General features: G+C 39.6%; 1 protein-coding gene and 2 pseudogenes across 1 annotated transcript; 2 read left to right on the top strand and 1 right to left on the bottom strand.

The window, feature by feature from the left end:
• Positions 1-19,334: 19,334 nt before the first annotated feature.
• Positions 19,335-122,070, top strand: SHQ1 (SHQ1, H/ACA ribonucleoprotein assembly factor). Its single transcript, XM_027863863.1, has 11 exons — positions 19,335-19,487; positions 24,422-24,486; positions 26,631-26,753; positions 27,728-27,885; positions 31,539-31,651; positions 37,512-37,642; positions 58,349-58,503; positions 61,875-61,928; positions 63,412-63,535; positions 81,740-81,860; positions 121,145-122,070. The coding sequence occupies exons 1-11, from the start codon at positions 19,345-19,347 to the stop codon at positions 121,647-121,649; spliced, it is 1,692 nt and encodes a 563-aa protein (XP_027719664.1). The 5' UTR covers positions 19,335-19,344; the 3' UTR covers positions 121,650-122,070.
• LOC114044422 lies at positions 95,800-96,332 on the bottom strand (annotated as a pseudogene).
• Positions 108,669-111,075, top strand: LOC114044275 (annotated as a pseudogene).
• Positions 122,071-137,651: the final 15,581 nt, after the last annotated feature.

Below are 137,651 nucleotides of genomic sequence, written 5' to 3'. Positions count from 1 at the left end.
CACACACACACACACACACACACACACACACACACACACACACACACAAAGTCATTAAGTCTTCTCCTACACCTTGTCTGAATCCTGATCACTCATCCCTCCTAAAGTGGAATGCGTTCCTGGGGAGCACAACCCTTATTACAGAATATGGTCTATTATTGTGTCTATTTTACCTAGATAAAAGCCATTATCAGCCTTGTCTCTTACCATAGATATTTACTGCATACTCACTGAAACATTCTTTTATGGCACCCGTTCATTCCAACACAGCCTCCCACAGCCCCCTAGCCCCACTCTATTTTTTCTCTCTTTTTTATTTTTCTATTAACTTATTTTGATTTATAAACAATCACTTCCATAAGTTTTTGAGTTTTAAATTTTTCTCCCTCTCCCTTCCTACCTCCCTCCCCACCTCCCTCCCCAAGATGGCACGAAATCTGATGTAGGCTATACACATACATTTCTATTAAACATATTTTCACATTAGTTATGTTGTAAGGAAGAATTAGAACCAATAGGAGGAACCACAAGAAAGAGGAAACAAAACAAAACAGAAAAAAAAAGAGCAAATAGTACGCTTCCATCTGCATTCAAACTCTATAGTTCTTTCTTTGGATGGTGGATAGCATTTTCCATCTTCAGACCTTTGGAGATGTCTTAGATCCTTGTCAGCATTGAGAAGGGCTAAGTCTATCAAAGTTAGTCATTGTACAACATTGCTGTTACTGTGTACAATGTTCTCTTGGTTCTGCTCCCTTCAATCAGCATCAGACCATACAGGTCTTTCCAGGTTTTTCTGAAGTCTGCCTGCTCATCATTTCTTATAGCACAATAGAATTCCATTACATTCATATACCACAACTTGTTCAGTCATTCCCCAATTGATGGGCACCCCTCAATTTCCAATTCTTTGCCACCACAAAAAGAGCTGCTATAAATACTTTTGTACATGTGGGTCCTTTTCCCGTTTTTCATGATCTCTTCGCAACCCTACTCTTGTTGAGAGACTAAAGAAAGGAATGCCTTCTCTGTACACCTCTCGGCTGCTTATATATGTGTGGGGACAGGAGGGGCATATCTCTAGCTCTTCTCTTTGTCTTTTCCCTCAACTCTTCCTGATTGAGTGACTTCTATTCTATGCTCACCCTCCCCCATTAAAACTATTAATTCATTTACAGGGGAGCATGGGCTTTAGTACATAGACTAAAAATCTTTAGTCTATGAGATCTTCTTTCCCTTTATATAGCTTTTTGTGTTCTTCTTAAATCTTTAGCATGTTAGATAATTTTTGCCTTTTGCTGTGCCCCTTTGTTCTTTTACTTTCAATCCAATTTTTAAAAATAGCTTATGATTTTGAAAGAATTCATTTTATTGCTTATTGTTTTGTTAGTGTTGTACTTTTTGCCTTTAATGTTTTTCTTTTGTTTAAAGTGTTTGTAAGTTGAATGTTCTGCTCACCTATGTTGTTTTTGAGGAATGTTTCAAATGCTGCCCTTTTTTGTTGAAGATCTGAATTTTTTTAAATGTATGATTAGATTCAGCTTTACAGGATATATTATTTTTTGGATTAAAACCTAAACTCCTTTGCTTTTTGGAATATCTCATTCCATTCTTTCCCCTGATTTATTATAACTGCAGAGTAATCCTGACTTATTTGAATCAATGTTCCTTCACACTTGAAGGTACTTCTCCAAGTTGCTTGCAGATTATTTTTTGATGGTATTAGAATTCTCAAATATAAACACTACATGCCTTGAAGTTCATAAACTCTATATGCAGAGGTCTGACAAGACCTAGTTTTCTAATCCCCTTTCCTTAGGACACAGAAACACCTTCATTCTAACCAGTTATGCTGCCATAGCTTCCTCATGCCACCCTTCCCCAAAAGCTGTACCCCTGTTCTTTTGTATGGCTACGTAGTGTCAATGTTTTTGGCCCCTTGTGGAAAGGCTATGGGGGATTAGGCTGAGTCAGAGCTGTAGGGAAACCAGGAAGGATTCTCCATAGCCAGATGATAAAACATAAGCCTATGAGGTAGCTTATGCTGTCTGGCTAGAAGATGGGGTGGTTAGATGTGGGAGTTTTATGTATTTATGTGGGAGTTTTATGTATTTATGTATATAAGTTCTCTGGTATTATTCAATGAGATGCTGAATTCAGCTTTGATTATGCCAGATTTGTAATATATTTCTTTCTTTTGAGATGTCATAGGGAGACTGTTCAATGAATCTTGTAGTTAGGAGAACACACAGAATGCTTTCCCCATATGGAAGAGGCTAGGGAGCCCCCACCCAAGAGAATTGGGAAGTTATACAATGGAAGTGTTTGGAGAGATTTTGGAGCCTGCATGGAAATTCTGTAACTGTTTTTGGCCTGGTAACCACATGATGAAGAGAACCCTCTTTGATTGATTATGGTTCTGGAATTAAGGGAGCATTCACAAAAGGCACTGGTCAGCTTCCTCTTTGTCTTCTGGTTTGACCTCTTCTCCTTGTACGACTTATTTCTGACCATGGTGATAAACAATGTTGTAAGGGGAAAAGCCTTGGGCCTTCCTTCTCTGAGGCCAACGATATGGCCCACAAATACAGGACTTCTGGGGGAGGGTTGCCTCTATGAAAGGACAAATAGCTACCAGGTTTTTCTCCCACACTGATTCTGTCTGTGCTGTGCCCCCTCCAAAAGATTCCTTTCCCCCTAAAAGGCAGTAAGTCCCCTGCCTCCCTTGATACAGTTTCCTGGTCATCTAAGGGCATGAAAAGTCTTGGGGCCCTCCACCTTGATAGTGTTTTGAAGACCACTCAGTCACACACCTGACTCTACAATTGAGGGAGCCTTCATCTACAGAAGCTAAATGTATCCTCGTGTATTCTTGCTGTGTTAGGGTTAAAGAAACTTCCTTTTATTAACTGTTCAATGACTTATGAAAATCTCATTTCATCCCCAAACTGAACCTGGACTAACATGGTGCTGTCATCATGTCCACCTTGGTGTTTGTTCCTTTGGTTTTAAGAGCAAGAGATTAATTTGAAAAGCTATAAACTTGTAAGATTTAAATATCAAGAGAGTGAACCCCCAAAGGGCAAGGATTCCAGGTATGAAGAATATCCTAGGATTTATGGCCAAGCTTGCATCAACATCGTGAGAACATTTGGGATCCAGCTCAAAGGTAACTGAGACAAGGTTTGCTATCAAAGCCACATTTGTCTTTCCTTTTTTTTCTCTTTTCTTTTCTCTCTCTCTTTTTTTTCTTTCTTTTGGTGAGGTAATTGGGGATAAGTGACTTGCTCAGGGTCACACAGCTAGTAAGTGTCAAGTGTTTGGGCTGAGGCCAGATCTGAACTCAGGTCTTCCTGACTCCAAGGCCAGAGCTCTATCCACTGTGCCACCTAGCTGCCCCCAAAGCCACATTTGGATGTGAATGTGGTTGGACCAATGCCACACAGAAATTGTGCTAAGTCAGAGCCCACTCTACCAAGAGACCAGGATGGCCTAGGTAACAGTGTACCACAGGGGTTTGGGGGGGGGATAAAATTATTGCTGTATCTTCTAAATAAATATTGTTTTATAAAAGCTAATTGATGTTAATTTTTTAAATGGAAGATGCATCTAGGTGGCACAGTGAATAGAGCCCTGGTGTCAGGAAGGTCTGAGTTTAAATCCAGGTTCAGATATTTACTAGTTGTGTGACCCTGGGAAGGTCATTTAATCTCTGTCTGCCTCAGGATCCTCAACTGTAAAATGAGGATTATAATATCACCTACCTCACAGGGTGAGGTTGAGGATCAAGTCAAATAACACGATATTTGCGAAAGCACTTAGGACACTATTAGCACATATATTAGGCACTTAATAAATGTTTATTATTGTCACTCTTTCCTAAATGAAATTGGGATGTTAGCCACTGGTCTCTAAGAGTCTGGGAAGACCACACTGGCATGAGGGCTTGAGCTTGTAGCACTGGAGGAAAGATTTCATCCCAGCCCTTTAAGAGCACCTCTAGGACCCAGTGGGGGAGATATTGCCAGCCTTGCTCTGAGACAGAAAAGCTGGAGTACTCAGTTCATGTGAGATCTCATTTATTCGTTAGAAGCTATCTGTCCTATGCTTATGACTGGACTCGTTGACCAATCCTCTCCACTACAGAGGTTTTGTTTTGTTTTTTAGAGTGCTGGTCCATGAAGACCTGAGTTCAAATCTGGCCTCAGATACTTGCTATCTGTTGACCCTGGGCAAATCACTTCACCCTGTTTTCTTCAGTTTCCTCATCTGTAAAATGAACTGGAGAAGGAAATGGCAAACCATTCCAGGATCTTTGCCAAGAAAACCCCAAATGGGGTCACAGAGAGTTGGGTACAACTGAAACAACTGAACAACCATCATCACCACTACAACAAGATGTTTTTAGATGGGAAAGGTATTTGAAAAGCTACTATTCCACTCTCTATTTTTAAAAAATATGTTATTTATTTTTAATATTCTTTTATTTTTACATTTCGTGTTTCAAATTTTCTCCCTCCCTTCCACCCCCTCCCCCACCCACTGAGAAGGCAAGCAATATGTCAATTAGACGTGTGAAATCATGTAAAACATATTTCCATATTAGTCATATTTCAAAAAAAGCAAGAAAAATAAAGAAAGTGAGGAAATTATGCTTCAGTTTGCACTCAGAGTTCTGTTCTCTCTCTGGAGGTGGATAGCATTTTTTCATCGTAAGTACTTTGGAATTGTCTTGGATAATTGTTTTGATCAGCATAGCCAAGTCTTTCGGAGTAGATCATCATTATGATATATCGTTGGTCCTGTTCAAGAATAAAGGACAAGGGGGCAGCTAGATGGAGCAGTGGATAGAGTACTGGCCCTGGAGTCAGGAGGACCTAAGTTCAAATCTGGCCTCAGACACATAACAGCTGTTATGTGACTCTGGGCAAGTCACTTAACCCCAAATGCCTTACAAAAAAAGAGGGAGAGAGAGAGAGAAAGACAGAGAGAGAGAGAGAGAGAGAGAGAGAGAGAGAGAGAGAGAGAAGGATTCTATGGAATAGAGGTAAGGAGGGAGTCCATTTCAAACATGGCAGATTACCAGTATAAAGTCATCCAGATGGGAGATGGAGTGTCACGTGTGAGTATTATAGAGAAGGCTAGTCTGGCTGTATCATAGAGTGTGGGAGGGGCAATAATAGCCAGTGATGGAGAAATTGGTGTGACCATGCTGTGATGGACTCTAAGAGCTAAACAGAGGAGTTGATGTTTTAGAGGCAAAAGGGAGTCACTGCAAAGGAGAGAATCATGAGAAGAAGGAATCATATGGCTGTAATTACACTTAAGAAAAATCACGTTGGGGGCAGCTAGGTGGCACAAGTGGATACAGCACTGGCTCTGGATTCAGGAGGACCCGAGTTCAAATCCAGCCTCAGACACATAACACTTACTAGCTGTGTGACCCTGGGCAAGTCACTTAACCCCATTGCCTAGCCAAAAAATTAAAAAAAAAAATAAAGTTGCTTTCCTTTAAAAAAAAAAAAAGAAAAATCACTTTGTTTCCCTCCTGTCCCTTTGACTGTTCCTTCTTAGTGATTTGCCCAAGGTGTGCATGCCTGCCTCCAGTAATATTTCCCACCTCTCATACTCATGCCTACTATATATAGTAAAGTACAATACACGCATATACATGCACTCCTACCCCATCCAATTTGTTATTTCACCTCTTCTAAGGGCTGGAAAGTCAGATAAACAAGCTTATTATAGTTCCATTCAAAATAAGACTGAGTAACAATTGACATTTATAAAACATTTTACACTTTGCATTTACATATATTATAGTATTTGATTTCTTTGCAACCCTGAGAGGCAACTGAAATTGTTATCCCCATTTTATAGATAAGGAAATTGAACCTCAGATAGATTAAGGGACTTGTCCAGGATTATCCAGCTGGTAAGTATCCAAAATATGTTTTTAAAAATCTAATAGTATTTTATTTTTTCCCCCAGTTAACATATCAAGAAAATTTTTAGTATTCATTTTTAAAAATTTATTTATTTTAATTTATCAACAATCACTTCCATAAGTTTTTGAGTTTTAAATTTTTCTCCCCCTCTCTCCCCACCTCCCTCTCCAAGACGGCATGCAATCTGATATAGGCTATACATATACATTCCCATTAAACATATTTTCACATTAGTGATGTTGTAAGGAAGAATTAGAACCAATAGAAGGAACCACAAGAAAGAAGGAACAAAACAAAACAGAAGAAAAAAAAGAGCAAATAATATGCTTTGATCTGCATTCAAACTCCATAGTTCTTTCTTTGAATGTAGGTAGCATTTTCATCATGAGACCTTTGGAGATGTCTTAGATCCTTGCATTGCTGAGAAGGGCTAAGTCTATCAAAGTTAGTCATTGCACAACATGGCTACTACTGTGTATAAGGTTCTCCTGGTTCTGCTCACTTCACTCAGCATCAGTCCATACAAGTCTTTACAGGTTTTTTTGAAGTCTGTCTAATCATCATGTCTTATAGCACAATAGTATTCCATCACATTCATATAACACAACTTGTTCAGCCATTCCCCAGTTGATGGGCGTTCCCTCAATCTCCAATTCTTTGCCACCAGAAAAAGGGCTGCTATAAATATTTTTGTACATGTGGGTCCTTTTCCTGTTTTTATGATCTTTTTGGGATATAGACCTAGTAGTGGTATTGCTAGATCAAAAGGTATACACAGTTTTATAGCCCTTTGGGTATAGTTCCAAATTGCTCTCCAAAATGGTTGGATCACTTCACAACCCCACCAACAATGTATTAGCATTCCAATTTTCCCACATCTTCTCCAACATTTATCATTTTCCTGTTTCGTCATGCTGGCCAATCTGATGGGTGTGATGTGTTACCTCAGAGTTGTTTTGATTTGCATTTCTTTAATCAATAGTGATTTTTGTTTGTTTGTTTGTTTGTTTTAGGCAGTTGGGGTTAAGTGACTTGCCCAGGGTCACACAGCTAGTAAGTGTCAAGTGTTTGTTCTGAGGCCGGATTTGAACTTAGGTATGCCTGACTTCAGGACCTGTGCTCTATCCACTGCACCACCTAGCTGCCCCTAATCAATAGTGATTTACAACATTTTTTTATATGACTATAGATGGCTTTAATTTCTTCATCTGAGAACTGCCTGTTCATATCCTTTGACCATTTAGCAATTGGGGAATGACTTGTATTCTTATAAATTTGACTTAATTCTCTATATATTTTAGAAATGAGGCCCTTATCAGAGACACTGGTTGTAAAAATTATTTCCCAGTTTTCTACTTTCCTTCTAATCTTGGTTGCATTGGCTTTGTTTGTGCAAAAACTTTTCAATTTAATGTAACCAAAATTATCAATTTTGCATTTAGTGATGTTCTCTATCTCCTGTTTGGTCATAAATTCTTCTGTTCTCCATAAATCTGATAGGAAAACTATTCCTTGCTCTCCTGGTTTGCTTATAGGATCAGTCTTTATATCTAAATCATGAACCCATTTTGACTTTATTTTGGTTTATAGCATGAGATTTTGGTCTATGCCTAGTTTCTGCCATATTCTTTTCCAGTTTTCCCAGCAGTTTTTGTCAAAGAGTGAGTTCTTATCCCAGAAGCTGGGGTCTTTAGGTTTAGCAAATAGTAGATTACTATAGTCATTGACTACTGTTTATTGTATACCTAACCTTTTCCACTGATCCACCACTCTATTTCTTAGCTAGTACCAAGTTGTTTTGATGATTGCTGCTTTATAATACAATATAAGATCTGGAATAGCTAGGCCACCTTCCCCTGCATTTCTTTTCATTAGTTCCCTCGATATTCTGAACCTTTTGTTATTAGTATTCATTTTTACAAGATTTTTATTTCAAAATTTTCTCTCTCCCTCCCCTCTTCTGAAAATGGTAGGGAGTTTAATATAGTTTATACATGTGCTATCACGTAAAATATTTTCATGTTAGCCACAGTTGTAAAAGAAGAAACAGATTGAAAGGGGAAAAAAACACAGGAAAGAATAAAGAAAATAAAAAAAATACGCTTCAATCTGCATTCAGAGACCATCAGTTCTTTACCTGGATGTGGAGAGCATTTTCCTTTGTGAGTCCTTTGTGCTTGTCTTGAATCATTGTGTTGCTGAGAAGAGTTGAATCATTCATAATTGCTGAATTGTGTCTTAAACCCATGTCTTCCTTACTCCAAGTCCAACACTTTAACCAGCTATACCTACCAGTCATTCCCCAATTGGTAAACAGTCAAAGGATATGAATAGGCAGTTTTCAGAAGAAGAAACTAAAGCTACCTATAGTCATGAAAAAAAATGCTTCAAATCACTATTGATCAGAGAAATGGAAATTAAAACAACTCTTAGGGACTTCACACCCATCAGATTGGCTAACATGACAAAAAAGGAAAATGACAGATGCTGGAGGGGATATGGAAAAATAGGGACACTAATGCACTGTTGGTAGAGTTGTGGACTGATCCAACCATTCTGCAGAACAATTTGGAACTATGCCCAAAGGGCTATAAAGCTATGTATATCCTCTGATCCAGCAATAGCACTTACAGGGCTGTATCCCAAAGAGATCATAAAAAAGGGCAAAGGACCTACATGTACAAAAAAATTTATAGCAGCTCTTTTTTCTGGTGGCAAAGAATTGGAAATTGAGAGGATGTCCATCAGTTGGGGAATGGCTGAACAAGTTGTGGTATATGATTGTAATGAAATACTATTGTGCTATAAGAAATGACAAGCAGGATGGCTTGAGAAAGACTCATATGAACTGATGCAGAGTGAGGTGAGCAGAACCAGGAGAACATTATACACAGTAACAGCAATTTTGTACAACGATCAAATGTGAGTGACTTGGCTATTCTGATCAATGAAATCATCCAAGACAATTCTGAAGAACTTATGACAAAAAAAAATGCTATCTACCTCCAGAGAGAGAACTGATTGAATCTGAGTACAGATGGAAGCATAATTTTTTTGCTTTCTTTACTTTTCTTGTTTTTTTTTGCTTTATGGCTAATAAATATGGAAATATGTTTTGCTGGATTTCACATGTATATTACATTTCTTGCCTTCTCAATGGGTAGGGCAAGAGCAGGAGGGAGGGAAAAAACTCAGAAGTGAAAATTTTTTAAAAAAATGTTAAAAATAAACAAATATATATGCATGCATGCATGCATACATACATATTTAAAATCCATTATGTCAGGTTTTCTAGGTTAAGTGGCTTGCAATATTATCCAGCAGAAGTATTGAAGACAAGAATATTACATACCCTGGGATTAGTTACTTATCCACTTATCCGAGGAATAATCAAAGAGGCAGAAGGAAAATAAAGAAAGAACAGTGTCAAGGAAACCAACGCAGGATAGAACATCAAGAAGAATGAGGTCAGTTCAATATTCCAGAAAGGTCTAGGAAGAGGAGGAGTGAAAACAGGTAATTGGATCAAACAATTAATGTCATTAGAGACTTTGGAGGAAAGGGTTTGACTGGAGTAGGGGAGAGGGGAAGGACAGAAGCCAGGTTTCAGTGGCAGAGTGAGTGGGTGGTAAGGAAGTAGAGCTAGCTCTAAATTTTATTTAAAAAACAGCAACACAAGGACAAAAACTGAAGACAAAAACCTCAACTCAAGTTTATAGTGCTGCTGTAACTGAATCTACCAAGGACTGTAAAATCCAGAGAAATTAAGTCAGTGACCTGTAAAATAACTTTAGATGAAAGAACACTTCTTTAGAGAGAATTCTTTACAGGCACTGACATAAAATTCATTGCCTGTTTGTCTGAATGGATTCTAAGAATCAGAATAATTATATTATGACATCCACTTGTTCATGTTATTATATGATTGTATAGTATGTTATATATTTAAATATTTTTCCTAATGTAAATTTGAGAGATAAGAATGACTTCAAGATATAAGTACTCACTCATTAATCAATAAACTTTATTAGCACCTACTATATGTCAGGCATTGTGCTAAGGGCTGGGGATACAAAAGAAGCAAAAGGCAGTGCCTGCCCTCAAGAAACTTACAGTCTAATGGGGAAAACAACATGCGAGTACATGGCAAGCTATATATAGGATAAATAAGAAATAATTAACAGAAGGAAAGCACTAGAATCAAGAGGAGTTGGGAAAGGCTTCCTGTAGAAGATGGGATTTTAATTGGAACTTAAAGGAAGTCAGTAAGTGGAGATGAGGAGGAAGAGCATTCTGGGCAGAGATGCTGAGAGCCCAAAGATGGAGTGTCTTGTTCATGGAACAACCAAGAGTTCATTGTCACTGGATTGAAAGAGTACACGGGGCAGGGAATAATGTATAAGAACTGGAGAAGGAAATACCAAACCACTCCAGTATCTTTGCCAAGAAAACCCCAAATGGGGTCATGAAGAGTCAGACATGACTGAAATGACTAAACAACAAAATAAAGTGTGAGAAGACTGGAAAGATAGGAGGGGACTAGTTTATGAAGGGCTTTGAATGCCCAACAGAGCATTTTGTATTTGATCTTGGAGGCAATGGGAAGCCATTAGAGTTTATTGAGTAGAGGAATAACATGGTTGTACCTGTGCTTTAGGAAACTCACTTTGGTGACTGAATGGAAGATGGATTGAAGTGGGGATAGCCTAGAGGCAGGCAGACTCACCAGCAGGCTATTACAGTAATCCAAGTGAGAGGTGATGAAGGCCTGGTAGTAGCTAGTTGGTGCATTGGATAGAACATTAACCTGAGAGTCAGCAAGATCTGAGTTCAAATCCAGCCTTAGACACTTATTAGCTGTGTGACTCTGGACAAATCACTTATTCTCTGTCTGCCTCAGTTTCTTCAACAGTAAAATGGAGCTAATGATAGCACCTACCTCACAGGGTTGTTGTGAGGATCATATAAGATAATATAAAATGTTTAGCACAGTGCCTGGAACATAGTAGGCACTTAAATGCTTAAAGTACCCATGGGTTTGGAGGGCAGGGCATAGGCTCAGCTAAGACATTCACAACCTTCTTCACAGAATCTCAGAGTTGAAAATAATATCAAAGGTCATTTATGCTTGACTAAAAACTGCTTTTAACATATTACCAGCAAGTAGTCATCCAGACTCTAAGGATTTCTAGTAATGGGTAACCCATTTCTTTGACAGGCAAGCCAATCCACTTGTAGGTGACTCTAAATGTTTAAACACTTAGAGCTATCCTCTCAGCTCAATGTAAATAAGTCTGGTTTATCTTCCACATTGAATCCCTTCAAACACTTGAAGAGAGCCCTCATATTCCCTTTTCTTCTCTTTCTAATCTAAACACCCCTAGTTCTTTCAACTGATATGGGATGGTCTCTAGCACCTTCATCATTTTCGGTTGTCTTCAATATGAGTCAGCTTGTCGATGTCCTTGCTAAAGCAAAGTAGCTGAAATTGAGAACAACATATTCCAGATCATAGAATTAACTTTTTTGGTTGCCTCAAAACACTATTTGATTCTATTCTACACTATTGATTCTAATGTGGCAAGAGGAACTACTTTTTGCCACATTCCCCATCTGACCACCCTCTCTTCATATGATTGTAAACCTTCTATAATCTGGATTCTGACCTCATCATTCAACTGAAACTTTTCTCTCTGAAATTACCAATAATCTTTTTAAAAATCAGTTTTTATTTATTTTTACATCATCATAGTATCCTTTTACCCATCCCTCTCAGAGACCCATCCTATATAACAATTGATATTTTTAAGACAAAAAAAGAAAAAAAGGAAACAATCAGCACAAATGATTAATACAATGAAAAAGTATGAAAATATGTGCAATATGTGACATTTGTGAACCTTCCACCTCTGCAAAGGGGCAGGTTGAGAGTGTCTTCTATCTCTTCTTTGGAGCTATTCTTGTTCCTTATAATTTTATAACATTCATTTTTGATATGTATGTATGTGTATATGTAGTTCTTTCCATTTAGATTGCTATAGTAGTCTACAAACATCACAGTTTGTAGAAAACAAAAGCATAGTTTTCTTAGTTCTTCTCACTTCACTTTGCATCAGTTCATATGGATCTTCCCAGACTTCTCTGAATTCATCACCCATTTCTTACAGTGAAGTAGTATTCCATTACATTCATGAACCACAAAAAAATTTTTTTTAGTCATTCCTCAACTAAGGAGCACTTACTTTGCCTCCAATTCTTTGCTATCACAAAAAGTACTGCTATAAATATTTTGGTATATTTGGGGACTTTCTTCTTATCAATGACCTCCTTGAGGTATAAATCTATTAATGGAATCTCTGGGTCATTTATCTTTCCTTTATGTCTATCCTAGACTTTTCTTCTTTGATTCATGGCCTACATACTTATTTATTTCTTCACTCACTGTATTTCTCATGGAATTAAAACTTTTGAGGTACCTATTTTGTGTTCTTTCTCCTTTCTGTTATTGCCTTGTAGATCTTGTCCCACGTTGCCCTTTTTTCTAATAAGCCTCACTCTTAGAAATACAAATTCCTTTAGGTGATAGAGAGAATATTTCCCCATGGTAGTAATCTTCCTATATGATTCCTAATTATGAAGTTTATAAATTTTTTTTGTTGTCTCTTTGGTGATGACTTCCCCCCACAACATTGTTCTCAAAAGCTCTTCTCTGGGCCCATGTTCTTTCACTCTTTTGGATCATTTGCCCCTGGTGCTTTGATTCCCTTTTCATGAGACAGGATGAGTGTTTTCTCTAAGCATCAAATTCTCGCAGATAATACCCACTGAAAGGTCCTCATCTCCCTTAACAGAATATCTCTCTTCTCTCATAGGGGCATTCACCAGGGGTATATCTTCCTACCATGGAAACAGCATTTTCTCCTTGCCCTCTCTCCCTCCCCCTCCCCCTCCCCCTTGTGAATCTCTCTTTTTTCTTCCTTGCTTAATCTCTGGTAGACTCGCTTCTTCCTTAGAGACTACAGGAGCTGTTTTCCTTCATTGTTAACCTTTCACTTGATTAAGGGACATCATATTTCCCTCAGTCTTCTTCCTCCCCTCCCCTTTTTATGCATCTTCCCATTCTATAATTTAGTTCATAAAAACATTGATTCATCTGTAGGTAGGGTGTTATTAGAGGTTCATGGAAGAGTTTTCATCCAGGACAGTTTGGTTTCTCACCTGAGGGTGATGATATGACATCTGGTCAACCCCAGGTCCTAAATCACTCTGAGAAAAGATCCACACAACTTATCTGACCCTAGGATATTGAGCCTAGAGGGTACTTGCTACTCACAAAGCATATAAAATAGTAAAAAGTTACAAATGTGACTCATGGAGATTGTTGGCCTCTGTTTCTACATGCTTTATAACGTATTCTAATACAAGTTAATTTAGGACAGATACAACCTGATAGGCCCTCAAGTACTTAGGTATTTTCTTTTGGGGTGAGTTGGAAGACTCACTGGGCTGTGATGAGGCAGAGTTCACCATAACTGAGTCATAAATTTTTACCTTTATTCAGTGACAGAATAGAGTTACTATGGAATAGACAGGTTTCTGAAAGAGAAATCCAGAAGAAACTTGGGTAAGTGACATACAGGCTAGTCTCTTAGTAATTACCTAATTTGAATAGTTTCTTTCTTTTTTCCTTGCTTTCTTTCTCCCTCTCTTTCCTCCCTTCTGCCTTCTCTCCCTCCTTCTCTCCTTTCTTTTTTTATCTTTCTTTCTTCTCTTTTTTTTCCCTTCTTTCTTTTCTAACAGTACCCTTATCCTCTTGGTGCCCTGAATATGATAATCAAAAAGAACCAGAGGAGTTGATAAACATTAGTGTTGTTAGTAATATCCTGTATGTAGGAGTGGGTGGTAACTACCATAGCTGAGACTGCAAAGGAGAGTTACATTAGTAACTCTTCTGCCAGGAGACAGTGGGTACATCCTAAAAACAGCCTTCTGATTTTTAATTGACATTTCCTGTGGCAACATTCTATAAAATTTGCCTTTTTATATGGTTGTCAGCATACTGTACAAGTGCAGAATTGTCACGGATTTTCTGACTCCAGTAGAACTATTAACTTGGGATTCAAGGTTGGGGTTTGATCTGAGTAAGAGAAAAAAATAAATCCCCCAGAGGAATGACAATCAATTGGGGAATGGCTGAATAAATTGTGGCATATTAATGTAATGGCATATTATTGTGCTGCAAGAAGTTACTTGTCACTTTCAGAGAATCTTATGTCATATGGAATGATGATGGGTGAAGCAAAAAGCACCAGAGAACATATTTATACAAGGATAACAACATTGTAAAGGAGCAAAATTGTTATCAGCATGTGTAAATGTTATTGTATCTTACTGAATACTTCTTTTCTTTAGCAAAATTAATGTAAGCTCATGTGGAGGGAAAAAAAGTACTGTAATTTTAAGGAAATACACATGTAATTAGTTTAATTACATAGAGATGATTGTTTCATTGATATCTATGTGCATTTTGTCAAACTGATGAAGACCTTTTCCCCTTCCTCTAACTTTTATCTAATTGGAAATTAGTATATATCAACTATTGAGTCTATCACTGAATTTTATGAAAGCCTGCTTTGCTACTAAGTAATTTTATTCCATAGAAGACTGTGATTATGATAGTTGTTGAAATTACTAGCAGGGAAAATGAGCCACAGCTCATTCATATAGCAGTTTATTTTCAAAGTGGTTAAAAACCTAAACCTCTTGGGATAATCCTTTGCCACTGATATCCTGTAGGCCTGCCCCCTTCTGGAAACAAACAGTATCTCATTATCAGAAACATGTCTAGCACAAAAATTTTGATAAAGCTGATGGTGAAATGATTTGCTTAAAATATTTTCTAGCTAACAAATATTATTTGGAATATAAAAGTTCAATCAAATTTATAGTATAGAGAAAATATATTTCTTTTACATAAGGATAGGGGTTAGACCTATGATTTCATTGGTATGGGGAACTCTGAGGTGAGGAAACTCCCTTTACCGACCTTCTTTATAAGTTAAAGTCTTAGAGAATTGCCCAGGGCACTGAGGTGTTAAGTGATTTGTCCAACATCTCCAAGGCAATATAAGTCAAATGCAGGACTGGGATTTTGTTGGTGTTCATTTGTTTCAGTAATGTAAAACTCTTTGGGACCCCATTTGGGGTTTTCTTGGCAAAGATACTGGAATGGTTTGCCATTTCCTTCTCCAGCTCATTTTATAGATGAGGAAACTGAGGCAAAAAAGGTGAAGCAACTTGCCCAAGGTCACACAGCTAGTAAGTGTCTGGGGCCATATTTGAACTCAGGTTTTAGGACTGGGACAGATTCTACCTAACAGGATAGGTCCTGCTGGTTTCAAGCTGACTCTTTACACATTATGCTGATTCTGACTTCTTTGACATAAGCTAACATATACTGAATGAGTTAGTAGGTAAAAAGAAAAAAAAGCTATGTGAAAATATAGGGTGACTTGAATCTTTATTCAGAAACAATAAAAAAAAGGAAAACACGAGGCATAAGAGCATCAAAGGAAGGAGTGCAGAAATAGAACATTCAAAGGGAAGTTGTTTTGAGGTAGAAGAAAGATCCTAGACTAGGAGTCAGGAAACTTGGGTTATAGGCTTTATTCTTGGCCTTGGGGGTGTCATTTCACATCTGTGATCCTGTTTCCCCATCTATAAAAAGAGGAAGTTGAACTAAATGATTTCTAAAATACCTTGCAAGTTTTGCTTAACTTGTTTTCCTGGACTTTACTTAGTATAGCAGAATTTGTTTGGAAATATTGATTTTATCAAAACAAATATATCAATTAAAGCAATTAAAAAGCACCTTGCAACCATAAAGTTTATGTTTCTTTGGTAATTTTAAAAAGGTTAGAATGTCATATAATTCCCAAATGTACTTCCTCAAAAGGTGCTGATAACAACTCATCCACATTTTCTAAATCTATGCAATTCTTTTCTATGACTTCCCACATGTTCTCTATAGAGAATATATTCTATGTACTGGAGACATTCCTCTGAATACCACCATAGTATTCAGGCTTTTTTCCCGTGCTGTTAATACATGACCAGCCTACATCCTTTTTTGTTCCCATGGATGATATTGTATTCTAAGTCACTTGTTCTCTTGTCTTCTACCAGTCACCATTGGTAAAATATTCAATGTATTTTATGCTACCTTACCTCTTTCCACTGCTGTTTGCCATTAGTAGGCTACTTACTAAAGTACTTATAAAGGACATATTTAAATCATAACAATGATTTTGTGTATCAGTAAGTTCCAAGTGAACATATAAAGAGTGATAACTGGAGAGGCAGCCTGACAAAGATGGTGGCAGAACATGCATTTTTTTGCTCCCTTTAAAGGGACAGTGCCCACCGATTGACCATATTTACATTTCTCAAGTTAGCACCAACTGACAATCCTAGAACCAACCTTTATCCAAGATGGAAAAATAAACCAAGGCTTAGAAGAATAATGCACTTAAAACCTTTGCTAGTTAAGAATATTTCTTGATTGAATCAACCAATCAAAATTATATCATGAAGTGTTTTGCATGACTACACAAGTATAACCTGTATCAAGTTGCTTGCCTTCTCAATGAGGGTGGATGGGGAGGGAGGAAGGGAGAAAATTTGGAACCCAAAGTTTTAAAAACAAATGTTAAAAATTGTTTTCACATGCAACTGGGAAATAAGAAATACAGGCAATGATGTATAGAAATCTATCCTGCCCTACAGGAAAATAGAAGAGGAAGGGGATAAGAGAAGGGGGGAGAGATAGAAGGGAGGGCAGATTAGGGGAAAAGGTATTCAGAATGCACGCTGTCTTGGGGTTGGGGGAGGGATGAGATGGGGAGAAAATTTGGAACTCGAAATCTTGTGGATGTGAATGTTGAAAACAAAATTAGGTTGGGAATAGGTCTTTGAATCATTCAGAGTCATTGTGTGAAACACTTGGTCATGCCCTAAGGAATTTATATAAAAGGAAGGCCCTAACTTACAACCAGATAGAGATTCTAATACTTGAAGCTCTTTCTCATTTTCTTATTTAGTGTCATTTCCATTTCCACATATAGTTACTTAACAATTAAAGTCAGAAAATTAAATATAAATATAAGCTTTGTTTATTCTGGTTATCAACACTGATAGCAAAACAAACCATATTGGTTAATCTATCAGCTTTTAACAATGTGTGGATTATACCATAGAATTAATCAAGAATTGGTTTATTTTGCAAGCATCCTGTAGACATGGCTTGCACATCAGAAAAAGCCCTTTTCTTGCATATGTTTCTCTTCTCCACTTAGAGGCAGTTTGGTGTATTGTAAAAAGCACTAAAACTAGTCAGGAGAAAACTAGGTTCAAATCCTGCTTCTAATACTTACTGGGGCAAGTCACTTAATCTCTCAAACCTTGCCTTTCCTCATCTATAAAACAGAGATAATAGGTGCAGTATGAGTTATTGTGAGGGTGAAGTGAGATGAGAGACACTTTTCATGACTAAGTACTTATCTGGAGCTTATCTTGGTATATGGTGTGAGACATACTGCTGTATAGCCTATACCAAATTTCTGCTAGGCTGCTACCACATTTTCCAAGTAATTCTTGTCAAATAGTGAATCTTTACCTCAGTAAACTGAGTCTTTGGGTTTATTGAACACCATGCTACTATGTTTGTTGGCTTCTGTATGTTGTATATTTGTTCTGTTCAGTGATTGATCCATTTTAAAATTAGCATGAAGTTGTTTTGCTGATTATCGATTTGCTGTATGTTTTTTTCCCTTGTCTTATTGTTACAACTAGAATTTCCAGCATTAATTGTTAAGTGGTTTTAACTAGTAATGACAATCATGGGCATTCTTGCTTTACCCCTGATTTTACTGGAAAGGCCTCTATCTTTTCTCCATTATATACATTTGATAAGCAGTTGATGTTTCTGAACCTAATGGTACAAACATTTCTTTCCATTAAGTTTTATTACTCTGGCCTAATGAAATTATTCTTTGGATCTAACTCTGTCAACCAACATACTGGCCATAGCCCTCCCAGTTTTGTTTCTTCTAGAGATCTGATAAACATAGAGATCTGATAAACATAGAGAATTAGAATAGGGCCACAAACATAGGTATGAAACATTGTTAGAAACCTAACTTCCAAATTAATAGGTGGGCAATTTAAGGAGGGACAAGAACACTATGGACTTGTTTTTTATCAGGATGTTTTTTACTGGATGAGGCCAGTAAAGAGGGCAGAGACTTGGGGGAAGAAATGGAAGGTGTCAGCTAAGAGCACAGGAGAGATGGGAAGGGATTAAAGGATCATGGCTTTAGAGCTGGAAGGGTTCTTGGAGGCCATTTTGCAGATGAAGAAACTGAGGCCCAAGACACAGGCACTAAATTTTGAGGGGGGACTTTAACCCCTCCTATCTACTACTATACCAAGCTGGAGAAAGAGAGGAGGAAAAGCAAAGGGGTGTGCACATCCAGAGGTGGAAGAACCTTTACAGAGGGGGAAACTGAGGCCCAGGGAGATGTCGTGCTTTGCCTCGGGTCACACAGGTGGCAGATATTTGAGATGGGGCTTGAAGCCTGTGAGTACTAGAAAGCGCTTAGCACGGTGCCTGGCACATAGTAGACGCTTTGTTAATGTTATTATTATCATTATTATTATTATTATTGTTATTATCATTATTACTGTTCCACTCGGGGGAGGAAAAGGAGGGCAGAGTGGGGAGCGGAAGGGGGAATTGCGGACCCCCGCCGGAAGGCTCCTCAGAGGCCGCGAGTCCCGGCCTCTTATTTCCAGCTGGGGAAGCCGAGGCCCAGAGCGCCGCCGCGGCCTGGTCAGGGTCCTCTGGGCCCGGGCCGGGAAGGAAGGAAATGACTGGAGGGCGTACAAAGCCCAGCAGAGCCGGGTCCCAGGCGCGGCAGCGCCACCCCCTCCGTGACCTCTGCTCCGCCCCCCCCTTATCTCCTCTCCTCCTCACGCCAGCAGCTGCCGCGTCCCCATGGCAACCGAAGGCGGGACTTCCTGACTGCTCTAGCGCCGTTTCCGCCGAGTCCCGGAAATCCAACGCTAAGTCAGTGAAGGAAGGAGCGCATGCGGCGTTGTCCTGACGACCCCGGCGTGCGTTCCTCCACTCCTCGGTTGGGGGCGAGAAATTTCAGCGTTTGCGTCTGTCTGCATCCTCGAAGAGGGCATCTCTTCTATGGGGATAGGTTTTCGGTAGCAGAGTTACCCATCATCTCCCGCTTAGTCTGTGGCTTCCTTGTGCGTGCGGTCTTCGCGGTGGGGGGTCCGCCGTCTGGCCAATCCATCCTCGAGCCGTCGATCGCGCCCTCGCCGCGTCATGATCACGCCCGCGTTCGAGTTGAGCCAGGACGCCGAGTCGCTGACGATCGCCATCCGCGTGCCCTACGCGCGCGTCTCTGAGTTCGAGGTCTACTTCGAGGGCGTCGATTTCAAGTTCTACGCCAAGCCGTACTTCCTTAGGCGAGTGCGGGCGGGGCCGGGCGAGGAGCGCCCAGCGGGGTGCCCCCCGCCAGGAGAGCGGGAGGGGGGAGGGGAGGAAGCGTGACAGTCCGCGAGGAGGACGGACAGCGCGCGTGGGAGCCAGAGGGCCGGTCTGCGGGGTGAATGCAGGGAGGCTTCCTAGCATCGGGGTCGTGGGGACGTGGGTGAGCTTGCTTTCTTAAGCACCAACTTAAAAAAACAAACAAACCCCCAAACTTAACGAGGCACCTTAACTGGAAGGAATGGGTGAAACCGTTTACTCGAAAGAAAGCGCCACGCGTGGGGCCTCCAGCCTGTCGATTCTGTCACTTTTCTGCTCCCCCTGATGGTGAAGCTCTTCTTGGTTGGTGTCTTTGTGAAAATCCATTTTCGTCGCCTTTTGTTCCCCTTCTTTGCCTCTTTTTGTATCCCCAGCCCCTAGTGCAGTGCACGGCACGTAGCACAAAATAAATGTTCATTAAACCTCCTTGCAGCCTCCCCGTAAACAAAAGAACAAAAACAAGAGGGAAAAAAAGGTTGGGAAAAACTAACTGGGAGAAGTCTGACGTCTGCCGTGACTCTTTAGTGCCAAAATCTGGAAGGAGAACCGAATTTGTGGGCAGACTTGGTTTCACACCTCAACCCTGCTTCTTTGCCACCTGTGTGACTTGGTGCAAATTCACTTTACTTCTCAGATTCCTTATCTGTAAAATGAAGGGTTTGGCTTAGATAACCTCCAGGGCCTTTCCCGCTCTGAGTCTGATCTTTGTAGAGGAAATAAAATGCCAGCTAGTCAGTTTCCAGTGCTTGCAAAATATTCAGATGTGCCTGTGATCTCGCTGACGGCTTTGTGTCTTTGTAGCTCAGTTACATAGTTGTAGGTACTTAATATAATGCTCGTTGAGACTAATTGAATTGGTGTTAAGTATTCCCTCACAACCCATCCTTGCAAACAGCTCTTTCTGGCCTCTCTAGGCTTATTCATTTTCATGGAATGGGTTCAAGCATCAGGTTTTAATTTAAGATACCTTCCATCAGTGGATGATGATTTTGTTTCTTTCCTGAGCTCTCTTCTCCCTCTATACCATTTTCACTTGGTAATCTCATAACTCCCAAGGCTTCAGTTATCTCTATGCTGATTATTCTCAGATTTGCTTATCTAGCCCTGACCTCCAGACTCAAATCTCCAGTTGCCCATTAGGTATCTCAAACTGGATGCCCCAGAGACATCTTAAACTCAACATATCCAACAACATAATCCAAAACTGAACTTATCTTTCCTGTGGAACCCTCCCTGTCTTCTGAGCTGCCCTCTTACAGTAGCCAAGGGCACCACCAATCCTTCAGGTACTCAGGCTTATAACATGTAGGTGTCATCCTTGATTTCTCACTCTCTCCCTCCAGTCTAATGTGTTGCCAAGGCCTGCCAATTTTACCTTTATAATTTCATTTCAATTCAGTAAACATTTATTGAGTGCCTTCTTTGTGTCAGGCACTGTGCTTAGTTCTGGGGATGCAAATAAGAAAGACAGCCCTTGGCCTCAAGGAGCTTACAATCTAAGGGGGAAGACAAAGCATAAGAGAATGCTGGAAAGGGGAGGTGGGGGTGTAGAATATCTCTGGAATTCACTACCTCTTCTCCTTTGACATGCCATCATTACTTCATAGCTGCACTATTGCAATGGCCTGCTGGTTGGGCTCCCTGCCTCAAATCTCTTCAGGTCTCAGTCCACCTGCCACTCAGTTGTCCCTCTTTTTTAATCAATTCCAGTCACTCCCTATCACCTCCTGGGTCCTTTGGCACCCAAAGTCCTTCACAACCTGACCCCCTCCTACCTTTCCAGTCTTCCTGTACCTTACTGCCCTATTTCTTCCTGCTCCCCCAACTCTGCTAGCCAGTGACTGGCCTCCCTGCTGTTTCTTGAACCGGGCACTCCATTTCCAGACTCTGGTCATTTTCCCTGAATTCTTCATGCCAGTAATAGTCTCCTCCTTCTCCTCATCTCTGCCTCCTGGCTTCCTTCAAGTCTCTGCTACAATCCTAGAAGCCTTTCTGGACCTCCTTAAAGCTGGTGTTTTCCCTCTAAGATGATCTCTGGTTTATCTTATCTATATGTTGTTTGTACATAGTTACTTTTATGTTGTCTCTCCCCCATTAGATTGTGAGGTCCTTGAGAACAGGGACCGCCTTTGACCTTGCTTTGTATCCCCAGTGCCGGCACATAGTAGGTCCTTAATAAATGCCTCTTGGTTGACTGACTGGAGAATAAATTATAGAGGAAATTGACCAGATGTAGGAAAATCAGCCCTGGGCTATTGTAGTAGGTCAATTGAGAGAACCTGAACTCTATTTCTTGATTGTGCTATGAGTGGAGTAAAAGGTATTAAGGGACTTAAGATGGATGAGGCACTGTGGTAAGTGCTGGTGATACAGAGAAACTAAAAACCAACACAGTTTCTGCCCTTAAGAAGCTCCTGTCCTAATGGCAGACACTTCCTTTAAGTCACAACTACAATCCCATCTTTTATGGAAAAAAGCCTTGTAGGGCAGCTAGGTAGTACCGTGGATAGAGTGTGGAGTCAGGAAAGTTCGTCTTTGTGAGATCAAATCTGGCCTCAGACACTTCCTAGCTTTGTGACCCAGGGCAAGTCGCTTAACCCTGTCTGCCTCAGTTCCTCATCTGTAAAATGAGCTGGAGAAGGAAATGGCAAACCGCTCCAGTATCGGCCAAGACAACCCCAAATGGGGTCATGGAAAGTCGGACATGACTGAAACGACTGAACAACAACAGACGACAACAATCCCTCTTAATTCTAGTGCCTTCTCTCTGTTACTTATTTCTTAGTTATCCTATATGTATCTTACTTTGTATGTTATTTGTTTGCATGTTGTCTCCTGTGTTAGATTGTAAGGTCCTCGAGGACAGGGACTGTGTTTTGCCTCTTTTGGTGTCCCCCACCCCTTATCACAGTGCCTGGCGCATAGTAGGCACTTAAATGCTTATTGATTGATTGCTTTAAATAGCTCCAATATGCACATTCAAGATACGTACATTGTAAATGGAAGGCAATCCCAGAGGGAAGGCATCATGGGAAACTGACGAGGGGACACTAGAAAAATCCTCTTTCAAAAAGTGAGATTTGAGACATTTTGAAGGAAGGCAAGAGGTGGAAGTGAGTAGAAGGAGTATTGGAGGTGAGAGTGAGTGCCGCTGCTCAGGCATGGAGTCGAAAGATGTCCTTGATAAGACGCAGGAAGGGGCCAGGCTCAGAAGGGCTTTAAAAGTGAAAGGACTGTATTTCTGTTTGATCCTGGAGGCCATGGAGAGTGTACTGAGTAGGAAGGCTTGACGTGGTCAGCTTGCACTTTAAGAAGGTCACAGTGGTGTGGGGGAGGTGCACGAGGCAGGGAAACCAGGAGCAGGAGACCTTATGAAGGTAGAAAGGATAAGGTTAGCAACAGATTAGATTTGTGGAGGGAGTATGAGACAGGAATAGAGGATGTCACCTAGGGAGAGAGCCTTGGCGACTTGTAAGTGTCCTTAACAGTAGTAGGGAAGTTGGGAAGAGGGAAAAGTTTATGGGTAAAGATAATGAGTCGTGTCTGGGGACGTGTTAAGTTTAAGATTCCGACAGGTTGTCCAGGTCAAGATGTCGAAGAGGGAAATGACTGCAAGGTTGTGAATTTGAGTGACTAGAAAAAGGGTGTCCTTGGCAGAAACAGAAAGAAAGGTAGTGAGTTTCTTATTGGACATGTCAAGTTTGTTAGGCTAATGGAATATCCAGGCAGAGACGTCCACCAGGTGGTTAGGGATACAGCCTGGAGCTCCAGTAGAGAGGAGGGCTGGATGTGTAGATTTGGGAATAGTCTTCAGAGGATGTAATTTGGATTTGAGGGAGCTGATGAGATCACCAGGAAAGAGTGTAGACCTTTGAGGTACCATCCATACAGCAGAGGTGGGATGGGATGTAGATGCTGATACTGTAAAGAAGGCTGAGAAAGGGGCAGCTAGGTGGCACAGTTGGTAGAGCACTGGCCCTAAGGTCAGGAGGACCTGAGTTCAAATCCAGCCTCAGCCCAAACACTTGACACTTACTAGCTGTGTGACCCTGGGCAAGTCACTTAACCCCAATTGCCTACAAAATAAAGAAATAAATTGGAAAAAAAAAAGGCTGAGAAGTCTCAGCCAGACAAGTAGGAAAGGAATACCACTTAACAATAACTTAACGTTTATATGGCACCTTAGGGGTTGTAAAGTGCTTTACATATAGTAGTAGCTCACTTGAGTCTTAGAACTATCCTGTGAGGTAGAAGCTGTTATCACCATTTTACTGGTGAGGACATTGAGCCTGAGATGGGCTCCATGACTGGCCAAGGTCACACAGCTACTAAGTGTCTGAGGGAGGATTAGAAAAAACAGGTCTTTTTGAAGTCTTATTCAGGATTCTTTGCTACCCAGCTGCCAGTTTACTATATAATCCTGGTTAGTAAGCTGCTAATGAAAGATAGCATTGCCTGGTGGATAAAGGGCCAATGTTAGAATCAGAAGACTTAGTTTCAACTCCTGCCTTAAACAAAAACTGGCTAAATGACCCTGGACAAGTCCCTTAGCCTCTTAAACCCTCAGGCAACTTAGTTACCAGGGATATGGGAGTTTAGTGCAGTTTAAGTCAGATTTGTATTAGAGCTGGTAACCTGGGTTTGTGGGTGGTGATTCCATATCACCAAATTCACAGATCCACATCTTGCTTCCTCAAAGGGGAAAAAAAGATTAATAACTTGCAGAGTGATTATTTCATATGTGATTTTGTTCATTTTATTGGCCTTTTTTTAGGTAAGTGCTTTTCACTGGGATTTTTGTAATGTCGCTGAATAGCTCAAACACACTGCTGTTTGATTTAAGTGCTTAATAAAGTCTTTTTCAATTCCACAGATTAACTCTTCCTGGAAGAATTGTAGAAAATGGAGCTGAAGATGGTTCGTATGATGTGGATAAAGGTACACCATTGGATTCTTTATGCCAGGAATAACCACATCATTGTAACTTGAGGATCTCTAAGTGGAACTAGAATCAGTCTAATAAAATATGCTATTACTTTTTGTTTATTCCTTAATGTAGCATGTTTGACATTTTATTTTAATGCTTTTATTTGCCATTGTAATTTTAATCTACTTTATTTTATCATAATGTACCTTATCTATAAAATAAGAGAGTTGAACTAGATAATCTCTGAGCTTAGTCTCAGCTTTAGAGTTCTGTGATTTTATATTCTGTGTTAAATGGAATAATAAAAAGTGCTTTGAAACCTTTAAAGTGGAATCTGTCAGCTATGGTGGTGGTTATTAATCTATACTTACCCATTTTTTAGTTATCGAGAGATATTTAGGAGACATCATTTATGAACAGTGACCTTTGTTATGGAAGTGATAGCATAGCATCTTGATATTATTCTTGTGCAGTTTTAAAATTAAGACAAACTTTAATACCTTAGCTTGCTGGTATCCTGGAAATAATTATGAGTGACATTCAAAGACAGGTTCAATTTTCTTTACATAGTTTACAGGAAACTTCAAGTTTATCTCGCAACATAATACATTTGTTCACTTTATTTTCTCATTGCTAATACCTTATTTCAAGGCCTTTGACCTAGAAAATTGGAATAGATTTCTAACAAATGTATTTAATGTCTTGCTAATTTGTTCTGTACCGGGGTGGGGAACCTGCATCCTGGAGGCTTCAGGCCTTGGGTTCCCCATCCCTGTTCTATATATTGCTGCTAGGATAATCTTCCTTACCCACAGCTTTGACTGTGACATCCCTCGGCTCAAATTTTTTTGTTAACTCCTCATTTTCTGTCCAGTCTCTTTAGCCTGGCCCTCAGCAATCTGGCTACAGTGTATTTTTTGAGCCTGTCTCTATCAGTCATCCTGCCATCATTTTTAAAGCACCTACAATGTGACTAACACTGTGCTAACTGCTGGAGAAAAATGGGATTCCCTACCAACAAGGAGCATACATTCTAATGCAGATGTGAAATACATATAGAAGCAGGAGAATTACATATATGTAGTTATATAGAAGGTAGTTTAGGAGAGAGGGGACTAGTAATTGGGGGGATTAGGAAAGGCTTCTTGCAGAAGATGAGACTGTTTGAAGTGTCAGAAAGAAGGAAGCGCATTCCAGGCATGCAGATGGGAGCCTTGAGAGAAGGCCATTGTGGCTGGATCTTGGGGTGTCGGAGGAGAGAGAAATCACGTCCAAGAGGCTGGAGAGATAGGTTGAGATGAGGTTGTAGTGAAATTGATTGAAGATGGGAATCACATGGTCAGAGCTTCACTTGAGCAGTATCGCTTTGGCTTTGGCTGTAGTAGAGGAGGTGCCAGAGTTGGGAGAGACTTGTGGCAGCGTGGAGGCCACGTAGGAGGCTGTTGTAATTTAGGCTCCAGGTGGGGAGGAACTGGAAACTGTGAGTGAGAAACAGCAAGGTTCGTGACTGATTGGGTATGTGGGGTGAGGGAGGAATTTGGATGGTGAGGATGACGTTGAGGTTACCAACTTGGGAGACCGGGAGAATGGTGGTACTTTTTATAGAAATAGGGAAGTTTGGAAGAGGAAGGAGTGGGTTTAGGGTGAAAAACAATGAATTTAATATGGGACATGCTGAATTTGAGATATCCCCAGGACATTCAACTTGAAATGTATGACTGGTAATTGGTGAGGTAGGGCTGAAGCTTAGTGTGAAGCCTGGGACTGAATACATAGATTTGTGGGTCATCTGGATAAAGATGGTAATTAGTCCTACGGGAACTGGAGCTATAGGATGGAGATCTGCAAAGGAGGAAAGTGAAGTGAGAGCAAGGCTCACAGCCTGAGAAGATGCTGAGAAGTGGAGAGATTGGAGATCTCCATCAGGGTGATGAATGGGTTTGGAGGAGGGAGGCCTAGGGAGAGACAGAAATAATAGGAGTGATTTTCAGATAAAGGAATGACAGAGTTTTTAATTCAGGAATTTCTAGTTCACTGCTACATGCACTCTTTAGAAACAATTTTGAAATATTTGAAATTTTGTACTGTCTGCTAGATTGTATACTATGTGCTAACTTGTAAATCCTTTTAATTCAAAAATTATTTCATCTTTAAGGAATCTTTACTCTTCGGATGTCCAAAGAGACCCCTGGTCAGCATTTTGAGGGACTGGATATGCTGACATCACTCCTGGCATCAAAGAAATCCAGATCTGCAAAGCCACTTGTGGAAGTGACAGGTATGTATGTCCATTTCCATTAGGAACAGGAAAGCTTTTGGAATTGTTTGAGCAGCAGGAGGGTAGACATGATTGGTGGAGATGTGGAAGAGCAGGTCAGATGAGGGAACAGGGGTAAGTTTGTGGAAGGGAAGAAAAAAGTTGTGGTATATGTTTATAAAATGTACTGGGATTCCCCAGCTGGAAGAAAATGTTGCTTATGTAGTTATTTTTATGTTTTTTTCTCCCATTTCAGAGAATGTTACAAAATATGTGCTTATTTGCCTGAAGGTCGTGTTTTTTCATATATTTCTGGGCTTGGAGTCAGGGAGGCCCCAGTTCAAATCTGTCCTCAGATACTAGCTGGGGGATCAAAATTTATTGAGAAAAAAGGTTACTAAGAAAGTTTAGTCATAATTACAGCCATGGGGAAGCGGCTTCAGAAGATCACTTCTTTTTCACAGATTCAGTGTCTATGCTAGGCGGTGCTCTGTGTCATTCCAGTGGCCAGAGTTCAGCATCTCCGCGAAGTCCTCATGGTCGGAGGGGTCACTGGGCTTAGCCTTCTGCCAGCTGCTGTAGTTTCTATAGCAGTATAGCTAGTAGTTACTTCACCTGTGTTTGCTTCAGTTTTCTTATCTGTAAAATGGGAATAATAATAGCACCTGCCTCCCAGGGTTGTTGTGAGGTTCAAATGAGATATTTGTAAAGTGCTTAGCACAGCATCTGGCATGTAAAGTAAGTGCTGTATAAATATTAGCTGCCATTATTGTTGTTATTTTGCCATGCATTTTTTAAAAAGAAACACAAAAACCCTTCTATAAAGAATTAATTAGAAGAAAATTTCGAAGTGTAAGGTTAGGTCTTTTGGGAACTATGAAAAACTTGATGAACTTGACTTTCAACCACCATTGTGATGAATTTCTGATAAGAAAGTAATTTCCATAATATAATGAAAATAATCCTGTTTCCGTTATAATATTCAACATATTTAGGTTCTTCTGAGCTTCCTGTAGAGTCTAACGAAGATGAGGAAGACTTTGACTGGGAAATCGAACAGTCTCCTTATGAAGAATTAACAGAAAGTGACTTGAATTCACAGTGGCATTATGGGTTTGGAAACTTACGCACAGGAGTGTTTAAAAGATTGCAGGTTTGTTGTTTTCCTTTGAAGACTATCTAGGACTTTTCTCTTACATTTGAAATCAGTGTTTCTCAAACTTATAGTCACAGCACTTTCATTGAGTTTGACAAAAATGTGAGTTATTATTCAATGTTTATTGACTATTTTTATTATTATTCTAAGCTCCTAATGACAAGGGTGAAGCTAGGGGGTGCCATAGTGCACAGAGTGCTGGGCCTAGAGTCAGGGAAACCCCAGTACAAATCCAGCCTCAGACACTGACTAGCTGTGAGACACTGGGCAAGTCACTTCACCTCTATGTGCCTTAGTTCCCTCATCTGTAAAATGGTGATAATAGCACGTGCTTCCAAGTTGTTATGAGGATCAAATGAGATAATAATTGTAAAGGGCTTAGCACATGGCACCATGTAAATACTACTATTACCCAGTGGGCACCTGATATTTGTTAATAATAAATATAATATAGATGAAAAGAAAGGATGTCACAACAAAGAAAAGATACCATTTTCATTTACCCTTGCTTGAACATTATGCTACATTCTGAGGATAAATGAGAAAAAGGGAAGAGACTTTAAGTGATTTTCCCAAGGGATGTTATAGCATGAAAATATTTAAGAGCTACTGTCTTAGTCTTTTTTTTAAAGTAACATTTCTTAACAGCTTACAGGATCCAGTGTGTCCCAACAGACTTTGTGCGGTTTTAGTATCCTAAAGCTGCACTAAAACTTTTGGGACATCCTGTGCTTTGGTTTATTGGATGTTAATCTGTTGATGTAACTGTGAGAACAGGTGTGCAGTGCTCAGTCCTGGAGGAGGGAGGCCTGGGTTTTTTCCTGGCTCCTCCAGGGCTCTGCTGTGTGTTCTGTGGCTGGTAACTTAATTCTTCTGAGCCTCAGTTTTATTGTTGTGTGAAGGTCTGATAAGATCATGAAGGTACAAACATGGAAACAATGATTTACTTGGGATGTTACCTGTCATGAGACTTTCCTTAGGTAGTTAAATAAGAGGTTAATGATTTCCTGATGGGTTGCTGATATAAGTTAGGAATGCCTTAATGTTCTTTTAGTCCTCTCTCTGATGCCTATATAATATAGGATTTATTCTTTATTGGATTAGAACTGGTCTGTGCTTGTACTAAAATATGTTCCCTGAAAAGTAAATAGGTTAATAGAATCTCATTTAAAATTTTTTCCCATCTTATAAAAGGAGGCTTAATTAGTAGTCAAGTAAAGCCACCTGATCAATCTGTTTTGTCTTTCCAAAGGATTTTCCTTCAAGGTATAGGTTATATTAGATACGTGACCTCTTCATCATTTTTAGTTTCGAGATTCTATAAGATTATACTTTTTTCCTTTTGCATTAATTTTAACCATTATGTTCGTGAACATTAAGAAATTACTGGACTTCCCACAAATGTGTCCAAACTGAGGTGTCATAAAGAACACTTTTTTGGGGGAATGTTAATGTGGCATAAAGCTGTGTTTTATGGGTATGGGTCCAGAAATTAAAAAAAAAACTTGCATAGTTGGGTTTCTATGGAGGGGTCCTGTGTAATTTTACATACTCTATTTATGATAATCATTCTGTGTGATTAAAACAGATTTATAGCTTTAGACTAAAAATATGACCCTTTTAATAATTTATGCCAGTAATGCAGTTGGAAGAAATTGAAATAATTGCTGCATGAATAATAGCTTTGAGGAAATTGCTACTAATTCAAAATTGTAGATTTAAAGTCAACTTTAACATACTCTAAAATACTGCTTTCACATGTAAAATGACGAACGGGTGTATAGTTTGCTGCCTTTGGATGAGGCAGACCTCAGTTTTAGTCCCTCCTCCAGGGCTTATTATCCATGTAGCCTTGGGCAAGTCACTTAACGTCCCTGACATGAGGGTGGTAGGGCTTGAGGGCTTCTGTGGTGCTGTGACTCTCTAGGCCTGTTGCTGCCAGCATTTGGAGAAGGGGGATTGCACACAGAAGGCCACCAGCTGCCAGGGACTCCTGGGTGATCCCTTGAGTCTGTACTCCTCTCTCTCCACTTCTCTCTTTTAGCATGGAAATATCAGGGAGAAGACAATGAAAAATTAGATGCACAAATACTGCATCTGTGTACCTGGATCGCTGTCCGACTTTCAGTGCAATGGGTTGCTCTGCAGTGGAGGGTTTTAACAAACAGTCATTATTCTGAAATCCTGTTCCAGTACTCTTGGGGAGATGTTTTAAAGTGGGCCTGAAGATAAAACGAATGAGCCACCAGACAGAAGACTAGAGCAGTTAGCAAAGGCTTCCTTTCAAAGTCTCAGAAGCCACATTTGTCCTGTCTGGCCTGCTGCAGGGTCTCAGCTCCATCCACACGGGGGCAAAGTGCACCCCAACTTTCATGCTCGCAACACCCTCAGCTGGTGACGTGGGAGTGTGTGTGGTCCACTCCCATTCTCTTTGTTCCTGTCTCATTAGAGCTGCATGTAATTTGGACGTTCATTTTGGGCATATAGCTTTGGTACACGGCAATATTAAAGCCCTTTGGGGATTTCTGTCATTGCGTGTGTCATGTTGAACACCACAGCCACGGCTCTGGTCATGGCTTGCACCGGAGCATCCTTCGCTCTAGTGACTGCTGCTTGAAATGAGTGGTCTCCGGGAAGAGTTTGGAGTTGTTTCAAATGAGACAGTGGTTTACATTAGATCTGCTTTGTACTGCTTGGCTATTCTGCCTGTTGGAGGCTTTCTTCACCTCTCGCTAGTGTATAATTAGGATTTCGCCTGCCCACCGTGCATTTAATAATAACCAGCCTGTAGTAGTATCCCTCGTGTTAGTTCTGTAGACAGATTTCATCCCACAATGAGCTGTTGGAACCTGCTCCCAACTTGTCTTAGATTCACTTGTTGATTGTAGGATTGAACTATTTGTTCCTAGTGAGCAGTGTACTTACTGTAGCAGCGTACTTACTTTCTGTTTCAGTGTCTAGGTTGTTTGACCACGGCAAACCCCATCCATGAAACATATGCTACTGACCTCTCGAGGCTGTGAGGGGAACTCTTTGTAAACCGTCAGGTGCTGCCGTATGTAAATGTGGACACTTGTGGTTTCCTTTAGCTTTACCTATTTTGTTTTGGTTTGTAGCCATTTGGGGATATTGGTGAAGGCTTGTTGTCCTCATAAGCAGGGTCCAAAGGGAAATGGCCATCTAAGGAGTCTCCCTAGTATATGCCTATTTGGATTGGGACAAATACATGTGTGTAAGTGGAAAAATTTTATTGGAGACATTAATTTCTTGAAAATGCTTTTGTTTGTAGTTTTCTTTAGTTTCCTAAGTGAAAAATTCAAACATTTCTAATGAGGCATTTCTCTGTTAATAGACAGGAAAGCATTTTGAAAAGTTGTGAATGTAAGGAAGCATAATGAGTTTATTCAGTTTGATATATTGAATTTCCATTTAATTCAGTAGTAAATATCAGCTTACTCTAATGTATCTTCAGAGGGAGCTATTTAGTTCCTTTTTACTGATAGGATCAGGTACCATGTCTTACAGAATCAACTTACTGGTAAACCAGACTTCTTGTGTCTGATGTTTTGTCTGAACTCTGTGTCTCGAGGCTGACGTATGTATTTGAGGTGATGTGGTTCACTTTCTTCTTTTTAACTTACTGCCTCTAGGATGAATTGAGTGATGTCATTGATGTCAAAGAGCCAGACTCCACTCCCCCAGCCGAACGAAGGCAGAAGCGCCTAGCTGCTGAAGAGTCAAAATTTGATCCCGATCATTACCTGTAAGTACAATGTTAAGTTCTTCATACTCTTTTGAGCTTTTAGTGGGTGAAATAAAGTCATCAACATATTTCTTCCTCACTCCTCCCCTGGCCCCAGTTTTGAGAAGAAAATTTTGAAAATTGATTTTTTTGGGGGGAAATAGTGATTTTGAAAATTTCATGGAGGCCATCGGATCTCACACTGGGAGGGATCATCTAGATCATCTAAGCCCACTCTCTTATTTTATAAATGAGGAAACTGCAGCCTAGTCACTTCTTGACCAAGTTACACAGGTTGTATGTAACAGCCCGAGTTTGAATTGAGGTCCCCTGCCTGCAAATCCAGACAGTCTCTCTTCTGTGATATGACTTTGACACAAGGTGCTTCTTCTAGCTTAACTGGCCATTGAGCTAATCTATGAGGGCGGTGCCTCTATGAGCTAAATATACATAACTGTAAATAGATGTGTAAAATGTTATTTCCTAGATGACTACCTTAGCAGCAGCAGAAGCTTTGAATAGATACTCCAAGCTTTGTTTGTCCAGGGTAAAATAGAATACTAAATTTAGTGAATAAGGATATTTTTGGTATTTCTATTATCAAGGCTAATCATTTAGTTGGTTTTTAAATGAAATGATCAAACCATGAGTACACAAAACTGCATCTGATTTTTCATAAGTATAGTTCAATTTTTACCTTCTTTGCATTTTATAGCAAAGGTCCAGGCTTAGCCAATACTTTTCATGAACTAAATTCTGTCTTCAGCTAATGAATAATTCTTCACCAAGGAAGTAAAAATAGAATGCTAATATAGATATTTAAGTGCATTTCCCTCTTGCTTCTGTTAGCTGTAGTCTACCTTTAACATTACAATTTTGCATTTTCTATGTCTTCTTGTCAAGATGTAGTTAAATAGTTCTTTAATAAAGGCCAGAGCTGAGTTTTGGAATCAAGAGGAAAACATGGCATAGTGGATAGAGTGTCAGACTTGGAGACAGGATGACCTGGGTTTGAATCCTGCCTGTTGTCTATGAATAATTCACCTCTCTTAACCTCAGTTTCCTTATTTCTAAAATGAGGATAATAATACCCATAGTACCTGTTTATACTGGTTTGTTGGTGAGACTCAAGTGAGATCAAGTGTGTAAAACTCTTTGGAAACCATAAAGTGCTTCGTTAATATTAGTTATTATTTTATCATATTGACTATAGTACTGCTCGGTTTTTTGGTCAAGCATCATAAAGTGATCCGGTAGCCCTCATTATTTTAAATCATCGTCATAGCAGGTTTTGGTATGTGTAGTTAAGTTTGTTATTCAAATCATTAAATGCCTTTGGGTATATACAACTTTGTGTATTTGTATTTATTTGAACTTACTGGGATTATTCAAACATTTGAAGATTTTAATAGTGCCAAAATATTAATTATGAATATATTTTAAAGAACTTTTCTGAATTTACCATTTTGACTGATTCATTACCTTGCAAAAGCTTTTCCAGATTATATTCTAAACATAAGCTCTCATTCCTGACAAATTTGCTTTTTTTTTTTTTTGGAAGCAAGTTTTTGACAATTGGAATCTGCTGTTAAAATTAGAGAAAGAACTTAACATTTTCCCCCAATTCCTTCTTATGTATGATCTGTGAATGCTTGCTGCTACTCTAGTAATTAATATTTTATCTCCTGTCACAGTATGAAACTAATTGGAATAAAGTATATCTTATGTGCAAATGCCATGTTCTATATGATACAGTGATAAGCAGCAAGACTTTGGGACATTTTAAGGGACAACGAGAGCAGGCTGTCTTTTATATGTTAGAGGACCTCAGAGGTTCTTCCCCATTTATGTTGCCATTTCTAATTATGTTTATCTCACCAATTGGTGGTTTTAAAGGTCTGCTGAAGAGCAATTTGAAGAAGCCCATTTAAATTCATGCTGAATATTTAAAGTGGAATCTTCATTGTCAGCAGATTTCTCAGGCAAGGGTAAGGGCATCACAAACATTTCTGAGAGAGGGGGAGCTTAATTAGAACAACGGCCTAGCTCTTGTAAAAGGGAACAGAAAAATAACTGCTTGGGCTAAGGACATTAAGAAATTTGGTTTTGTAGTCATTGAATTGTATTTTTCTTCATCTTTTTCCTTTTATCCAGAAGTTCATTACTTTAATTGGTGTGCAAGAACTAATCTTTTCTGTTTATTAACAAATAATAGCTCTTTTTGCCGTAACCTCTGAAAAGAATATTTTCAGTTAAGACGAAAAAATGAGGAAAATGGGAGAATGGAAGGTATGGTCTTGTCCCATTTGGTGTCCTAGATATTCGAAGTTTCAAATTTCAGCCATTTTACAGATTGTTACAGATGATTGTGTGTTAGCTGCTAAATAGTACACTTGTTGATTGTAGATGTGAATTATTTACTTCATGTATTTTGATGCTAGCCTAACTTCTTGTGCAAACATACTGATTCTTTTCATTCCCAACTGGTGTGTGAACTCAGAAAAATAGTAGTTTAGAAAAAGTGTGTCCCTTTCTCCTATTTATGTCTTTGGTTTATTGTCTTGGGGATCCTAGAAATAAAAAAAGTGATTTACAAAAATGGGAAACTGCCAAGGTAAATGGGATACTATTTAAAATGTTAGGCTTGGGGAAATGGTTATAGGTGAAATTCTCCCAATTCAATGTAATATGAATAATCTGAATGAGTGAAAAGGCTGAAATGTGTAATTTCCTTTTTAAAGAACTGTGCTTATATTGCTGCCTTTCTATGAAAAGTTCTAGTTCTGCCCATTTCTCCCTGAATCAGTTCATATTCCCCAGGTTCCCTGAAATCAGTGATTTTGTCATTTCTTCCAGCACTGGAATATTCAGTCACATTCATATTCCACAGCTTGTTCAGCCATTCCCCATTTGTGACATACATAATTATTGGGGTTAATATAAATTCACCTTCGTCTCCTATCTTACTCCATCTGCTCCTGAATTATTATGTAGGCATACCCTGCCTAGAGTCATTAATTATTCTGTGAAACAGAATGTTAGAAGGAACAAAGTTACAGATAGTTCAGTAAGACCATGTTATACATGAAAGAGAGGTTCCTGGGGGAGGAGTAGAATTGATTATAAAAGCACACATGTCCATCTGTACAAGTTCACATGCACATCCGTGGGTGTAAAAGGTCTTGAAAGAGATCTGAGATCGTTTTCCTAAATTGAAGCGCCAGACTGAACTCTCACCTAGTCCTTTTGTAGTCTGCAAAGAGGTGCTGAAGTCACCAAGAAATGTGAAGGGAAGAACAGGCTATTTGGGGATTTGGTTTCCTTTCAGCTTGAAAGAAGAATAAGCTCTGAACCACAGGTGGGGGTGGGGGTGGGGGTGAGGCAGGCGTAAGACAAAGGAACAGCAGTGGTGTCAGATAGGAGCCATCTCAGTGGCATCATAGAGAGGAATAGGAGTGTAGAGAAATAGAGACCTCTCAGAGATTCCTAATTGTTTTGAAGTAAGAAATTTACTGTATGATTTGTGAGTTTGATGATGGATCCCAAACCATTATGTTAGGATTTCATAATGTTGTGGTAAAATTTGCTTAAAAAATATAAATCTTGTGAAAAATCACCAATTAAGGAAGTAGTACATGGGTTATTCCTATAAAATGAGGCTTGTGTATCAGAATTTTGACTGGAGTCATCAAAGAAAGTTTGAAATATGTTCAGTATACTTTGCCTCCGAGGCAAGAAAATGAACAAATACATTTTGGAATAATAGAATTTGAAAGAATAAGGGATTTGACTTTAATTGATTGGATTTTTAACTGAATTTTATTGGGTGAAATCTTGTCAGAAAGTGTGTTCTCAGAGAGGTAGGTACACTTATGATGTGCTGGTGATTTTCTAGTTAAAGTATAAATTGAATTTGGTCTTTATCTGAAATTTTCCTGGTAGCTGAGTACTGTCGGGTATGCATTGCCTTAATTATATTTTATGCAGAATGCCCATAGGGCCTTTTGGTAATAGTGTTTTTTAGTATTTTCCATTACATTCTCTTCTATTTAAGGCATTTTTTGGTAGATGGAGTGGTTTCCCCTGTTATAATCTTAAATTCTGCTAATGTTGCATTTCTAAAGTCATCTTGAATGTCATTGATTTAAGCATTTGAACAGTTGTAAAAGTAATTTTAAAGAAAGTCAAAAGTCACTGCAAATACTACATGTAATCAGCCTACCAAGTTATTGTACATTTGATCTTGTGATGGTCAGTATTGATATTAATATTAATAATAATGAAAAGTAATTGCTAACATTTAAATCATGTTTTAAGATTTGTAAAGCACTTTACATATATTATCTCATTTTATTTGATCTTTACAACAGCCCTTCCAGTTAGGTTCTGTTATTAGCCCCATTTTTACAGCGGAGAAAACTGAGGCAGACCGAGTTGCCCAGGGACACACAACTAGAAAGTATCTGAGGCCAGATTCAGACTCTAAATCTACTACTCTTTAAGTAGTACTCAAATTAGAACAGCCTGTAGGACTTCATTTGCATGCCGTGAATTTTTCTTGCAGCCTTTTTCTTCCCTGTCTTCCCCATTTTAAAATGGCCTAGTTAGCCCTCCTTTCTGCTTAGTCCTTCTTTTCAGTTTGGACTACAAGTAGAGGTCAGTGCCGTAACTTTGGGACTGACGCGAAGCTGCAAGAGCAGTTCTCTAAGTACTATCTTATCTCTCTAGCATAAAGAGTTTTCTGCTTTCTTTGAAGTGATAACTAAGCCTTTAAGTTGAATGATTAATGAGAATGTGAAAGCAATTTCCCAAGGGAGTGTTCTGTTCTTGTAGTTTCCCCTGATGCCATGCCACTTTCTTCTACCAGGGAGTGAAAAAAGTGTGTACAAGTCTGAGAGCTGTTCTCTGTCTCTGGGGGTAGAAAAAAGCAGGAACAATTAGGGAAAAACCACACAATGGAAGAACCAACCCCATGGGGGAAAGGTGAATATAACTTTCCCTTTCTCTCTTTTGTCTGCCTGCTTGTCAGTAGCTACAGTAACTAAAATTAATTAATTTGCCGAGCTCCTCCTCTGTGCATCACCATCGTTATATTAAGAACTGCTTTACACTGCTTTGGAAAAAAAGGAAAAGACTCCAAAGTGTCAGTAGATGGTGGGTGGCTGTCTGTAGATTCTTAGTACTGCTTGAGTCTTTGTGTTGATTTTTTTTCCTCTTTGATTGAAAAACCTCCCTGCTTATAATGGCCTTACTGACACCTGATGTGTGGAGCAGCATCAGACAATTGGATGCTGCCAGATCTAGGACTTCGACATGTTCCACATCTCCACTTTGGAATACTTATGAAAGAGAGAGGGGGGGTGTGTCATGTGCTTTTACTTTTTGAAAATATTAGGAATATGGGAGGCCCCTTGTGTAGTGTATGTTTCTCCTTGGTTACATAGTAACCAAGTAACTAAGAAAAAGTTAAGTGTAATTAGAAATTACTACGAGTATGTATTGGACATACCACCTTTTCTTCTAGGACCATTGATGTTGTTCAGTCCTTTTCAGTGTGTATGACTCTTTGTGACCTTATTTTTTCTTGGAAAAGACACTGGAGTGGTTTGCCTTTTCCTTCTTCAGCTCATTTTACAGGTGAGGAAACTGAGGCAAACAGAGTTAAGTGACTTGCCTGGGGTCCCTCAGCTGGTAAGCATCTGAAACCAGATTTGAACTCAGGCACATGAGTCTTCCTTGACTCCAGGCCTGGCATTCTATCCACTAGCTGGATTCTAGGATATGTGTATTCAGTTTGAAGTGGCTTATTGAAAGAAAGATTCAAAATAAAAAAAAAAGATGTGACAGTTTATTATAACAAGCACATTCCCTGTTTTTCTAGAGCGGACTATTTTGAAGATGAAGCTATTCGAAAAGTTTTGAAGTACAAGCCTTGGTGGACTATAGCATTTGCAAAAATGATGGCCTCTCCCGAAAGGAGTCAGGAGCAGAGTAATCAAGAAGCATTTCAGGGTAAACTCACAATTCATAGAGCTGGCTTGTTTTGGTTTGTTCTCATTAGGTGTCCAGTTTTATGATATTTATCCCCATCTGGTAACTTTCTGACTAAATACACAGATGTGACTGCCCTGTAGTGCAGAGATGAGGTTTTGATTTCTTCTCCTAAAGTCCTCTTCCAGTCTTTTCCATGGCATTGAGGGGATTCTGGGTTTTCTTTTCTTTCTTTTTTTTTTTTATACTTTGTGAACATTTCTCTTTTTATTTTTTTTTATTTTTTATTTTTATTTTTTTTTTCATGTGAAAACATTTTTTTTTAAACATGTGTTTTTAAAACGTTGGGTTCCAAATTTTCTCCCTTCCTTCCTCCCCACCCACCCTCATTGATAAGGCAAGCAACTAAATGTAGGTTATATATGTGCAGTTATGCAAAACACTTCCATAGTAGACATGCTGTGAAAAACTAACTCTATTTCCCTTAATCCTATCCTGCCCCCCCATTTATTCTATTCTTTCTTTTGACCCTGTCCCTCCTCAGAAGTCTTTGCTTCTGATTACCCCCTTTCCCAATCTGCCCTCCTCTTTGTCATTCCCCTACTCTCTTGTCCCCTTCCCCCCCTATTTTCCTGTAGGGTAAGACAGATTTCCATACCCAATTGAGTGTGTATGTTATTCCCTCCTTAAGTCAAATCCTATGAGAATAAGATTCACTCATTCCCTCTCACCTTCCCCCATTTCCCCTCCATTGTAAGAGCCTTTTTTTCTGTTTTTTTTTTGTGAGATAATTTACCCCTTTCTACCTCTCCCTTTCTCCTTTTCCTAGTATAATCCTCTCTCATCCCTTAATTTTATTCTCCAGATATGACCCCTTCATCTTCAAATCACCTGGTGCCCTCTATCTGTCTATCTATCTCTACATATATGTACGTACATATAATTTTTTCCCTCCAACTACCCTAATACTGACAAAGGTCTCATGAGTTACAAATATCATCTTCCCTGCAGGAATGTAAACAGTTCAGCCTTAATAAGTCTCTTATGAGTTTCTCTTTCCTGTTTACTTCTTCATGTTCCACTTGAGTCTTGTATTTGAAAATCAAATTTTCTATTCAGCTCTGGTCTTTTCATCAAGAATGCTTGAAAGTCCTCTGTTTCACTGAATGACCATTTTTAACCCTGTAGGATTATACTCAGTTTTGCTGGGTAGGTGATTCTTGGTTGCAGTCCCATCTCCTTTGCCCTCTGGAATATTACATTCCATGCCCTGCAGTCCCTTAATGTAGAAACAGCTAAATCTTGTGTTATCCTGATTGTGTTTCCTCCATACTTGAATTGTTTCTTTCTGGCTGCTTGTAATATTTTCTCCTTGACCTGGGAACTCTGAAATTTGACTACAATATTCCTAGGAGTTTTCCTTTGGGGATCTCTTTCAGGAGGAGATCGGTGGATTCTTTCAATTTCTGTGTTGCCCTCTGGTTCTAAAATATCAGGGCAGTTTTCCTTGATAATTTCTTGAAAGATGATGTCTAGGCTCTTTTTTTGATCATGGCTTTCAGATAGTCCAATAATTTTAAAATTCTCTCTCCTGGATCTATTTTCCAGGTCAGTTGTTTTTCCAATGAGGTATTTCATATTGTTTTCTAATTTTTCATTCTTTTGGATTTGTTTTACAGTGTCTTGATTTCTCATAAAGTCACTAGCTTCCAATTGCTCTATTCTAATTTTTAAGGAAGTATTTTCTTCAGTAATCTTTTGGGCTTCCTTTTCCATTTGTCCAATTTTGCTTTTTAGGGCATTCTTCTCCTTGTTGGCTTTTTGGACCTCTTTTGCCATTTGGGTTAGGTTGTTTTTTAAGGTGTTATTTTCTTCAGTATTTTTTTGGGTCTCCTTTAGCAAGTTGTTGGCTTGTTCTTCATGATTTTCTTGCATCACTCTCAGTTTTTCCTCCACTTCTCTTATTTGTTTCTCAAAATCCCTTTTGAGCTCTTCCAAGGCCTGGGACTGATTCATATTCTCTTGGAGGCTTTGGATGTAGGAGCTTTGACTTGATTGTCTTCTTCCGGTTGTATGTTTTGATCTTCTTTGTCACCAAAGTAAGATAATATAGTCTGACTCTTTTTGCGCTGCTTACTCATGATCCCAGCCAATTACTTGAGTTTTAAAGTCTTTGTTAAGGTAAGAGTCTACTTCCAATGTGGAGAATGTACTGTCCCAAGCTTCAGGGGTTTGTACAACTGTTTTCAGAGATACATCTAGGGACCTGAAAATTTTCAGTTCTTCCAAGGTGCTATGATAAGGGGCGAGGTGTTTTCTCTCTACCGCCACAACAAGCTTTACCACACCAGCATTCCTCCTTGCCCCAGGACTGCCCCTCAGAACTGTGACCCAGATCCAAGCACCGGTAAAGCAAGAGATTCCTGCCTCAGCACTGGCTAAGAGAACCCTGCAATACCCCTCTGATCAGCCACTCGATTCACCCTCTGTCCGTGGGCCGGAAGCTCAGGAAACAGCCGCAGCCCATGGCCGCACTCGAGCTGAGACCTAGCTCCTCTCTCACTGCAGTCACAGACTTTTCCCACTGGCCTTCCAAGTTGTCTTTGGCTTTCGTGAGTTAAGAAGTCTGGAAACCACCACAGCTGCCTGTGATTCAGTCCTCTGAGGCCTGCTCCAGGGTCGCTGCAGCCTGCGCTCCCACGCCAATCTGCCCTCCTCTCCCCGCCCGGCGCGATATACCTTTAAGATCAACCATCCAGGCTGTCTTTGGCTGGAAATTTGTTTCACTCTGTCTTTTTGTGAGTTCTGCTGCTTCAGAATTTGTTTAGAGCCATTTTTTATACGTGTTTGGAGGGAGAGCTCAAACAAGTCACTGCTTTCCCTCCGCCATCTTGGCTCCGCCTCCGGATTCTGGGTTTTCTAAGGCTATGCCAACAGGGTACATACTATGGGAAGTCCTTCAGAGCTGGAGAGGGAGGCTTCAAGTACAGGCCTTACAACAAGCAGAGTGACTGTTGTGCCAGTACAGGCCAAGCTACATTTGGAGAAGCTTATCACCAGAAACTTGGCAACCTGATGATGAATGTTTTTGTCTGTAGCCACTCATCCTTTATGGAGGGAGTGCTTTTGCACTAAAATGGTTACTTTTCATGAAAGATTATTTCTGTATTTCCTAGTTTACTCATCACGTTTCCCATGATGGTTATTCTAAATCATCTGTCTATCAATCCCCTACCTCATCCTCATCCCCTTCCCTTACAACAGAAGGAGTCCTTCCTTGCTTCCTGCTTTACAGAGAAAATGGGTGCCGTGTCTGTGACCTTCCTCTTCTCTACTCAGCATTTTCCAGACTTTTTCTCTTCCTTTGCTCCAGTCTCTGAATAACAGGTGACCTTTCTTCATGCCTCCAACATCTCTGCCTGTTCCCTTTAAGCCTGTCCTTCCCACCACCCGTAGGAGCTTGTCTCGTTCCCACCCATCTTCAGTCTCCCTTTTTCCATTGGCTACCTACAGACATGGCCAGGCCTCTGTAATCCTTCCTTGGACAACACTTATACCTCAAGCAATTAATTATCTTGTATCTTTTCTCCTTTTTACAGGCAGACTCCTAGAGAAAGCCACTTATAATTATTACCTCTGGTCTTCCACCTTCCAATCACTTTTCATCCACTTCTAACCTGGTATATGATCACACTGCTCAACAGAGCCGCTTATCCAAGATGGCCAGTGTTCATTTTTTAAAATACATTTTTATTGAAATCTTTTGTTTTTTACATTGCCAGAATTTCTCTGCATTTCTCTTGTTGTTTATGACTTAAAGCATTCTTTCATATAGTTGTTAATCATTTGCAATTCTTTTTTTGAAAATTGTCTGTACATATCCTTTGACTGCTTACCTCTTGGGGAATGGATACCTTTTGATTTTATATGTATATCATTTTTCTCTGAAACTACTTTTTTTTTTTTTGGTTAGGCAGTGGGGTTAAGTGACTTGCCCAGGGCCACACTGCTAGTAAGTGTCAAGTGTCTGAGGGCATTCTTGAACTCAGGTCCTCCTGACTCCAGGGATGGTGCTTTATCCACTGAGCCACTTAGCTGCTCCATAAACTGCTGCTTTTGACCCCTGCTTCTGGTTATCCTCTCTTCCTTTGACTGCCATGCCATTGCTTTCTCTTGGTTCCAGTCTTAAGTGTTAGATATCTCCTTAGTCCTTTGTTTTGGGATCATCACCTACCTTCTGCTAAACAGGAGTGTGTTCCCTAAAACTCTGCCTTGAGCCCTCTTCTAGATTTTTTTCTCTAGACAGTCTCACCCGCTTCCATGAGAGCTGAATCTCTAATCTTCCATCCAGTCCTAGTCTTGCTTCTGAACTATAATCTCTCATTTCCAGTTGTCTCCTTCACATCTTCACCTGGAGATTTGCCCCATGGGTATCTCAGAATCAGCATCTCCAAAAGAGAATAGATTGTTACTCCTTTTCCCAAATTCTTTCCTTATCCACACTTCCCTATTTCTGGTGAAAGCACTACCACCAACCCAACCATTGAGGTTCGCAACTCTGGGTTCATCCGCAGTTCTTACTTTCCCGCGCTCTCTTCACTGTCAATCATTGTCAAGTCTGATTGGTTGTATTTCCACCACATCTCTTGTGTCTCTCTCCTTCCTTCTCCTCATAAAGCTGCCAGCCTAACAGAGGCCATTATCATTTCTCACCTGGATTCTTGTAATAACTCCCTGCAGCCATTCTTCTACTTCAGTCTAGCCTCCATCAGATACTAAATTAATCTTGCCAAGATACAGGTTTGCCTGTTAAACTTCACTGTTTAAAAATCTTTAGTGGCTCACTGTTGCCCCTAGGATAAAATACAGACTCCTTTGCCTTGCATTGGAAGCCCTTGTAGACTAGATCCTGCCTTCCCAGACTTATTTCGTATTATATCCCTTCTCCCTTTCTGTGTTGCAGCCAAACTGGCCTGCTAGCTGTTTTCCAAAGGGCTCTTACCATTTCCCATTCCTGGAATGCACATAGCCTGCATTTCCACTTCTTAAGAACCTTTGCTTCCTTCAAGACTCAGCCCAGCTACTACAGGAAGATTTTCCTGGTCAGCCTTGTACTTTTTATCCCCAAGAATTAAAGTAATCTTTAATTTTTTTTATTAACTCTGAAAAATATATTCTTGTGTACAGTGCAGACCTGAAATTAACTTGTTTTTTTCTTTAGTTAAAATTTTTAATGAAAAATTGATTTTTCTCTCCTGCTGTCTTACCATTAACCCCTCCCACACCCACTCCCCAAAGCCCTTTATAACAGTTATGTATAGTTAAATAAAACAAATCTCTGAATTGTCCATGTCCAAAAAATAAGTTTTATTCTGTACTCTTGAGTCTTATCATTTCTTTGTCAGGAGGTGAGTAACGTGTTTTATCGTTGGTCCTCTGGAATCCAGGTGGGTCAGTGTGTTAGAATTCTTACAGCTTTCAAAGTTGTTTGCTTCTTGTTATTATATAAATTGTTCTCCTGGTCTGCTCATTTCACTCTGCATGAGTTCGTGCAATTATTCTCAGATTTCTCTGAAACTATCCCGAATAGCATTTCTTATGATCAATACTATTCCATTATATTTCTGTACCATCGTTTGTTCACCCATTCCATTCCCCTTTAGTTTCCAGTTCTTGTTTAATACAAAAAGAGCTGTCATAAATTTTTACTACATCTGAGAACTTTGACTTTTTTGACCTCTCTGGGGTATAGGCCTAATGGTGATAGTGGATTAGCCCAGTTCTTAATGCTTTCTCCTTCCCCCCCCAAACTACGTGTATTTTTTTATCTGTATACATGTTGTATCTGTCCATTACAATGTTAGCTCCTTGTGGTCAAGGATTGTTTGATTTTTTTGTCTTCAATCCCCAGGGCCTAGCACAGTGCCATGCACACATAGTAGGCATTTAACAAATGTTTGCTATGTTGAATCGAGTGACGGAAACTTCTCAGACATTTGTTTTGTCTTAGAAAATACCTTTCTCGAAATTTTTTCCTTTTGCTTTTTAAGGTTCACTTGTTAGTATGTTCAAAGAAGTTAGTATCTTAGTATGTTAAGTTGATGATCTCTTTGGGGCTCTGAAATTCTCACTGTTGGAAGGACAGTTGAGAAAAATAATTAGAAAAATAGAATAAATAGAAAAATAAATAGAATAAATAAATAAATAAATAAATAAAATAAATAGAATAAATAGAAAAAATAATTAGAAAAAAATTAGAAAAATAGCCTGTCTCTATGCCTCTGTCTGTTCAGTGAATTAGCATGTTTCGTTAAAATCTGTCAGGTTATTCTCTGAGGTAACAGGCATAGTTTATTGCTGCGTCTGCAGGTTATAAACACCAGGTGGACCACCTGTCCAACTTATTATCAAAGATAGCTAATGGCAAGGGGGTTCTGTGAGGCACCAGGATTTGCTATACCATTATTTAAAAACCAAATACATCTTGTAAATTGCCTTTTTTTCCCCTTAAACTAATCCTTTTGTAATATTCCTTGGAATATGAAGATTGTGTTCATTTTTAAAGTGTAACCTGAAAATAGTTTGAGTTACATGCCAAAATAGAGATACTGTTCTTAAGTTTGCAATGCATTCATGTCCTCTGCCTCATTGCCTTAAATATTTAAGTATGTGATGACGTTCTAAGGCTGCAGAGGAGGAAAGACAGACTGGTTTGGTTGTAGTTTTTGTCATTTTAGAAAAATTCTTATGGCTTAGAAAGCTAAGAGTTGGACCCATATAGTTATCAAAGCTTGTCTATAGTGACTACTTGATAAAAATTCATACATTTATCTCCCTATAATCTGGAATCTGCATTTGAGTTGATTTGGAAAATGACATTTTTCAACAATTGAACAAATTTCATGTAGGTTTGATAGACATAGTAAGCCAGCTATATAATTGAAAGGCTAGACCTGTTTAGCAAGTTAAGATACACTGGAAACATTTTGAATAGCAACTGGGGAGTATCAATTCTTATATTTTAAATAATTCAAATTAAACAAGTAGCATGCAGAAAAATCACAGTCTCCTATTTGTAATTTCTGTTCATAAGTTTGAGCTCTGGTTACCCAAAATTCACAATAGGCCATTTATTTTTCTTTAAATTATTAAATTATTCTCTGATAGGATGTTGCAATGATAATACTTTATGTATGATAACATTAAGGGGCTGAGTTCATTCCTGATCTTATTTAATCTTTTGTGTCTTCACAAGACACATCTTCAGTCTTCTAGCTGTTGTACTTACTGAAATTGCTGATATTTTTTATCTAATTCAATGTAAATAATAGCAGTGAAAAGGGTTTTTTTTAAAAAAAATATTCATTTTTAAAATTTTGAGATCCAGATTCTCTCCCTCCTCCAGTCCCTCCCCCACCCTTTGAGAAGGCAAACAATATGATAAACATTATACATGTGAAGTCATGCAGAACATTTCTATATTAACCATGATGCAAAAAATAAAGGCAGGAAAAGTAAAGTGAAAAATAGTCTGCTTAAGGAAGGACAGAATTGTGGGAAAATGGCATATGTACCTACACTCTTGGAGATTGTTATGGTCACTTCTTTTTCTCCTCCTTTTCCTCTCTGGGAGTCTTCTTCATACCATTGATTCTGTCTTACTTATTCTTTGGAGCAGAAGGGAATGGCTTCTGTGTCCCTCGCTTTCCACTCCCTCTGAATAAGTCAACGCAAGTTATAGGATCACGAGTGATTTTTAGATTTTGATTGTTCCATCAAAGGGAGCTTAACCTGAATATGCAAAATTGAGTTATAGTTGTCTAAAGTGCTTTGCCCCTTTCTTTGTGAGGGTGTTCCAGTATTGTAGCCAGATGTGATACTGTGGCTATTATTAAAGTAATTATCTTTGAAATGATCTACATTTCTTCCCCCAACGACTTTTAAATTGATTTGTTAGATGGTTTGTTGATGATCTGATTTTTTGAAGATGGCTTTGCCTCGTTTCTTATGTCTTTGAGTGGTTAATTTTAGTCTAAGAAGTTTATAGTGAGTGTACTTCCTACCAAGGATGTCTTGTTTAGTTCTTGTGAATTGAGTGTTTCTAAGATGGAATCATCTGTCAGCTCGGCAAGAAAACCTCTGGCTGTAGTGCTGTAGTACCTCTTTCAGCCAGTTGTGTGATGACTAAGAGGTGACCTCTTGCAGAATATTGCCTGAAAAAGTCTTTGTTTCTAAGGCTTCTTGGCCTTCCTGAGTGCAGAGCTGAACTCATCCCTCATTGGGGTGAGATTTAGAAGGGAGGGGAAAGTATCCAGAGTAGGTGTGATGGCTTGAAAAGTAATAAGGGATGGAGGTATTGCAGGCCACGGTAAGGACAAACAATAAAGTTAGGAGGAGTAAGGCACAGGGAGAGAGAGAAAAAAAGAAGAAAATATTGTGATGGGAAAAAGGAAATTCAGAGTTGAACTTGGAAGCAGAACACTTGTGACTTAATGGCGAGGTAAGGATGTGACCAGGTATGTGCTGGTAAAAGTGGAGTGGATGAGTTGGTCATGGGAGGTGAGTACATTAAGGAGCTGAGAAATTAAGGTCAACGTAAATTAGGGTCGGCATCAGCATTTATATTCCCTGTGATGAGGGCAAAGTTTAGAGGAAGACTGTGAATCTGCCGCTGAACTCATTGAGAAATTAGGGGAGATCAGTAGATAACAGTTACTAGAATTAGGATTGCATGAACCTGAGAGGAGCAGAGATTGTCAAATGGTTGTGAAAGAGAGAGAGAGAGTTTGGAGGGGGCAGTGGGGGGAAAATGGAGTATTCTGAGTCTCATACCATGACAAGTGACGGCAAGTGCAGCTGGTCCTGGAGAGGGTAACCAGAGATGCCGTGTCATCCAGATGGAAACTGTTCTCCCAGAGTGCTGGAGAAGGGAAGAATCAGACAGGAATTTGTGTCAGGTGAGAGGAAATGTGTTACTTATGGAGCAAACATTCCAGAAGGAATATGAGGAATATGAATGAGATAGTATCTGTAACATGCTTAGTACAATGGCTGGCGCATAGTAGGTGCTTAATAAATGCTTGTTCCTTTGTTCCTTTCTCTCTTCCCTTACAAAGGAATGGGTGAGCAGGTATGGAGTGGGATATTGGAGAGGCATGTAGGGTTAAGGTTGGTGAGAATGAAGGCATAGACAGCTGGGGTTTGGCGAGAGGGGTGGATAGGTTCAGCATTCAGGGCACTCAGTATAACTGGACTGAGGAGACTAGGAAGAGGTGGGAGTGTGAATGCCAGTCATTGGAGAAGTCCAGGCAGAGTCATAGTGAGGGATGTTGATGAAGCAGGTGCTGAGGAGGTTCACAGACAAGCTTTCGGTGCCCAGCTTGCCAAATTGTTATGTCTTAGGAGGCATATGGAAACCCACTTGGCCAACGTGTTGGAAAGGGGATATGATGTGTTTCGGACCAGGAGGAGATTGACTCCCAAGCTGATCCAGAGCAAGCCTGGCATACTGGAGAGTGTCCCAGCTTCCTAATGGGGACTCGATGGGTTGTGACCCTCAGGTCACGGTCAGTCCCCAGTCAGGGGAGGGGTGGTGTTTCTGGGCCAATTCAGGGTAGACCGACACCAAACACTGCAAAACAAGACTAACAGGGGATGGGAAGGGTTGATAGCAGAGGTGCCAGCAGGGAGCCTCTGGCATGACGCAATAACCGCTTCCCATTTCTGTGACGTTGTAGAAGGCGCTTGCAAAGCGTGAGATTGGTAGGACGAGTATTATGATCCCTATTTAACACACGAGGAAGTAAAATATCCAGAAGCTTACCTGACTCCAGAGCTGCCTGCCCTCCTCTGAATCAGAGGCTGGAGATTCCGGCACGGTCCTCGACTGCCTCGGTGCCGTGGCTTGAAGACACTGCTCTGAGGCAGCATTATTGCTTTTGGGAGAGAGGAATCATGTTACCCAGACTACCTGCCTCACAGGGTGGTAAATGTGGAAAGTATTTTGTAAATGTTAAAATCACATACAAATTTGTGACGTTGTGCCAGAGGCGTCTTGCTAGAATCCTTGGTTATCCTCTTTTTTGGTCATACTGTGGAGGTATTCGTTTCTGCCTCAGTGTGAAAGAGATTGTTGACCACTAGAGCTTGGAAGTGGCATTTCTGGCCCCAGGGTACAGAGGGGACCAGTAAATAGGCCGTTCAAGTGGCTGTCCCTTTTTGTGCCTGCCTTTCTAGTTGGTTTCTTTGAGGAAGTATTCCCAAATGAAGATGAGGAAACCGAACTACAGATTGGGTCAGTGACTTTTCTAGGCTCATGTAACCAGTGTGGATCAAAGGCAAGACTTGAACTCAGATCTTCTTGGTTCAGTGCTTGTAGCCCAGTGTCCACAGCCACCATCCTGGGAAGGCACCTCCTGTGGAGATGTAGCCTGACCACTGATGACCCAGAAAAGAGAGTGTTCCCTACAAATTCCTTGGCTGTGTCCAGTAATTCAACATTGGAAATGGATAGGATTTTAACTGTGGAAATGACCTGAAAGAAGAGAGGTTAGTCTCTCCTTGGCTGCTATACCCTAAGGACCAGGGGATCTTTCTGACTTGAGGCTGTTTCCACCATTAGAGTGTAAGCTCTTTGCATCCCCAGTACTTAGTACAGAGCTTTGCACATAGTAAGTGCTTAAACAATGCTTTGTTCATTCATTTATTTGTGCCTTTGTTCTGAGGCTGACCATCTCCACCATCTCATACCGCCTTTCTCTGCGTATAGAAGTAGATAGAAAATAATAAACACAGTAGTGGGCTGGTGAAGGATCTTGATGGGTCAAAAGTTTCCCAAAGGAGATGATTTTCAATCTGAGCTTTGAAGGACACTGACGATCCTACAAGGCTGAGTGGAGAGAGGACAGGATTCCAGGCCGCCTGGACCACTGGTGAGGAGAGGCGAGGAGGGACAGGAGCTAGAGAAAGTCCCAGAAGAGGGGTGGCCAGGAGGTCAGTTTGGCAGAGAGGCCCTATGGCTTAATGGGAGATGTGGGTTACACCCCCTACCCCCCACCCCCACACACACACCCTTACTGTAAGGCAGGGACCCTGGTCCTCTTTCTTGATAGACTGCTCTGCTCCATGACTGCAGAAGTCGACCCCATGGAGCTGGAGGCAGTTCATGCTTTCCTTTTTTGCTTTGAGGATTTCTTCAAGGGAGTTTATCACCAAGTGGCTAGTTCTACTGGTTGTGACCCTCTCCATCATTAGTAAACATTGATTAAGTGCCTGCTTTGTGCCAGGCACCAGGTCCTCCTGGGAAGCAGATGGTTTGCTGCCAGGATTGTACTTGACACCATTTCTACTTTGTGTTTTGCTGGGAGTCTTTGAAACTCGGGGTCACCAATTTACCGTCATGAAGCATCACAGGTGGAGGACAGGTATGATACTGAGACAGAATGATGAGGGAAAATGGGGGATGGCAACAGCATTTATTAAGTACCTACTATGTACCAGGTATCATGCTAAACATTTACTAGTCTTATTTCCTTTGATCCTCACGACAAGGAGGTAGACGCTATTATTGTTTTCCTCATTTTATAGTTGAGGAAACTGAGGCAGACAGGTGATTTATCCAGGGTCACATGGCTAGTAAGTGTTCAAGGTCAGATTTGAACTCACGTCTTTCTTACTCCAGGCCCACTGCTTTATTTAGTATACCACTTAGCTCCCTCAAATATAAAATATAAAAGCAAATAGGGGGAAAATGTTGAGAAAAGCTCCAGAGTCATAAATCACTTTTAAGAGGAGACCTCATGAAAGGATCAGTAGGACTTTGGATGATAAAGAAGGGCTCAGGGTTTTTCCTGCTCACTAGAGTAATTCTCACTTCCTTTTTTGAATTCAGAGGTAACAGCATAGCAGTAGGTTCATTCTCTCTTCTGCTATGGGTTATTTTTAGAAGTATAATTAACAAGAAATGTGAAGGATTAGCAAAGCAGCTTTGTAGATTAGCTAAGTCGTAGAAATGCATGACAAATGTTACTCATTGTGGCAATTATCCAAGTATGGTAGGCCCTGCCTTTGTAGCTATTTCTAGTGCTGATGCTTGATTAGACTTGAATTGTGTGCAGAGCCCCCCAGATCCTAATGAGTCAGCCATTAGGGAGTTCAGATGTTTAGTTCCTCTCCCGTTTTATTTTGGGTTGCCTCCTTCCCCCTTCTTTTTTGGGCTTGTTTTGTGAAGTTGGAGTGTGTGCTGTTAGTGTAGGAAGTTTGCCAGAAGGGAACGTGATGTCAGTGCCCTGAATGAGAGGGCTCTTGTAGCCACAAAGAAGAGACATGTGGGCATTAAACATCTGGGAAAGAGGTCCTTTTGCAGCAAGATCCTGCTCTGTTAACCATGATAAAGAGAGAAGCAGCTTAAAAGAAGGTGATTTGTGTTTGTGGAAGTACTAGAACTGTAAGACTACATAGACTGTCTGCAGATTAGGACCTTACCTGAGGGAATAGACCACCACAGCTCTTATTATTAAACTCCTGTGGACTCAAAGTATTTTCTCTATGTAGATAGGCCTTACTTTAATCATTATCTATATACCTAAAAAGTTTTATCTATGTGAAATTATATTTTATGGATGGAGTTTCTCATCATATTATTTAGAAATTATTTATTGACTTCTTTGTAGAGGAAACCTTTAAACCTCATTATCTTTTAAATTATTAGCATTCTATTTAGTTTTTATTTTATTAAAACATTTTTTTCCCCAATTTTATTTTCAGTTCCAAATTCTCTTTTCCTCTCTCCCTTCTCCACCCATTGAAAAGGCAAGAAAACAAAGCCCATTTTGCATAGTCATGCTAAACAAGTTCCTGCATTAGCTATAGCTTTTAAAAAAAAAAAAAAAAAAGGAAAAGAAAATGGACTTCATTTTACCCTCTGAATTCATCACTTCTTTATCTGGAGATGGGTGGCCTGTTTCATCCTTTGAAATAGTGGTTGGTCATTGTGTTGATCAGAGTACCTAAGTCTTTCAGGGTTGATTATTGCTGTTGTATAAATTGTTCTCCTGGTTCTGCTCATTTCACTTTATGTCAGTTCCCATAAGTCTTCCCAAGTTTTTTTGAAACAACCCCCTTCGTCGTTTTTTTACAGCGCAGTAGTATTCCATCGTATTCCTATACTGTAACTTGTTTAGCCATTCCCCAATTGATGAGTATCCCCTCAGTTTCCAATTCTTTGCTGTAAAAAAGAGCTGCTGTTAATATTTTTGTTCATCTGTGTCCTTTATCTCTTTCTTTGATCTCTTTGCACTATGTACCTAGTAGGGCGTTGATGGGTCAGAGGTTATACACAATTTAATACTCTTTTTGGGGCATAGTTCCAAATTGTTTTACAGAATGATTGGATGAGTTCATACTCTAGCAGCAGTGAATTAAAGTATTTGTTTTCCCACAGCCACTCCAGTAATTGTCATTTTCCCTTTTTCATCAGCTACCTCAGAATTTTTTTAAACTAGTATAATTATTGGTGATTTAGAGTAGTGGTGTCAAACTCAGATAGAAATAGACCCTTATGGACTGCATATTGACAAACACAAATTTACATTATCTTTGTTTTGTTGTATTTTTATTTATTTTGTTAAACATTTCCCAATTACATTTCAGTCTGGGTCAGTGGCCTGCATGTGGCCCACAAGTTTGACACCTGATTTAGAACATTTTTTAATATAGCTATTAATAGCTTTGATTTCTTCCTCTGAAAAACTCCTGTTCATATCCTTTGACCATTTATCAATTGGGAAATTAACTCTTGTTCCCAGCGTATCTTAGAAATAAGAAGTTTATTGGAAAAACTCGCTGTATATATCCCCCCCCCAATTTCCTGCTTCTCTTCTAATTTTAGCTGCATTGGTTTTGTTTGTGCAGATCTTTTTTATTTTATGTACTCAAAATTGTCCATTTTACCTCTTGTGAGCTTCAGTCTCTTGTTTAGTCATGAATTCTTCCTTATCCATGAATCTGACCATAATTTCTTCCACAATCCTCTAATTTGCTTGTGATGTCACGTTTTATATTTAAATCATGTACGTATCTTGAGCTTATTTTAGTATAGAGTGGAAGATACAAGACCATACATAATTTTTCCAGATTGCTTTCCAGCTTTCCCAGCAGTGTTTGTTGAATCATGAGTTCTTGCCACCATGTCTGCAATCTTTTGGTTTATCAGACTCTGAAGTTATTGTGCTCATTTGCTTGTATGTGTTGTGTACCTAGTATTTGGTACCAAATGTTTTGAAAATTACTGCTTCATAGTATAGTTTGAGATCAGGTACTGCTCCGCTTCATTCCATCCCATTTTTTTTTTTCATTGATTCTCTGAATATTCTTGATCTTTTTTTCCTTCAGATGAAATTTATTATTATTTTTTTAGTTCTATAAAGTAGTCCTTTGATAGTTTGATTGATACAGCACTGAATAAGTAAATGAATTTAGGTAATATTGTCATTCTTATTATATTGACTCAGCCCACCCGTGAGCAATAATATTTGATTATTTAGATCTGCCTTTATTTGTATAAAAATTTTTTTGAAATTATATTCATAAAGTTCCTGCATGTGTCTTGGCAGGCAGATTCCTGAATATTTTATGCTGTCTGTAGTTATTTTAAATGGGATTTCTTTTTGTATCTCTTCCTGCTGGTAGTATAGAGAAATGCAGATGATTTGTGTGGATTTATTTTATATCCAGTGACATTGCTGAAGTTGTTAATCGTATCAGAGTTTTTTAGCTAACTTGCTAAAGTTTTCTAAATAAACCATCATATCATATACAAAAAGTGATAGTTTTGTTTTCTCTTTGCCTATGCTTATTCCTTTAATTTCCTTTTCTTGTCTTATTACTATGGTTAGCATTTCTAGTACAATATTGAATAGTAATGGTGATAACAGCCTTGCGTCACTCCTGATCTTAAAGACTTCTAGCTTGTTTCCATTGCAGTTTAATCCTTTTAAATATTACTTTTCATTTTAAGGAAAACTCCATTTGTTCCCATGCTTTCTAGTGTTTTTAGCAAGTATAGGTGATTGTATTTTGTTGAAAGCTTTTTCTGTATCTTTTAAAATAATCCTATGATTTTTGTTCAGGTTATTAATGTGGTCAGCTGTACTCACAGGTTTCCTAATACTGAATTAGCCCTTCATTTCTGATATAAATTCACCCTGGCTGGGGGCAGGTAGAACATCAGCCCTGGAGTCAGGAGGACCTGAGTTCAAATCTGGCCTGAGACACGTAATACTTCCTAGCTGTGTGATTCTGGGCAGGTCACTTAACCCCAATTGCCTCACAAAAACAAACAAACAAACAAACAAACAAAAAAACCCACCCTGGTTATAATGTCTAGTCTTTGTGACATATTGCTGTAATCTCTTTGCTAACATTTTATTTAAAATTTTTGCATCAGTGTTCATTAGGGAAATTGTTCTGTAGTTTTTGATTTAACTCTGCCTGGTTTAGGTATCCAGACCATATTTGTGTCATAGAAGGAATTTGGTAGTACTTCTTCTTTACCTATTTTTTCAAAAACTTTTTGTAGTATTAGAATTAGTTTTTCTTTAAATGTTTGGTAGAATTCACTTGTAAATCCATCTGGTTCTGGGGTCCTTTCTTTGGGAGTTCATTTATGCCTTGTTTAATTTTCTTAGGGTTAATATGGACAGTTTATGTTTTTGTAGATATCATCTATTTTATATTCTCAGTTTTATTGGCATATGTTGGACAAAATAGCTTCTAGTAATTGCCATCACTCAGTCTGCCACCTTGACTTGGCTTCCATCCTAGGCCTTTTTAAAGGAGTCACATTTGTGTCATTGTGTCATTGTGTGGTCCTCTTTGAAAATGGATGAACAACAACATTTGTGTTTTAGTTTGTGTAGAATAGTTTGATTAAGACCTGGAGAGTTCTTAACTTTTAATAAGAATGTCCCTAACTTGATGGCTTGCAGATTGATTATATCCCTGTACGTATTTTGGACATAGTTTCATATAAATAGTATTTATGGAAGTGCTTTCATCATAGATATTGAACTCAAAGTTTGTGAGAGGCATCACTATATATCTTTTGAAATGCATCTGTGTGTATATTAAAAATATGTTCTTAAAGGACGTGGGGGGGGCAGGGAACTATAATATCTTTTAAGAATGGTTGTGTTAAAAGTCTGTATCAAAGGCCAAGCTGGAACACTTTGAAGTTTGCAGAGGTAACAGGATAATGTTATTTTCAAAAATCTAATGGGAGGAAGTGAGTCCTTCCTCTTTGAGAAAAGAGAATTATTCCAGTTTGATTAGAGAAGGACCATTATAAATTTTTCTGTCCTGGATTTTGCTGAGCTATGTGAAGGAGAAATCTAGTTTCTTGCCCTTGGGCAAAGAAATATAGGGGAATGACTTGGGCAATTTAAGGGTTTTATACTGATGAGGCAGTTGACCTTTTCTCATGAAAGGGTGAAAAAAATTTAAGTGTCTCAAGGGCTGAGATAGTCTTACTTTTTTGTTTGTATTCCCAATGAATAGTACCCAGGCCTAGCAGAGATCCTGGCACATGGTAGGTGCTTAATAAATACTTGGGTAGATGGATTAAATGATTAAGAAAAATCATCTGTTAAGGTTCTTGACACTAAATTGCTAAGAAGCACCAGAATTGTGAGCCCTTTGAGTGGGTATATTCCAATAAACTTTCAGCGTAAAAAAAGGTGAATGTTATGACAGACTTGAGGCAAGTGACTACTTAAGTAGTCCAGGAATGAGATGGATGAGAGCCTGCGTCAGAGGAGAGGAGGGAGTGGGGGTATATTTGAGGGATGTTGTAGGGGTGAATAAAGCCTTGGCAAGAGCTCGGTTGTGGGGAGTGAGAGGATAATGCTTAGGTTACTACCCTGAGGGATGGGGAAGATGGTGTTGCCCTCTACAATAATAGGGAAGTTAGGAGGAGGGAGGGTTTGTGAGGAAGATAATGAGTTCTATTTTGGACATGTTGAGTTTAAAATGGCTACTAGACATTCAACTAGAGATGTCTTAAAGGCAATTAGAGATGCAAAATTGGAGATCAGCAGTGAAGTCAGGGCAGGATAGGAAGATAGGAGAATCATCAGCATAGAGATGGTAGTTAAATCTTTGGGAGCTGATGAGATCTCCAAGTGAAGTGAAATAGAGAGAGAAGAGGGCCTGGGACAGAACCCTGTGGGACACCTGTGGTTAAATGATGTGATCTGGGTGAGGATCCAGCAAAGGAGATTGAGAAGAGGTCAAGATAGGTAGGAAGAGAACCAGGAGAGAGTGGTGTCCTGAAAACCTCGGGAGGAGAGAGTGATCAACAGAGTGCCAAAGTCCAAAAAGAGGTCAGGAATGAGGCTTGGGAGAACACTTCTGGATTTGGCAAGTGAGAGATTCTTGGTAACTTTGAAGAGAGCAGTTTTGGTGGAATGCCGAAGTCAGAAGCTGGGTTGTAAGGGGTTAAAAAGAGATAGAGGATGTTAGTGGGGATGGAGAATCAGGGATGGGTTTTTTAAGTTTGGGGGCATGTGGGCATATTTGTAGGAATTGTAGAAGGAGCCATGAACAGGGAAGTTGAGAATAAGTGATAGAGAGGGGCAGTCTGTTGAAAGAGACAGATGGAATGAGACCACTTATGCAGGTGCAGGGCGTGCCTTGATGAGGAGTGAGGCGACCTCTTCGTGTGAGACCAGGCTGAAGATGGAGAGAGGGGCAGAAGGAAGGCATCCGAGGGATGGGAGGCGGGGAAGAGGAAGCTTGCTGTGAAGGACTTCAGTTTCTTCTGTAAAGTGTGAAGCAGAGTTCTCTGCTGACAGGATGGGGGATGGGAGCTGTAAAGTGGGATAGTGAGTTATATAGGATTGCTGAGTGTCCCTGAGGCTCTTAACTCCTCCGTCCTCTCTCACTTGGTGATCTCATCAACTCCCTGGCTTCAGCTTTAGTCTCCTGAGCTACAGCTCCATGTCATCATCAGCTGCCGTTTGGATTTCTCAAATGGGTAACCCTTAGCCATCTCAAACCTAATGTGCTCCAAGTAGAACTCAGTGCCCCTTCCCCAGGGGCTCTCCCAAATCCCCAGCCTCTGAACCTTGGAATCCTCCTCTGCAGCCCACTCTCTCTCTCCCTCCCAGCATCTTTCATCTCTGGGCCTTTTCCCCCTGCTCAGCCACTTCTGCTTTGCCTCTTACTGTGTTCTTCCTCCACTCAGCTGCCGAAGGGACCCTTCTGAAGTGTGTGTCCGCCTGAGTAACCTCGCATCCCTTCAGTGAGCGCCAGTGTCTCCACTCTCCCTAGAGTCAAACATATAACCTCTATTTATTGTCCCTTTCACACGATTCCAGTCTGCACATACTCCTCCATCTCCTCTCTGGGCTTTTGTGTGGGCCGTTTGCCTGGCTTCTTTGAAGTCACAGTGTGAATCCTACTTTCGGGATGTCTTTCCCAGTCTCCACAGCTACTCTTTCCCTGAGATTATTTCCCATCTACTCTCTCTGTGGCTTGTATATACCTGGTTATTTATTGTTGTCTACTCCATTAGAATGGAGTTTCTTGAGGGCAGAGAGACTATTTTTATCTTTCTTTGTCTCAGGCCTGAATATAATTCCTGGCACATAATAAACACTCGATAAATCCTTTTTGGTTCGTTGAGATTACCCTTTTACTTTCCTCCCAGTTCACCTCTTAACATTAATACCACACTGAAATAATGCCTGTCCTCTCAGTTCTCCCTCCCTTCGTTACCGAGATAGGAGACTATGGATGTAGAACACTGTTTTACTCTCAGTCAGGGTATTTATTAACTAAGTAGTTAATATCCTGGTTAGCTTTATTGAAATGCTTTTTTTTTTTAAAGTTTTTGTTTACAAGAGATAGTTCTCTGGGCAGTGGAGGGATATATTTAAAAACTAATTAGATGTAAAAACAAAAGGCACCAATAAAATTGAGATAAATTTTTAAAAATGATGCCACAAAAATCAAAGCTTGCTTATAAAGAATATTCTCGTTGAAGATTAGAAGTGATGTGCCCATTGAGCATTTTATAACAAGTCATCTTTGTTCCTCTCATTTTTTCTTTCCTGTTTGCAAGGTTGCTGGCAAGAATCCAGGCAGACATCGTTTGTTCCTGTTAGGATATTGGTACATTTGAGCAACTTCTAGGATTTTATTTAAGATCATCTGTGTTGGGAAAAGCCAAGCATGTTCTTGTGTCCCTTTGAGTAGAAATTTTCCTTCTTATACTCACTATCACTTTCTTTCAGAAAGTTTAAACTATTTTACAAGCATTTTGTATCTAATTTATCTATAACATTGCCATAGCGGATAGCATGGAATAGATATTCCCATTTTCTAGATGAAGAATCAAAAGAAGAAGGACGTGACATGGTATTATTGTTGTTATGGTTTGCACTCGGCTCATAAAACTTTGCCTCGTTCTTACAGAAGTTTTATAGTTTACTGGGTAGGGTACTGCACAAGGAATCCAGAGACCGGCTTCTGGTCTTGTTCTTTCAATTAACCAGTTTGTAATATGATCATAGAGAATTTATTTAATCCCTTTGTGACTCATTTTTCTCTCTGCATAATTTAGGCAGTAATCTATATAAAGATGCTGTAAGGATATAAGAATGGAACTTTGTATGTTTCCCCATCAAATTTTAGAAATAACTCAATGAAGAATAAATAATATATGAAACAATCTTAATGCTTTGTATGATGATACGGAAATTAATAACTAATTAGTCCTTTCATTTTATCTTAATCATGAGATTATTTTCATGATGTCACATGATTCTGCTGGTGATTAGGTGTGTAATTAATGCTTGTTTTGACTAGAAATCGATGTACCTTGCTTGTAACGGATCCAGCTTTAAATAGCTGGCGTAGGAACAACAACAAATTGTCAGCAGAATTTTTTTCTTCATTAAATTTAAAAACTGGTCTTAGAAGCACTTGAACCAATGGCTTTATTTTAGAAATGGGTAGAGGTTTGGAGGTGATCTTTTAAAAATATTACTGCAGTGAGAAAAAACAACTAGCTACTTAGTTCCATTTAGGCTTTAGTGTTAACCTGGGGTCCACAGACCCCTGGGAGTCAATGGATGGTTTTCAGGAAGTCCATAAATTTGGATGGGAAAAATTACTTCTTTATGATTGGTTTACTTTATAATCTTTTTTGGGGGGGGGAGGGGGGGCGAGGCAGTCAGGGGTAAGTGACTTGCCCAAGGTCACACAGTAAGCGTCAAGTGTTTGAGGCTGGATTTGAACTCAGGTCCTCCTGAGTCCAAGGCTGGAGCTCTATCCACTGCGCCACCTAGCTGCCCTGATTTCCTTTATAATCTTATGCATTTTATGTTAAACATGTCATTCTGAAAAAAAAATAAAGGTTTATAGACTTCACCAGACTGCCCAAGAGATCCATGGTAGAGAAAAGGTTAAGAACTCTTGCTCTTGTGGTTTCTTTTTTCTTAGACTCTTTAATAGAATAACTTTATATATTGACATAAGTATAAAGTCAAGATTGAAGATTGTTGAAATTCCTGAAGGGTAAATGTGTGCTTCAGATTTTTTCCTTCACCAGGTTGTAATACTTGACATTCTACTTTAATTTTGACGAATCAAGATGTGTTACTGGGTGGTGAGAACACTGTTTTTCTGTAACACTTTATCTTTGAAAATCTCTTTTTCCCTTTCTAGTTTCTTTTTCTAAAGAAGAGAACTATCAACTACTAAAATTTACAAATAAGTCTTACCTGCTGGATAAAAGAGCTCAGTATCATGTGTACTATGGTTTGATTGATATTCTTTTGGCTTACTGCTATGAAATCCGAGTTACTGAAGGAGAGAGCAATGTAAGTATGTGTTTCTTTCTGTAGAACACTGCATGCATCCAACTAGACTAAAGTACCACCTGCCTGTTAGCAGAACCGGAAGCCACTATTTGAATATGGTTCTTTAAAAAGCAGCAGCATAGGGGCAGCTAGGTGGTGCAGTACATAGAGCACCGGCCCTGAAGTCAGGAGGACCTGAGTTCAAATCTGGCCTCAGACCAAACACTTGACACGTACTAGCTGTGTGACCTTGGGCAAGTCACTTAATCCCGATTGCCTCACTAAAAAAAAAAAAAAAAAAAAGGCAGCAGCATAAGATTTGTACCCGGGGTCTTTTTCAGCTATCAGTACTTGATTAGGTGTAGGAATTGAAAGGGGTTAGTGGAACAGTATCAGATATATTCTGGCTTAACTCCTCCTCTCCATTGGAAAATGACAGCCCAAGAGGCATTCTGGTCAACTCAGCCAACAGCGATTTTTCTCAGGGCTTTCTGTTTTTCAGACACTCAGTTGCTAGGGGTCATTTGCTAGGAAGATGGAGACAAAAGTGAGACATTCTCTGCCTCCACAGAACTTACCTTCTCTCTGGAAGGGTAGGGTTGAGGACAGGTACACCACATACACAAGTACGTCAAAACAAAGGGCGTGCACCTCCATGCGGTGGCGGGGGGGGGGGGGGGGGGGGGGGGGACGGAGACGGAAAGCGTTCGGCACCAGGGACCTAGCTTCACTTAGTTGGTTGTGTGGTGGAGGGATTAGTGTTGTTCCTTGGCCTCCAGAGGGCTGAACTTGGAGCATCGTGTAGAAGGAGCAAAGAGGCCAATCTGAGCTTAAGCCAAGGAGAAACTTCTAATAATTATGGCTGGGGCACTGTGGCTGCATATGCCATCAGGCATATTGTGCAGAAGAATGATCTAATGCATGTTTAAGGAGAATATAGTTTCTATTTTTTGGGGGCAGGGGGTGGTGTGTGAAGCAATCAGGGTTAAGTGACTTGCCCAGGGTCACACAGCTAGTAAGTGTCAAGTGTCTGAGGCTGGATTTGAACTCAGGTCCTCCTAACTCCAGGGCTAGTGCTTTATCCACTGCGCCACCTAGCTGCCCCTTAATTTCTATTTTTTAAAAGTTACTTCTCTCTTATAGACTTGAAGTATAGGGTGGATAATCACTCAGGTATCTTGTACAGGGGAGTGTTTTTAGGTAGAAGTCTCTTCTAGCCTTGAGGTTCTGTGATTCCATGTACCCCAATTTAGGCCTTAGCTCCCCTCCCCCATAATGTCCCAATTACATTTTTTACACATCAAATCATGTTCTAGTATTAACTTGTTATGTGTAAGAATTCTGTGGTGAATCCTTGGGTAAGATTAATAATTGCCTAATTTTTTGAAAATTAAGATTTTGAAATTTATCAGGTTGTTTCAGGTGGTGCTCACACACCCAACAGTAAGTCAGTAACAATAGCAATAGTAACAATAGCTAAACTTATATATAACTTTTAGGTTTTCAAAGTGCCCTTTATATATTACCTCATTTGATCCTTACAAGAATTCTGGGTATGTGTTATTATTATCCTCATCTTATAGAGCGGAAAACTGAGCCTCAAGAAATGATTTTTCCAGGAGCACTGATTAAGTGTCAGAGGCAGTATTTGAACCCAGGTCAAAAACCTGAATGGTTCTATTTATAGTGGATTAAAAAATTCTAGGGGAAATAAAAGCAAGCTTCCAAATTAAAACTTTTGGTTATCTAACTACTAAGGCTATCATTTTTGAAAAGCATGTAGTTACTATTTTTCTTGAATACTTTGATAGAGTTTGAATATGACATCACAATTTTTGTCATTTTTAAAGGATTTCTATTTTACAGTAGCGATCCGTTTTTCAGATTTCTGTTTTTTCCCTGTAGTGAACAAGGTTTATATGTCAAAGTGCTTTAATAGAATGGCATGGCTCAAAGTACTTCATTTATTGAAGACACTGCAGTTGGTTTCATAAATTTATGAATAAGAAAAATATTTTACCTTTTAAAAATTCATGCTGTGATTTTGTTTGAAAAAATGACAGGGTAGGATTTTACAATATTTTATTTGGCTACCGTTTTGGATTTGAAGTTTGCATGTTTGAAGGCATAATAATATAATTCGAGATTTGTAGAGTCTGTTGTACTCTCAGATCTCAGCTGTAGAGAGCTCTTTAGAGTTAGAAACAATACGTTAACAAAAAACAACGATAATGATAATAGTTGACAAAAACTGTGATGGTTTCTTTAATGAGAGGTGTTGCTTTTACAGGCACCAGTAACTTCGAAAGGACAAAGTCTGAGTAAGCACTTTATTTTAGTTGCTACTTCTAAAGTTTTAGCTCATCTAATATGTTTTGGTACACTTCGCAATAGAAAAATTTTGTTTAATAGAAAAATTTGTTTCCTTCATCCTTTCCATAAATCAAGTAAAAATTTGGTTCCTAGCAGTGTACCCATTACTGAATTTACTCAAGCAGTTAGTGCATAAAGAACAGTTAGTTGATAAGGCAAGTTGATAAGGGTTTAAAATAACCCTTGTCATACTGTTTTGCCAACTGGCATTAAATAACAAAAAATAACCCTCTGTGTGTCTTTTAAAAAAAGGAAACATGGCATAATGCATTGAATTAAAAACCAAATACTTACTTAGTACAATATCTGTAAAGTGTGATTTACTAACCTCAAAGAATTAACTGTGCAGAGGGTTGGGTGGTGGTACCTTCCTGATTGGGCAGTAATTTTGAAGTTGGTATAATAGTGAACCATTGGAAATGATCCCTTTTGGCAAGATTGTCTTAATACAAAGGGTGCAGTGAGAGCTAATTGCTGCCCTTGACCTCGTTCCTGAATAAATCTTAGGTCAGTCTGGTTGCCAACAAAATGAACTCATTCCTGTGAGAAAATCAGTGTCTTGTCTTTGGAAAGAATTAGATTGGAATGTGAAGGTCTTCTTATCGTGAAAGTTTGTTATGAATTGGTTACTGGGAACTTATTCCAGTATGATAATATTAGTGATTAGTAATGAACAAAAAATGTAAGGAAATTGTTGGTGTCTTTGAAGAGTTGATGGAGAGATTTCTTTGTTATAGTAAAAACTGAAATTAAAAGTGATAATAAAGTTTTTTTTTTCCCCACAATTTATAATTCATGGAATTTATCAATCAAGGAGAGAGTCGTGTGTTGCTGCATGGGTGACCATAGCCATATTTTTATTCTGTAGTCATGAGTACTTGTTAATTCTTGAGTTTTCTGAAAAGTATATCACTTTGACTCAGTTACAGACTGCTGTTATCCATTTAGATATGTATTTGCCTTATTTTTAAACTATTTAATGTGAGACAAACACAATTTTCTCTCCTAACCAAATAAAGGTTGAATCTCCATGGAATATCAGAAAACTAAGTGGAACATTGTCCTGGTTTGAGGTAAGATTTTCTGATGCTTAAAAGCTTATATTTCTACATGAAGAGATTATTTAGTTCTTTCTAGAGAATTTGACTGATTATCTTTTTTTTAAAATGGAAATTGCATTTTGCAAGTTCTCTTAATATAGTTATGCCACATTTTGGTACCAATAATTCAATAACATTTAAGCAGGAATCCTTTATGAGAAGCACCTAGTTCAGTTACTGCATCTTATAAATTAGGGATATTGAGGAAGTAGAATTATTTAAAGTAATAGAAGTGACTGAAACCAGGTCAGATTTTTTGATATAATGAGTTTTGAGGAAGATTGAGAACATTATTAGAGAGCATTTGAGGAGCAAAAGTCCTGATGTCCAGAGGTGAGAGAGGGCAAGCATGCACAAGATAGGAAGCTGTGTTTGTATATTTGGAGTAAAATGTACAAGCTATGCTGTAATTCACTTGTCCATTATTTTGGGAGATATGAACAGGTGGGTTTGTAGGAATCGTGGGGCTTTTTAAGGTCTGCTGTAAGAAGCTTTAATCAGATTCAGTAAATAATTGTGTTCAGAAAAGGGTCGAGAGAACTGCTCTTGCTTTGTATGCAAGATACAGTTATTTGTTGTAGACTAAAGCCAAGGTGACATCCTGGATTTGGGATGATAGCTATGAGAGTGCAGGAATCAGGGTGAATCTAAGAAATATACTTAAATTAATCTAAACTTTTATTTTCTTGTCCAATTTCAAAGATAAAACATTGTATTGCAGACTTTCGGAATCCAGTTCATTCATAGACACACACACACACACACACACACACACACACTCTCTCTCTCTCTCTCTCTCTCTCTCTCTCTCTCTCTTTTGAAATGGTAGTTGGGTTAAGTGATTTGCCCAGAGTAACACAAGCTAGTAGGTATCTGAGGCTGATTTTGAACTCAGATTCTCCTGATTCCAAGGCCAGGCTCTATCTACTGCACTACTTAGCTGCCTCTGGTTCATATATTGAATGACTACCCTATGATTCTTATTTCCCCAAACATTAAAATAAATTATGAGTTTTCTTTGCTTATCAAGGCTAACAGTGAGTTTAATTCATAAGGGAGAGAACTGTGTCCCCATCTGCAATATGTAGAACTTAGCAGAAAGGGGGAAATATTAAATATAAATCATTTTTAATAGATCTCGTATACATATGTGTTCTGTAATGGCATATGTTTCAAATTTATTTATATTTTTAAAGTGTACTTCTGACCTTACATGCAATGGAAAAAGCAGATATAATATGTTGATCTAATAAAATAATAAAGATAACAAGTATGTATTTTATTGTAAAGAGTTAAAATATTTTCAGTTCAAAACTGCTGGTATTTTCTGTGTGCTTGATTTGTTGGTAATGCTTATGTTTTTAGGTTCTTTTATTGAAAATCATGACATTTGTTTTAGGCTTTTTCTTCATGTAATGTTTCCTAGAAATTAATAACTTTTAATGACAATTAACAGACTTGGAATAATGTTCATGAAATCCTGGTTTCTTTTGGAAGAAGAGTTTTATGTTATCCACTTTATCGACATTTCAAGCTGGTGACAAAAGCCCACATTGATACAGTAAAGATATTACAATTAGGTAAGATATTTTTTCTGCATGCTAAAATGGGAGAGATTCTCCTATCTTCCAGTAAAGTGGGAGAATTTTAAACCTACAATCTTTGAGAAGGCAGGTAAGTTGCTCTTATAAATAGTGATGATACATAGTGTATTATTTCTGTCCTTGTATAGTATTCTACTTATTCTTTTATTTTCTAGTTAAGTGGCATGAGTTGTTTGTATAATATGCTTACCTATTTATTCACCTTGGTAAAACTTGTAGCCTCTTTAGTGGCATTATACTGAAGTGATACTTCAAGTATTTGTGGTTCCATCACATGGGCATTCCCTCTATCCCTGCATGTCACAATTCCTCAGTGACTTTGTAAACAGTCTTCAGGAAGAGGTTTGAGGAAAAATTCATTGCCCTGTAACCAACCTGGTGATAGTTAGGTTGATCTCGGGAAATCATCACCACACTTGTCCTTGAAGGCTTTCCAGCTTGATATGACCTTCTCAAGTTTGACCTTCAGTCACAGCCTTTGAGAATCTAGGGTCATTGCCATGTGATGGTGAGGCATCTGAGTTGAACTGTTGTGCCTCTAGCTTTGGAGATTGGTAAATAAACAGCATTATTTAACAATAGTGACAGTAACTCACTATATTCTGCAAACTTCTGTGCGTATATGTATACATGCACACTCGCACACTCGCACATCCTTAAATTCTTTGTAGAGTTCCAAACAAGCAAAATCAACTGAGTCAGTGAAGGACTGGGGTAAATGAAATTTGGTTTTTTTAATACAAGTATAAGGCATTATCTTTATCCTTATGTTCTAGCCTGTCATGATCTTTTGAATCAGGATTCCATTATTGATTTATAAACAAAAGTTCTACAGTCCTAACAGTACTGCTCCCATTCTCTAGTCTTTCAGAGATGATTGAAAGTGGCTTAGCAGTTACATTTGTCATCTTCTATATAAAATATATACCTTTTAAACATGATCTGGGCCAGATGATCTGAGCTCAGTAAGGGCATATATAAAAAATAAGCACACGTACACACATACATATGTGTGTAAGTGTGTATACATGTATTTTTTAAAAATTATATTTTATTTTTTCAGTCAGCAACAATCATTTTCTCTTCCCCTGCTCCCTCTCTCCAGGCCCCAAATGAAGAAAGAACCCTTGTTACAAACATGTAACAAGTAAAACAAGTAAAACAAAGTTCCTCTTTGGTCATGTCCAAGAAAATGTGTCTTATTCTGTGCTCTGAGTCCTTTGCTCTGTCAGGAGGGAGGTAGCATGTCTCATCATTAGTCTTCTAAAATCATGGTCATTACACTGATCAGTGTGTGCCTGGTTTGGTGATAATGCTTATGTTTTTAGATCCTTTTATTGAAATTAATGCCATTTGTTTAAGGGTTTTTCTTCATGTAGTATTTTTTGGAAATTACTAACTTTCAATGACAACAGAGTTGGAATAATGTTCCTAATTCTTTCAAAGTTGTTTATCTTCAGCATATTTGCCATGCTTTCTTTCTATAAATTGTTCTCCTGGTTTTGTTCACTTCACTCTGCATGTAAGTCTTCCCAGGCTTCTGTGAAACTGTCTCAATCATTTCTTAAAGCACAGTAGTATGCCGTCACATTCACATACCATAACTTGTTTGGCCCTTCCCTAATTGATGAGTATCCCCTCAGATTCCCATTCCTTGCTAATTCAAAAAGAGCCATAAATATTTTTCATGTATCTTTAGGATTTGTTTTGCCTAGACTTCTTTTCATTTTTATAATAATTAGTAGTTGTGATTGACTGCATGAACTGACATGATAAAATGTCCTTTTAATTAAATGTTTAAAGCTCATTTCATTGTTGAAATTCAAACAATCATTATTGTATACAGATGGAAGTAATTATTCTCATTATTCTCTTTCTAGAATAAAACTGCTATCCTCCAAAGGGAGTAAATAGTCATCAGAATCCTAGAATTTAAAACATATAGACACAAACACACACATACACACTATACACACATATACACATTCATGTGTACATGTACAATTTATGTATACACGCACATGCATAATTTGAAGTTTATAGAAAGTGGTTTTAATTCGGTCAGACTACCAAAATTTTGTATAAACTTTAACCCTAAAGCTGACACAGAATATTACTGGTCTTTTATTTTTCCAAATCTCAAGTGAGGCCTTGAATGAAGTGATAGGATTGTCATTTGTAATTTTTGCTGTTATTGTATGCATTTCATTTTTGAGATCAGAATTGATTTTTTTTTTAAATTTGGCTCACTTCACTCTGCATAAGTTCTTACTACTTACCATTCACTGAAACCATCTCTTTTGTCATTTCTTATGGCACAGTAATATTTCATATATCATAGTTTGTTCAGACGTTTTCCATTTGTCTAAGAGAAAATCTAGGCATGGCACCCTTAATTTCTAGTTCATTTATTTTGGTGGGTTTTTTTTTTAATTTGTTTGTTTGTTTTGACTTCCTTTTGGGTATTAAAAGGTTTGTTTCCTTTATCATCCTGCTTCTTTCTCCCCCTCCTTATCCCTGCTTGTTTCCCTGAGGACTTTGATGTCCAAACTCTGAGTGTGTGTTTGTGTTCAACTCTTCTTTGTCTGTTTTAGATAAGAATGAGATTCTTCTGATGTCCAGTCCTCCCACCCCTTCATCAGTATTTGTACACTCTTCTCATGCATTCCAGTTAGAAAAAGCAGCAGGCTTCCCTTACTTCCTTCTCTGTTCTAGGCTGACGTATCCCTTTTACCTTCCATTCCCCTTTTCTTCTTCAAGCCCTCATATAGCAGAATCAGTCCATCCTCGGGATCTCCTCATTATCCTTGGAATAATGAACATTCTGAACGTTTCTTCTACCTCTGTCAGAATGTTAGTGTTCCATCGTTGTACGGCTCCTTCTACTTGCTCAAATCACTTTTCTGTGTTTCTCTGCACTCTCATGTTTATGTTTCACAGCTCCTATGCAGCTTCAGTGTTTTCAACAGAAGCGTGTGGAAGTCCTCTATTCCATTACAGGTCTGTTTTTCCCCTGTTGGATGACGTGCTCAACTTGGGAGAGTACATTATTCTGGGTTGTGAGCCTAGAGCTTTTGTTGGAATGTTGTATTCCAAAATCTCCTCTCCTTTCTGTTGGAAGCTGGCAGGTCTTGGGTGCTTCTTACTGTGGCCTCTTGGTACCTGAACTGCTTCTTTCAGGATGCTTATAACATTTTTCTTTGATGTGGGCATTATGAATTTTGGTTATGACATTCATAGGATTTTTCTTTTTGGAGTTCTTTTCAGGGGTTGATCTAGATGTTTTCTTTTTTTACTTTGTCCTCTAATTGTAATAGTTTTAGGTAATTTTCATTTATGAATACTTGAAATAGTTGAGGCTTTTTAATCATTATTTTCAGAGAGTCCAGTGATTCTTAAATTATTTCTCTTTGACTTGTCTTCCAGGTCAGTAGTTTCTGGCGTCAGATATCTTAGTTTTTTTCTCTTTTTTCAGCCTTTTAATATTATTTTAATATTCTTATCTCATGGAGTCATTGATTTCTGTTTGATCTTTTATGGCGTCTGTTAATGAGTGAGGTTTTACTGCTTTTTGAAACTATTTCTGCTCTTTCTAATTCTTTCAGAGCTTTTCTTTCTTTTGCTTTTAAAATCACTCGCCCCCCCTTCTGTTCATGTAGTCCTTGTGAAAAAATTCATTTTTTTCCTTTGAGCCTCTGCTTGCAGTGAAACTGTTCTAGTGCTACTTTCCCATGCTTTTGGGGGATGTTGACATGTATGACAATTTCCATACTGACTGGTGTCTTCTTTGGTTTATTCATCTCTCTAGCTTTAGTTCTAGAATTGGGGCTGTTCTCCCTGCTGTGGGTGGCCTTCCTTGACCTTGCCTTGGACCCCCGGAGTTTCTCCACTGACCTCCGCTTCTTTAGATCTTAGAATGTTAGAGCACAGGATCCCCACAGCTCTCGATTGAGTCTGTTGGACAGAGCCCTAGAGGCCTCAGATTCTTAGAGCATCTGGGCTTTCTTGTTGCGAGTACTGCAGCGCTACCCTGGTTGATCTTGTGCCCCAGGGCTTGAGGCCCTCTTACTCGGGCTCTGGCCACTCAGAAGTTTTCATTGATGCTGGGGAGTGGCACAGAAGGCTTCACCTTTGCTTTCTCTGACCTTTCTTGGGAGACTGTGGCCTTGTTTCCTAGTAGCCCCTTTCTTATCTCCCATGGGCTTCAAGCTGGCTTTTTGTACCTCTCACATCCATCAGCTCTGTGATGCTGGGCAAGTTGTTTAAACACTCAGCATCTTTGGGAGTTCTAGAAGCCTCCAAGGTGCATGTCAGATGCTGCTTTGGTAGATGGAGGCCACACACTCAGAATTACACACACACACACACACACACGCATGCACGCACACACAACCTTAGTCATTCAGCTTGAAAGGTAGTGTGGTGTTGTAGAAACAGACTGCCCTCCTGAGGACCCAGTTTGACTTCTTCTTTAAACCCTTCCTTTGCTAAATGAGTTTGCCTGCCTGTAAAATGGTTGACCACTTTGCACAGTCTGCCTCATCGGATGGTTGTTTTTGGAAAGTTGCTGAGTAATTTTAGTATTAAGTAAATGCCAGCCAGTATAGCTGAATGAGCCTATCAGTTTTGCTTGTTTTTTGTTTTTTGTTGTTGTTGTTGTTGTTGTTTTGTTTCATAGAAAACAAGCAGAGGGAACATGGCAGTTCTCTTTGTTGAAGGGATTGTGTATTTTATCATGGCGTTTGCTAGTTGCAGGGCCCATTGGCTCAGGAGCAGGTGAGCTCACATTCAGCTACATGGCTGATTAACATGTGTACATTTGCATACAGTGACCATGGAATGCTAGCGTTCCAAAAAGCAGCTGTGTCCCCAAACCTCGATTAGTTAAGAAGTGCTGTGAAGATGTTTACCAGATGATTTGGGGCTTGGTGAACTGGATCCATAGCCGTTTGTGGGCGTGCTCTCAGGTCCGGCCGCGTGGGCTGTTTGAAGGGTGACTTGAGTTTCTAAGGTTGGGACAGTTGGCTTGAGACGAGGCATGTCGCCTGTTGTAGCCATTGTTCTTTCCCTTCCTCCGCAGCTTCCTTACGTGTCCTCGTGCCGCTTCCTCCAACAGGCCTGGCACAGTCCTCCTTGGAAAGATCATTTATTTTCTCTTAGACATTTGAAAGTAGAGGATGAAGGGCAGAAAGGGAGAAGGTTTTCTAAGTATCTTTATCATTTTAATTCTCATTCTGTGTATTGGGTTCTGGGTGATACTTTTAAACAACATTGTTGTTTGTGATTTATGTGCTAGTTAATCCTAATTCCTTTTTTGTATTAATATTTACATTTCATTATAGTTTGGAATGGTATTACCCTCACCCTAAGCCCATAAAAATTCTACAGTTTAATAATGCAATTTAAGATATACCTTGGTTCCTTCTCGAACATATATTTCAGCACATACTATTTCTAAAAATGCCTACATTGTTAAAGCACTTTTAAGTATTCTGCCAAAATTCTTTATTTTTCTGGTCATTTATCTATATGAAAATTTCATTTTTGCTCTGACAGTAGTATTTTTCTGTTTAAATTAAATTTTCTGTTTAAAATTGCACAAATGTTTGAGAGGGATCTTGAGGCTACTAGAAATTGCTTTGTACTGGAGACATTTTATGAAGGCTAATGAATTAAGCTTCTGTGTAGCAGCGCTCCACACAGGGAAGCTTATTTGAGAACATACCTTAAGGAGACTGGTCCTTGTCACCAACTAAAAACTGGTTTGTCATTTGCACCTTAGACAGTTAGCAGTCTAAAAGATCAGTCACATTACTTGGGTTAATAACCAATTTTATAGAGACTACTACTTTTCTGAACTATTCAGTAAATATAGTTTTTCTCTTTTAAATTAATTGCATTAATATACGAAATTGTATGAAGGTTTAATTCAGTAAACATTTATTAAGCTCCTACTTTGTGCCAGGCACTGTACTGACAAGCTCTGGGGATACAAAAAGAGGTAAAGGGCAGTCCCTTGCCTTCAGGGAGCTTACAGTCTAATGAAGGAGACAACATGCAAACAAATATATACAAAGCAAGCTATATACAGGATAAATAGGAAATAATTAGAAGAAGGAAAACACTGGAATTAATACGGGTTGGGGAAGGCTTCCTGTAGGAGACAGAATTTTAGTTGGGACTTAAAGGAAGCCAGGGAGGTCAGTACTGGAAGCAGAGGTATGGAGAGCATTTCAGGCATGGGGGATAACCGGGGAGAATGCCTCGAGCCCGGAGATGGGAGTCTTGTTCTTGGAACAACCAGGTCAGAAGTCCAATGCCACTGGACTGAATACATGTTGGGGAGTAAGGTGTAAGAAGACTGGAAAGGTAGAAGGGAACTGGGTTATGAAAGGCTTTGAAGGCCAAGTAGAGCATTTTGTATTTGATTCTGGAGGTGTTAGGGAACCACTGGAGTTTATGGATTAGGGGGGTGACGTGGTCAGACTTATGCTTCAGGAAAATCTCTTTAGATTGGCGTAGGGAGAGACTTGAGGCAGGCAGACCCATTACTGCAACAGCCCAGGTGGGAGTGATGAGGGCCTGCACCAGAGTGGGGTCAGTGTCAGAGGAGAGAAGGGGTCATGTTTGAGGGTTGTTGCCAAGATGAAATGGACAAGCCTTGGCAACAAGATTGGATGTGAGAGGTGGAGAGATGGTGAAGAGTCCAGGAGGATGCCTCCTAGGTTGTGAGTGAGTCTGAGGGACTGAGAGGATGGTGTTGTCCTCTGTAGTAATAGGGAAAGTTGGAGGAAGAGAGGGTGGGTTTAGGGGAAAAAAATAATGAGTTCTGTTTCGGACACACTGAGTTTAAGATGTCTTACTGGACATCCAGTTTGAAATGCCTTGAAAGTCAGTTGGAGATACCTGATTAGAGGTCGGCGGAGAAGTTGGGGCAGGAAAGGTAGATTTGCAATCGTCAGCATAGAGATGGTAATCAAATCTATGGGGACTAATGGGATCACCAAACATGAAGTAGCATAACGGGAGAAGAGAAGAGAAGCGAACCCAACACCGAACCTGGGGGACACCTGTGGTTAGAGGTAGGACCTGGAGGAAGATCCAGCAAACTAGACAGAGGAGTGGTCAGATAGCTAGGAGGAGCACCAGAAGAGAGTGGGGTCCAGAGAGCCTAGAGAGGAGAGAGACATCAACAGAGTGCAGAATCCACAGAGAGGCCGAGAATGAGAATGGAGAAAAGGCCATTGGATGCAGCAGTAACTTGGGAGACAGCATTTTTGGATGGAATATCCCCCCCCCCCCCAAAAAGGGTAAACTTGATGTTCAATGCAAATCGAACTAGTCTTATTTCTGGAACTCTATAAGGTTTTTTTTTTGTTTGTTTGTTTTTTGTTATTTGCTTAGGCAATCAGGATTAAGTGCCTTGCCCAAGGCCACACTGCTAGTGAGTGTCAAGTCTGCTAGTGAGTGTCAAGTGGCTGAGGACATTTTTGAACTCAGGTCCTCCTGACTCCAAGGCCAGAGCTCAATCTACTGTGCTACCTCACTGCCCCACTCTATAAATTTTTAATAAACCCTGAAAAATGCTCTTTAGTCTTCACATTTTAAATCCTGGTTATTGTAAGTTCTTCCATACCAATGCTTTTGATACATTCAAAATTTTGATTAAAAAAAAGTTGTAAAACAATTTAATGCAAAAAAGGTGTAAAAACCACTAGAGTAAAAGCATTACATTCCAGTGCTGTCCATTTCCCCACGTTTCCCGTGATTCACAGAAGCTATTTTTTTTTTTTTTTTTTTTTTTAAGGGGGAATACATTCCCTCGAGTCAGGAGATCTAGGTTGTAGTTTAGCTCTGTCACTGGTTTTCTCTGTGACCTTCACCTCCTTGGGATCAGTTTCTTTATTTCTAAATTGAAAGGGTTAGACGAGTAGGATGCAGAACTCCTTGAGGGCAGGAATTTTTTTGTTATCATTTTAAAAAAATCTCTAGTGCTTAGCACACTATCTTGCATCTAGTAGCATTAGGTTAAATGCTTATTGACTTGACTTGGGCAGATCATTTGCAAGGCCCTTCCAAGTTCTAGCATTTGACAGTTCTTCTCACTCATAAGAAAAACTGAAAAAAAAAAATCAAATAAACACACATTAGGGTGAGAGTAGGAATCGCTAGTAGGCCTTTTCATATCTGCCCTTTAGTGCAAAGCATACAATTAATTGTGATTTTAAATTGTTAATATTGATGTATTAATTGGCTCTTGGGTTTCCCATACAGTTTTTAATGCAAAATTGAATCTTTTTCCACCCTGAGATATTTAGTCATGAATAAGATTAACATAACTATTTCTTTTATGTTAATAAAATGCCCAAAGAAGGTAATTCTTGCTCTCTTATTTCTCATAACCTCTTACAGATTCTAAACAGTTCTTGTATCTTTCCTCTTCCATTTGGGATTCCTTTTCTCATTGCAGAATGACTACTGTATTTAGATATTTCTAAGTACTAAAAAAAAGTAGTGTTTTGGGGGAAGCTTACCTTGACTGTGGGAATTCAAGTCAGATTTGGAAATGCTATTAGATATGCCTCTTTATTATATACCTGTAGATCATACTTAATTGTAAACATATCACATATAATGTGCATGTGTGTACTTATGCGTTTATTTACATAAAAACTACTCCTAAAAAGAAATCAGCATTAGAGGGACAGCCCAAGATATCTCTAAAAAGCAGGATGGGCAGTGCTAAGCAGCATCATGTGAATGAAAAGGAGAAAACTCCTTAGTTGAATGCAGGCCAACAGAGTGATTACTGGTCTCTCCCAACCCAGACTGCTCCCCTGGCTTACTAAGTGACAGATAACTTCCTTTCAGTCCTTCCTTCCTTCCTCCCTTCCTTCCCCAACCTCACGAGCCAAAGTATGTGTTGTTTCTCCCAAACCAGCTTGCTGTCTTCTGTCTTCCCATTTGTTTCACTGTAAAGGCTAAAATTACATCTTAGAACATCCTGGGCATAGCTACTGTGCATCATTTTTGGAGGCTAATGTGCCCACCGGTGGAGAGCTTTTCTAGGAAACCTGTTGATAAGAAAATACTTTAGCAGTTTTATTTTTCAGGAAGCTTTCCTTTATTCATTTTACTTTTACTAAAATAGAGAGGTCAGGTTCCATGTTCAGGGTCACACAGGCTGACTCTATACCACTTCCCTGGGTGTGACGGTCAGTCAGCTCTCAGTAGACATTTATTAAGTGTCTGCTGTGACCAGGCACTGGGCCAAGCGCTGGGGATGTGGAAGGGGCATAAATCAGCCCCTGCTCTCAAGGACCTCACATCCACGTGGGGACATGCAGTGGGGCCAGTGGTTTTTCAGGAACAATCCACATACATTGATGTGTGTAAGCATACCTCATCACTGGATCGCCCCAGGCCAGGGAACCATTGAGCTCCACTACAGTTGTGTAGCCTGTCTCGTACCTTTTGGGTTTTCGGGGAACCAGAAGCCAAATAGTCTTAATTGATTTGCCCCATCAGGCCTCCTGGAACAAACATTTCCTCTGCAGGTTTTGGAGTATTGAGGTTTGGGATCATGACACATTTCTCAGTGATGCACCCCATTCTCTTTCACACCTCTTGGCAGCAGCTGACATTAGAGAGCCTTTTGTATTTGTGAAGAAGTTGTAAGCCTTCACCTGGAAAGTGAGGCATGGGGCGGGGAGACTGGAGCTACCTGGAAAGGCCTTATATTCTCCTTTGTTCTCTAGCACAGGCTCTAGGGGGCAGCACACACTGGTTGGTTTGCTTAGAGATTTTTCCTTTTTCAGCAGAACCAGTGATTAATTAGCTTAATGACTTAAAATGTTGAACGGCTTACAAGCCGTATTACTATGTTTTGGGAACTAGATTATATAGAGTATTCTTGCCTAGAACGCTCCAGGCTGCTTTTAAATTTTAAGTGATTTTAAAAATCAACTTCTCTCTGTGATAGTCACTTCTTATCCACTTCAAATATACACACCATGTTTTCTTTATGTTATTTGAGTGGTCTTGTTTTAAGTACCCTGATTTTTGACCTTAACATCACATAAAACACAAGACATTGATAGCACATAGTGTAATGGCACGACTGTTATGAATTCCTTTCCCTTCCATACCCCCCTGTCCTCATTGCTGATTCTTCTCTAGTGAGATTTAAAGAATATTGTAAAGTTCTACATATTTAACCTTCTGTTCCCCATAAGCATGGATATGAAATAAATACACATAGGAAATTGGGAGAGACAAACCCTGACATTAAAAACTAAAGCTTTTTATTAGAGGTGAAAAAAATTGTCACCTAGAGAAGATTATTTTAGTAGATTGAAAAAAACAGATGTTCCCTGAAAAACTTGTTCAAATTATATTTACATGTGTAGTGTTTTCCTTTTTAAAAAACTAAATTAGTCATTTGAAAAATGGGAAATGGTAAAAAAAAAAATACATTTAGCAATTTCTTTAAAGGGAAACATCTTGAGTATAATCAACTTCTTTATGCTTGATTTTGACACATTCAGTCAAACTGGATGACTGCTAGACATCTCTTAAATTCAGTATGTTCAAAAATCGACTATCCTTCCCCCTGAACCCCTCCCCACCTCATAATTCCTATTCCTACTGTGGGCAACATCATCCTCTCAGACTAGAAAACTAGGAGTCATCCTGGACTTCTCACTCTCTCACTGCTCTCATCCAGGCCATGACTGGGGCCTGTCCATTTCATTTTTGCAGCGTCTGCCCCCTTTTCTCCTTTGATGCTGCCACACTCTAGCGAAGGCCCTCATCCCTTCACACCTGGACTGTTGTAGTGGACTGCTGGGGGTCTGCCTGCCTCAAATTCCCCTTTACTTCTGTCTGTTCTCCATTCAGCCGCTAAAGTGATTTTCATCAAGTGCTGGTCTGACCACTTGGTAAACTCCAGAGACCCCCTGTCACCCCTAGGATAAGATACAAAATCTTCTGTTCGGTATTTAAAATCCTTTCTAGTCTAGGACCACCTCCCCTCCCCCCTTTCCAGTCTTGTTACTCCTTGTTCCCAGAAGTTTTCTCTTTAGTTCAGTGACCCTGGCTTCCTTGTTCCACAAAAAAGATACTCCAGGTGTTTTCTCTGACTGTCCCCCATTCCTGGGATGCTCTTCCTTGTTATCTCTGCCTCCTGACTTCTGTAGGTTCCTTTAAGTCCCAGCTAGTATTCGATCTTTCCTAACCCCTCTGAATTCTAGGGCCTTCCCTCTTAGTTACAGCCTCTATACCGCATAGAGCTTGTTTTCCATATGTGTTTGCCTACTGTTGCCTTCACTAGATTGTGAGCTCCTTGAGGGCATGCATTATCTTTTGCCTCTTTTTGCATCCCCAGCACTTAGTATATATAGTGCTGGCATGTAGTAGGCGCTTAATAAATATTTATCAGCTACATCAGCTCTATTAATTAAAATAGTCTGCTTGTTAAAGTGTGAGCTCCTAACTGTGCTCTTAGAATGCTGTGTAAATCACAGCAATAATGATTGGTTCTTGGCAGGACAGAATGGCCCTACTCCCTTGTCATACGTGAATGGTGATGATAAAGGAACTAGAACTTTGATTGTAGCCTAATTGGTATCTTTCCAGCCAACTAAACTAAGAAGAATTCGTATCGTGCTTTATAATTATAGTCACATAGCTAGTAATGGATACAACTTAAGATTTGGATCCATTTCCCCAATCCATATTTCACAAACTACCAGAACAATCTCCCTAATATCTAGCTCTAGCCATGACACTCAAGGGTTAAAATGGCTCCCCACTGTCTACTGAATAAAGCCCAGATTCCCTACCCTCTCTTTGGAAGCTCTCTAGATTCTGGCCCCCACATTTTATCTCCAGCCACTGATTGCCTACTTCTGTTCTTATGGTGACTATGCCTACTTAGATTATCCAGAACAATCACAATTTAAAATATTCCTTTTCTGTTTTACCCAACTATTCTCTGAATCACAGTATTTCAGCACCTGGTAGCAAAATAAAGTAAGGAAACATTTTAATAAAATATTTGTCATAAAAGATGGAGAGTCACAGTCTGTGAGTGGTACTTACTCATTAAAAGTGTATGTGCTAGCTCATCTGGTGTATGCCTTTGGCACTGTATGTAATCTCTGTGCGGGTGGGACAAGTGTGGGCTGTATGGTGGTGACAGTGCTGTCATTAGTTTAGTATATTTTTGTAAGTCATTGATTTACAAATCAGAAAATCCTTTATCAGAGTATATATCCTGATTTGAGATTGAGAAAATGTGGTCATACCACCTAGTACCATAGCTGAATTTGACCACTCATGCTTTACTGCTGCTGAAGCTTTTGTCATATTTCTTCTTCCTGGAATGCCCTTTCCCTCCTTCCATGTGTGTTCCCTCCTGGAGGTCCTTCTCATTATTCAAGGCATACTTCAAATGCCATCTCCATGAAGACTTTGCTAATCTCCTTTCTAGATATGGTTTCTCTATCCTTAGATCCCCTAAAGCACTTTGTATCTCAAATGACACTTTTTATAATGTGCCTTGGAGTTATCTGTGTATTTGATTTATGCACATGTCTGATTAAAATCTTGAAGGTGTGGACTGGTTTACTCATCTTTTTTTCCTGTACAATGATTTTAGTCTTTTGTCTGCAAGCATTTTTTTTAAGTGCTTACAATGTCCTGTGGACTGTGCTAAGTGTTGGGGATACAAAGAAAGGCAAAAACATCCAGCCTGCCTGCCTTCCAGGAGCTAATATTCGAATGTAGGAGGAAAATGTGAAAAATTCTACATTACAAGATAGTCTCAGACTGATTTGCTCATAGTACTTTCTCGTGAAATAGGAAATATCTTTTCCACCTAGCTATGTAGTTTATAAGAGAACTAAAGGTAAAAATTTATGGTTAAAATTCACAAAAGTATTGGGCTGTCCTCCCTCCCTCTCTTCCTTCCCTTTTCTTCCTTCTCTTCCCTCTCCCCCTCTTTCCCATCTCTCTCTTCCTCATTGCTCCTTCCACTTCCTCCCCTTCTTATGTTATTTGTCTGTGAAATTGGTTATCAGGTTGTAAACAACCAATTTAAATTCTTCTTTCTTTCATACAGCCTTTTAATAATGAAAGTTTAAAAAATCAGTGTGTTTGTCTATGTAGCTCTCCATTACTTTTTGCTAAATGATGACTATTATATAATTTTGGGTAATTTCATTATGCAGGTCATTTTAAGAATGTGAAAATAAATTAATAGTAATACAGCCAGGATTCCCAAAAAACAATTTTCGTTTATGTTGTTGCTGATTCAGTGAGAAAAAGAAAACAAAAAGACTGGGTGTGGTGGCTTACACTTATAAAACCAGCTGCTGGGAAACCTGAGGCTATTGGATCTCTTGGAATTGGGAGTTCTGAGCTTCAGTGGGCTATACAGATTTGGTGTCTAAACTAAGTTTGGCATCAGTCTGCTGAACCCCAGGAAGATGGGGACCACCAGGTTACCTAAGGAGCGAGTCAGAGATCCTTGCCAGTCATAGGATCAGGCACATGAGTAACCACTGTACTTCCAGCCGGGCTGGGCTAGTTGGGGAGACCCAGTCTTTTGAGACTCAGAGAGAGAGAGAGAAATAAAATAATTTTTATCTAAAATTTTAAAAATGAGAAACTTTGATTTTAACTGAAATAATGCCAAGTTAAAATCTGATAAAATAGTTTGTAATCTATTTTATAATCACCTTTCTCTAATATTGATGTGTATACTTTCAAGTCACAAAAAATAAATAAAAAATCTTTTGTAGGATTCATGTAAAAAAGGAAATTTGTGATGATGTTTTTTCCATCTAAAATGATTTTACATATTATTTTGTCTTTCATGGCTTTTTCTCAGTGCTCATTTTCCTTTATGCTGTGTTTTCATGCTGCTGAACCACCGCCTCCTGGATATTCTCTCTCTGCTCGCTTCTGGTTCTCTACCTGTCTACCCAGGATCTTCTTTGCTAGATCATTATCTTGTCTTTTGTCCCCTATATCTGAGTATCTCAAGGCTCTGTCCTTACCTCTCTGCAGTTTCTTCCTTGGTATTCTCATCTGCTCCCATGGATTCAGTTCTTTCTTCCGAATCTGTATCTGTCTAGCCCCTAATACTTCCTTAACTCCATTTGTGCATTCCTAACTCTCTGCGGGACGTCTCTACCTAGACGTCGTCTTATCCTAGACGTTTCAAACTTAACACGTCCAATATGGAACTGATTCTCTTCCTTTTGCCCCAAATCAATTCCTCCTCCAAACGTCCTTATTTCTGTTAAGGGTTGTACCATCAACTCCGTCATCCAGGTTTGCAACCTCAGAGCGTTTCCGTGTTCAGCTCTTCCTTTTCCTTCACTGCACTCGTTATTTAATTCTCAGCCAGTATTTGTCGGTTCCACCTGCATAATAGTTTGTGGAGCTTTCCCTCTCTCTCAGCTTACATAGCCACCAGCTTAGGTGAGGTCCTTATCTCCTGTCACCTAGACTAGTTTCCTCCGAGGCTTAGCTCCAGTTCTGCCTTCTGCGTGAGCCCTTTCTTGCTTCCTCTCCCAGTCGCCTTGGGTCTCCTTTAAACACGCCTCTGTATGTCCTGATTGTCTCCCACAGCTGGACTGTAAGTTTCTTCGGGTCAGGGACTGTTTGTCGTGGTTTCCCCAGCGCCTGGAATAATGTGGGGCACATAGTAGATTCTTGATAAATGCTTATTGATTGATGGATTGACTCTCGTAATAGCCTCCGAATCATTCCAGTCTCTTCATCTTCCTCTTCTTCTATCATCTTCCTAAGAAACAGGTTTAATTGTATCACTTACTTTCCCTAAAACCTTCAGTGTCTCCCAGTTTCCTTTAGAATAAAATGTTAATTTCTCCACCTGGCTATTAAGGTTTTTCTACAGTCTGACTCCAATGGACCTTTCTAGCCTCAATTCTCATATTATTGTTCCACACATTCTACTTCCTATCTCTATGCCTTCAGAGAACCTGGCCCCAAAGCCTGGAATCCTCATCGGCTCAGTTCAGACTCCCCTCCTATACCAAGCTTTTCTTGATCCTTCCCCTTGTGAGTTCTCTTTTCCTTCTCAGATTAGCTGGCGTTTATCTATCTGTTCACTTGTTGTTTCTTGGAAAAAAGGTATTCTCCTTCAGAATGGGGATTGTTATGTTTGAGTCTTTGTATTCCCAGAGGCTCATGTGCCTTATGTGTAGAGGGCTCTTGATAAATTCTTGTTGTTTGATGTATTGTAAAATAGAAGGACTTAAAATTGCAACTGCATGTATTCAGAAGCTCTCATAATACTTTATTGTGCATATTTTATTGTTAGTGATTTGACATGTGTAATTTCTTACCAGTGCCCTGAATTAATGGAAAATTATCACATTTAACCTTTCTTAACTTTGATTAATTTGCCAGGGCTTTTAATCCCCCTACCCCCTTTTTGGGTATTTATTCAAATTGTAATTAGATGGTCTTTCAGTTCCTTTCAGAGGATTCATCAGAGGATATGGAAAAACATTCTTAAAAGTAACAGAAAAATAATTTCACAAATTTGCTATGTCCTAAGAGGTCTTTTTTGATTTGTGATCTTTTGCTAGAAATGAGACTATTACTAAGATTGAGGTAAGTTAATTGAGGTAATTGAGGTAAATAAGATTGAGGTAAGATAAAATAATTTATCTAGCCATCCTTACGGTCCAAATATATTTCTACAATGCACACTATACAGACCTAACCATAGTTATCTTTAAAATAGTTGGAAGAGTTTATTTGTATTTTGAAGCGATTTTCTCTAAAGGCCCTATCCATAAACTGTTGTCCAAATCATCAACAGTGATTCAACCCTTTTTCAACATCAGTTAGTTCTCAGTGTCCTGTATTGTTGGAACCTCTAGAGGGCAGGACTGGGCACACAGTAAAGTACTTAGAGTCAGCTATGCAACGTAAATAACTGAAAATAAGGGTAGAAAATAGAAAAACTTAGTTTGTGTCTAGGACAGTGCCTAGTACATAACAGGTGTTTAATTGATACTTGCCTGCTTAATTGATTGAATTAAAATCCTACAGAAGCATGCCCAGATTTAGGACCTAGATAATTTTTAATTGCCTGGAGTTAAGAGACTTCATAGGTTTCTTGCTGGTCATTGTGACAATACAGATTGTCTCCCAAACAAGTCTGTTAATAATGCACGATTCTAAATAGCCAATTTGACCTAATTTAGAACAGTCTGAACTTGTCTCACATTCACAATGAGACTGTAAGACTGATAGAAATTAACTCAGGAAGTCATTGTATCTGTCGGGAACTGAAAAATCTCCCTTTTCTTGGACAAAAAGCCAGTGAGGGGAGCAGATATGTTACATAATCTGAGGAATTATTAACCACACAACTTGTGATGTGGTAGAAATTATGTATTTTCATGAATACCATGTACCTCTAACTTTAAGAACTCTTAATTCTCCCTAAAGTAAAATGTTCATACTGCCTATGAATGTTTTCTTTCTGTGGACAAAGTTAAGGTCAGAACAATCAAATTAGTTGGCAGTCCTTTGCATGTTAGTTGATGGATTCTGGAGAATCTTATCATGAAAATGGTTACCTTGGTTATTGTCCAAGTTTTCCTGGCTCAGAATAGTCACTTATTAATCTCTTACTTTGTGTCAGACATTAGACTAAGTGCTGTGTGTACAAATATAAGCAGAAAGAAAGACAGTCGCTGCCCTTAAGGTGTTATCCTTCTAATGGGGAAGACTGCGAACTGACACAAAAGGGGAGGGGGCAGCTACCTGGTGTGGTGGGCTGAGTACTGGGTGTGGAGTCAGGAAGGCTCATTTTCATTTCCTTGTCTGTCTGTTTTGCTTCTGCTGCCATTGTTCAGTGGTAGTGAGTCGGGATTCTTTAAGGTCTTGATATCCAGTGTATTATGCCTGGAAGTGATCATGGGATTATTTAGTATCATTGTGAAATTCATATACACTTCATGTTTTATCACCATTAAGTAAAATGTAAGGCAAAATACTCTGTTTTATAGATGAAAGGAAGTACTTGTGCTGCCGATTTTGTAATTTGCCACATAATTATTAAATTTAAAGGAATGTCATGAACTTATGAATATGGAGAATTCTTATTGAATTGTAGTGTTTGCTTACTTTTAGCATTATTTATCCAGTATCCACTAAAACCTTGCTCTGATGTCTTGTTGTGGTGAGAAGGTGATGCTGGATTCTCAGAGATTACTTTAGTTGATTATAAGCTCCAGCAAGTCTTACCAGACTGGAAAAGCTTCAAATATGTGAGCAGAGACTGGGCATCCGTCATCTGAGGATCAGCCTGGTTTTGGAGAGACTCATTATCAGGAGGTTGGCTACCACAGCAGTTCACGAAGCAGTCCACTAAAGAATGGAGGTGCTTCATCAGTGGGAGAATTGGCCACATAGATGGAACCATTTCTCTTGATGTTATAATAATGTTGAAGCTGCTGTCTCCATGTGAAGCAGTTTAAAGTGCAAACTTTTAAATGAACAACTTTATAGTGGGGTTTTGTGATGTTTTAATGATGTTTTGAAACTATGTTGGTTTACGTAGGCTACCTATATGAAAATTAAGGAAGGTAAGAATTTAGTTATTCCCAGGTAGTGAAAAGGATTTATTTCAATACAGTCATATTTCAGTCAGTTAGCAAGCATGTGCTTACTGTGTGACAGACACTGTGGTAAGTACTGGAGCTACAAATAGAAAGAATGCAGCCTTCCTTGCTCTCAGAAAATTTATATTCTAATCAGGGAAACAAAAGTACATATATATGTATATGTAGGACATATATAAAGAGAATAAATACAAAGTAAAGCAGGTGGTATTTGCCTTCTATTTCTTAAAGGAAAAGGTGGAATTGAGGGGTGAGTATATTCCAGGCATGGGTCATGATGGAGCAAATGCATCTGATAAAGTTCAGATAATACCACTATGTTCCTAAGCAGTAAAGCAATATTAAGATATTCTAAGTCTTAAAACATTGGTCTGCACAAATTATGTTATACACTCTCCTCTTACCCTTTTCCCAATAATTTAAAAATTTTAAGTGTAAGAAAAATTGGACATCTCTAGCCTTTTTGAAATAATGTTGTGATTTTGTGTTTTCTGTATTCTTCCAGGAAGAAGTGCTATTTTGAAATGTCTCTTGGATATTCACAAAATTTTTCAAGAAAATGACCCAGCGTATATTCTAAATGATCTCTATATCTCAGACTACTGCATATGGATTCAGAAAGTCAAGTAAGTTATGTCAGCTGGACTGGAACCAGCTTCTAACCTGTGAGTGGCCAGAGCCACACAAAGCAGACTAGAGACAGGAGAGTCAGGACACAAACAATTTTAATTAATTTCAGAATGAAGAAAATGATGCTTGCAAGTGGAAGCCCCCCCCCACTTAAGAAGCGGGGCTTAACCTGCCGGGGCAAGGCATAAAAAACCACAAGTGGCTGGACCATGACATAATCCTTCTCAGGTCTTGAGTAGCATTTCCCACATCAGGCTCATGCGTGGACAGTGCAGGCGTCCTTGGGTCCTGTGGGAACAGTCTCTAAGTTGATTCTCTCACAGCAGGGTACAGAACCCTGTACAGTGGCAACAGAAGTGTAGTACCAGGTTTGGTTCATTTGGCAGTTACAAGGAACGGGGATTGTGAGCATGTTAAGAGATGTTATAGATGTTGGCTCTCAGGTCCCTGGGAAATAGGAGTAGCTAAACCATAAATCCCTTAGTGAACGCCTGGTGCTGGTCAAAGCAATACACTTTGCCAGAGGGCGAGATCATCCAGAGAGCAAAGGATTGTTGTTATGCCAAGCTCAGGGCACAGCCTGCTTGCCGGGCCTTAACTCGGGGAAAGAGGGTGTCTTCAAAATATTTTGACAGTTATGTTACTGTGCTTGTGAATATGCATGTGTTAAAGTATTGGAAGATAGCCTATTTTCTGAACATCTTAGAGCTAAAAATGAAATAATCTGAAGGACTTACTGACTGATATTGAAACTTAAATCCACCAGTACCTAAAAATGAAAAGGTCAGTAGGGATGAGTTGTATTTGCATAGGGAAAGAGATGCAGGCAGGTGCCTGTTAACTGTTTAGTTAATCAAATTAGCATTGAATTGTTGGTAGAATTTAAAATCTTAATGCCTGTACATTTTATAGTACAGCTGATGATTGTGTATATCCAGTACTACTGTTCTTACTATACAAATTTTACATTTTAGAACATATATCTTGTTTAGCATTTCTTTTCTTTTCTTTTCTTTTTTTGGCAAGGCAATTGGGGTTAAGTGACTTGCCCAGAGTCACACAGCTAGGAAGTGTTATGTGTCCGAGGCCAGATTTGAACTCAGGTCCTCCTGACTCCAGGGCTGGTGCTCTATGCACTGTGTCACCTAGCTGCCCCAGCATTTCTTTAGCTATTAATATTAAGGGATATGCTTATAGTTAAAAGATCTGAGAAGAAACATATAACCATTGACCCCTTGTGCTGACTACCCAGAGTGTCCATCATTCAGAGCCTTTAGAATATAGTAATGACAGCTGCATTTATGTGGTATTTAAGGATAGCAAAGCCCTCTTAAATACATTATTTCATTTAATCCTCCCAAAAACCCTGGGGGATAGGTGCTATTATTATCTTCACTTTACAGTGGAGGAAACTGAAGCTGATAGGTTCAGTGTCTTGCTGAGGGTAACAGGGCTAATCCAGATTCAAGGGAAGTCAGATCCAGCATTCTGTTAGGACACTTAGTAGCAAATGTTTGGGGGTAATTCTTAAAAACACATGTAACTAGTAGTGTATAGAACAATTAATCACAGATGGAAATCTGATCTTTTATGGGTTTTATATATTCCATTTTATTCAAGAAGTAAGAAATATGTTGTCTAAAGATGCAACGTAAGTTTAATTTGGTGAAGAATCTGGATTATTTGTTCCATGGATCATGGATTTAAAGGATTCGTGAAAGCATAGATTTATAGTTGGAAGTGACTTTATAGATCAACGAGTCCAACCCCTCTTTACAGATGAGGATACTGAGACCTGGAGAGGTTAAATAACTTGCCCAAGGCTATACAGGTAATGAGGACCAGAGTCCAGATTTGATCCCATAGCTTCCTGATGTTCAATCCAGTGTTCTTTTCCATGTACCACCTGACTCTTTTTCACAAATTTTAGAGCCTTCCATTTCAGAAGCTGTTCTCTGTTAACTAAGAACATGTGAGGTTGTCATGTAAGGGTCAGTTGAAAAAATAGGTGACATTTAGCCTGGAAAAGGGAAATGACAGCTGTTTTTAAATACCTGAATGCCTCGCTTATGGAAGAGGGATTTGATTTATTCACCTTTTGCCTCTGTGACTGTGCACAGGTCCTTTACAATATCTGAAATATCTTGCCTAGCTTCCTTCAAAACATAACCTCAGGGCTGCTTTGCTATTTACTTCTCTGTGTACATGTTGCATCTTTTTCTTTCCCTCCAGTATAATGTAAGCTGTCTGAAGGTAAAAACTGTCTTATTTGTGCCACCAGCACCTAGTTTATTGTTTTACATTTCACATTTAACAGGTTATTTCCAACATTGCCCTACTTGCCTGCGTCCCCTTCTGAACTTTTCTGCCTCTGTTCTGTATATATTTTGTTAATGTTTTATTAATGCCGCTTTCTTTTCTTACTTTTTTAGTATTGCTATCACTACACTCTCCCAAGTTTCCCCTCCCCTGAGAAGTCATCCCTTGTTATAAATAAGATAAAAGAAATGCACACATTAACCATATCTTAAAATGTAAGTTTCTTGTACCTCTAATTCATTACTTCTCTACCAAGAAGTGGAAGCATGATTTACCATCATTGTGGAACTGTGTTTGATCATTACACTGATTATACTTCTCAAGTCATTCAAAGTTGTTTTCTTTTACATTATTTTCTCTTGAATCCTGTATATTTGTATTTCAGAGTTTCTTCTCAGCTTTCATTCCTTCGTTAGGAATAATTAAAAGTTCTCTGCCCTATTAAATATTCATTCCCAATTCCCCTCCAAGGATTATATTCAGTTTTTCAGGGTAAGTTATTCTTGCTTGTGAGCCTCTATCTTTTCCCTTTGGGGATATTTTTTCTTTTCTTTTATGGTCATTGCTGCCAAGTCTTGTATGATCCTGATTGTGATTACTTGACCTCTTTCTTTCTGGCTGATTTCAGTATATATTTTTTTCTTTGGCTTGGAAGCTCTAGCTTCTGGCTATGATGTTCATGAGTGTTTCAAATGTGTCATTTCTTCCAGGAGTGGTGAATTTTTTTCAATTTTCAGACTTTTCTCTCTAGTTCTAATAGATCTAGGCAGTTTTATTGTATAATTTCTTGAAACACGATATCCAAGGTTTTTTTTTTTGGGTCTTGGTTTTCAGGCAGTCTAATAAGTATTAAATTATTGCTCCTTGAGTTGTTTTTCAGGTCAGGTCTTTTTATATTTAAGAACTTCCTCACCCCCACCCCCATTTCCTCACTCACCTCCTTTTTTTAAACTTTGCTCTGATTTTTCTTGTGTTAGGGAATCATTGAGTTCTTATTGTTCTATTGCTTGGGTAAGGTATTCTATCTTTTGTTCCAAGCTATTTATTCTCCTTTCAATTTTCTGCCCAAATTCTTCTTTTATAATTTCATTTTTATCTCTTGCAACATTTCTTCTCATCCCTATCAACATACTTTTGACTAAGCCATCTTTTTCTCTGAGGTTCTTTGCCTGTTGTTGTAGGTTATTCTCTTCTAGGTTTTACCTCATGATCTTCTCTTGACCCTTAGTATTTCTTCATTACATTTGGTGTTTTCTTCTGTTAGCTTGTGTTTTCAGCCTCAGTTTTTGGATTAGGATTGTGTGTTCAAGTCAGTCCTCTTTGACAGTCCTTCACGGGCTGGCTAAGCTTTGTTTGGTCTTGTCTCCTTTGTAGTCTGGATTCTGTTGCTGCTGTTGATCTCAATCACATAATTGGTATTAGGACCCACCTTCTAACTTTCTGGCTTCTGTTCTAGTCTCCTAGTGGCTGGAGACACTGTGTGTTCTGATCTTAACTGGCCTCTGTCTGCTTCTTGCACAGTCCCCAACTGGAAGTTCTCTTCCCTAGTGTGTCCATGAAAGGCCCCAGTGGATTATAGATTATGCTGGTCTTAAGTCTCCTTCATTGTCCTCCCTGTCCCCACAGTGGTGCCTGGTATGATTTGCCCATTTCTTAGGCAGCTGGGTGGCACAGTGGATATTGCACCGGGCTTGGAATCAGGAAGACTCATCTTCCTGAGTTCAAATCCGGCCTTAGACACTTACTAGCTTGTGTGACCCTGGCCAAGTCACTTAACCCTATTTGCCTCAGTTTCCTCATCTGTAAAATGAGCTGGAGAAGGAAATGGCAAACCACTCCAGTATCTTTGCCAAGAAAACCCCATGTGGGGTCATGAAGAGAAGGACATGACTGAAACAACTGAACAACAACCACCTGTTATTTCTTCCAGTCTTTTAAATGAATCTCCCCTCCTAGTGAGCTGAGGGGATTGGTCTTGTCCCCAACTTCTGTTTTAACAAGCAAGGCCCTGGATCTAGCTTTACGTCCCCTCTTACTGGTGCTCCTACTGGCTTGTAGCTTCACTTTTTGGAGCACTGGCTTATCAGGAGCATTTCTGAGAACTCCTGTTAGTTTTCCTGAGCTGGAGCTTGCTTCCCTTGATTATTAGTCCCTCCACAAGCCTCTGTGCTTGCCTGAGCTTGAATTGACTTCCCTAGCTCTTCTGGCTCTTCTCACCAGCCCCACTGGCTTCTGCATTTACCCAAATCAAGCTGGCTTTCATGGTATTACCCCTCTGATGTCCTTTGGTCTCTGAGCATTTCTGGACTGGATGGAAGGACTTCTCTTTTCCATTTACCTTCTTTATTTTCGTCTTTCTGCCATCCTTTTCTGATATTTGCAGTGGTATCAGTAGGAGAGCTGGAGTTTTCTACAACTTTCCAGTTTGCCATCTTAGTTGGAAGTTCTACAATAATGAATTGCTTCATAGGAGGCACCTAACAAGTGTTTTTAAAATTAATTTATGATTAGCCTTACAGAACAGAACTGTGACTGATGGGTGTAAGTTAAGGTGGATTTTGACCCAGAATAAGTAAAAAAAATCTTGCTTTTTGAAATAGTTTTTATTGGTATCTTGTTTTTGCATCACCTCCATTTTCCACAGTGTTCCTTCCCTAACCCCCTCCTTTCCAGAGAGCCATCTTTATAATAAAGAGTTTTTTTAAAAGGTGAAAGAAAAGAAAAAGGCATTCTGTGCCATATTTCATACTCATGGTCCTCTACCTCCTCAAAGAAACAGGGAGTGATGAGTTCATATCTTCTCTTTGGAGCCAAGTTTGGCCATTATAATTAGAAAGCATTCTGTTTTGTTGTTCTTTCCATTTTAAGTAAGAGATTCTCAACAATTACAGTTATCTAAAATTGAACTTATTCTGGTTTTTTGTTTGTTTTTGTTTTTTATGGGGCTAGGCAATGGGGTTAAATGATTTGCCCAGGGTCACACAGCTAATAAGTGTCAAGTGTCTGGTCTGAGACCAAATTTGAACTCAAGTCCTCCTGACTCCAGGGCCAATGTTCTATCTACTGTGCCACTTAGCTGCCTAATTGAACTTATTCTGAACAATTATAAGTTGCCCATCACTAAAGCTGTTCTGGTGGCATAAAGTTGTCAAAAGCTTAAACTGGCTGGAGTGAATATGATAGATCTGGCCTAGATATGCCTCTTGTGCACGTGTGTAAATAAAGTGTGATGTCATGCCAGATGGCTTAAGGGAAGCTTGGAGGACATGTCTCATCTTCTCTCCAATCTGCCTGTTAGGAGGTTTTCAGTATTTCAGAGGTTACAGTAGAATGGTTTGATCAGAAACGTGGGGATTGCCAGCAAGGTCCTCAGCTCTTTACCCGAGTCCAGTAGTTTAGTCTTAACCTTTGTGTGTGTGCTGGTCTTGACTGCTGCTGGTTACTCACAGTTTGAGGCTGTAATTTGTCAGAGATGTTGGAGAATTGGGGAGTCACCCTTCAGAAAGAGAGGGTCCTTGGACTAAGGGTCCCTTCTCATTCCAAGATTCTATAATTCCATGTCTTTACTGGAATGCCTATTCAAAAATAATGTGGCAGTATTTGTTCTGATTTTTTTTCAAATTCAGAGGCACATTTTCTTAGAAAAATTGGCATGTCTTTAGGAGGTGGTTTTTAAATACCTAATATGATTATACCTTGGTATAGAATTGGCATAAGTGGCTTTTTATTTTTAACTTTTGATTATGGGAAGTGGTCATTTCCCACAACTTAAAGAAATAAAGACATGATTAGGTTAACCGCTAATCCTGAAAATACTGAGAAACTACTGAAGACAACTCTATATTAATATACAGCAGGTGGTCTCAGTGTTTGTGTTGAAAATCCAGATTCAGCCAGATGGAAAATTACATCTGTAACCCCTGAGGTCATAATGGCATGTCACCACCTCACTTGATCCTCCTGCTAATTGAGCTTATCAAACACCCTGCTGTCATTTCCTGTTATTACTTTCATTTTTGTAATAAAATGAAATTTCATTTGTCTGTTCATACAGGATTTTGATTTTGTTAGTGGTAGTATTTCAGGTCAAGGATGTTATAGACTTATAGGGTAGCTCTCAGAGCCATACCTGCATTTTGTTTAAGTTAATTGCTTTATTTATTCATGACTTTTCTTTTAATTATAGAAAAGAAATAAAATTTCAGGAATGTAGATGACCTCAAATTGTAGTGGCGAAAATGAGTCTTTACCTTTCCTTTTAAAAATGTTATTATTTGGTTTTAAATTGTGTGAAAGAGACTAAAGTTCTGGGGCAAGAGACTACATATTTCTTGTATGTGCATCCTCGATTATTTCATTAACCCCATGACATATAAGTGTGATAACTGAGCGTCAATGTGATGTACCTGAGGAAATAGAACTATTTGGTGCCAGAACTTGGCTGTAGAACTCCCACATTACCTCCAGCGTTCTAGTTCTGTCTCCCTCAGTTTTTGTGGCTTTCCTCCATCATTTCTAGAAAAGAGGTGAGCCAGGCCTTCCCTGTAACTAAGACGTCTTACCCCCTGCTCCTTCCTGGTGGATTTACCTTTTTGGAGAGGAATCTGGCTTTGCTTCTATCAGGGCATTCAGTGGAAGCCCTGATATTAATAACTGAGCATATTGTTAGTCAAGCATATTGTTTTAATTTAATTATTTATTGTGTATCTACCTTTCTATCAATTTTTTAGCATTTGTTTTTAAATTTTGAGTTCAAATTATCTCCCGCACCTCCCCCACCTGCCATTGAGAAGCCAAGCAATATGATACCCATTATATATATGGAGTCAAAGTATATTCTTTCAAAGTTGTATTTTTCCCTTTGTGAAGGCTATTTTTTCTCTCTTGGCTTGGAGAAGTCCTTATTTTCATGCTTTAGCAAGTTTGGTTATTTACAAGTGTGCTGCAGAATAAGCAGTATTAGCTATCCTGTAGAGTAGTAATTTCCAGTATTTTACCTGTTTTTAGCTGTGTATATTTAGAATAATCCTATGATAGTCAAGATGATTAAAGACCCATTCAGTTCAGCTGTACAAAGTGATCGGTTATCTAAAATTATCAGATTTTTTTTTCCTGTAATGTGAAGTTAAATAGCTTAATTATTCAGTACCAATTCAGCCTCACATACTTCCTGGTTGTATGAGTCTAGGCGAGTTACTTTACTTCTGTCTATTTCTTACTCATCTGTAAAATGTGGATAATAATAGCATCTCCCTTTGGTTGTTGCGAGGATAAAATGAGATAATATTTGTAAAATATTTTAGAAACCTTAAAGTGCTGTATAAATGCTAGCAATGATGAGATGTTGACAAAAATGTTACATTAGATTATATTCATTTTATGTTATGAACTTTAGATTTTTGAAAGTTAAATGTAACTTGAATTGATATTCTTGTAGGAGAGTTAAACTGTTATTATTAATCTGAACTTCCCTTTCACTGTTTATTTTTAATTAAATTCACATATTCATCCTGAATGAAAGGATTTTTTTCTTTACCATAAGAAAGATTAATACATGCCAACATACATTCAGTGATATCTATTCATTGTGGTTTCATATAGAAAGGATTTACCTAATGGCTCTTTCCCTCTTCACCAGTGGTTCAGCATTGTCCACAGGGCATTGTTGCTCTTTATTAGACTTTGCTTATTAGATATATGTCAATAATTCATAGGATTATAAATGTTAAATAACCTCCTATAAAGATTTGAATGCTACCTATAAATATTCTGATTGGGAAACCTAGCAGAAGAATTATTCCTCTGAATGTTAATATTTGGTTGCTAAGAACTACAACATAATTCAGCAATACTTATTCTCTTAGCTATTTTGAATAAAAAGAACTCACCTTCTGATTTTCTAAAAGCCCAAGTACTTTATAGGAATACAGTAAAACAATTTAATTGTGTAATAAAAATTTCTTTGAGTTTTGCAATATCTTTTGAGGTGCTTAAAAGCACACAACCAGAAAAATTATCAGAAATCTGAAGCCTGATCAAAATATGTTTGGGGCTTCTGAGGATTTATATTAAATTTTAAAATACATAAATAACATCACTAATTGTATTATTGGAGATATCACTATGAAATTAACAAATGCAAGGGGAGCTAATGAAAAATTACTTAAGCTTTTTAACGTTCATATTTTTATTTTGGAAGAAAAGGAAAAGTTTTGAATTTCATATATTTACAGGTAGTAGATGATGTATTTATTTTCTCAATAGATTGGTGAGAAATAAGCACGTTTCCTGAATTTAAAGTGCTATGGTTTTACCCAAGAAACAGTTTTGAATTTCACAAACTCTGTTTTAGTTTATGCCTTTTAGACCAATGAGTTGCCAAAATCACAACTTGGGTATTGGGTGGTTTTTTGTTTATGTATTACTTTTAGCATCAAATCTGAGCATTGGAGTAGCTGATTTCTGGGGCTGGTGGTTTTGCTTCTTGGATCTGTTGTCGTCTCCCCCACCCTCGCCATTTGATTGTCTTTCCAGTGAACATATTGTTATTTACAGCTCTTTTCTCTACTTTTCTTAAATCTTTTTGCATCCCAAAGAAGGGTTTGCCTTTACCTTGAATAAATTCAGTATGGGTGGTGATTGTGATTAATTCCAATTTTAGAAGCCATACCAGAAGTCTTTTTTCATACATTTTCAAAGTATTTTGGATTGTTTTTAACATCATACTTGGGTAAGAGGTTTTGAATCCTTCAATACTGTAACACTTGTGCAGTCATCACACTTAGAATAATCTGTATTTGATACAGCTTTGTCAGGAGAGTCATTTGAATGGAATCAAAAGTAAGCTTTTTTCCCTAAATTAATAAGCATTCTAGTAGAATTTTCTGTTTCCTCTGCTAGTTGAGATTGAAATTCAATCCATTTTATATCTTAATTACTTCAACTGAAATCATTAGAGTTGGTATTTTAATGTGAGAGGTATGAAACCCCCTAAATAAACAAGATTAATTGCATTCACATTATGGCATGAGGGTGATGAGATTGATTGTGATTTGTCATTTCTTCTTTCCTGTGCTAGGATTTTTGTATTAACTCTTTTTTTGGTAATTAGAAGCTAGCCGAATGATAAATCTAGGAAGTTTATTTGTTTGAAAGAGAGAGTGAAGTAACTGACATTTTAAATAGTTGAAACACATTATTTCAACATATTCATATCTGAGACACATTCAGATATGTAACTTTCCAGAAGTAATATCTTAAAATTTAATTCAGCATTTTAATGGCAGTTTATTGAACAGCTTCTATGGGGAAGGCGCTGAGGAGGATATAAAGATGAATTAGACTCAATTTTTGTCCTCTAGGAATTTATGGTGTATTTGGAGGGCCAGGCCTGAGAACAAGTAGCCTAAAATGTGAGTTAAATTAAAAACTCCTCGAAGGCAAGAACTGTGTCTGAATCCGTCTTTATAATCTAGGTGTCCAGCACAGTAGCAAAAGAAACTTTGGGATTCTGTGAGGTAAATATGAGGAAGAAGTGCATTCCAGGGATGGGGCACAGCCAATGAAAAGGCTCAGAAATAGGAAATGTATTGTGTTTGTGGAACAGTGAGAAGGTCAGCTTAGCCAGATGATTGATTGCATGAAGGAAATGACATATACAGTAAGGGAGGAAGGGTGTGGAAGACTTCAGATGCCAAACAGAATTTTGAGTAGGGGAATGATGTGCCTTTTAAAAAAAAAAATGGACAAAATGGTGGTGCCAATAGCAAATGTTGAAATTCAGAGGAAGAGGAACAGATTTGGGTGGGGAAATTTTGATGTCATATTTGAACTTGTTGAGTTTGAAGGGCCGATGGACCGTTCAGATGGAGATGGTCAACAGGACACGGTTTAGGGTCTTGGAGATCTAGTGTCACCCCTTCATTTAGAGGAAATGGAGACTCAGAAAGGTTAGGTGGCTCACCCCAGGCCATGTGGAATCAGAGAGAGGTGAGATGTAGAAAGGTACATTTGGACGGGAAACAGCCTCTAAAGAGTGATAACTGAAGCTGTAGCAGAATGAAATGAGCCTAGAGAAAGAAACAGTATGGTCAGAGCAGTAGGAGAATGAGGGGGGAGAAGCATGCCTCGAAGCAAAAGGGCATGATCTGCAGCGTCAAATGCTACAGATAGTGCAAGGAAAATAAGAACTTAGAAAGGGCCATCATATGTCATTAAGGATGAATGCTTGGTGACAGAAATTGGAAATGATACTTTAATGCTTGCGGAGCATATGATCCTTTATCAAAATTTATCCTTTATGTTATTTCCGTTGTTACATGATCCATCTGGAAAGTTTGAAGCTAAAATAAGGTATCTTTTCTGTTTTTAAAAGAGCTCCAGATTATTGGTCTATTTGAAACTTGAGAAGCAGCATAGTATGGTGTTCTAAAATAAGTGGGGATATCCAGTCTCTCCTCTCTAAAAATTATTGTCCTTTTAATTCCTTTCTTTAAAGAATACTTAGTTGTCTGTAAACTCCAAAGCCATGTATTTTGAGTAACACGTTCATTCATTTATACTGTGGGTCTTCTACTGGTGTCCAGGAAAAAAATTTAATACTGTACTTTGCCGAATAAGCTTGTCTTCCAGATGTTTTCAGTTAATCTGATGCAAAATAATTTTATAATTTCATTATGTTAAAGAAATGTGTATGTGTGTGTATATATATGCATATACACATATACAATTTACAAAGGTGTTTGCTAACACTACCAATAAATCTAATTCTGCCAGTCCTTTTACATGAAACCAGTTCTTTCCCTACTAGGACCCCAGGCCAATCTGTCTCCATACATCCTAATCACAGATCGCTGACACATTATTTCTGTTGAGGTCAGTTTGATTCAGCAAGCATTTACATTTGTGTCTTCTCTAGCGAGAATACAGCATTAGGCACATATGAGGCCTTTTCTGCCTTCTCGTGTTAGGATCTCAAATTTACCCTTTTTATTATCTATACTTTGTGCATTTGTATGTAGAGATCTAAAGCAATGGGTTTTATTGCTGACTTACTTGAATATGATTTCTGGACTAGTCCTTTCTTGTGCTCTTTTTTCTCCTATGTTGTACCTGCTCTGCTGTGTAGTATCTTGCTTGACCAGATATATGTAGGCAGTTTTTTACTCCCGTTCCCCTTGAAGATGTAAAAGCCCTCTTGTTTAAATTGCTAAAACTCCAAGTAACTATTTGTATGTGTATTTTTTTTAACCTAACTGTTGTTAGGTGCCAAGAGCCAATCATTATTTCTGTATTTTAATCTGTGGTCCAGAAATCCAAATTACCTTTCTTACAGAAGCGTAATCTTATTAACTAGCTACTCATTTGCTAAATCCTCCTTTCACTCCAGAATTCCCTACCTTCAGTCAGTGGGTGTGATTAAATCACTACTTGTATCCCTAAAATTTTTAGTGTTTTGACTAGAATTTCATAATCTTTAGCAGTGCTTTCTAAGTCTAATATTAATGTTCTCATGCTTTAGGGAATATCATATGTCTCCACATTTGGGGGTTAATTTTCATCAGGTTTGAGAAACTCCCGTGTGTTCTCATTCATGTCTAGGATAACTGCCTTTGGGAAAGTCGCAGACATTTCTTTCATTTATGTCAAGCTGGCAAAAAGCACCCTGAGTTCCCTTAAATAAGGAGTCAGCCGCTGCTTTTCACCTCTTCCTCTGACCATTACGAGTTGGCCTCTCCAGCTGTGGATGCACATCATTATTCCTCAGAGCACAAGAAGCTCCTTTTGTCTGGAGAGGCTTTAGCTCCCTTCTTCGTCTCGTCATTTTTCTATTTTTTCAAGGAAGACTTCTCCCTTGATGACCTCAGTTGTAGAAAAAACCTTCCATTTAGCCCTTTCACTTTGTCCTCTAGGATGCAGATTAATTTCACACTTTGTGAATACGTAGTTGTTACTTGGTACTGGTGGAAAAGCAGATGTGTGCTCTTTAACAGGTCATGTGCCCACCGTACTTTTTTCCTCAGTCTTTTGTAGTTGCTGATGGTTGCTCTTATAGTTAATCCTCATGACAATTTACTAATCACGTTGGCTGTGTGTGCCATGGCATGGCCTATTTATGGCTGGGTTCTTGCCTTTTCTCACTATATTAAGTTCATCTGCTTTGCTTGACATTTAGCATTTTGTTACTGGGCCCTAATAAACAGAATACGCTCTCGTTAGTAATAATGATAATAATTACTAGCATTTATGTATTACTTTAAGGTGTGCAAAATATTTTGCATGTGTTATCTCATGGTTCTTAAGTAGCTCATTTTTTCTCTGCCTACCAAAAAGCAGATTTTCTCAGGCTTCTACCAGCCACTCCACCCCCAATCCTGTGACATAAAAAAATGGGGAAAAAATGGCCTAGTTACATAGTGAGAATGAGATGCCACAGAGGAACAGCCTGAGTGCTAAATTGGTATGGTTAAAAGAAAGCTGTAGCATTTTGGATGGATTGTCTCTGCAGGGTTGTCTCAGTTTCTTCTACAGAAAGTTTTAGACAATCATCATCCAATATGAGAAGACATGGAGGTTTAACAGTCTTTACCAAGAAAGGAAATAACCACTTTGAGATCATAGATTTATCAAAGTACCGCAAAATATTTCATGTTGTGAAAATATTTTCATCTTAAACTCTTGAAAGTAACTTTTGGTGTTCCTGGGTACTGGATCCTAACAAGTTGGACTTAGTATTTTTAGAAGAGCAGGGACAGAAATAATTAAGAATTATTTATTTATTGAGACCTGTTATTACAGGTAATTACAATGGGAGTACCGAAAACCAAAACATACGCGTGGCTCCCCCATTGTCGAAAACCCTCAGTTGATCCATCCAGCCCCACTAGGTATCATCCTTGCTGCTTCTTCCTAAACTTGAGAAAGGCATCTGCAGTCTGTCTTCATTTCCATTCCTCTTCCTCTCTGCAGTCCGGCTTCTAACGTCACCATTCAACTGAAACTGCTGTCTACAAAGTTACTAATGATCACCCTAGCTCATATGTTTTCATTGATGTCTTCTTTTTCTTACATCATCATAGTGATCCCGTCCCCTTTCCGCAGAGCCAGCTCATATAATAAATAGTATTTTTTAGAGAGAAAAAAAAAATCAACACAACTGATTGATACATTGGAAAAACCTGAAAACATGTGCAGTGAGTAACCTCTGTGTATCTTCCACCTTCACACAGGGTTGAGTTGGGGGATTGTCTCATATCTCTTTATTCAGGTCCTACTTGATCATTGTAATTGTGTTACATTTACTTGTTTTTTGGTGTGTGGTTGTTTTTTCCATTTACATTGTTGTAACCAGTGATCTCTTAATTGCCAAAATCTAATGGCCTTTTCTCCATCCTCATCCTTCTTTTTAAAAAAAAAAACCCAACAAACTTTATTTATTTATACATTAATGTTGATGACTGGACAAGAGTTTAAGAAAAAAAAAGAAAAGAAAAGGAAAACAATCTATGAAACAAGAGTCCTGTGCAGAAAAGAGAAGACAGGTTATGAGGAAGGGAAAAAGACCCACACACATACACATACACACAAGATGAAGGAAGGTAGGCTGGGTAGCCAGGGTCAGGGCTCTTGGCTAGTCACCTGCTTCATGTAGGTTTCCAGCAGGTACTTTTTAAAGGCTGTGGGGTTTGTCCAAAGTTCAGTGGGCTGTCAATGTTGGGTTCTCCCAGCAGGCTCTGGATAGATAGCAGGATGGTCCTGACATCATACAGAGCTGACCACTTGTCCTTGAGGATGTCCAAACAGATATTGCCTTGGGTGTCCACATTAGGATGGTAACAAGGTGTGACAAATTTCACAGTGGGAGCATTATATGGGTAGCCACTGGGGAATTCCAAGGAGAGCTTATACCTTAGGTCTTCATATACTGTCCCAGCTGCCCCATGGATGGTCCCAACCCACTTGAAGAGATTGTCTCACTCTGGGAAGGCAGAAATTCCTTTGTCTCCAGACGTCATTAGGGTCATCAATTCCTGCTGTAACCTCTTGCCCACGGACCCGCGGGCAGCGTCCGCCCCAAGTTCGGCCCCCTTATGGGCGGTGGCAGCGGTGGCGGCACTGGCAGCGGCCGGGTTACGGTTCTGCGAGGCCATGGGGGACCGGAGATAAAGGAAGAGAAACTCCCAGGCGGCAACTGCGGGGCTCCAGGCCCGCCCCCATCCTCATCCTTCTTGACCACTTTGCCTCCTTGAACAATGTCAGTCACCCACTTCTTTATTCTCTTTGGCTTTTTGTGACACTCTTCTGTCTTTGTTCTCTTCTTACCTGTCTGACCTTTCCTTCTCATTCTCCTTTGCTGGATCTTCATCCAGGTCTTGACCTACCAATGGTGGATCTGTCCTGGATGATCTTCTCTTTTCACTCTGTCCTATATTTCCTTTAGTGATCTCATCAGCCTTTCTAGATTCAAATATAATCTCTATGCGGGTGAAATCTCAGATCTATTCATCCAGCCCTAACCTCTTTCCCATCTCCAGTCTCACATCTCCCACTGCCCATTAGACATCTCCAAATGTATGTCTCGTAGACATCTTAAAATCAACATGTCTGAAATTGAACTCTTTCCCCAAATAACCTCCCCTCTTCCAAATTTCTTTATTACTATTGAGAATACCATCATCTTCTCATACGTTCATGCTCTTAAACGAGTTGTCAGCCTCAACTCCTCATCCACTGTCCCATCCAGTCAGTTCCCACGTCATGTCCGTTCTGCCTGCGTAACACTTGTTAGAGATGCTTTTTTCCCTTGCCCTGCCAGTGCTCTGGTTCTGGCCCTCATCACTTCATGCCTGCACTCTTGTAATAATCTGCCGGTTGGTTTTCCCTGCCTCACTACTCTTCCCTTCACTCAGCTGTCAAATTGATCTTCCTAAAGTGCAGTCTGATCTTCTTCCTCATTCTCCTGTCCCTCCTATTCAATTCCAGTGGCTTCCTGTTGCCTCCAGGATCAAATATATTTGAAAGTCAAATTTTTTTTCTATTCAGCTCTGGTCTTTTTATCAGGAATGCTTGAAAGTCCACTATTTCACTGAATGTTCATTTTCCCCCCGAAGGATTATACTCAGTTTTGCTGGGTGGGTGATTCTTGTTTGTAACCTATCTCCTTGGATCTCTGGAATATTGTATTCCAAGCCCTCTGGTCCAGAATCAAATATGAAATCCTTTGTTTTGTAGCCTGGTTCCCCCTCTAAAGTCTCCTTATATCTTATTCCCATGTGTTCTGTGATCCAGTGGCCTTTGGCCTCTTTGTTGTTCTTGGTATACCTCCCTCCATCTCTTGGCTCCAGGCGTTTTCACTAGCTTTCTCCCATGCCTGGAACACTGTCCCTCATCTTCACCTCCTTGCTTCCCTTCTTCCTTCAGGTTTCAGGTAAAATCTCAACTTCTCCAAGAAGCCTTTCCCCTTCTCCTTTAATGGTCCTGCTTTTACTCTGAGATTCCCTCCAGGTTATCCTGTCTGTGTCTTGTTTGTACGTAGCTGTTGGCATGTTGTGTCCTCCACAAGATTGTGAGCTCCTAGAGAACAGGCTGAACGGAGTACTCTGTATCCTCAGTGCTAGGCAGCATACCTGGCACATAGTGAGTGCTATCAAATGCTTGTTGACTTGACTTGACAGTCCTTAACCACATTCTGTTTGGGAGAAAGATGATGATAATAAACTGGCACCTTATACTAATACAGCAGAGTGCCAAATTGTGTAGTGAAGAAAACTTACCAAATAAAACTCATATAACATTTGACTGATTATGTAGTGCCTACAGTCAATTCAAAAAGACTTAGAAATTTCAGAAGAGGTGAAGAAGAGGGAAAAGCATATGTATAAACTCTGCTTTTTGGTGTAGTGTTAATACTACATTGATTCATAGCCATCAATAGAAAGTATTTTTTATGATAATACCACCTTCATGAATAACATAGATCAGAAGTACATATGTAATTTCAGGGTTTTTTTTTTTGTTGTTGTTATTTTCAAAGAGAGTAGTGGCTTAAACATGTTTAGAAAGCTGTGAAATTTTCATTTAATGATGCTGATGAAATGGTTTCTATACCGAAGGACTTCCTAACCTTTTTTGTGTTGTGAACAACTTGGGTAGTCTGGTCAAACCTATTGACCCCTTGTCAGAATCGCACTTGTATATGTTTTCTTTGTGTTTTGATACTCTGATTTTAGTTTTGATCAAATGAAAGTATAAAAGAAAAGAAACATTAATTATCTTTAAATGTAGATTTCTTTTGAGAGTTTTAAAGTACACCAGGCTACAGCCACGCACACCTGTAATGTAATACTGCCTTTTTGTCCTGGGGTTTTTGTTTTTTTTTTTTGGCCCTGTTCTTTTAATATTGTAGTGAAGGCTATATCATTTTACAACACAGATTTATAATTACATGGTGTGGTGTGTTTTAAATGACAAAGTGAAATTTGAAATGCAATGTCTGTTATAACCACCTTATTTTCTGAGATTCTCCTCCCCTGAACAAACAAATAAACCATCATTTGAGACAACCTGCTAGGATCTAAAAAGTTTTTTTTTCCCTTTTTCTTGAGAGGTAGAGGGGAAAATCCCACACCTTCTGTTTTCTGTTACAAGGGTTCTTCTTGTCCCACTTCAAGGGGAAAAAAAAAACATGCTAACTATTTTAGGTTTTATTAACATCCCTCAAAAATAATGCTTCATCAGGATGTCAATATTTTATTCTTACTAAACGGTTTTAAATTTATAAGTATATGTACTGTCCACTTTGTTAATGAATTCTGCCTTTTAAGGGTACATCAGTTAAGACTTTGTTAGTTAGAAGCATCTGAATAAAATTATACCACCTTCCCGCCCCCCCCCCCAAAAAAAATTCAAAGTATTACATCAAGCTTAAAAAGCCATGGTCTACAAAATAAAAATCTAAGGCTACCGTTGGTCCTTGTCCCCTCTCCTGGACCAGAACCCTCCACCTAGATCTGAGACCTAGACCAGTACACCTGAGTCTTCCTCAGTCCGTGCCCCTGCTCTTGGGGGAGGTAATCCTCTTGTCCTTGGGTCTCCTTTCTCTGGTCTCCTCTCTCCTTTATTCTTCTGAAGGTCAGGGACTGCCTCTGACTTCAGCTATCTTATTTCAGACTCGCTATTTCCTGTGTAGATTGTTGTAATGACCCCTGAGAAGTTGGGGGCAGCTCGGTGGTGCAGTGGAGAGAGTGCGCCAGTCCTGGAGGCAGGAACACTCATCTTCCTGAGTTCAGTCTGGCTTCATCGTGTGTGTGTGTGTGTGCGCGCACATGTGTGTGCATGTGTGCGCCATGTCCCTGGGCAAGTCACTTAACCCTGTTTGCCTCAGATTCATGTTCAGATAAATGGATGCAGATAGTACAGAGACAGGCACCACAGACAAAGTCCCTCCTCTCCTGTCACTTCCACAATAGTTCAAAAGCTTGACCTGTACCATCTGAATCGGTTTACTTACGACTCGGTAGAGGAATTGTTGGTTCCAGTGATCTGTCTTTCTTTGCTATTGAGGGTAATAGCCTATGAAGGTTCTTAATAAAGAGATCAAAAGCATGAGATTTGGTCCTGGTTTGTTCCCAGCCCCCAAACTGGGAATAGAAGCCTTGGCCGTTCATACCGGAGGGCTCAGACCTCTGGCTCCCTCTTCCCGTGCCAAATCCCAGCTGTTTCTTCCTGCCTTCCATTGTTCCTTCCACTTTAAGTTATGACCAGTTCCATGTTTTTGAAAATTAGGAATTGGGAATGTCTTTAAACATTAGAGAAATTGTGCATCAGATAGATGCCTGGCAGGCCCCATGAGGTGGTCGGGGGACTTCCCAACGGTCTGATCTCAATGTTGCTCTCAGCTGAGCTGCTTCTTTGCTGTGGAGTCCTGCTGCTCATTCTCATGATGGAAATCTCAAAGATTCTGTGTTGACTAGTGGCCCTTCAGCTCCTGAAATGCATTTATCGGTGTCCCAAAGGCACTCTGTCGCATCATATCCCCAGCGCTCGTCTATTATCTTGCACAAAGTAGGCATTTCATAAATACTTGTTGAATTAGACCATGAAGAGAAAGCCAGAGAGATGGACTCATTTGAGAGAGACATCAGTTGTGCTAGGACAACTGTGGAAGATGTAGCAGAGTGGTGAGCTCTTGCCAGGGAGACAGTGACAGTGGCCAACACCTTGGCATGCACCCTGCACAGCTGGGCTTATTCTGAGCACAGGCCGGGAGACCAGAGAAGACGCTGCAGAAGACAGAGTTCTGCGCATAGTTGTTTAAAAGCAAAGGCACGGCCCAGATGTTTGCAGTGTAGAATGGAAGACTGATCAAATAGATGCTGGTTTTTCGCCACACCTGTTTGGACTCATGGTTAGGTAGCAACCTAACGGGCTTCATTTTCTAACCCCAAAGCCAATAGCACAAAAGAGGAAAAAATGCCCAAGTAGGGTTCATTGTGCAATTTGGTTCAGCAAAGAATCCAAGTAATGGAGACTGAGCAAAACCTGTACACATGGGATGCTTTCACAAGGGATTAATCGCCCATCCTAACTGCTGGCAACTGCTTTCCTAGGTGGTTTTGCAGTGTTCTCCCTTTTTGTTTATTTATTTATTTTCCTTTATTCTGCAGTTGATATTCCTCTAGGCTGTGTCTAAATGCACCTTGCCTTAGGGAGAGCTAGACAAGAAGAAAGCCCATGTCTTTCCCCTCAGGCTCAGGCTTTGGAAAATCAAAGCCTCACGGAAGCAGCTCCTGCCTGCCTGCAGTGGGGTCAGTGATTTGTGAAATATTTTCTCTGTCAGCCCAGCTCTCCTGATTTCTTTTGAGTAAGGGAATGAAAAGCTGTGGAGTTGCTGCCTTTTTAAACAGGTGTAGTGTGTAGCTGTGATCAAAAGCAAACCCAGCACTCCTGCTGCCTGCGTGTGCTCGTCTTCCTCTTGCTGTTTCTCTCTGTGGTGAGGTAATTCCACTGAAACTCACCCATGTTCACTCAGAAGCAGCAGAATGGAGAAAGGCTCAGAGCACCTAGATTTTCTGCAATGTGCATGAAGGATTTTGATAATCTTATTTGCAATCAAGCTGTAATTGGGCTTTTTACGTCAGATTATTGTTGTTACATGAAATGTTTGTTATTCATCTCATTTAGGATACTTTATATTGTGTTCTGATTTTTAGTAAATTGATCTCTTAATGACTTTTTCTTTTATATTTTCAAGAATAATCAGTGCTTTTCTTAGATTATGATTTGGGTCTGATTGGGACATTTTGGTGACCTTTCAGTTGTTGAAGCCTAGACACAATCTAATTATAGAAGAATGTAGGAATCAGGAAGGATTGGCTTTGGGCTGATCCATCTGCTAGGACGTTAGAGTTTTCAGTCTTGCCCCCCTGTACTATGCAAAGTAAGCAAAACGTCACCCTCTGCAGCATCATTGATCATATTACATGTAACCTTGAGTTGTTCTTGACTTTTTCTTTCATGAAATGTAAACAAGGTGTCATAGCAATCAAAACTGGAATAATTGATCATGAACCCAACTTATTTTTTAAAAGGATTTTTAAAAAAATAAATTTTAGTGATGCTTTTTTGCTTTTAAACAAGTCATTGTTAAAAGCCTGCACTCTTCCTTCTCTACTCTCTTGAATTGAGCTCTTCCTTGTGACAAAGAAAAACAGTTAAGCAAAAACAATCGAGAGAATGACCATGTGTGACAGTCTATGCAACATTCTGTCCCTAGAGACTGCCCCACTTCTCTAACAAGGGGAACAGGTCCACAAGATATCTTGTGGAAAATGCTGTTTGGGGAAAACCCCAACTTGCTTCTCATGTGGAAAATAAGCTTCAGTGGCCTCAGAGAGAGCTTTTATTCAAAGGGGGATTACTTTGAAGGGCAACAGACTGCATAGTAGGTCTCCTAGACATTGTACCATGCATGTACATCAGGTCAGGTCCCTAGAATCTCATTATAACACTGTTCTAGTGTGGTCCAATGGCACAGTCTCTAAGGATCACATTATAGTGAGGTCTTAAAATGGTTTTTTTTTTTTTAAAATAACTGGTAGGTGTCCTTTTTCCATTATTGAGAAGACCAAATAATAAAAGTAATATATTAATATAAAAACTTTATCTTTCTATAATACTCATTATAAAATATCCATACACACCCTTTTATGCTTCGGTGATTTAAGAGCTTCATTGGTGCTCTTTCCATTGATACAGTATTCAACTCCTTCTGTGCCTTAGGAGATTGTTTTCATGAATTGCTATGGCTAAAAAAAAATCATCTCCTTATAGCCACCTCTCTGGAGAAGAGCTGCATTGAACTTAGGATGATTCTTTTATAGCAGACATATATATTTATAGGCCTGTACTTAGGCTTTATCAGCTTGTAGGACCTATCAGAGCCTCAGCTCTGTTGGCTTTGCTTTCTAGTACTTAGAGTGACTGCCAGGCCACTATGAGATACTGGATTATTAAAGTTTTTCAGAGTTGTTTTTCTTTACAATGTTGTTGACCAGTATTGTATATTGTATAAATTAGTCTCTTGCTTGTGTTTACTTATTTCTGTATCTGTTCGTACAAGTCTTTACAGGTTCTCTGAAATCATTCTATTAATTTCTTACAGGGTAGTGCAGTAATAAATAGTACATTATGTTCACAGATATTGCATAACCGGTTCCCAATTGATGTATTCTCCCTAAATTTTCAACTTTTTGCCACCACAAAAAGAGTTGCTATAAACAGTTTTGTTCATATAGATTTTTTCCTTTTTCTTTTATCTCTTTAGGATATTGGCTTAATGTTATGCACAATTTAGTGACTTTATGCATAGTTCCAAATTACTTTCCAGAATGGATGGCCAAGTCACAGCTATGCCACCAGTGCATTGATGTCTCATTTTCTCTCCTATTTCCCTTTTTTGTTAATTTTGCCAATCTAGTGGATGTGAAATAGAACCTTAGAGTTGTTTCAAGGTGCATTTTTCTAGTTATTTGTGATTTGGAGCATTTTTTCACAAGATATTGATAGCTTTGATTTCTTCCTTTGAAAACTGCCTGTTCATATCCTTTGGCCATTTATTGATTGGAGAATGACTCTTATTCTTAAAATTTTGAATCAGTTTCTTCTAATATATCTTTGAAATCAAAATCTTTATCAGAAAAACTTGCTGCAAAGCTTTTTTCCTTGTATCTCTTCTAATTCAACTGCATTAAATGTTTGTGTGTTCAGCTGGGTGGCCCAGTGGATAGAAAGCTGTGCCTGGAGTCAGGAACGCTCATCTTCTTGAGTTTAAATCTGGTCTCAGACACTTACTAGCTGAGTGACCCTGGGCAAGTCACTTAACCGTGTTTGCCTTAGTTCCTCATCTGTGAAATGAGCAGGAGAAGGAAATGGCAAACTGCTCCGGTATCTTTAGAAAACCCCAAGTAGGGTGACAGAGTCAGACTCAACTGAAACGATTGAACATCATGTTTATGCAAAAAAATTTTCATTTTATTTATTAAAAATTGTCCATTTTACTTTTTTATATATTCAGAATTGCCCATTATATCTTGTGTGATACTATCACTTGTTTAGTCATGAATTCTTTCTCTGTCCATAGTTTTGAAAGTCATGTTTTTCCTTCTTCCTCTGATTTATGATGTAACCCTTTATCTCTAAGTGTATCCATTTGTAGCTTTTCTTGGTATGTGGTATGAGATGTTGAGCTATACTTAATTTCTTCCAGACTTTCCAGTTTCTTAGAATTGTTACTTTTTACCGACTAGCTGGGGTTTGGGAGTTTATAGTCTAAGCTACTATCTTCTTTGTTTCTGTATGTTTTGTTCCTAATCTGTTCCACTGATCAACCAGTCTTATTTTTAAACCAGTATCAAAACATTTAGATGAGTATTGCTTTGTAGTTTAGATTGAAGTCTGGTACTGCTAGACCTCCTCATTTCTCCTTTTAAAAAAAAATTATCCTTGAGATTTTTGACTTCTTATGTCTTCAAATGAATTTCATTATTATTTTTTAACCTGAATCTTAGTTTCCACTATGTCAGGTGGCCGTGTGAGGTATACTATACTGCCGTAAACCTCTCTGTCTACCTGCCCTCTGAGAAGACGCCAAGATTGGTGAGGTCTCTACATCTCCTCCAATATTCTGTCCTTCACGGCTGGTGGATGGCTTTGGAGATCATGAAGGACACACCAGCTTGAAATAATCTGTCAGTAACATCTGCTTGGTGTGCCATTTGAGGTCTGTAAGGGTCTTAGAGTATGGGAGCATGATAGAGGCTAATGTTTAACCCTGAGGCTGCAATCAGTAGTAGGATCAGCAGCCTCAATTTCTCTAAGCCAGCCAGTCAGTTAAGCCGACCAGAGGCTGCAGACATGCAGGGAGTGAAGTTTATGTAACACCTTTATTTTCTCACTAAGTTGCCTCACTGACTTTACATGCTTGGACTTAGAGCCCAGAGTACTTGGTCTACTCTTGGAGGGCATAATTGTAACATAAAACTTAAGTTTTAAAAGCAAATGCTGAAAATATTCAACAAATGCACGGGAAGCTTTTTACAGCTTTCGGGGGAACAAGACCAGGGAAGCTCCCAGTAGGGTACCAGTCACTCACAAACTTATGTGCATCATTCCTCTCACTTTTTCTTTACTGTGCATAGCTGCAAATGTGCATGGTTGCCACCTTTAAAGTGAAAATGAGATCACTTATGAAATCTTGTGAAATGACTTGAAGTTGCAGAAGTTAAATGTGCTAAGATTCGGTATTGACTCTGTATCCAAAATGGCCCATTCTTTGAGTTATGAGCTAGCTGTTGGTATGAAATGGAAAAATGGAGAATGTTTTTGTTCATGTTGATATATGTTTTTACTCTGCCTGCCCTCTGTTATCCTACTGGATTTTCTTATCTTGTGAATCTCTTTCTGCTTCTCGACACTGGTATATACAAATGTTGGTAATTATGCAGTTGTTCGCCTAGCCCACTTTTGATAATCCTGCATTCACCCCAACTTGAAATAGCCTCGGATGAGTTTCTGACATTGTCACCACAGTTGGCAACTACAGTATTAAAGTGACATATTAAGAATATCCTCTCTTCATTTCGTTTGACCTATAATTCCATGTGTCAAATATGCATTACTTATATTAATGGGAAATTAATGAAAAGTGAATGGTAATTTTTTCTTCCTTCACTTAAAAAAAATAGGAGAGAGAGCCCATGAAAAACTTAGAGAAAAGGACAATTGTGTAGCAATAAAGTAAATGGAATTGTTGACTCTATGAGAACCTTTTACATCTTATTGGAATACTCATAATTACTTTAGTTCCTTCACAGGAATCAATAATTATAGTTTTATTTTATCTTAATATTATTTACAGCTTTTTGGAAAGTTATAGATTGTATTTTCTGACAGGGACTTTTATGATACATTGCCTGTGAATGTCCTTCAAAGAACAGTTTGTTTTTGAGCTTGTATTGTTGGCTACAACATTTTTCCGCTCGTTTTATCACGATCTAAAGTTAACTTTCTTCTGCAGGAATTAAAATAGCATTTCCCTTTTCCTCTTCTTTCTTTTATTCATTTAAACATTTAAGAACTGTTCCCCTAGGTACATGTTGTAGGCCGAGCATTGGCATACACGTAAAAGATTATCTCATGTCTTGGGCAGCGTGGAATAGTTTCCATTTCTATTCTGTGTACTGGCCCTTCATAAACATGAAGACCGGTGTAGTATTTTCTGTGTCTTCTTTTCTTCAGGCTAAATATCCCTAGCTCCTTTTGTTAAACCTCATCAGCCTGGAATCAGGGTCCAGCCTGATGGCCCATCTCTAGAAGCTTTCCAGCTCGTCAGTGTCATTCTTTAATTGTGCTGCCCAACTAATGTGTAGTCTGGCCAGGGCAGAGTTCAGAGGGGCTATCACTTCCCATGTTCTGGCTGAGTCTCAGTGTGTTCTAATGGAGCCTTCACTTTTTATGGCTACTTAAATTGAGCTTGCACAGTGCACCAAAATCCCCTCGAGTGCACCTCTCTCTCTCCCCTCCCCACAGCTGTCTGTCTGCACCTTTCCTATCTTCTGCTCTTAAATTTGGTTCATTCTCTAGCATCCCATTCAACTCTTTGTGACTCCTCTACCCAGTTCCTCATCCTCCCACCTAGAGTTACAGCAGCCCTTTTAATGTTGTGTCTCCCATATATACTGAGGTACAGAAGGACATTATAAGTAAAGTCTGGGTATTACATGGTCGTCTTTTATTTTCTATAACACTCAGTTATAGGGATTAGTAGTTACCTCATAAATAATTTGATGGTGGGGGCACCTAGGTGGTGGATAGAACTCCGGCCTTAGAGTCAGGAGGACATAAGTTCAAATCTGACCCCAGACACTTAACACTTACTAGCTCTGTGATCCCTGGGCAAGTCACTTAACCCCAATTGCATCACCAAAATAATAATAATAATAATTTGATGGCAATGTGACAGCATTTCTTATGTGTGTATGCATTTGGCGAACTGTGTCCTGAGCGTGGGAGATGATATTCCTCTGAGCCCTGCCCTAGCCAGATAACATTCAGTTCTGGGCATCAGAATTTAGGAATGACATTAACAAGCTGGAGAGCTTCTAGAGAGTGTGACCATGACCAGGTTATCGTGGGTCTTTAAGACCAGGCCATACGAGGATGTAACGGAAAGAGCTGGAGATGCTTAGCCTGGAGAAAAGAAGATCTAGGGAAACTGGACCTGTTCAGATGTGTTTGAAGTGCTGGCATGTAGAAGAATGGTTCTGCTTTGTTCAAAAGGACCAAACTCGAAGTAGTGGGAAAAGTTGCTGAGGAGCATATTCAGGCTTGAGAATAACACAATCTGACAAACAGAACTTTCCAGAAGGGCTGTCTGGAGAGAGAGAGAATGAGTTCCTCCTCACCCCAGCAGTCTTCACGTGAAGGCTGGATGACCACTTGAGTGTTTCATGGAAGTTGCTTTTTTCCTTTAAGATTAATAGTTTATTTTTCAGTCAGAACACTTTCCCTTCATCCAGCCCTATAGGACTTTTAATGTCACATTGACCTTATATGAAACACTAGTCCTTGAATTTTTGCTGGGAGTTAGAGTGGTTATGTTCAGTTTTTTAGGACCTTGATTAATTGAAGTGTAGAGAAAATGGAATTGTTCTAAGGTGAAATAAGTGAGTTAGAAATAGAAATCAAGTATCTTAATTTCCTGTCTGCTCTTTAAATCCTCCCAGGCTTAGAAAAATACCCTACACATTTGTCTGAATGTCTTCTAAAACCATATCTACACAAGGCTACTTAATTCAGTACGTTCATTCTTTTGCATGAAGTACTGCAAGTATTTTCAGAGCCATTTTTGGTGGGTGGACCCTTCTACATACCCAACATTCTTTTCACATGCCACTGGCCGCTGGTCTGGGTAATGAGTCAGTGAAGAGATTCTGCTCACATGGTTAAATCTACAAGAACTCAACGCACATTGGCAGTCAGGCTCACGCCCAGCAGTCACTTCTGTATACAAACACATCAGACTGGAAATGCAGAGAGCTACACCAAAACAAAACAAGCCAGCCAATACAAGAACACGCCACGGTTGCAGTTGGTTGCCCTAATATGGATCTCCCATTGTGGTGACTATTTTAATAGCCACCAAGTAAAACTGATTTTGAGTTCATTCCACTTGTTCCAACTAATTTCTTTCAGCTGGTATGAGTGGAGTGCTACAGTTTAAAGAGCACTGAATTTGGAGCCAGAGGTCCTGCATTTGGTTTTCCGCCCTTCCGTGAGCTTTCTCTCTGTGAATTTGGACAAGTCATTTAATCTTTCAGGGTCTAATTTTTCTCATTTGTGAAATGAGCAGGTTGGATTAGATGGACCTGTATGGTCTCTGACCCTTTGTGGTAGGAAAGATTTTTGTATGGGTTGGATTCACTTGTTTTTGATGTCCCTTTCAGCTCTCATTCTATTATTCTTAGTCACACATATGGTGTATGTTCCTCTTAATTTGGTATTTCAAAAAGTAGTTGATTGTTTCATCACATTCATTAAGATATATGGTTTTCCTGTCATTCATTTCTACCTACTCTTTGAGTCCATTTATTCAATGCAGTGTGGTGTGATTCCTCAGTTTTTGTGCTTTAGAGTTATTAGGTCTTCATGATTTGGCTACATTTTTTAAATCTTCTGTTGTTTGATGGATGCATGATCTCTTGGTTTGTTAGGTTAATCCTCTCCACTGGTTCAAATAGTGACCTATATGTGCCTCCTTCTCCTGTGCCATTCTTTCCAGTGTTAGTGATGTTTGAAAGATAACGTAACATGAGGAGTGTACCACAGAGTTTGAGAGGGGCGAGGAATGATATCTGTAAATTCTGAGACATAAAACTAGATTTCATTTCTGGACAAAATTCTGGAATATATTATTAAACAGATGGTTAATGGACATCATGAAAAGAAAGGTATGCTCACAGAGATGGCTTCATTCAGAAGTGTTGGCTGGTCTTCTTCCTAAAAGGGCTCTTAGAAGACCCTCCATCTACCAGATTATCAAGGATAATGACGTGTCCCTTTTAAAACAGAAAGGAAGGGCTCTTCCCTGCTTCTGCCTTCTTGTGACAAATCCTGGGCCACTGGAGGCCTCTTAGGATGCACCAGTAAACACAGACTTTCCTGAGTCCACTGCCCCTGACTGCAAAGGAGACCTGAAAAGCAACACCAAGCTAGACACAGGTTACCCACTTCAGGTCCTTTACTGTGGAGTCTGTTCGTTACCAACAGAGTACTGTGAATATATGCCAGATGTTGCTGAATGAATTTTCCAAATGAGTTTGCAAAACTCACTATAGAAAATTCCCCTAAACAAGAACCTGGAATTGGGGAAGGCCCAGGAACAGCAGGAAAAAGGGAGAAGAAGAAAAAGCAAAAAAGAGGTGAAAGAGGTCAAATAAAACAAAAAAAAGAAGACAGTTGTGCAAAAGGTTAAGATAGCCAAGATTCCTAGAGCAAAGAAGAAATACGTAACAAATACATAACAAGAGTGTGTGGCCTTGCAACTTTCGAGATTGACTCTAAAGAAGCGGGGGAGGGGGGGATCCAAGATGGTGGAGTAAAAACAGTGACTTGCTTGAACTCTCCCCCAAACCCCTCCAAATACCTATAAAAATGGCTCTAAACAAATTCTAAAGCAGCAGAAACCACAAAGAGACAGAGTGAAACAAATTTACAGCCCAAGACATCCTGGATAGTTGATCAGAAAGGTATATTGCGCCAAGCAGGGAGAGGAGCGCAGTTCGGCGTGGGCACGCAGGCAATACAGGCTTCAGCAAACCTGGAGCAGGCCTCAGAGGACTAAATCGCAGGCAGCTGTGGCAGTTTCCAGACTTCTCAACCCATGAATGCCAAAGACAACTTAGAAGGTCAGTGGGAAAAGTCTGGGTCTGTAGTAAGAGAGAGAAGCGTAGTGGGGTCCCAGCCCCACTCCCCAAGCTTGGCTCCGGGGCGGCAGCTGCTTTAAGGGCTTCTGGCCCATAGACTGAGGGGGAATCCAACGGCTGATCAGAGGGGGATTGCAGGAATCTCTCTGCTGGTGCAAGATTCTCTTGCTTTGCTCGTGCTTGGATCTGGGTCACGGTTCTGGGTGGCAGTCCTGGAGGCTAGGAGGGGCACTGGCGTGGTGGAGCTTGTAGTGGCCGTAGAGAGGAAATCCTTCTCACAGTTCCAAAACAGAAAAGAGTGCTTGTGGTCACTCATAGACCAGAGCACAGGCCAGGAAAGGAATGAACAACTTACCGTTGATCATAGTACCTTGGAAGAACTGAAAATTTACAGGTCCCTAGATGTATCTCTGAAAACAGCTGCACAAAACCCCTGAAGCTTGGGACAGTACATTCTCCATACTGGAAGCAGACCCCTACCTTAACAGAGAGTTTATAACTTAAGTGATTGGCTGAGATCATGAGCAAGCAGCACAAAAAGAGACAGACCATAGAGTCTTACTTTGGTGACAAAGATGATCAAAACATACAACCAGAAGAAGACAACAAAGTCAAAGCTCCTACATCCAAAGCCTCCAAGAAAAATAGGAATTAGTCCCAGGCCATGGAAGAGCTCAAAAAGGATTTTGAGAAGCAAGTAAGAGAAGTAGAGGAAAAACTGAGAGCGATGCAAGAAAATCTTGAAAAACAAGTCAACAGCTTGCTAAAGGAGACCCAAAAAAATACTGAAGAAAATAGCACCTTAAAAAATAGCCTAACCCAAATGGTAAAAGAGGTCAAAAAAGCCAATGAGGAGAATAATGCCCTAAAAACAAAATTGGTTGAATGGAAAAGGAAGTCCAAAAGCTTACTGAAGAAAATACTTCCTTAAAAATTAGAATGGAGCAATTGGAAGCTAGTGACTTTATGAGAAATCAAGACAGGTAAAACAAATCCAAAAGAATGAAAAAATAGAAGAGAATATGAAATATCTCATTGGAAAAACAACTGACCTGGAACATAGATCCAGGAGAGACAGTTTAAAAATTATTGGACTATCTGAAAGCCATGATCAAAAAAAGAGCCTAGACATAATCTTTCAAGAAATTATCAAGGAAAACTGCCCTGATATTTTAGAACCAGAGAGCAAAATAGAAATTGAAAGAAGCACAAAGATTTTTTGCTCAGAAATTCTCCTGTGGTGCCTCAATTACAGGGGAGGATGAAATCATCATTTAGAGAGACTTTACAGATGACATTATTAATGTAATTCAGGAGAAGTGGCCAGAGGTGCACGATGACAGCATTGAGGATCTTGGAGAAGTAAAGAAGGGATTTTAAAAATTTGTCTGTATTTAATGACCTGAAGTTATAGTTGATGTAGTCAAAGGGACAGAAGCCTTTTAAAATATATATATATACATATATATATATATATGTATATATATTTATCCTACAGTAAAACTGTAGACTACTCTTATTCTTGGCATTTCACTGTTCTGTACAAGGCTGCTTGTGTTTTTTCATTTGTTTTATTTTTTAAATTGCCAAAGTCCAATGAACTGGGGAAATCCATCATGCTTATGCATGAAATAGAGATTTAGTTAAATTAAAAAAATTTGGTCATAGGGTTAAAAAAAATAAAACAGAAGGAAAGGTTTCAGCATAAAAAGAAGGAAAATTGATTGATAACCTGTGTTTGGAGGTTAAGGGTAGAAGAATGTCACACAGAGGAGAAAGAAATAAAGGAAGATCAGTAAACACCTCGATCCAAGAAACAAATTTAAGTCGCTTCCTGGAAAGGGAGGAGGCTGATACTTGAGGAGGAAGCAACTGCCTGCCATTCAAGGAATGATAAAGATCTCTACCTAGATCAGCCACTGAGGCTCAGAGAAAGAAGAAGAAAGGAGGGGTGGTGGGTGACCCCAAAACTGGAGAGGTTTTGTTGACTCTCACTTTGTTTTGTATGCCAAGTTTTTTGCAGATTCATTTTATTGCCATGCTACTTTTGACCATGGTGTGACATAGTATTAGTTGTTATCTTTGGTCACCCCGCTCCCTAATGTTTTGCAACTGACCATAAATAATAAACTGATATCGTCCTTGGCTTTCATCCTCTCTCCTTTGGTGAGGTCAAGTTTCTTTGAACTGAGGCAATTTCTGAGCTCTTTGGCCTCCTGTTAATGGTGATTTTTTTTGTTTATATCCTTTAAATTACTCTGAGAAATGGGGGTAGCCAGAGGCAATGTCTTTAATTTTTTTACACATCTTATTTTTCAGCCAACAATTTATTTAAATAGGTCAGGTTAAAGCTTTTGTAATTACAGTGTTGTCTTTCTGTCTTCATCCTAATTTGATGTTAATTTTGACCTTTGCCCTAACCAGTTGATGTTCTGACTGTGTACCAGTAGCTGGTTCTAAAATAACTCCTAGGTCAGCAGCCAGTTGTTTACTGTTAGGATATAATCAATTGTATTTTTAAAAATGATTCTGTTGTCTTTAAGAAAATATTCATGGTAGGCAGCCATGGGGCTTCTGAAGAATCTGTAGCCCATTGAACCTTATCGTTTCTCAGTTCCAAACTCTGTTTCCCACCATGGCTTTTCTTGTCTGCCCCGTACCTGTCTTTGAAGTGACAGTGAAGGTCACTGAGTGTCAAGGTGTGTGTTAACTTGGAGTATCTTGTTAAGTTCTTCATAGAATTGGCACTGTGGTAAATGCTTGTGTCTCATTTGATCCTCACAGCGACCCTGGGAAGCAGGAGCTGTTATGGTCCCTATTTTACTCATGAGGAAATGGAGGCTGACAGAGGTTCAGTGCTTTCAGTATCTGAGGTGGGATTTGAACTCAGGTCCTGATTCCAGGTCTGCACTCTGTGCCCCATGGCGCCGCCAGCTGCCTGCAGCAGATGTCAACACATAATCTGCAGCTGTGTTCAGTGTTTCCTCTGCCTATGCTTATCAGGGTCACAGCCTAGTGTTCCGTGAACCGAGGTTTCTTGTTTCATTTGGGCTCATCATGAAACCAGCTCTTTATTAGGAGACCTTGTAAACCATCCTATTTAGCTGCAACTTCTTTATTTCTTCTCTTTGCATTTAAATTGAGACTGCTCATGTGTATGTGGTTTAATTTTTCCAGTCATGTATGGGCTTGTTAGCTATTGAGCAAAGATCTCACATTCAGAATATGAGTACCTAAACTAATTTGTCTAGAGGACATGAAGTTGGTGAGATTCCTAGTACCCGCTGCTCTCTTTTTTATCACTTTGGATGCAGAAAGGTGGTCCCACACATGTCTTAGGCCCACTTGGTGTGTTTATCTGTTGCATCAGATCCCGTAGCCAGAGGATCAGTACTGAGCGGCCCCGCCTGCTGGCAGTGAACCTTGCTTCCTGAGCAGGGCTGGGCCTTCCTTAGCAGGTACAGCTGCTCTTGTTAGGACCATCCCAGGAAGTTTCACAGGCTGAGAGGACCTGCAGGAGCTGGTACTTGCTGGCATAGTCTTCTGTAACTAGGGGGCTGCTGAGGCCTGCTCATATCAGCTTGTGAAACCAGACTCTGAAATTTTCAGTATTTACACCTCAGAAATTGGCAAATGCTACAAATCAGGACTGGATTTATTGTTTTATTGGTGGTCTGAACTTCAGAAATTGATGGATAAAATGTTAATATTGCAGATGAAACTTAGAAGTGTGTCATGCATGGGTTCTCTTTCCCCACCCCCCAAGAGCTGGTTGGTAAACATTTACAAGTATACTCCCTGTCTAAAACCTCGTGCCATATTGGGGCATGAGAATGGAATGTTGTCTTCTGGGTTCTTAGCAGTCAGGTTTAGGAGCCTTCACTTCTTTGGAGACGTTGTCCACGTTTCCTGAGTCGTGTACCCTGTTGCCTCTTGCCGTCAGACCTGCTGCTGCTTCACTTCTCCCCACTTGGAGCGCTTCCCGCTAGAACGTATCTCTAGAAGCGTTGCCTTCAGACCCTGTGGAAATCCATCCATTCAGCTTTGGAACTTTTGCCCTAGGAATGAGTGAGCTGTCTTCATTAGTGAATGCTATAGGGCATTCCTTAAAGAAATCTCCTGTAGTGGTCATAGAATGCATAGGTTGTTTGTCTGCTGTCCTGTTTTGCATATCATGGGTAGAGAATCCTACTTCACTTTCTCAATTTGAAGCTTATTACAACTATTTTTGGAATGAATTCTTTTTCTGTATGCAATGATAAATTTTTCTGAAATATGCCCTGTTGGTGACTGAGTAAACACTAAGTGATTAGGTCATCCTGGTCAGGTGAAAGATCCCACTGTGACATCTTTTGCTTCTTACAAGAAAAAATATCCAATCACCTGAGCACCAACCAGTGCCCTGCTTTGGCAGCCCTCAAAGAGCAAAACATGCCGTAAGGGGTTGAATGAACTTTGGTTGCAACTTCTGCTCACATTTGAGTTTGCTTATCCTTCCAGCATCAGGGAGAAAATGTAGGTATATGCTTCATTCTAGGGTATGTGTGGAATTGTCAGTGAAGTTTTAGATGAGGTATTTTCAATAGAAAAATTAAAAGGTGATCAATGTGTCACCATGCATTAAAAAAAAAAAAAACTTGGGTCTCCTCATCTTTTTCTACCAGGCTGAAAGTGCAGGGGTCACTCATGTTCCCTGCAGGGAGGGAGGCACCATATTGATGTTAAACCTAGTGCGGGCCAATTGGCATAGTCCACTGAGTGGCTTAGAATTTCCATGCTCAAGAGATCCAGCAGCCTCAGCCTCCCTTGTAGTTGGGATACAGGCATGCACCACTATGACCAGCTTCATTATGCGTTTAAAAAAAAAAAAACCTCCTATGCCATTCAGATACATCTTTATAGCGCTGTAGGTTTTGCAAAGCACTCAGCTGAATTCTGAGCAAAACATGACGTGGTTTTCCTAAGATTCTAAAGATGCCTTAAGCTAAACGGGGCAGGTTGAACTGTATATTTCAGTCCTGTATGACTGTTTCAGGAATGTACACTCATTACTTTTTCTACTTCATACTTAATAAACACAATTCCCCACCCCTCCAACTTCTATGTTATGAATACCCCAGGAAATAGAATATAAAGGTCTTTACAAATCACTGAGCAGAGAACAAGCACTTCACACTTTGGCCTTGTAGGAGCCACGTATTATATTATTGGTGGCTGCTCCCGTATCGCTGGGTCTGCCTTGCAGGTTAGCCGCTTTTGGCAGAGGAAATGAAACCTCGTCAGTTATTGCAGGATTTATAGTAGACCCGCTGCTGCAGGAAGTGGTGAGAAGCTGATTGATGGTCTGAGGCAAAACTCTCAAGTAAGAAACAGGATGCATGCTTTCTATTTTTACCCAGTTTTCTTTTCCTACATTTCTTTGTTCCATTTGCACTACGGCTTGGCTGTTTATCAATAAATAAGTCTATGGTCCAATTTTCTTGTAAAGTACACACCAAATTTAAAACAATGGCAATAAATAGATATCAACACAGCTATGTTAAGGGTGTGCTGCAGAAGTTAGATCCATATGGTTTGTGGTGGTTGGTTTTTTTAACCTCTCACAGAATATTCACAAAGTGTGATTGGGGGCTGTGTTTTCATACCCTAAAAACGGTGATACCTCAAATATAGCCATAATCCCATCAACATCTCATTTTGGCAAACATTTTTAAGTGCCTGCTGTGAGAAAGGCACTGTATTAGTCTACAGAGATAATATGGCACAGACCCTGCTGTAAAGAGAGTCTGCAATCTAACAGAGAATTGGGGAATGGTCAAACAGAGCGGTCAGGGGTGGACCCTTAGTGGAGAATGTTGGACTTGAAGTCGGGATGACCTGAGGTCGAATCCTGCCTCCAACATCGTCAGCTGTGCATGGCCCTGGATGGTCACGTTGTCTTTCTTGGCCTTAGTTTCCTCATCTGTAAAGTGCGAATAATAATAGTACCTTCTTCTCAGGGTTTTTGTGAGGATCAAACAAAATAAGTCCTTCTCTCCCTACCCCGCCCACCCCCATAACGCTCTAGTCTGAGGCTCGTTTAATCTCATCAGTTCCCATGAGTTCAGTCTTATTGCTATGCAGAAGACTCCCATGTCTTTATCTCCAGCTCTCCTCTCTTTCCTGAACATTACCAGCATTACCCATGTTACCAACACTTAAGTGGCCCATATGCATTTCAAAATCAGCATTTTCAAAATAGAACTCATTTTGTTTTCTCCTAAACCTGTCCTCCATCAGATTTCCCCCGTTTCTGTGGCAGGCACCACCATCTTTCCAGTTGGCCAGGCTTGCAACTTGTTCTCAATTCTCTCTCCTGTCTTGTCCTCTCCTGGCCTCTCCTTCTTTGCCTTCCTCTCCTCTCTCCTCCTTTCTCCTCTCTCCCTTGTCTCTCTACCCCAACATCCAGTGAGTTGCTAGGTCTTGTTGATCCAGGTTAAACCTTGACTATCAGTAGTAGTCTCTTAATTAGTCTCCTTGCTTCCAGTATTTGCCTAAACCATTCTCCACCCAGCTGACAAATTGATGTTCTTCAGATTCAGATCTGACCATGTCATGCCTCTCTCTGCTCAAAAATCTTCATTGGTTCCCTGTTGCCTTTATGATAGAAACACAAAATCTTTAGCTAAGGCTTTCACTCCCTTCATAATATGATTCGCAGATGTCTTTGCAGAATTATTCCATATTATTCCCCTTTACTTTCTCTTTCAGTCTAAATAAGTCAGATAATTGGTTCATTTCATCTCCTGCCTTTGTGGTCTTTGTAATAGTGTTGGAGAGATTGTGGAAAGACAGGCATGCTAAGCCCCTATTGGTGGGACTTTAAATTGGTCCAACTATTTTGGAAAGCTATTTGGAATTATGGTTAGAAAGTAACACTATCTATACCTTTTGACCTAGAAATCCCGTATCAAGGCATGTACCCCAATGAGGTAAAAGGTAGAAAGGTCTGATATTCAATAGAGTGTGGCATCACTTTTTTTTTTTTGGTAGTAGTAGTAATAAAGAACTGGAAACAAACTAGTTGTCATCAGTTGAAGAGTTTCTGAGATGTTCGAATGGGAGTTATTAGTGCTTAGCACGAAATGACAAATATAAAGAATCCCCAAAAGAGTGGGAGATTTAGATGGCACAAATTGAAACAAGAAGAACCAGGAGAATAGTGGACACATTTTCTACAACCTTGTGAATGAAAAAAAAAATGACCACAGAAAATTGAGTCTGTGAATATGATGACCAAACTTTGTTGGAAGACACATGAGACTACACCTTCTTCACTCCCTTCTTTGCAGAGGTGGCAGGTGATGGGCACTGTGTTAGCCCTGATTGATATGTTCCTTTTTCTTAAACTGCTTTTCTCTCTCTTTTATTTTATTATTTTATTTTTACTTACTTTATTTTCCCGAAACTCTTTTAGTCTTTGTTATAAGGGATGGTTCTTTGAGTGGTAAAGGGGAGAGTGATATATTGGGGGACTGAACCAAACTAAAAAGCCAGCGACCCACCATGGGATTCCCTCCCACTTCCCCAGTCCCTCTCAGACTCCTCAACTGCCTCCCTGGTCCAGCTCAGCCGGCACCAACGGGAAGGTTTGGCTGACCCTTGTCTCCCCAGGCTCTTCTGCCTGAAATGAGTTTACATGACTCTTTTTTCTTGTCTTTATATTCCCAGTGCCCAGAACAGTGCCTTTCATGCATTAGGTGTCTCATAAATGTTTATTGAATTGAATGGAATGATTTGAATTGCTGGGGTGGCTGCAAATGTGGATGTCAAATGCTGTAAACAGGTTAAGGAGAACGAGGACAGAGATGGGTATCTTGAATTTAGCCACAGGGAGACCATTAGTGACCTCCAAGTGAATTCTTTTCCTTGAAGTGATGGTAACACAAGCCAGATTGGAAGGAGTAGAAGTAGTAAAAGAGCCTTCTCTTTGTAGAAGTTTGACTGTGAAAGGGGAGAGAGAGTTAGAAGATGTGATGGTTGGAGGATGTAACAGGTCTGGGGAAGGAAGTGTCTGGTGGTTTTCATCCTTGAAGCGGGGATGTGAGGTTGACAATTTAGCCTGTGAATGAAAGGAGATGGATGGTGGAGAAAGGTCAGAGAGGAGACGAGAGGGGTTAGACCTGAAGGTGCAAGTGGAGAACAGAATGGTAAACAGAATAAAAGGCCTTTTTAAAAATGGATCACATGGCAGAGGTTACCCACCTCACTACTTAAGGGAAATGTTCTAAACGAATTTTTAAAAAATATGACATTTACTATAGCTCACATTAGTTGTCCTGTCATGTCTTTCATCAGTGAACTCATTGTCATTAGGCAAAGATCCTTATGTTCCTAATGTCAGTCAGTCAATAAACATTTATTAAATGCCTGCTATGTGCCAGATGCCATGCTAAGCACTGGATGTATGTTCATGGCAAGAGAAAGATAAATGATAACTGGGAGGTTTTTTTTTTTTTTTTTTAAATATTGAGTGTATATATTCTGTCTGATCCCTTGGGTCCATTCCAACTCTGTCATTACAAGATTTTGTTAGGATTTTCATTAAATAATGATGTTATTTATTTTGCATGTATATTTCTTGATGTGAAAGTTTTCTAGTCCTCATGAGTATTACAATGAATAGAGAAAGCACTGACTGTTTTAAAGTAGGTGCTTTCTGAGGTGAGTCCATTAAAATAGCACAGTATGGGCTCCATAAGGAATGGCAGCTTTAAAACCAATTTACGGTTTTATCAATGACTGAGAAGACCAATGCACTTTGTGGTGTTGCTTTTTTGGAGGGGATGGCTTCCTGTTCTTCAGATGTCATTACTAAGCAATTTGTCTAGGGAAATGGAGTCCAAATGAACCTTACTTTTATTCCTTAGGCAATGGACTTCTGTTCTATAGCAGTGATACTCATAAATGTTTATAAAGCACCTTTTTCTAAGCACCCTTTCTAAGGGGTTTGGAAAGCATCCTGTGTATGTCTCTAGCTGCAGTCACAACATCTGACTGAATTGGGGAGGTCAGGTGGTTGTCACCCTCATTTTACAAGTGTGAGATAATGAGGCAGAACAGTGAGTTGATTTGCTTGGAGGTCTCAGAGCTCATGAGCAGCAGAAAGAGAAATAAAACCTGGTTCCTGATTCAAAGCCTGCCACTTTTGTCACTCTATAGTATAGTATCTTCTGCCCGTGTTATGTTATATTGTGGGTTAGTCCCTTTAAACTTTTTCTTAAGGAGCCTAGAAGGTTCTATCAGCTGCTACTCCAGGAGGACCCAGGGGAACTACAGCTTGCTCTGTCTTTTTTAGGGTCCTGGCGGTTTGGGTTGAAACCACGCTTATGGTTGTCATTTCTCTAGTTCATCTGATAAGGCAATCCAGGGTCTGGGAACCAAGGTTAGAGGCGAATGATTTGGGAATTTTGGAGGTGTTACTTGGGAAAAGGAAATCAGTAAAGAGTATTTGAAAGTAAGAATTAAGATAAGGGCCTTGCTGTAACTTGGGACTCTTAACTAAAATGGCAAGTGTCTATCTTTTTGTCTGGTATATTGAATAACTGAATTTTCGTTAAATCAGATTTGATTTCAAAAGAACATTTGCATATAAAATTAAAACTCATGTGGTTTTGTTCTATGCGTGGTTCAACTGCCCCAGTGAAGTTCCTCTGCTACGAATGATCATTGGGAGTAAATCTTAGCTGATAAAATTCAGACAAGGCAGCTGACAAAGTGAATGTGATGACATGGATCCACCATGGCATTGTGGAAAAAATTCTGGTCCAGAGTTCAAGAGAAAGCTGGGCTTAAGTCTGTGAACATGGGCAAGTCAATATGTTAGCCTCCATCTCCTCACCTTTAAGAAACGCTCTTAAGATGGTTGCAAGGGAGAGATAAAGTAATCAGGAAACTTTAAAGCACTACATAAATGTCTTCACTTCTTCCTGCTGACTCCCATGCTAATATAGATTGTGTAGTAGGCTCAGTGGCAGTATAAGGAATGACTGTGGCTAACTAGACATCTGTGTACATCCCGTTAAACTTTACAGGCCCAACACAGAAGCCGCCACTGCCCTCTGCTCCCTAACCTCCACCAGTTGTCACCACCCAGAAGTTTGCTTTCACCAGATGATCTCTTCACACTGATTAACATGTGCTCAGCTTGTTCATTCTGTATCAGGGGTTCTTAACCTGAAGCTCATTAACTTTTTTTTTTTTAAACATTGATAACTGTATTTCAATATAATTGGTGTCCTTTGTATAATCTATTTTATTTTATGCATTTATAAAAGTTATTTTGAGAAGGGGTCTGTAGGGGTCTTTTATAATGAATGAAGCCCATGTTGTAAGAGGAATGCAGTGAAAATGGACTTAATAAAAGTTTTTTTAATAGTTCAGGAATGAAAGATTGTATATGTTTTCATTGAAGTCAAAACTCTGTGCCTTCAGTCCTCCTTGCTAATATCACAGTGCTCATTTCAGACATTTACACTGACTCTTTTCTCACGGTTTCCATTTCCCATTTCTTGGATTGTTTGTAGTCTATGCTTCAGTTAGGACTATTATTAATAATAGAGGATGGAAGCTGGGCCCTGACGTCTTGTAAAATGAGGATGTGTGTAATCTAGATCTCCATTGGTCTTCTGTGCCATGGTTTTAAATGTAACTGGTGCCATGCACAACTTTGGGTGTGTAGATGCCATCCTGTTAAATAAATCAAGTTAATTCTGGAACTACACTTTAAAGAATGCTTCCTGTGCTTTTGAATTGTTGGACAAAAGCAATTTTACAGCCCTTTCAGAAATGAGTAATTCACTCCAACTGATCTCACAGTCTTCTTCCTCTGTACCAAACTTACCTCCTCTGTTTCCTGGGCTCTCTGGAAATTCTTGTACTCTAGCACAGAGTTAACTTGGCCTATGAGAACATCAGTCCCACCATTGACACTCTTACTGTGGCTGGTTCACACCATTATAAATTTGATCCACCTTCTGACCTGCATAACATTGTATTGTACCAAACAACTGAAGTCTATTGTAGAAATAGTAATACGTGATTGTGTCTGCATTTTCACAAATGAAGATGAACCTGTGTGCTCTAACCTTCAATGTGCACTCCAACCCCATTTTGCCTTCTAGCCATGGATATGTTATGCGTTTGTATATCTCTCCCCATCTCCCAGCTGTGTTGCTGAAGCCACTGCCTGTAGCTTTTCTCTGAAAGATGGGGATGAGATTTTTGTCAGGGATAGGGAGGATGCTGTATGACTATGTACTTTGTGTTGACATTTTGCATTTTTAAAAAGTTCTGCCTTAATAATGAATTTATTCAGTGTTTATAACTTAAGTGATTCAGGAGAGGAGCCACTTTGAAATATATAAGCCATGATTTTCACCCAAGGAAAAAAACACTTTTTGTGGAGTTGTCTAATGTATCTTTAATTTTGTTTATTTAAGGTCCAGAAAGTTGGCAAGCCTTGCTGAAACTCTGCAGAGAACTTACCTTACAAAGGGTCAGCTGGGGTTGGAAATAGAAGAGCTGGAATCAGCCGCACTGCTTGTGCAGGGGGAAGAAACTGAGTTAGAAGTCCCCTGGTCAGTTTCCAGTCAGCAACTCTCTGGCTTAGATTCACTCCCAGGGGGCTCTGCCAAATCAGACGAGATTTCGTCATCTAAGACAGAAGACTTGAGTGTGGACAGAGCTAAGCCTGCAGATTGCGAGGGTGGGAAAATCAATTCTTTGGAAGAAAATGCAACCCTGAATACTGATGCTCTTGAATTTTATATAAAACCCGACATCTGGACATGTGATATTGGTCAAGAAAAGCCAGTCAGTTCTTCACAGTCTCCCAAGGCTTCTGCTCCACTCATCGTAGAATTGGAAGAAGAAATGGAAACTCAACCTCAGCCTTGTCAACAGCATGAACCTTCACCAGTGGACAAAGGCAAACAGCCCACCTAAGCTCGTCAACATCTCCATGTCACTCAAGATCTCGTTGTTAAAAGGAGCATCAGATTTCTTACTCTGTTGCTGCTTCTGCTGAATAAAAATCTATCATGAGTCTGTAACGGTGCATTTTCTTTTTTTAGTATTGGTAGCACTGTTTTGACAGAATTAATGTTCAGTGTCCTTGTTTCAAGTTTAAACATAAAGTTTTCAAGTATTATGACAGTGTAATGAACTTTTGGAAATGAAAATGAGTGTTCTAGCAGACTGTAAGCTCTTGGAGGGCAGAGCCAGTTTTGTTTTAGTCTTTGTAGCCTTAACACATAGTACAAGTGCCTGGTGCAAAGTAGATTTTTAATAAATGTTTGTTGAAATGAATCTAAGATGTGAATATTTCAAGTACAAATTCAATAATAAACCACTGCTTTTGATGAAATTGAGTAATTATTGGTCTCTTTTCAGGAGGATTTTTACTTCAAAAGATATGAAAAAGTACCTCTTTTATTTTGCAAAATATTTGCATAAAAATTTAATTTTTTGTTAGCCTATCCCATGGGCCACATACAGTTGTGGTATAGCGATAAAAACCAGTTGTTTTGTAAGCAGTTGACCCAAGTTCATATTACAGCTGTTGCATGGAGGTTGGTCAAGGGTAGAATGGGGTGTCATCATGGGGAATTTCCCATGAGAATAGAAGATAAGATGAGGAGAATCCAATAGAAGAGCTTAGCCAGTTTTCAAGGCCAGAGAGGTAGGAAAATGTAAAGATGAGAATCGGAATCATTAGTTTCACTTACGGACTGTGAAGAAAGATCACAGGGATTCTGGTCATCTCTGGCTAACAGTTATTAGCAGGTAGGATACACAAAGGCTGCCATGAATACCTGTAATTAAATAAGCAGCCACAGGGATTCAGATCTATGATACCTTGATTCATTTATTCTTTCTAACCTCTTGTTACTTGCAGAGCCAAATCTTGTTATGAGAAGTTACATTTTTGCACCCAGATAATCTCTAACGTGACTCCTTCAGCACATACGTGTTCTGAACAGCTGGTTTTCTTTTTTTAATTCAGAATAATGTGGACAGACCAGTGTGATGACATTGTGATAGCTATTGATATTTGTTCTAAATAAGTTGGTAGTAGAGCAATTGAGGTATTGAAATATATTGCTGTAGACTACATTATGGGCAGCTAAATGTGTTAGTAGATAGAGGCCAGCACTGGAAGTCAAGAAGACCAGGGTTTGAATCCTGCCCCAGACACTTGCTAGCTGAGGGTACTTCAGATAAGCCATTTACCCTCTCTCAGATTTAGTTTCTTCATCTGTAAAATGGTGATAATAGCAGCAACCTATTGTGCATGGTTGCTGTGAAGATGAAATGAGATGATTTTAGGTAAAGCTCTTTGCAAACTTTAAAGTGACGTATGTATAATTGTTAGCTATAGTAGGATTAAAATATCTTAATGGATATTTTCCAGAAATATTTAAATCATAAACTGTTTACTCCTTGAAAACTCTCCTGCTCATAAACAAATAACCACCAGGGTATATTGATTAGGAACTAGAAGTATTAAAACATAGTTTATGTTGAATTACGATGTAGTACGTTGCTATACAGAACAGCATTATTAAGATTTTGGTGGGGAGGTAGCAAACTTTACTGCCTGCTACATACTAGAAATATGACACCAATTTCAATATCCTATCCCATCGAACCGGGATACTGTATCTTTAAGAGGAAATGGAATCCTGAGACACAGCGGTTATACTCATTCAGAATTATCTGTTCATTCTGATAGAGAGAAAGTGAGTGATTGAGGTGCAGAGAGAATTAGGACAACTCTCTTGAGAACTGGTTTACACTCTTACAAAGAAGTATCTATAAAGAGAATTCTTGAGAATTTTATTTTTAATTGGTATTCTGAGACAGCAGAGTGGTAACACTGTGTCTCCAGAACTGAGGAAGTAAATAGTGGTAGTGATACTTAGAGGGGGCTCAGGCTGTGTGTCTGAGTTCCATATCTGGTGCAGTGAATCATTCTGGACACCGAGGATTCAGGCAATCTTGTACCAAAAAATGTATTCCGGTGCCTTTACGTGAAAGTAATTCAGTAAGATAAAAACCACTATCAAGAAGGTTAAAAGCAGACGGTAAGAAGTTTTTCTCAGGTCTCAGGAGCTCCTTGCCAATGTCCAAAGAACACTTTATACTCTCCTTGCCTAAAGGGCCAATAGATGGATCTCTCCCTGGTCAGTTCTACTTGGAAGCAACTCTAACCCAAAGTGCCCCAGGTCTCCCCCAACTTTCTTATTTGAAGTAGTCCTGGTTGATGATGTGGGAGTGTTAGGGATTAATTTATGCCTTCCTCATTTGACTAATGTTGACCTATGACACTTTCTTCTTTTTCACAGCTAATATGTTATAATTAACTTGTATTTGTTTTGTTGTTTGCTATGCTTAATAAATTCTGTAGCACTAACCTTAATATTTATTTGGGCCTAGGATATAAGGTAGTTTGATTAGAGAGATGAGCAAAATGTTAGGAGACAAGATGTTTTTCCAGTTTAATAAATAACATTTAATAGTGTGAGGGCTCAAAGCTGGTTGATTATTGAGTTTTTAAAATTTGTCATTTATGAGGAAATATAATAATACCCTATGATTGCCTTAGAATGCAAGATGAGGATGAATGAAAGTACGAACCGTTCATTAGAAATGAGGGTGATTACCCTATATAGGCTACACAAGAGAGGTGTCAACCGTAAAACCCTGGTACATTTGGGGGCTTATACGGGATCTCTCTTATGTGGCATTAAACAATAGTAGTGTGGCATGTTTCAGCCCAGCAAAAGGGGATAAAGTGCTTGATTTGGAGAGGAAAGTGTCCCCTTCCTTCACTGCCACCATGGTAGAGCTCTCCTGAAGAACTTTATTTCCATAGGAGGTTGATGTGATCACTGGAGCTTATTCTGGAAGAACACTGTACCCGTTAGAAGAGAGAGGGGTTGGGTTTCCAGGAAAACATCTGATAAGAGTGGAAAGAACATTAGGTTCCTTCTGATTGCCACTTATTAGCTGTACTTGGTCACGTTACTTCCTCTCTGAGCCTGTTTCCTCATCTTTAAAATGAGAGAGTTGGACCATATTGTGTGCTAGTGAAAACTGGTTTGACAAGTATGGCCCCGAACCCCGACCCAGGACGCATGTATATGAAGGCTCAGCTGACCGAAAGACTAAGCACTTCCCCATTTCCTAGACACTTGCCTGATGTGGCACAGAGTTACATTTCCTGAGTCCCTGCCCCTTACTCCTAATTACTTATTAGGCAACTCAGATAATACTTTGGTTTTTTGATTACACCATTGCCTTGCCCCACAGGTAACGGGCCAGACTTCCACTAATGTCACATCGAGTTTAAGCCTTAAAGTGGTTGGAGCCTGAGGATCAGAGTGAGCATCTTTTTGCACGTCAGAGTCATTAGTCTACCTATGGAGCTTGGGACAATGGAAGGGGCACCTCCATGCTGTTCCCGTTGGCATCTGCCCAGTGTGGCAGTGTCACTCATTGGAGTTCCCTCCCCCTTTTCCTCCTTGAATATGAAGTCTCTAAGGGCCCTTCTACCTCTAAATCCATGGCTATGATGATCTCGTACACTTGCTCACTAGAGGAAGGGCAGTCAAGGCCCCCTGCCCTTCCAATCTCTAACTGTTTATATTCCAGAAGTGGTCAGCTAGTTGAAGGAGTGGGTAATCATATCTGCAATAGACCTGAAGAATACTTTCACTTGCAAAGAATCCTGAAGATTTTTCTTGGAGCCCTGGAGAGCTACAAAATTCCAATGGCCATTTCAAATTCATTTCTTTCCAGGAACATAATACCAGCAGCCATTTTATAATGCATCATCAATTACTTGCTGCATTTGTTTTTGTTTTTGTTTTTTGTTTTTTTCAGATTTGCTCTCTCGCCTAATGGCTTCAGAACTACAAAGATTCTTTCCTTCCCAAAGCTTATATTTTTCCATATTCAGCTGGTGACTTGACTGCCCATTTTGAAATGGTTTAATTCCAGGACTTAGAGTTGTCTTTGACTGAAAAACTGTTACTGTCTTCACACAAAGAATAAGTTAATAACTCAATCCTTCCTTGACATCCTTAAGGCAAAGAAACTCATAAAACAACTCTGAGAGGTGTAAGAAATCACAGCAATTGAGCTTTTTGAATTTGGCCTTAAGTATCCACAATGTTTCCTTTGCCCTCTCTTAGTTCAGAATAAGCTTAAAGTATTATATTTAACCCTGACTTTATTTACAGTGGGTTAAAAATATAATATGTCAATAATCCAAAACACATCTAAAGAAAGATCCTATATTCTTTGCATATGGACAACTGGTGAGGCTGCTTCAGGGTTCTCAAGTAAACATGTCAATCAGTTAAGGCAATTGACAGAAATAAATTGCATAGATGGCTGGATTCCCCAGCAGCAAGTAAGAGTTTTTACCCCTAACCTTACAGATCCAGGCAGAGCTTACCCTTGCCTATTTGACCCTGTTCTCTGGCAGAATCAATCTTAGACAAGCATATTTTCCTTTTAGCTCTTCTAGAGAAATGTGAAGGGCTAGAAATATAGTATGATAGATACAACCATGGCCCTGGCTCTATCAAAGTCAAAGTACCTGGCTTCAAATTTTGCCTCTGATGCTCACTCTGTAATTACCTTGGGAAAATCACTTAACCTCTGTGGGCCTTATTTTCTCCATCAATGAAGTGAGGGGAGGGGCAGCTAGGTGGTGCAGTACATAGAGCACCAGCCCTGGAGTCAGGAAGACCTGAGTTCAAATCTGGACTCAGACTCTTGATGCTTACTAACTGTGTGCCCTGGTTAAGTCACTTAACCCCATTGCCTAGCTTTAAAAAAAAAAAAAAGACCTATAAAGTGAGGGGATTGAATTAAATAGCCCTGGAAGTGCCTTTCAACTCTACGTGAGTAACATCTCCACAGTTTAGTAGTTTTACTGGAAATAGAAGCATTGTTTGGCTTCCCAATTTACATATTCTGTGATCTTTTTTAGAAATAGGATCCAGGTTTGTCTGATAGACCGTTACTCCAGCATCTGGATATGTGGATTTAGGTGCCTATTACTATAGAGAAGTCATCTTTCTCTGACATAAAGTTTAGCATCATAAGGTTAGAGCTGGAAAGGACCTAAAAAAATCATCTATATTAACGCCACCCCCACCTCCTTTTATGTTTGCGTTCAGACAAAAAAGATTAAGCAATTTGCTGAAGATCAGACAAGCGGTAAATGCCATGAAATCTTCTTACCCCAAATTCATCACTCTTTCCTCTGTTTCTCTTTTAGATTATTCAGGAATATCTTGCTGTGTTTCTATACTTTCTTAGAAATCCACAGGGTCCGCTGTGTCATCAGGTGTTGATTCATGGCCCCTTATTCATAAATGAGCCAAAGCCTACCTTTACAGCAGTTAGAATTTATTAAGCAAGGGGAATGGAGGCAAATAGGGTTAAGTGACTTGCCCAAGATCACACAGCTTGTAAGTGTCTAAGGCCAGATTTGAATTCGGGAAGATGAGTGTTCCTGACTGTAGGCCCAGTACTCTATCCACTGAGCTACCTAGTTGCCCCTAAAAATACAACAGAACATAGATAATGCTAATATGTGGCATTCTAAGTCAATATGCAGCCTGTAGGATCTTTCTGGTCACTTTAGTGTACCTGGTTCTATTTGAGGTTGATACCATTGGTCTAGGACGCCAAGAACTCTAATGAGGTAAAACTCCAGTGAATCAATAGCAGAGAAGGCTATTCTTCAACCCCTAATTCACTTCCTCAGAACTCCCACCCCCTCAGCTACAATTTGATAGGATAAGAGAAACCAAGGGCTTGCAATAGAACTCAATTCTACTCCCCCCTCATGTTTTCAAAAATCAAAATTTCTTGGTCTGGGACTGCACTGTGGCAAAGCTCTCTGAACTGTAAAAGTCCTTGGATAGAGAATGGAGGAGCAGAGGGAAATGGGGTAATGCATGTGTGGCCCTCCACAGAGCCTGAGGGAAAGGGCCCCACATCCAGCTGGAGCCAGTTCTGTTCACCCTGTAGTCACTTGACCAAGAGTCCAAGGCTGGTGAAATGAGAATTGCCAAGCTTGGAAGGAGACTTCAGTTGCTTTGAGCCCTTAGGGAAAGCACAATCAGAGGGGAAAGAGTGAGAAAAGTGAGACATACGGGAAAATAGGAAAAAAGACCCAAATTATCAAAGACCTTAGGAGAAAGAAAATTCATTTAAAGACCTTGAGCAGAAGCAGATAACTTAACAGAGAAAATATTAATAACAGAAGGGAACATGGCTTCCAGATTAGCTGAACAAGTCCAGACATCTATGAATAGATAACATCAGATAAAGGAAAATGAATTAACACCTGATGATACAGAAGACCCTGTGGATTTCTAAGAAAGTATAGAAACACAGCAGGATATTCCTGAATAATGTAAAAGAGAAATAAAAATTATGAAAGCAAAATTTATGGCCTGCATAGTAGAAATAATCAACATAATAGAAAAACTTGAATCTATGGTGGCAAGTCTTACCAAAGAAGCAAGAGAGAGAATTACTTATTGGGAATGCAAATAAACAGAAGTGAAGGACAATCTGGAAGAAAAGAGGCAAAAAGCAACAACATTGGAAGACAACATGATCTCCATACAAGTAAAACATACTAATCTTGAAGACAAGATGCGTAGAGACCACTTTGGTATTTTAGGTCTGTCAGGACACATCAAAAAACCTGAACACTGTAACACAAGAAAGAACGTAACTGCCCAGAATTTTTGGACACAGAAAGCAAAGTGCCAATCAAAAGAATCCACCGATTTCCTCCAGGAAAAAAAAATGCTGAAAGCTCTGAAACACAGAATGGTTATATCAGACAATTCTAATGACAAACAAGGCCCTTCTTGCTCTCTCCCATTTATTAGTACTCTCTCCTTCTGGAAATCACTTTGTATATATACGCATTCCAGTATACATAGTGGTAAGCAGGGTGATGGAGTAGATAGATTTCTGGGCTTAGAAATTTGAAATACATGGGTTTCATTTTCACTTCTGTCACCAGCTTATGTACCTGGACAAATCACAGCTGTACTGTGCCTCTGCCAACCCTCTCAGACTTACCTAAGTTAAGGGGTATGTGAGTTTTGGAGCAATGGCAGCGAATCACGTTCTGCAGTGATGAGAGTTCCTACACTGGGAAATCCTCATTCTGTTCAGAGTGCAGATCTGTTACAAATATCTGCACACTTGCCATGGTAACATTTCCTATGCAAAGTCTTTCCAGATTCTCCCAATTATTAGAGTGCTCTGACTTCTGAAATTGCCTTGAATTTGCTTTTCTTTGTGCGGATTATACCCCCCAATCCAATGGAAGATCCTTGAAGGCAGGGACCATTTCATTTCATTTTTTTTTTGTCTTTGTTTACCCAGCATTTAATACAGCACCTTGCACAAAATAGGAGTTTAGTAAACATTTATAGATTGGACTATACCAATCTAAAGCTTTTTAAAAACATACTGCAAACCAAAAAAATGCTCCAAAATGCAAAGACCACTCAACGATAACAGATCTTACAGGGGATGGGGCAACTAGATGATGTAATAGATAGAGTGTTGGGCCTGGGGTCAGGAAGATTTATCTTCCCGAGTTCAAATCTGGCCTTAGACTCTTACAAGCTGTGTGACCTTGGGCAAGTCACTTAACTCTGTTTGCCTCAGTTTTCTCATCTGTAAAATGAGCTGGAGAAGGAAATGGCAAATCACTCCAATATCTCTGCCAAGAAATCCCCAAGCGGGGTCACGAAGAGTCGGACATGACTAAAACACTGAACAACAATGATGATTTACAGAGGATGATGGCTATTCCATCAAGTTATAGCCAAACACATTTCCATAATTTGGTTTGTTAGATGCCTCCATTTCTAAAAACAAAATTGTTACCAGTTATTTCTTAAGACTTCCATATGCCCAAACTGTGTTACTGTCATCCTCCTCTCCCTTTTGCCCATAAAAAAAAAAAAATCCTTTATATATGGGTTTCAATCCATATCAAGCAAGAGAAGCCTTGATTAGACTAGATTTAAGGCAGCAAGTGATAAATGTGACTGAGAAATTGATTCATGCCTCCGGAGTAACTAGGGGCATAGCCATCCAAAGCTGACACCACTAGTGTCTCAAGGCTGGAAAAAACAAACAGGGAAACACGTGTCAAACAGATAAATTACTTTGCTGTTCAGAGCTTTCTATAGAGGCCATTTGTTTCCTAGATAAGGAAGGCTGCTCTCCAAAGTTGTGAAAAGATAAGCTAGGACAGAAGGATGAATGTGGAATTCTTAGGCTATGCAGCTACCTAAGCTTTTGAGAAAGGGATTAAGCCCCAGAAAGGATCTTGCAACATATATCTGCAGTTGTTTTTCTTAAAATGTGCCGTGATCTGCGAGTTTCCCATGTAAGTTCCGTGCCTTATTTTTTAAAAATTTAATTCAATTTGTATTGATTTTTTAGATCCAATTCATTTCTGAAGTCATAGATTTAAAAAGAAAGAGAAAAAAATGTTCTGCAAAAGCAAGCCAAGCTTGGCAATATATGCAGTATTCCACATCCATAGGCCCCTTCTCTGCGATGAAGGGATAGAGGCTGTGCTTTCTATTTTAGAGTAGTGTGTTGCTTCCTTCAAAGCTATCCATCTTGTTAATGGAGTCTGGTATTTGGATCCATGGGATTAGAGGATTTATTGACTTGAAATATAATCTACTCATACGAGTTGGCCTGAAGAAAAAAATAAGCAAAGTTCTCAAAAACATCTCAGAAGATGAAATCTGCCCCCTAAACTCAAGTTAATGAGAAAAGCGAGAGATGTACTACTGTTATACAGCCAAACCGCTAACTGGCTCATTTATGAAAGCACATATAGAGGGGTCTTTCTCAGATTCTTTCCACCATGACTCCATTTACTGGTGGGTTGGAAAGAATCCTGCCTAATTTATGGAGGAAAGGTTTTAAAGAGTACATAGAATTTCCAAGTTGGATGGGAGCTCAAAGGCCATGTAGTCAAGCTATACCCTGAATAAGGCTACCTTGTAAAATATACCTGACAAGTGATCATCCACCCTTTGCTAAAAATCCTCTGATGAGGAGGCCCCACCACCTCTCACATCTGTCCGATCCACTTTTGGACAAGCCTAATTGTTAGGAAGATTTTTCTTATATCAAATCAAAACTTGCCTCTTTGTAGCTTCTGCTAGTTTCTTATTTTGCTCCCTAGGGCCCAAATAAAACAAGGCTGATTTCTTAGATAGTATGAGAAAATGCTGATCCTGTTCCCCGTGAAGCCTTCTTTTCTCTAAGTCTAAACATCTCCTGTCTTTCAAATGGTTGTCACAAGGCCTAGTTTACCTCAAGGCCCTTCAGGTCAACTCGAGTTAAAAAGCATTTATTAAATGCTTACTATGTGCCTGGCATTATGCTTACACTAAGGATACAAATACAAGAAAAAAGGAAGATAATCTCTGCCCTCATGGAGATTGCATTTCAACAGGGGAAGATAATACATAAAAGGGGAGGGGAGGAGATACCCACATGGTGGCAGATTTGGAGAATGGAGGTTGGGCCCTTCCTCAAAAGGGAGGTTTTGGAAGGAACTCACCAATGGGAGAAGAGAAGGGGGCTGATAGGGCAGAGGAAGAAGGCAGCTGGAAAATGGTGGCAGAATCTGGCGGCCATCATGGTTGCCTTCATTTCATCCTTGCATTTTACAGAAAAGGAAACTGAGACTCGGCGAGGTCATTCCTTGCCAATCAACATTTAAGGCAAAGTTTGGTCCCAGGTCTCCAGGGCTGGTATTCTATTTACTGCAGCTCATTAATGACCTTTCTAAAATGTGGTGCCCTGAACCAAACATGGTACTCCTGATGTGCTCTGACTGGGTTTGATAGGCCTCTCTCCAACTTGTAGGTCTCCACTTTCAATTGGCTATCTCAGCTTCTGTTGGTCTTTTCTGGAAAGTGCCAGATACCATATCTGTGTAGCTAGCCAATTGCCCAATGTCTCCCAACCTCTGTTATTAGAGATGGGAAATCAACCAGATGCTCCTGAATGAGAATACTGTCATTCTCCTCTTTCCTCCCTCAAATAAAACCTACATGCCATTACCTTTGTCCCTGACCTACCCTGTTTGAAGCTCCCTGGGTGTACTTTTGGCTTGTTTCCTGTGTCCTTTTCCCCAACTCTCTCATTTCAGACCTTAAAGCCTTCCCATGTGTGAGTTAAAACGTGCCTTAATAAAGCCCCTTGCTTTAAGCATATACCTACTGACCTGTCTGATTCTTAAATGAGACCTCCAGTAAGTGTCCAAAGGATTGGCCCGGGGCACTCGAGCACAAAGACAGAGAATGATTATTACCTCCCTAATCTTGGGTTATATCTTTTGTGATATGCTCTGGTGTCATTAGGTTTTTTTGTTTTTTGTTTTTGCTGCCTTGTTGAATGGCTGCCATTTTGAGCTTGTAGTCTGCAAGAATGTTTTTGGATAAACTGCTGCATAGCCGAACTTTGTACTTGTGAAATTGTGGTTTGGGTTGTTTTTGTTTTTTAGAGACTTTTTTTAGACTGTGAGCTCCTTGAGAGCAAGAGCTATCTTTTCCCTTTCTTTGTATGCTCAGCCCTTAGCAGAGAGTCTGGTGCTTAATAAATGTTTACTGATTGTCTGACTTCACCATTATCTCTAATTTCATCTTGATAGAATTGGCCACTTTTCTAGACAGTCAAGATCTTTTTTGGTCCTGACTCTGTCATCTGGTGGTTTCAGCTTATTGGATTTGGCTGAATATTCTGAAACCCTTAAGAGGCCTACCTTGTATAAGTATAACCCAATCAGCAAATCCAAAGGTCTCAGCAAGAATACCCCTTTTCTGATAAGAGATAACTTTCAGAAACCAAAGGCACTTATCCTTTTAAAACTGACCATATCCTTAGTGTATTTCTTGGTGTATTTGCGTTGGAATACTCCTGCTTTTAGGGCACATACATGGCACTGTGGATAGAGTACTAGACCTGAAGTCAGGAAGGCCTGAGTTCAAATCAGGCGTTGGATTCTTACTAGCTGGGTGACCCTGGGCAAGTCACTTAATTCTCTCAGTTTCCTCATCTGTCAAATGAGCTGGAGAAAGAAATGACAAACCACTTCAGTATCTTTGCCAAGAAAAGCCTAAATGGGATCGCAGAGAGTTGGACGTGACTATAGAAGGTGGGATTTTAGTTGGGACTGAAAGGAAGCCAGGGAATAACTAGATTTAACTCAAATGCCTTCAGAGGACTTTGAAGTGGTTTATTGGCAGGACCAGATCGAATAAATCAGGGACTTATTTGGAGGCCTCCAAAGCTCTTCTCTTCAAGAGAGGGCCAATGGACTTCAGCCAGGATCCCATTGATTTGATTATATGGGGAAGAGCTTTCCTATCTTATTTGTACACGGTTGTTTATATTGGCTTCCCCACTAGCCTGTAAATTCCTTTAAGTCAGGGATTATTTTTCACCTTTCTTTGCATCCCCAGTGCTTAGCACATAGTTGTAGCAAGCACTTAATTAAATGTGTATTGACTGACTCACTTGACTGATTGACTGATGGCGGTCTAGGGCAGTGGTGTCAAACTGAGACATCAGTGCGGACCGTTAAACCGTACATAAAAATCCCTGCAGGCTGCACACTGACTTAGAGAACCACATACTAACATTATCTGTGTCCTATCGCATTTTTACTTATTTTATTAAATATTTCCCAATTACATTTTAATCCGATTCAGTTGCACTCCAGGGTTGCCAGAGGCAGATTTGACAGCCTTAGTCTGAGGAAGTAGAACTAAACTCAGGATTTAATTTAAGGGGTATAAAAAAAACAAGAGTAAAAACAACAACAACAACTTGGGGTAGATAGATGGCTTGAACTGAGGGTCTCAGACTGTGTGGACTCCATGTTGATATCAGCTGCATCGTCCCAACTTGGTTTGCATCATTTAGTCAATCCACAAACATTGATTTAAAAATCTACTGTGTTCCAGGCACTGCGCTGGGCTCCCTGCCCTCTGGGAGCTTACATTCTATGAGGGGGAGGGGATCCCACTTGTCCCTTCTTCCCGGGAAGACACAGCAAGAACAAATACAGGTATTGACTAAACAAGGTAACGTTATAGTTAAGGCATCTGTCACTGGGGCACCTGCAGAAGGTGTTCTTGAACTTCGTGTCGAGGAAAGCCTGAGATTTCAAAAGGAGGGAGGCGGGTGTGTGTGTGTGTGTGTGTGTAATTCCAGGCATGGCGGACAACCAACCCAGAGGCAAGGAAATGAGGGATAAAGTGTTTGGACCACGTAGAGCACGAAGAGGAGTAATATTCAATAAAACTGGAGAGGCTGGATGGCCTCAGGTCGTACGGAGCTTCAGGAACAGAAGCTCCTGAAATGATATAGACACTTCCTAGCTGTGTGATTGTGGGCAAGTCACTTCACCTCTGCCTGCCTCAGTTTCCTCATCTGTAAAATGGGGATGATAATAATAGCACCTGCCTTCCAGGGTTATCGTGAGGATCAAATGAGATAGGGTGTTTTTACAAATGCCCCTTATTATTGTTATGATTACGATCCTTCCCATCACTCAGATTTATCGCCTCTCCACTCTTCTTCGCCCCACGTGGCCAATCAGTTTTCCACTGATACTTTCACAGCGTCTCTGGCGTGTGCCCCCTTCCCTCTTGTTACCCGGCCAGTAGCCCGAGTTCAGGCTGTTAGGCTTCTCCTGGACTCTTGCAATTGCCTCCTGAGGGGTCCCCCAGCCTCCAATTCCTTTCTAAGCTCTCCTCCCCACCTAAAGCCCGGATCTGACCATGTCACCCTCCCCCTCCTCAAGCTCCCCTCCTTCTCTGCTGTCTCCAGGATCAGATTCCATCTCCTCTGTTGGCATGTTAAGCTCATTATGATCCGTCTCCAAAATATCTTTACAGACTTAGTTCAGTGCTCCCCTCGGACATGCTCAGCCAAACACGCTTGTCTTCCCCAGACATGCCATTATTCCGTGTCCTGCCCTGTGTCTTTGAACAGCAAGCCCACATGGCTAGAATGGGTCTTTTCTTTCCTGTGCCTGTAGGAATCTCCAGCTGTCTTCAAGGCTTGATTCAAGGGCCATCCATTAGGAGAGGCCTCTCCTATTTCCCCTAGTGATCCCTCACAGAAACAACTTTGTACTTACCTGTGCACGTCTCCCCCAAAAAGAAGGTAACCTCTTTGAAAGCAAGGAGTGTGTGTGTGCGCACGCACACGCGAGCATCTTCAGCACTAACCGCACTGCCTGGCACACAGAAAGTGCTTTTAGTAAACACTTGTCAAAATGAATTAAATTGAGTCATTGGAGAAGAGGAAAAGGAAAAAAAATGTTTATCCCTTTACACATGGGGAAACTGAGGCCAGGAGCAACACAAAGTCACACGGCTATTCAGTAGGAGGGATTTGATTTGACTGTCATTAACTCAACCTCCAGTCTGTACCTCATTGACTAGTCAACCCTGGCTGTCCCAGGCCCATCTCCCAAATGGGGTGACGAGATGGGTTTGTCTTTCCTTTGGGCAGAAGGCTGATCTAGTGATGAACATACCTATTCAGGCATAGAGAGGCGGGGAGGGGGGTGCTGCCATGTCAATACACAGATAGAGATTTAGACAGACAACTTATCAACATTAATGAGAGGTGTTCCGCAGCATAAATCACCCTGGCAGTAGAATATAAAAATAAACCTGCTTCAATGTAGAAGAAGCCAATATCAACAGCCCTTATTGGAGGGGCAGAAAGCCCCCAGCCCCTACTCGGTCTGCTCATCCTCCATGTTTGGGGGGCAGTTAGTGGAAGCAGACCGTGCACAATCCACAATTTCTGTTTTGCTTTATCTTGGTCTGGCCCCTTTAACAGGCTTCACTGTCCTTCTCCTTGCCTAATTACACGTATTACAACTGCATCCTTCTCCTGCAGCAGCAGGGGTCCTTACAGGAGAATAAGGAAGATGATCGGTCCATCTGTTCCTCTGGTGCTGAAGGGAGAAGGGAGGAGGGCCATGCACGTGTGTATGTGTGTGTGTGTGTGTGTGTGTGTGTGTGTGTGTGTGTGTGTGTGCGTGTGTGTACATGGGTATATGTTTATTTGAGAAGGAAAGAATTGAGTGCAGGTGCCATCCGATAAAAAAAATCTCAGTGCCAGGTGCTGCTAGGGATTGTGCCTGGTTTGTTATACATAAATACAGAGGGTTGTGGGCTGTAGTGGTTTTTTTTTTCCATTTCCTGAGGTCATTTCAGATGAGGCTATGAACAGCGCTAGGAGAGGAGCCTTAGCTCTGCTGCAGAGGCTTGAGCCTGTCACTGACTGACTGACTGAGCGTGGGTGGGTGGGTGACTCAGCCGGGAGTGACATCTGAAAACAGTCACCTGGAGGACAGTGGTTTTCTTCTCTTTCAAGACCAGAGCCCACGGGGCACTGATTAAATTCATTGTCGCAATCGGAGTCTGATCTTTATTTCATAAACACAGCCATTGTAGGACTACACCAAAACGTGTTCTTTGGCAAGCTTTCTCACAGACTTGGGGCTTGAAGGCTTTGAAATCTTCAGAGCTCGGAGCGAGGGGCCTGGGTGTGAAGGTAAAGTCTGATGTGACTCTGGTACCTGGAAAACATTAAATATTTCCTTCAAACTGATCTTTGAGAGATTGGCTAAGCTTCTGGAGACTCAAAAGGACTGAGAACTGTGACTTTAATGTGTATTGAGGGCAGCTAGGGGGCACAGTGGATAGAGTGCTGTGCTTGGAATTAGGATGACTTCTCTTCCTGAGTTCAAAACTGCCCTCAGACACTTACTAGCTGTGTGACTCTGGGCAAGTCACTTGACCCTGTTTGCCTCAGTTTCCTCATCTGTAAAATGATCTGGAGAAGGAAATGGCAAAACCACTCCAGGATCTTTGCCAAGAAAACCCCAAATGGGGTCCCAAAGAGTTTTACATGACTGAACAACAAATATATTGACTAGGGTTGGCTTTTCAGTATAGAAAGTAGGCCAGGTGGATTTGGGGCAGGGGTGAACTGAGGCAGCTTGAACTGGTGATCCACTGTGAAGTTTTCTACGTGAAATGGAAATGAGCAAAGGCTACAACTCAGAGTTTGATTTATTGTTTTGTTGATTGTCTAGACTGAAGAAAGTGATGGAGAAAATATCATTAATGCAAATTGAACTTCAAAGTATCTTATAGGTACAGGTCGGTTGGTTTTCTGGAGAGCTGGTTGTTAAACATTTGTCAGCACACCCCAGGCTCCAGGGGTGGGAAGGCAGAGATTTTAGTTAGTGGTACCAAGGAGTATAGCAGCCTCTTCCCCTTCTATGTAGAGGGGTTGTTTGTTAAATATCTCTTTGTGAGACTGTACTCCTAAAATGCCATTTATGGAATAAAATAGGGCAAGGAGGCAGGGCAGCCCAGCTGTTGTGGCCATAGGTCACTACCTGAAGTGGCCTGGAGAGCCAGTGGAAGTGGATTCTTCTCACAGTGTCTTATTTGGGAAGAAAGTTAGGCACTGTTCTGGAGTCTGAGCAACATCTGGGAGTAGCCAGTGAAGTGAATCTTGAGGAAACACTGCATTTCTGTTTACTCCTGTCTGAGAAGCCTACTGGGTCTGGCCAGCAGCAGGTAGGGCCCTAGAGGGTGACACGAATGAATTTTATCATTGCCCACTGAGAGGCATAGTGACATGGTAGATAGAGAGCCGTGGTGCAGCCAAGAAAACCTGAGCCAAATGATCCATCCAGGCTGTGTGACCCTGGGCAAGTCAGTGATCTAGGCAGCTCTCTAAGGCTACACAGTTCGCCGAGGTGATGCCAGCCGTCGTTGGTAGAGGGAGTTTCCCCCTCTGAAGGTTCCCCATGCC

Source organism: Vombatus ursinus, unplaced genomic scaffold (genome assembly GCF_900497805.2).
Source record: "Vombatus ursinus unplaced genomic scaffold, bare-nosed wombat genome assembly UNPS02014773.1, whole genome shotgun sequence".
NCBI lineage: Eukaryota > Metazoa > Chordata > Mammalia > Diprotodontia > Vombatidae > Vombatus > Vombatus ursinus.
This window is presented reverse-complemented; position numbering and strand designations above follow the sequence as displayed.

Excerpts from the sequence above, each read along its gene's own strand:
- SHQ1 (XM_027863863.1), top strand. The coding sequence starts at position 19,345 with ATGATCACGCCCGCGTTCGAGTTGAGCCAGGACGCCGAGTCGCTGACG. Across the intron at positions 27,886-31,538 it reads GAGTGTTTAAAAGATTGCAG|GATGAATTGAGTGATGTCAT; the intron begins GTTTGTTGTTTT and ends TACTGCCTCTAG. Across the intron at positions 58,504-61,874 it reads TTACTGAAGGAGAGAGCAAT|GTTGAATCTCCATGGAATAT; the intron begins GTAAGTATGTGT and ends AACCAAATAAAG.